Raw genomic sequence first — 144,179 nt, forward strand, 5'->3', positions numbered from 1 at the left:
TTCCTGTATATTTGGGGATCAACACAACACACACACACACACACACACACACACACACACACACACACACACACACACACACACACACACACACACACACACCAGACACCAGTGATGCTTGTATTTGTCATCCTCAAACACACACACACACACACACACGTTCTTGAGCATTTTAGAGACTGTGTGTGTGTGTGTGTGTGTGTGTGTGTGTGTGTGACTGAATGAGTAACTGTCGTGTACTACATCATAACATAATTATCGTGGTGGTGGCGGTCATGTTATACCCGTCAGCGTGTTAAGAGAGGGAGAGAGATCTGGTGACCTTTCCCTGGACTGAGTGATAGTTTGGGTCCACGTGTCATCGGGTACAGTGAGGCGCTGGAAGAAAGAAGGACGAAAGAAGAACAAGAAGAACAAGAAGAACAAGAAGAACAAGAAGAACAGACACACACACAACGTTGTTCCTCTGAGGACGCTTCTACCCAAGTGATTCTAGCCCCAAACGTTAAAAAAATAAAATAAATACCAATTAACTGGCTCCAGTCTACGGCGGAGGAGAGACCATACTAACAGTTAAGCCAGTCCCCAGTCCTGTTAACAAGACAAAGACACAGTTACTAACTATGACAGTCACTTGATCTTTTTATTCGTTAATCTTCTCAGAATTAAGGAAACTCTTCAACGAAAATGCATCAAGATTGACACCACAAGATATACGAACCTATACTATCTCTTCTCTCTCTCTCTCTCCTCTCTCTCTCTCTCTCTCTCTCGAAGTCTTTATGGACCTCTTATATTACAATACCGACCTCTCGTATCACACAGAACAATGAAAACAACATAACAAAAAAGACTGAAAACCACAAAATTCAAGAGTAATATTTTGAAGAAAATTTTCCTCGTTTTCTTAAGTATCATAAAGTTTTTGTTTTCCTTCTTCTTCATGTTAAGAATTTTATGGGTTTATAGGCCTCTCTCTCTCTCTCTCTCTCTCTCTCTCTCTCTCTCTCTCTCTCTCTCTCTCTCTCTCTCTCCTCTCTTGTTCGATGAGGAGAGAAGTGATGGAAATTGTTAAAGAAAGACACACACACACACACAACACACACACACACACACACACACACACACACACACACACACACACACACACACACACACACGCACACACACGCACACACACACACACTTCTGCACCTCATCTCGTTATTCCCTGATACTGATAAGCTTAGTAATGTTGGAGTAATACACAACGATAAGCTTTATTGCACCCTAAGCTTGGATAATTCTCGGTGTGGTAGACCAATGGTGATCACGGTAGATTAAATGAGAAGGGGCAAGATTTTTTATGCTTCTACCACACTTTCACCACACCACCATATACCACCACCACACCACCATACAACACACGATACTGGTTACCACACTTTCACCACACCACCATATACCACCACCACACCACCATACACCACACGATACTGGTCACCACACTCTCACTACACCACCATATACCACCACCACACCACCATACACCACACGATACTGGTCACCACACCCTCACTACACACTCACCACACCACCACTACAGTACACAATGTTAATATATATACATTCAGATAAACATTAATGTGTATTTATTATATAGGACAAATAGAGTGTTGTGTTTGCTTAATCTTAATAGTTCTATACATACATACATACATACATACATACATACATACATACATACATACATACATACATACAGTGAGTAATGTACAGTAGTTCACGACACCGCCTCTGTCTCCACCCTAAAATGACCTTGTTTGACCTGTCATGCAAATGAGGTAGGGTGGCCAGAGGGAGGTGGGGGTGAGGGGTTACAGGGGAAGGTACAGACGAGAGGGTACAGGTGGAGGTGAAGGGTACAGGTGGAGGTGAAGGGAGAGGTGAGGGGGTACAAAGGGTGGTGGAGGGAGTGGTGAGGAGGAGGTACAGGTGGAGGTACAGGTGAGGAGGCGGTACAGGTGAGGAGGCGGTACAGGTGGAGGTACAGGTGAGGGGGTACAGGGGGAGGTGGAGGGAGTGGTGGGGAGTATCTGCGGTGCCATCTCTTTTAATAGCGTGGGAGGTGCGCGTGGCATGTCCCGGTACAGAGTCGGTCGTCCACAAACTTGATCTCGGGGGGTGCACGCAGAATGTAAATGCTGCTAAACCTCCTGTGAGATTATTCACATGTGGCGTCATTACCTGCGGGTTTTTTTTAATCCATTAATAAATAAGAGAAACACAGGTCATCAATGTCGTTCATAAACAAATCGATGCTAATGTCTGACGATATATGATCAAATTTGTTTTATCGTGAAAAAAATATGGAAATTTACATAACATGTTCACAAATAATATATAATATATATTGTAGATGGGTATTATGCTATAGACCTTTATATAAACGTCTTGGTATTGAAGTAGTTCACAAATAATTTGTTCTTCAGGCTCTACATATTCAACAAAGTACGTAATTTACTCACATTTGTCAAATTTTCAGAAAGTTGTTTTAAAAATGAATATTGGTACAAGCATAAATTAAGGTGTAAAGCACAGGTACAAAGATTAATAATCACTTATACACCGCTCAATACTGCTTTACATCACCAGGTACATCTGTTAGAGGTTTAATGTTTATTCATGGGAAGCAGGACTCTTGTGCGGCACATTTCAAAGCGTCGGCAGCGCGGCGTATGTGTTTAAGATCCTGACTAGCCTCCCACCCCTTGTACACGCTCCCACCACCCAGCCTGTACAGCGGGTACACCGTCCTCTGCTGCCTTCACCCTTTTAATTCTGTGATGCGTTAAGGACACAAGGTGATCTGAACCACTCTCTGTATCACTGCTGTCATGGTCAACACTCACTGCTGTCATGGTCAACACTCACTGCTGTCATGGTCAACACTCACTGCTGTCATGGTCAACACTCACTGCTGTCATGGTCAACACTCACTGCTGTCATGGTCAACACTCACTGCTGTCATGGTCAACACTCATTGCTGTCATGGTCAACACTCACTGCTGTCATGGTCAACACTCACTGCTGTCATGGTCAACACTCACTGCTGTCATGGTCAACACTCATTGCTGGACTTTCTAAGCTAAAATTTGACCATCATTGACGGTGATGTATGACCCTGTAGTGTAATATTTCTGAGTCGACTACAGGCCATAACTACGGTAAATAATGAGAGAAATAACTGTTTGATTATTTAATTAGGCCTATAAAATTATGATAGGTTATTGACCAAATTCCAACTCAATCTACGAATTCTTTTTTCGAGTTACTGAAAGGATACGTGTAGTAGGGAGTGTTATCTTCGTATAGGAGCAGAACTGTATAACTCGGCCACCATCATTAACCAGAGTGGGGAAGCAAACAAATAAAAATACCACAGTGTTTACTTACTTAAAACATCTGTCAAATGTTGGTTCCACATTACCGAGCAACACTGCGTCCTATCAGCCACACAAAGCTATTTTCCAAGATACAAAGTCGCTTAAGTTTTGGGCTGAATAGTTATGATATATGACGTGTATGGAGTAGAGCCAAGCAGACTGGTGTTACCTGAGACATATTATTAATGTACATCACTATTCTACGCACCCCTTACCTGCCTCGCCCCACTCCTGGTGCCTCTCTCAACAAAAACGTCAGAGCTGACCTGCCTAATAATTCTGACATGCCGAGTGTTAAGACTTTTTTTATCACCCGTGTTTAAAATACTGTACAGGTGCTGGTTCCCGGATCCTGCCAGACCAGCTGTTTCCCTGGCGGTCATGTACGCTACAGCGGCTGTGATGTGCGCCAGCAGTACACGTTACACTCTGTCCTCCCAACATCCAAACCACATTCTACACAATCCCCAACAGCCAGAAATGCCCAAGTCTCTTTCCAATCACCGGTACACATTATACTGTCACTGCCTTGCCAGCAACTACCCTTTCAACACCCAGCCCACAACTTTGTTAAATACCTTTCACCCATCAACACCCACCCCAGCACCCAAGGACTTCCCTAACGACATCCACCATTTCCTATCCATCTCCTCCTCGTCCACAAGAGCTCCTCACCATACAGCCAGAACCAGATCTGTCAACACGATACCCATTGATGACAACACTAGTCCTTCCCCAGGCTTTACCTTCCTGGAGTCGGTACCACCTGTGTGTGTGCTGGCGGACAATGGAAAAGGTATAAGGATAGTCGTAAGACAAACCTGAAAAAATGCCAAATTGACCCCCTCACCTGGGAAACGATCAGTCCACACCATAACGCTTAGAGGAGCACCACACGGGAAGATGTCAATACTTTCGAGTTTGCCCAACTGTAAACCGAGGAAGATAAGCGCCAGCGCCGGAAAAACGCTGCCGCCGCCCTTCCCGCACTAGATGTAGCCCTCCACACGCGCAACATCTGTGGACGGCCCTGTCGATCCCGTGTCGGCCTCTCAAGTCACCTCAAATTTCACCACCGAAGGCAACATCCTTAATAACTCATATCATTTTATCATAGCTGATTGATCGTCATACTCATTTACGAGTAACAGCAAAGTAGTTGTGGTGCGAGTGTGTGTGTGTGTGTGTGTGTGTGTGCGAGAGACGCCTGAGACAGGACCAACAAGCACTGACCTCCTCATGCTAGTGGTCACTCCTAGGTCATGAAGGGGTCTGAGATGACCTCGATCAGTGGGGAGTAGGAAAGACTTACTGACCTGTGATTGCAGAGAACTCCTCATGCGGGGTCAAGTGATATGGCCTGATACAGTGACCCCCTAAAGACGGCGGTATCTGCTTCACGAGTACGAAACAGGTTCACATTTAGTTCCCAAGATTCCTGAACGGTGATATTGCAAAGTTCTCTCTCTCCGCCTGGTAGACTTTTTGATGCACATTTCGTAACTGAAGATATCGAGGCTGACCGGGAGAGCTTCATTGTTTTGAAACATAAGGTATCGTGGCTTGAAGGAAGGCAAGGAAGGGAAGGAAGGGAAGGGAAGGGAAGGGAAGGGAAGGGAAGGAAGGGAAGGGATTCCAATTCTTATTTCGTTTGATAAATATCGTTGATGTAGGTTACTGTTGCATAAATTTATCTGCCTGACAGTCTGTTTCACGATTCAAAAATCACTGAGAGAATTTCATTTTCCTTTCTTCTTTCTCTAAAAAAAGAAGAAGTGTCCATACCAGATACATAAAGACAGACAACAGAGAAAATAGAAAGAAAAAAAAAAATCTTACTAATTCATCAACTTTATTGTCAGTTTGTACCTAATCTGTGTAGTTGACTTAGGTCTTGGCACTGAGGGCGCATCACTGACCACACAAGAGGAGATAATGAAATAGGTCTTATTATAGATATGACAGAATGAGAATGAATCAGTGGTCGACTATATTAGGGATAAACTGTTGAGGATATCTTTAAGGATTCCTGGAGAGAGAGAGAGAGAGAGAGAGAGAGAGAGAGAGAGAGAGAGAGAGAGAGAGAGAGAGAGAAGCTGAGAGAGAGACAAGCGAGAGAGCTGAGAGAGAGAGAGAGAGAGAGAGAGAGAGAGAGAGAGAGAGAGAGAGAGAGAGAGAGAAACTAGAGAAGAGAGAGAGAGAGAGAGAGAGAGAGAGAGAGAGAGAGAGAGAGAGAGAGAGAGAGAGAGAGAGAGAGAGAGAGAGAGAGAGAGAGGAGAGAGAGAGAGAGAGAGAGAGAGAGAAACTAGAGAAAGAGAGAGAGAGAGAGTATCACAGCAAGGGTTACACACATGCTCCATCACCATAAGGCGGATGTTGAGGCAGCAACGGGTCGGGTTATAACGACGCTGTTGCATGTCTGTCTGCAATTTGCATGTTGAGTTCAGCAGCGGCCGGATTAGTTAGTATTTTTTTTTTCTTTTTTTCTGTTTTTTTGTTGCTGGTCGAGAATATTCATCAATAAGCTGACCCCTCTTGGATTTATTTCCACGCGACGCTTATTATTGTTGTGCGAGGGTAGAGGAGGAGGGGGGGTATAGGGGGAGGTGAAGGAGGAAGGAGAGGAAGGAGGAAGGAGGGTGGGGAGAAAGAGGGAAGAAGAAGGAGAGGTGGAGGGCAGGGAGGGGAGGGGAAGGAAATGGGTGGGGGGGTGTAGGTGGAGGGGAGGGGTAGGGTGGGAGGGAGGGTGGGGTGGAGGGGTGGGTAGGGGTGGGAGGGGAGGGGTAGGGTGGGTAGTGGGGGAGGGGTAGGGGTGGGAGGAGAGGTAGGGTGGAGGGGGGGAAAAGGTGTAGGGGGGAGGGGTAGGGTGGGAGGGAGGGGAAAGGTGTAGGGGTGGGAGTGGGGAGGGGGGGAAGGGGTGGGTGGGGAGGGGGAAAGGGGGTAGGGGTGGGAGGGGGGAAGGGCGGGAGGAGGGGAAAGGGTGAGGGTGGAGGGGAGGGGGAAAGAAGGGTGGAGGGAGGGGTAGGGGTGGAGGGGGGAAAGGTGTAGGGTGGAGGGAGGGGAAGGGTGGAGGAGGGGGAAAGGGTGTAGGGTGGAGTGGGGGGGAAGGGCGGAGGGGAGGGGAAAGGGTGTAGGGTGGAGTGGGAGGGGTAGGGTGGAGTGGGAGGGGAAAGGTTGGAGTGGGAGGGGGAAAGGGTGTAGGGCGGAGTGGGAGGGGAGAGGGAGGGTCAGGGTACGACCAGGGAATAACCTTCCAGAGGTGATTGGTACGACCTCTGACTACCGCTCATTAACCTGGCTGGTACGACCTGTGGGTGCCCATTAGTGGTTAATGATACCTACAGGTTGTCTACTAGTGACTGGCACGACCTGTTAACAGTTCAGGGATACATCATAATTCCTGTTAACAGTTAAGGAATTCACCATAATTCCTGTTAACAGTTAAGGAATTCACCATAATTCCTGTTAACAGTTCAGGAATTCACCATAATTCCTGTTAACAGTTAAGGAATTCACCATAATTCCTGTTAACAGTTCAGAGATTATCCCTGGTTCCTGTTAACAGTTCAGAGATTATCCCTGTTCAGAGATTATCCCTGGTTCCTGTTAACAGTTCCGACTTATCTTCGTAAATAGAAAATTGAGTCACACAACAAATAAGGTTAATAATAAACAAGACTGAATTGACACACACACACACACACACACACACACACACACACACACACACGGTAATACTTATATAAATGTGGGTTATATACATTAGGTCTATATAATAACATCACCCGCGGTAACTTTCCTGTGAGCCGTAAGTAGTCATCCACTGGTCACGTAACAGTATATTTTCACTGAACTCTTGTCTCATGAGTGAAGTAGTCAGCTCTCTGCATCAGTCTGTCCCAGTCTCTCACACACTAAACGTGGGTTCACCAATCTAGTTACACTTAAGCTTCGTCCTTATTCACACTCATAGCTCATAGCTTTAATTATGGTGATATCCTAGTAATTGTGAAATAGTTTATTTTCTTAATAAATGGAAAAAAGACCATTTGGGGTTTGAAAACTTAATTCATGAACATTTATGGTTAAAGTTTGACACTAGTCCGTATTGTGATCCGTATTGTGATCCGTATTGTGATCCGTATTGTGATCCGTATTGTGATCCGTATTAGGTCCACAGAAGGATCCGTATGTGATCTGCACAGATCCGTATGGATCCGTAATAGATCCGTATTGTGATCCGTATTGTGATCCGTATTGTGATCCGTATTGTGATCACTCTGAGTATGTTTTGGGGGACGGTTGGAGGCAAGTGGTGGTGGTGGTGGTGGTGGTGGTGTAGATGGTGGTAGGAGATGGTGGTGGTGGTGGTGGTGGTGGTGTGTGGTGGTGGTGGGTAGTGATGGTGGTGGTGGTGGTAGATGGTGGTGGTGGTGGTGGTGGTGGTGATGGTGGTGGTGGTAGGACAGGGTGGTTGGTGGTGGCGGTATGGTGGTGAAGGTGTTGGTGGTGGTTGTGGTGGCGGTGGTGGTGGTGGTGGTGGTGGTGGTGGTGGTGGTGGTGGTGGTGGTGGTGGCGGTGGTGGCGGTGGTGGTGGTGGTGGTGGTGGTGGTGGTGGTGGTGGTGGTGGTGGTGGTGGTGGTGGTGGTGGCGGTGGTGGTGGTGGCGGTATATGGGTGGGTGGTGGTGGTGGTGGTGGTGGTGGTGGTGGTGGTGGTGGGTGGTGGTGGTGTGTGGTGGCGGTGGTGGTGGTGGTGGTAGTGGTGGTGGTGGTGGTGGTGGTGGCGGCGGTGGTGGTGTTGGTGGTGGTGGTGTGGGAGATCATGTAGTGTTCCGCCGTGCCTGCAGGAGCGATACCATCTGCTGCTGTCATCCCCCACATCATGGCCCGCGATGCTGCTAATTGTCCCACTTGTTCTTCTCCTCCTCCGTCGTGGACTCCTACAGGAGGATCACAATATAAACTCTCTACACTGGAGGCACTTGAGAGAGTTATATCCTACCCAGAGTCTCTTGAGGGAGAGAGAGAGAGAGAGAGAGAGAGAGAGAGAGAGAGAGAGAGAGAGAGAGAGAGAGAGAGGGGAGGAGAAGACTTTGAGATTTAAACCAGGTTCTCTCCTTCACTCCTGATAGAAGAGTTTATAAATTCACTGGTGGAGACAATGAGATTTACAGCCAGCCTCCCTTGATATCAGCCTGAGAACACACCTTAACTCTCACCCTCAGATATATGGCTGAGTGGCTAGTTACATCAACGACAGAAGGAGAGTAGAAAAAAATATGTCTAGTAGCCTAATTTGGGATAATCAGAACAGGTGTTTTCTACAAGCATAATTAAGGCAGGTAAAGTGATCTCACCTCTTGATCTGAAACCAATTAGTGCCCAGTGTCTAGCCACGACCACCTGGCCACCTTAAATTGTCCACCACGATCTAACCACAACAACATAACCACGACATAACCACAACAACATAACCACAACAACATAACCACAACAACATAACCACAACTACATAACCACAACAACCAAACCACAACATGACCACAACCAACAAAAATGAAATACAAGACCCCCAGTAAATGACCAATGCATAACGAGACAAAATCACCGCTAAAAGCTAAAAAAAAGAAAGAAAGAAGGAAGCTACAGCTACATCACCCCCAAAGCTACATGACATTAGCCCACCTCTATACCAGGTCAATTGGAGCTGTTCGGTCATGCGATTAAAGACCAATCACATAAGACACATAAGAGACCAAAATTATTCAATCACAATAAAAACAAAAGTTATTCAATCACATAATAAAACACAAAAATAACTCGACCATAGGGACCAAATTATAATCCTCAGGCAGTTATACCAGACAATCGACCATGCCCAAATAACTCTTACCATCTTAACAATAACTTTCTCACGACGCAGGTATTTACGAGAGTCTTAATTAGCAAGACAGGTGGGAATCTCAGCCCTTACCTTCCACCCCCCTCCCTCCCCTTTCACCCTTATTGGTGGTGGGCTTGTGACATTTCCCTTAAACATTGCCTGTCTCTCCCTACACGGCTGCTAGCTGTAAAAAGAGTGCTCACACACACACACACACACACACACACACACACACACACACACACACACACACACACACACACACACACACACACACACACACACACACACACACAAGCATTTTGGTAGCAATGCACAGAAACCCATTACTGCAACTCCACTTTACTCTACACGAACGTGCTTTAGCTCTGTGTGTAGCCAATGATATACTAACTAACTATATATAACAATTAGCAATTTGTGAAAAAAATTCTACCTTGAAGGCTGAAAATATACATTATACATTGGACATAAATGACTTATTACATACATTGGTGGTTTAACAAAAGCCTTCATTAGAGAAAGGTAAAGGAACATACAGTGAACATACAGATTAATGTAGGTGTTGAACAGCAAAAACGTAGTGTAGTAACTCCCTCCCAGATGGTGTTAGGAGGGACCTCACGTGGTGTAGTAGTTCCCTCACAGATGGTGTTATGAGGGGCCTCACGTGGTGTAGTAATTCCCTCACAGATGGTGTGTTATGAGGGGCCTCACGTGTGTAGTAATTCCTCACAGGATGGTGTTATGAGGGCCTCATGGTGTGTAGTAATTCCTCACAGATGGTGTTGGTGATGGTGCCTCACGTGGTGTAGTAATTCTCACAGATGGTGTTATGAGGGGCCTCACGTGGTGTAGAATTCCCTCACAGATGGTGTTATGAGGGGCCTCACGTGGTGTAGCAATTCCCTCACAGATGGTGTTATGAGGGGCCTCACGTGGTGTAGTAACCCTTCACAGATGGTGTTATGAGGGGCCTCACGTGGTGTAGTAACTCCTTCACATATGGTGTTATGAGGGGCCTCACATGGTGTAGTAATTCCCTCACAGATGGTGTTATATGAGTGAGGTGTGGTCCAGGCCTTCCTATCGTAGACGGATTAACACATCGCTGGTAGTTGGGTCTCACAGGCCGTTATCACTGGGTACCTGGGACCTCACTGTGTGAAAGGTCAACTTGGGTACCACTGTTACTGTTGAGTTGTTCTCACTGACTTAAGCACTGTTCACCACTGTTCACCTCTGTTTAACACTGGTTCCATTTCTTTCCTAAATGAAATAGTAACTTCTGGCGTGAACTTGTTGATATTCCGGTGGGGAGGAGGGTTCAGGGGAGGGAGTTGGTATGGGCCAACATAACAGTTGACCTGGCTGCTCCGAGAGGAGCGCCAGGTACGTCTTGACCCTTCGTGTGGTGTGTGTGTGTGGGTGTGTGTGTGTGTGTGTGTGTGTGTGCGTGTGTGTGTGTGTGTGTGGTGGGTGTTGGAGGGTGTTGGATGGAGAGAGGGTGGGAGAGGGGGAGAGGGGGCTGGCTGGCTAACAGATGACGCAGGTGATGTGGTAGTGAAGTGAGTGAGCCTACCGCTTGAGTACACTGACAGGTAGCTTCTGTTCGCCAGATGTATCCAAGACCAGAGCATCGTTGGGTCTACCTGAGAGCTATGTACCCATGTAAGAATATCAATTGGTACAGTAAAGAGCTATGTGAGAGTATCAATAGGTACAATAAATTGGTGTAGAAGAGAGCTAAAGGTCTGACACAAAAATAACGAGACTGACTTACGCTCGGTTGGAAAATGTCGGACTGGAAAACTGAGCAACGAGTTAACATCAAGTTTCTCGTTAAACTTAAGAAATCCGTGACGGAAAATTTTCAATTATTGACTGAGGCTTACGGTGAAGATTGCATGTCCCGTGCACGACTTTTTGAATGGCACAAACGATTTTCGGAAAGCAGAGAAACCATGAAAGATGATGACAGGAGCTGCCATGCACAGGCCAACCGGCCTATTGCAGACTCCTTATTTTCTTATGTTCTTATGTTCTTATGACCGCCCAGGCCGACCACGCACAGCAGTTACAGATGACAACATTGAAAAAGTGCGAGATGTGATTAGAAAAAACCATAGGTTGGGTGTTGGAGCAATAGCTGAGAAAGTTAATTTAGACAGGGAAAGTGTTCGACGCATTCTAACGGAAGAATTGAATATGACAAAGGTTTGTGTATAAATGGTTCTAAAAATGCTGTCAGATGAACAACGCCCCAGCCCAGAATGCTTTGTCTGTGAAGCAGTTTTTAGCCAATAAAAACATCACTGTGCTTGAGCACCCACCCTATTCGCCAGACCTGGCTCCCTGCTGCTTCTACCTCTTCCCAAAGATCAAGTCCGTGCTCAAAGGAACCAATTTTTTGTCGGTAGAAGAAGTGAAAGCAAAAACGACGGAGCTCCTCAACAGCCTTTCAGAACAGTCATGATCTACGGAATTGCTTTGAACTGTGGCAGCATAGTATGCAACTGTGTACCAACTCAGAAGAGAACTACTTTGAAGACGATCACAGTTGATTTTCTTAATTTGATAAATAAAAACAGTTATAGCATGTCTCTTTTTTTGTGTGTCGGACCTCGTATGTACCCATCTAAGAGTCTTCATGGAATCTTAAGAATCCACATAAGTCACAAGAAGCTTATTAAATAGGAGAGAACAGACGCAAGTAATCTTCAACCATCGAAAGGCTACTTAAACTCTGCACAACAACATACACTAATTCTTGGAATCAATTGAGATCAGCTGACGACAGTGGAACCTTCAGTCATTCAATAGGAGTATGTAACAGTAATTCACCACAGGAGAGATAATAACACAGAAACCTTATTTAAGCAGGATGTTAATAATTCAACATTGTGAGTATTAACAGCCAATTGACTATAGGATGGTACTATAAACATATGGAAATTAGATGGGGATATGGATAAAAGGGTTGGCTTGGCTTGGCTTGGGTTGGGTTGGGTTGGGTTGGGTTGGGTTGGCAGCAGCAGCAACCCAGCTTGGCAGGTTGGAGTTGGGTTGGCTTGGGTTGTGGGTTGGCTTGGATTGGATTGGATTGGGTTGGGTTGGCTTGGCAGCAGCAGCTTGGGTTGGCTTGGATTGGCTTATTTACCTGAAGATCAGAAACACCCTTAAGCGTTTGAGTGGTCAATCTTCAGATGAAATCAGTTCGAGGAAAATCTTGGGGTAGATCTGAGGTTTTAGATTTTAATTCTAATAATTCACTAAGTTCCAAATATCAGAGAAATAAGTGTGTTGGGGAATTATCTAAGTCTATACAAGAAGTGTTATTATTATTATTGTGTGTGTGTATGTGTGTGTGTGTGTGTGTGTGTGTGTGTGTGTGTGTGTGTGTGTGTGTGTGTGTGTGTGTGTGTAGTTATTTCCTGTTGGATCTGTTTGCAATTTGAGGCTAGTACCACTTTATCTGTTGCGGTTGAGGAGGCTAGTACCACTTTATCTGTTACGGTTGAGGAGGCTAGTACCACTTTATCTGTTGCGGTTGAGGAGGCTAGTACCACTTTATCTGTTGCGGTTGAGGAGGCTAGTACCACTTTATATGACCCCTGGTGTCCTCTACATCTCCTCTTTAGTCTAGAGAATACTTGCGTTTCCTTGTGCTTGTGAGACTCATAAGATTCTTCAGTAAACATATGACTGTGTTTAAATAAAGATAAGGGCACACACACACACACACACACACACACACACACACACACACACACGGATAAAAAATAAAAATACTGTATATCGTAAACCACTGAGGAAACTGTGTCCATTGTAAGTCTGCCTGCGAGGGTGAGGCGACAAACCAACAGAAAAGCCTGGACCGGATTCTCTTGAGTTTTGTGGGTTATTTTTTCTACCCTCACCCTGTAAAAGTGCGGATGTTCATACTGGCTCTCTTAAGCTACGGCATAAAGATAGCAGTGAAATTATTGTCAAATATGCACTGAAAATTTACCATGACTGGGTACATCCCCGGTTTGGTGTAAAGATTAAACTGATCACATGAGGATTAGCACCCTAGTTTATTTCACCTGATGATTAAACACCTTAACGCTGCCTGGGGGGTTAGATTAGGTTAAGTTAGGTTAGTGTTAGGATGGTTAATCTTAAAACTGAGTGGGTGATCCAATTTAAAGTACGAACCTTTGAGAATCCGGACGCCCTGGGCTCGAATTCTCAAACAGTTGTACCTTGTTTTTTTTCTCACAACTCGGAATTAAGGGACACGGCTAATTACTGTGGATTCTCAGTGTAATAGCTATGTTGTTCTTGTGGCTAACTATGTGACACAGGTTGTATGAAGCAAGTTTTATGCTCTCTCTCTCTCTCTCTCTCTCTCTCTCTCTCTCTCTCTCTCTCACACACGCACCAGTTAATGGGTAAAACTTTGACCTAGGAACCTTTGAGAGGTCGAACCCTGACTGCAAGTTGCCTGTGTTACAGCCGGGGCCAGAGACACTATCTGATCGCGTTAAGCTCCCCACTGATGCTGTGAATGTTTATATCAGCTGAGATACGGTTGATACCAGGGCACGAACAAGCTCCTGTAAAGGTCGTGTGAGATACAAGACGCGTCCCTCTTGCCACCAGACAAGTATTCTTCTCATTTGGTCACTCAACAAGCACTCATTTCTCAGTGCCGTGTTTGCCACTCCTCCTGCCACTTCCACCACTCATAGATATTCCATATATTCGTCTGGTTGAAGGTGGGACGAGGTAGTCGGGTATACATTGTCTCGCCCCGAGGCTTCAATACCTCGGCAACATCCCCCACCACCCGGGTGTAAATCTGATGATGAGATAGTAATGCATATACCCAGACCCGGCTATCTTATTTTACCGAGTTTTTATCTTTGATCTAAACCGATGCGTTCAGGAGATTTTGTACCAGAACAATAAGACTGTGTTGCGGTCACTGATATATATATATATATTTTTTTTTTTATAGCTTATTCCAGATCTAAGAGGTATTTTGAGATGGAGGCTTTTGTTCGTGTGGTAAAACATGAAGTCACACAGAAAATAAGTCTAATTTTCTCCGTAAGTATCCGCCTTTTGTTATAATGTATAGTAATTATACCATCACATAACTGAACAAATATTGGTCCATTGTTCATATCTCTGCACAGTCACGTAAAACTGAGAATATCTGCCAAAACAAGCCGTAAATACTGTACACTTGTTGTGGTTATGTCCGGGTAGAAATGAGTAAAATATGTAGGTTTTGAACAACACAGAAAGAAGAGTATTAACTGGTATACCACAAATAACAGGAACACACACACACTAGCAGTCTTCTACATACACACTCGCACATACACACACACACTAGCACACACGCAGACATACACAATAACTAGCACACACACACACACACACACACACACACACACTATCGCACCCACAAACATGCACAATCACTAGCACACACACACACACACACACACACACACACACACACACACACCCACACACACACACACACACACACACTAGCACACACCCGAGATCCTTCTTCCGCAAATTGCTGTTCGACACCACAACCGCATCCAGCCCATACGACCGCTACAACAGACCAGTCCTAACCATTATAAAAAATATCAACAACCCGTATTCACTCCCAACTAATCTTACCTTTTTGCACTGTCACTATGTTGAAATGCCCTGTAGTATAACCTTCTCCCCACCTAGTTATTAATATATATCATATTTGTATCATTTATGTCACTTGTATATTATTAATCAATCAAGTGACTCATTCCCTAATTATATAACTGTATATTTCCAGTCTTACGGCACACACCAAAAACCACATTCATTCACACTTACAATTCTTACTTGTCCACCTCACCACCTCTCAGCTTACCAGACGATCGGACGGACGGTATTCTATTAAACCCGACTGTCAGATACTGTATATACATAATCCCTTAAATACACAACAGCCATACATACACGACGGATACAGACATTCTATTAAACCCGACTGTCAGATACTGTATATACATAATCCCTTAAATACACAACAGCCATACATACACGTCTATATACATATACAGACATTCACACAAGCGTACACAAAACACACACAAAATAGCCACGACACACGGTATGAACCTCACCACCATGACACGTATATATATACAGTACGTGGTAGGAGGTGCAATGATGATGACAGGTTTCACAAATCAGATTCGTTGACAGTTCGAAGATAAAGTCCGAATCCTGGCAGCGTTTACCCGTTGATTGATAGTCGGGACGGGTGGAGGACAGAGTGGGCAGGTATGAAGTATAAAGATGAATTATTCAGATTTATCGGATAATTACATTTACTTTCAGACAGTGACTAGATACTGGTCGTGACGGCATCGCAACTGTTACAGCATCGTAGTCATATCGGCTGAACAAAACTCTACCTTGCCCCCCTCCACCCACCACCTGCCCTCCTCCTCCTGCCGCCCGCCTCAATATAACATCACTAGTAGCCCAGGAACTTCAGGCAAAATATCGAGATAAACCGGAAATCATTAGATAAAAGCTGAAGATTTTGGTACAACTGTAAAGTTATTTAACCAGAACAGTGTACTAAAGTTCCCACCACATCCGGCGCCGGTGTTAACAGCCATCTTAAAAGAAGTTAAAAGCTAATTAACTGCTAAAGTATTAGTTCTAAATCATGTAACATATTCCATTAGCTATATTATCTTAACGTTATTAATATAATTCTTAAGGACATTTTTTTTTCACAGAACTCGTCGCCTCAATAAAGAAATTTGCTTCAATATAAGACGTAGAAAAAATATTCAGCTTTCCAAATGTGTCTACAACTTTATACTTTTATAAAGAACTGTAGAAGTTACAATGGATATATTGAAAAACTCCATGAGGTGTACAAGAACTTTGGGTCCCAAGTGATGTTCAGTTATCTGTAAACCACATAATATCAGGTCACGTTTACACTCGTGCCCTACAGGCGCACTTTCCTACACAGTTTGCCCTTACAAAAAATTGCTAAAAAATGTGCTTGATCCGAATGATGGAGAACGCAATGCTATCCTGGATCTCTTTAACTGTTTCCTCACTCATAATACTGATATAGAAGAAGTCCTCAAGTCCAATTCTTAAAAGGATTCATGAGAAGATGGCAACCATTATTTGCCATACGAACGATTTGAGTTGCACGTCAAAACTGTGGCTTCAGTATTATGATCAAAGTTTCTATGGTGAAACTCTTTGTCACAGCAGATCGTACAGGGCATTGGGATTTGCACTTGTATCGTGTACGCCAAATGCTTCCACATTTACAAGTTCCTGGACATTTACCACACAGCAAATCAGAACAAATCTCTTTGCAGCAGATGTCAGAACTTCCTGATAAAATGCCACAGAAAGAACGACTTACCAAGGAAGGCTTTTCACAGTACCTAACAAAAATATATATTGATCAAGGACATGTACAGATATGATAATGGAACAGTTTTTTGATGAGAGGGATTAAATGGTGTGGAGGCCTCACTCGTGGCAGAGGCATAACAGAAATAACTCTTACCCAATGGATAAAAGCAATGCCACCATGTACAGTCCACGCCACTTAGAAGACACACAGCTGGCGGCCTCCAAGTTCCTAACCGACGACTTCGCTGGGTGCATCCCTCCCCCACCTCCAGAAACACACAAAGAGGCAATTAATCGGTGGTCAGCCAAGGTGTAAAGTCAATACTTACCCCCGAACACGTCATCATAGATAAATAAACTAAAAATTGTATTTTATTTCTGTTTCTAAAACCTATCCACGCATTCGTTTTAGTTACAAACATGATAGAATATGTTATAACATGATATTGGAGCTTCCGAACAGGCCACTGGTCATTTACACCGGATATTCCACCAATGAGCGTTGACCAGAGAGGTCGACAAGACGTCCACTGTGCCTCGAGGCTCGCCTTCGCTGGACAGTATGTCGATAAGGAGGAGGAATTTTGGCCAAGAGAAGTGTTCACCGATAAAAACATTTTCGTCCACCAACCATGGCCGTATCCATGTGTGGCGCCGAAACAACACAAGGTAGCATACCCATAAAGTTATGTTTACAACCTGTAACATGGTTAATATTAGTATACTGTATATTAAATTACTTTATAAAGTCCCGCATATCTTACAGTAAAAAACAAATAATAATTTGACATGAAAATGATAAGGTCTACATTATTTTACGGAGATATGATCGGTACAACGGAGGGGCCGAGTGTGTGGGGGTGGATGACTCTCCACGGCGTCGGGGATGTCACAGAGATTCAGGGAAAGTTTAGTGCTAAAACATATGTTGACATCCCGAATGATTTTTTCTTTCTCTCTCTCCGCGAGAGGAATTTTCTCTTCCCTTCCCGCACCATAATATTTGTCCAGGATCGCTGCCTTGTCCACACAGCTAGGCTGGTTCAGCAGTGGTTCCTCACACAGGAGAACCTCCACCTGTTGGACTGGACTAGCAAAGAGACAGTCATGAACCAGATCGAAAATCTTTGGGGTTCAATTGTGAACACCTGGGAGCCGGGGAGGGAGAGGTCAGTGGTGGAGCTGATGGTCCACACGGACCTTGTTGGGAACCACGCGGGGAGGTCAAGACTGCAGGCAGTCACAGTGAAGGAGGGAGGCTGAACAGGTTACTTAATAAAGGGAGAAAATAAATGTTTTAAACTCCTCTTCCAAATGGGTGGTGGTAGGAATAATAACGAAGGACAAATGTATAAGTGTGAACTGTGGTCTACTACTCCAAATATAACTGTACACATTCCACTTGGGGATATCACCTTGAAAAGAAAACCCCTACGAAATATAATAGAACAGTATTATAAGTAAATAATTAAACAATTAGTTTCGTTCATTAATGAGACGTTCATTTGGTGTGAGAATATGGTGAGGTTGGATTAGATCGAGTGATGACCTTGTTCCGCTGTTGCTGTGAAACACACCGTGGGAGTGGTGACGGTGTCTGATGTAAGTGTCTATAGTGGGGAACAACACAATGCTGTTGTTTACCAAAACTATGCCGGTGTTAAGGTTGGTCCTAAATAGCCTTAATAGATTGTGGAAGATAAAGGTTAAATCTCTCCAGTCTATAACATGACCTTAAGGTTAGGCTGTGATGGTGGTAAACCATACCAATACCAACCTTACGGTTACGACACTTAAAACTATATTCGTCATGCTTAGCCTAATTGGGATAGGACCTTAATCTCCCGGACTAGGCCTTCACACCACAATTCAATTTTTAATTTCAAATGTTTATTCCTTGATAGAGGAAGCGGGATCCTAGTGCTGTCACTAGGTACCCCTGTACAATGACACCAGAAGCATCTGGGGAGGATCATCGTGTCTCCGTCAGGGGGTCGTGGAGTGGTGGTTCAGCAGGCGTCACGGAAGCGTTGTGTGTGGGGACATCTTAGGAGGTAGTGGATAAGGGTGCTGCTGTCGGGTCTTCTGCATAATGCCCAAGAGCGTTGCTCAAGGGATGCGGGGATTCACACCACAGTGGCTTGCTGGCTGAATATCACTCAATAATGTTCTATGTTAACCATTTTATAATGTATTTGCTGCCATTTCTACCCTGAAACTTATTCCTCATTAATATGTAATTCTATTTGTGTACTGAAAGTGGCTTCATTCTTTCCCGTAAATACTGTTAATTTTTAATTCATTAAAACTTTACATTATAATTAATTAAACATTTTAAGCAGTTTGACTCAGAAAATAGCGTCGTTTTTTAAAGTCCCCCCCCCAAAAAAAAATTGATTATCTGAAGTACTGAACTATCAACACGTCCAATACTGCCCAGAACGACCCTGCCATAATTTAACGCCCTCACATTAATACTGAAATTAATCCATTGCGTCTGCGGCGAGTTACCGAGTGGATACGAACTGAAAACATTGGTCTCTGATGCTGAGCTGTGACGCTCATCAGTGAAAATTTCATGATCAAATATTTCTCTGCCCAAAAGACCTTAATCCTAATCGCCCCTGAGGCATTACGGTCCTGTGACCATTTCGGTTGCAGCTCACTAAAATTAGGATCCATTGGTAGATGTACGAATTGGGATTGGGACCCGTTATTACTAAGCTCCAATCCCATTGGTTAGGTTAGGTTGTTAGCAATTAGGTCTGGGGCCTGTTTGCCGAATCAACAGCTGATAGAGAGAACAAGACGCCTCCAAAACACGAAGCCGATTATTTAATAGACTGTAAAGCATGATAAAGAAACCATGACAGCATGGTGAGGGTCATTTTAAGTCAGTGTAGCAAGAACTATCCTGGAGAGATACAGATGCCTCTAAAACAGGTGAGTGTGATCACTGTGCCCACTTGAATGGAAGAGGCGAGGCTGTGACGGGAAGACGGTAGGAGGGGGGGGGAGGACTCCGCTGCCCTCAGAGATGGCGTGAGGGAAGAGGACGAGGAGACGTCCTTATAGACAGCAACGGGATCACAGGCGACCACAAAGACGTCCGACGTCCGCGTGAACGAGTGGGAGCATCACGTTGACTCATCATAAGGGAGGGACACCGACCTCCTCAAAGATGGAGGGAGAAAGGGTGACGTTCCTTTAAAACTGTTGTGGCACACGAAGGACTCCAGACTTAGCTGATGAATAAAACGATAATCAAAGAGCATGATAACTTGACGTACCTGAGATGTGTTGTGTTAATGTTCCTCGGAGAGCTGTTGTAACTCACACTTACCTGGAAAAGGAAAAACCCAGTTGAGATTACCTGCCGCATAACACACACACACACACACACACACCTATACGATTATTCACACTTAAATTACCGTAACAACTAAGAAAGAAAAAATGATCTTGAGCATTAGTTATGCCTAATGGATGACTAAGAGACCTTGTTCAATATGTAAAGAACACAACAGTAGTATTATTAGTAGTTACCTTGTGCTGGTGGTAGCGGAAGCCTTGGCGCCGTACAGGGTCACCTCCCGGCACGGTCTTAACACTTGTGATATCTCATGGCACTTGAAACCTTGTTGTACTCCATGACACACTTTACACCTTGCGATAGTTCAAGACACTTTGCAACACTTTACGACACTTTGAGAGACTTCACAGCACCTTAAGACACCGTTTGACACTATTGTAAGTTGCTTGAAAACTTTATAACTATTCGAGACTTTATGCCATTCTATGATACTGATACTATATGGCTTTTAGGGCACTTTAGGAAACTGGCACTTAGGACACTTCATGACTCTTTTACACCTTAAGACACTTTGGCACCTTAGGACACTTCATGACTCTTTTACACCTTAAGACACTTTGGCACCTTAGGACACTTCATGACTCTTTTACACCTTAAGACACTTTGGCACCTTAGGACACTTCAGAGCAATTTTTCATCGTGTTCTACAATTAACGACATTATACGACACTTATTAGACTTAATGGCACTTTATCAGACCATATGGCACTTCAAAGCACTTTATAAAAGCTTTGGACATAACGTTAACCATTGACTACGTGACACTTTATGGCACTCAACACCTTATGCCACTTTACGACACTATACTACTCTAATGGCCTGTGTGGGTGTTTTTGGCCTTCACATACTTTCAGACACTATAAGTCTTCATGACAAACACTTTACAGCACTTATTAACACTTTACGTTACTTACGAACACGTTACGATACATGAGATCACTTCACAATATTTATGAAAATGTTACGGCACTTTAATTAATTTTTGAAACTCAAGACCGCTTACAGTATAAACACTTTGCGACACTTATAAACACTTTGCTAGACTGACAAACAACACTTTACGATACTTTTCAGTTCTCACCGGCTATTTGTTTGTCTATAAGCTTTCGTCTACTTAGAACTACTTTACGACACTTATAAACACTTCAGGAAACTTGCAAACACTTTACTACACTTACAAACACTTTATTACACTGACGAACACTTTACTATACTTTTCAGTCCTCGTCAATTTCAGTCTCTTCACCGGCCATTTGTTTGTACGTCCTTACCGGCACTAAGGCAGAGACAGCACTGTGTACGTCTGGTCTAATTGTCTCGTTAGAGGCTTCTGCTAACACTCGCATAAATCCGAAACTGCGAAACGAGGCAGATTCAAGACCTGAACGAACCGGCCAAAGTTCGTCCAGGCAGTGCTATAACGGACTGAGTTTAGTCGTGTTTTATTCATTCGTTTCTCCCCACATATAGCTTTAGTGATCTTTGTCTCTATCTGTTATAATTATAAAGTATAAAGCGATGTATTACACAAGATTATATGCTAATATTTTAGTTCATATAATGACTTGTTTTGAATGATTGAGTCTTATGTGTCGAAAAGCTGTTCCTGAACCCTCGAAACACTTACGTCACCGATGTGTCGAAACGGTGTCAGTCAAATGGTGACAAGAAGTATTCAGAGTAATTTATATTGTTTATCCCGCTTTATTTGCTTACTAAAAACAAACAAAACAACGAGAAACAAACAGAGATAAGATAAGACTGTATTACCCATAACAAATAACGATATAACACATTTTAAATTATTATTTTCTTATTCCGAAAGTCAACGCTTTGGGAGACGTGTGTGTTGTCTCAGGACAAGCAACCCAGACCACGACTAAACCAAAGTTACCAACACATATTTTGTGGCTTAATATTTTAGACAGACTACAGGCAAAACAAACAAAGTCAATTACCTTAAACTTAAAGGTGTTCAAAGACAAGACGTTAGGCGTGTCTTTGTTTACCTGTGCAAGCAATCAAACTATTAACTACTGTATTAAAGGCAGTTTGTAGCAGTAGTTTACCTTGTGATTGTCAGTAGTATCAAATATTATGGCGCCGGGAGGGAAGGGAATATTCTTCTGGCGAAGAGAGGGAAGGAAAAAATCATTAAGGATGTCAACATATGTTTCAGCACTAAACTTTCCCTGAGTCTCTGTGACATCCCCGACGCTGGAGGGACTCAAGGATCAGGTAGGGTGAGGAAGAGGGAAAACACGCCCCTCTCCCTCCCTCCCCACAACTCCCCTCCCCACATAATGTCCTCCCACCCCACACACCTCCCTCCCCACAATGTCCCTCCCTCCCACCCCACACCTCCCCTCAATGTCCCTCCCATCCCACACCTCTACCCCCACACACCAACACATCCCTCCTCTCCCCACCACACCCACCCAAGAATAATGTACAGGATATATCAGAAGAAAAATGCGCAGGAACAAACCATTAAACTCCTTATATCTACGAGTCAAAATAAGAGGAATATTAAAACTTATATAATATACGAATATATTACATGAGCTAAGGACATAAAATACTCTATATTATTCCCCCGTTACAAATTACACTGACTGGCTATTTTAAGCTTTCACCTGGGTCCGAACTCGTAAATATATTGTACGCGTCGTTAATATTGTAACCTAACTAATTACAAGAATACATTTATCAAGTTACGATAGTCTCAGTATATTTATGGTACTATTTTGTATATTTTTTTCTTCTTCGTTACAGTAGACCTGGGCATTACTTTAAACCAACCTAACTATATAAATATTTCCTTACATCTCAGAGTGAGATTCATATTCTTAATTTATTTTTTCCCTGTTACTGAGGATATAGTAGAGTAAGGTGTGGCTGTGTGGCTACAGTGCTCGTCCTAGGGGTCATCGTTTCGTCTCACCACCCAGCCTGCTACCTTTACAGTTGGGGAAATCAAAGGCTACGAGCATTGCCTCCTTATATACGAAAAAAAGGATTAAATCTTCAACGAACAACTTTAATATACAGGTTTAATAATGGTTCCTACCTCCCCTCCACCCACCACTCTCTCCCACCCACCACCTCCACCCACTACTCCTCCTCCCACTACTCCTCCTCCACCCACCACTCCTCCCTCCATCCACTACTCCTCCCTCCACCCCTTACTCCTCCCTCCACTCACTCCTCCCTCCACCCCACCACTCCTCCTCCACCCACTACTCCTCCCCCTCCACCCACTACTCCTCCCTCCACCCACCTCTCCTCCTTCCACCCACTACTCCTCCCTCCACCCACCTTCATCCCACCTCCCCAGCTCCCCAACCTTGTCAGTCAAAACACTTTAACTCAATACCACCTCCCCCCACCTCCCTCCTCCCTCACCTCCCCCACCTCACCCTCACCTCCTCCCTTGTCAGTCAGGGATCTCCTTAACCTGTCTCCTCACCCCCACCCTCAGATGATAAAACACACACACACACACACACACACACACACACACACACACATTCACAAACCTTCTGCTCACTGACCATCACCACGACCTCATCTGCAAGTTGGTGAGTTTCACCACTCGACACCGGCCCTACTACCACCTGAGATCCTCGCCTGAGAATTGCTGTTCGACACTCACAACTGCATCCAGCCCATACGACATGAACTGATCGCTATAAGAACAGCCCAGTCCCAACCATAAAAAATTATCAACAACTTGTAATAAACCAGTGATTCACTCCTATCAATCTTCTTTTGCACTGTCACTATGTTGAAATGCCCTGTAGTATGACCTTCCCCACCTAGTTATTATATATCATATTTGTATCACTTTCATGATACTTTATATATTGTAAATCAAGTGACCCATTCCCCAATTATGTAACTGTATATTTCAGCCTTCAGGCTGTCATCCTCTTTCAATAAACCGTTAATTATTATTATTACTATTATTAGAAAGATAGATATAGCCATGAACACCTTAAGTACGATAAATCAGCCCCATGAGTTCGATGACTTAAAACCCCTAGGGTACAATGAGAACCCTTTATTACTGATGGTGTGAAATCATCGTATTCAAGAGGGTTTCATTGTACTCAAAGGAATATGTCATCATACTCAAGGATTATGTCATCGTACTGAAGGAGTTAAGTCATAGTACTCAAGGGGTTAAGTCATAGTACTCAAGGAGTTAAGTCATAGTACTCAAGGGGTTAAGTCATAGTACTCAAGGGGTTTTAAGTTATCGCACTCAAGGGAATAATGGGATAAGCGTGAGCTGGAGACAATTATTATCACCAAGATAAACGACAAACAAGCGGAAATTACACACACACACACACACACACACACACACACACACACACACACACACACACACACACACACACACACACACACACACACACTGATGCAGTGAAAACTTTAATACAGGTGTGATATCGATAATCTTTAAGACAGATGTGACCTAAAATTGCTACATCACCTGTACCTGTATTCCTACCTGTACCTTTACCTGTACCTGTATCTCACCTGCACCTTATTTCAACTGCACCTTGAATCTATCTCACCTGCACCCCACCTGTACCCCAGATTCCCCACCTGTGCCCTACACCTATTCTCTCCAACCTGTACCTGTATCTCAGCTGCACCCTTTACCTGCACCCATTCCCCACCTGTAATCCACCTGCACCCAGCATTCCCACCTGCACCTTACCTGCACCCATATTCCCACCTGTACCTCACCTGTACCTGTATCTCACCCACCCACCTGCACCTGCATTCCCACCTGTGCCTTCACCTGCACCTGTATTCCACCTGCACTCCCACCTGCAACCTATCATTCCCACCTGCACCCTCACCTGTACATCTATCTCTATCTGCACCTTTATTTCACCTGCACTCCCATTTGCACCTAAATTCACCTGCACCTTTACTCAGGTCTTCACTTAAATTTTTACCTGTACATTTATTCCCACCTGTACCTTTATTTACCTACCTTACCTGTCACCTATATTCCTACCTGTACCTTTACCTGTACCTGTATTCCTACCTGTACCTATATTCCTACCTGTACCTTTACCTGTACCTATATTCCTACCTGTACCTTTACCTGTACATTTATTCCTACCTGTACCTTTACCTGTACCTATATTCCTACCTGTACCTTTATTTCTACCTGTACCTTTACCTGTACCTGTATTCCTACCTGTACCTTTACCTGTACATTTATTCCTACCTGTACCTTTACCTGTACCTATATTCCTACCTGTACCTTTACCTGTACATTTATTCCTACCTGTACCTTTATTTCTACCTGTACCTTTACCTGTACCTGTATTCCTACCTGTACCTTTACCTGTACATTTATTCCTACCTGTACCTGTATTTCTACCTGTACCTTTACCTGTACCTATATTCCTACCTGTACCTTTACCTGTACCTGTATTCCTACCTGTGCCTTTACCTGTACCTGTATTCCTACCTTTACCTTTACCTGTACCTGTATTCCTACCTGTACCTTTACCTGTACCTGTATTCCTACCTTTACCTTTACCTGTACCTGTATTCCTACCTGTACCTTTACCTGTACCTGTATTCCTACCTGTACCTTTACCTGTACCTGTATTCTTACCTGTACCTCTACCTGTTCCTGTACTCCTACCTGTACCTGTATTCCTACCTCTATTGTTGATTCTGAAATAATAACATGGAACTGATAAAATGTTATATAATTCTAGTCACATCCTCAGATAGTTATGCGGGGGCGTGACGAACAACAAGGGTCCGTAACAAGGTCATTAAACACGCGATGATCTTCACTTTACTCGCCAGGATTAAATAATACAATAACACAAGGATGAAATATATCGATAAATACAGTAGGTCTGGTTAGGTTAGGTAGTGTATTCTCTCTCTCTCTCTCTCTCTCTCTCTCTCTCTCTCTCTCTCTCTCTCTCTACCCCCGCCCACACATCACTTGGCCGGTATTGTGATCACTCAGGGGTCAAGCACCACCACCGCCCTCAGCTTGCGGGTCTGAAGCCTCAAACTTACGAGCTGCTCACAATATAATGACCCTGTGAGGTCTTCCATCAGCTGACTGGACGCGAGAGAAACTTGTGGCTGACTCGGCAAGTGAATATCTCTGACCCCACAAGTCTATTTATCAGATAATTAGAACTCAGTTTATCTTTTTAAATCAGTGGACCGTGAAAATCCCAACAAAAGAACGGAGAGGTGGGAGTAGCTATTGTTCCGGAGACCGTACTTATCTTTTTTAATACTTACAGGCACGAAGAGAATTAATTAAAACTCCAGCCTTATGCCCTGATTCTCTGGGGCAAGTATGAAGGCTTGTGATGAAGGACCCGACTGATCGTGTTGGGTAGTGTGAGGGACGGCCGCGTTGAGGGGAGGAAGTGTCCGCTGCTAAACTCACCCGACTAATACCACAATTATTCCTGATCTTATCGAAGGGAAACTTAAGTGTAAATTATACACCAGTACAAATCAAATTCACTCAAGCGGTCGTTTATTGGGGAGGGAGGCGATAAGTTAGTGTTATTGGTGGTGCTGTGGGCGGGTCGGTGCTCACGCCCATCTGACCAACCTGTTCCTCCCTCAGGTGGACCACGCCTCTCATACATAGCTACTCTGCTTCTGCTCGGTGAGCTTGTATCTACTTGGTGAGTACACCTGCTTGGCGAGGCAGTATCTGCTTGGTGAGTCCTGTTTGGTGTGGTTGTACCTGCTTGGAGAAGCTGTATCTGCTTGGTGAGTACATCTGCTTGGTTAGACAGTATCTGCTTGGTGAGGCTGTGCCTGCTTGGTGAGGCTGCACCTGCTCTGTGAATACATCTTCTTGGTGAGTACATCTGCTTGGTGAGGCTGTGCCTGCTTGGTGAGGCTGTGCCTGCTTGGTGAGGCTGTGCCTGCTTGGTGAGGCTGTGCCTGCTTGGTGAGGCTGTGCCTGCTTGGTGCTTGGTGAGGCTGTGCCTGCTTGGTGAGGCTGTGCCTGCTTGGTGAGGCTGTGCCTGCTTGGTGAGGCTGTGCCTGATTGGTGAGGCTGTATCTGCTTGCTGAATACATCTGCTTGCTGAGGCTGTGCCTGCTTGGTGAGGCTGTGCCTGATTGGTGAGGCTGTATCTGCTTGCTGAGGCTGTGCCTGCTTGGTGAGGCTGTGCCTGATTGGTGAGGCTGTATCTGCTTGCTGAATACATCTGCTTGCTGAGGCTGTGCCTGCTTGTTGAGGCTACACCTCCTTGGTAAGTACCTACTGGGTGAGGCTTTATTTGCTTGGTGCCTAATCTCCAGGGGTGAAATAAGCTGAGATGCCAACTCTTCAGATTATCCGAAATAAAAATCCATATTTGAGTTAGGCGTGAGCATCTCAAGGGGCACTACTCAGTTGAGTGTCCTTACTTGGAGCTGGCGGACGCTCGCCCCACGAGGGGTCACAGCTCAAGGTTGAAGAAGCCTCAAGTCCAGAAAACCGTGAGGGATAACTTTTTCGGAGCGAGAGTTGTGAACTCTTGGAACAATCTACCAGAGAGTGTTGTGACGGCACCGAGTGTGAGCTCTATCAAGACCAGACTTGGCCAACACTGGAGCAGGTTCAGGCACATTCAGGAGCCGGTGCATGCCCAGTACTTGCCAACAGTGCATAACAAAGACGTGACCGATCACCCAAGCGGCTAACGAGCCGATCAGTGGTGAAGAGGGTAAAAGTAAAAATAAGTAAAGTGAAGTAAAACATACTGTATAGTATGATGAAGCGATAGCCTTGAAGACTGTAAACCAAGATGAGAGTATCGATAGCCAAGTGTCTTCTCCCGTAAACAGTTTTCAGTTTTCTGGTTATCGTCGAAATGGAGTCAGGTGAGATAACCTCAGCACATATGAATCTGAAAATAAAGCTGTTGTCATCTATATACAGCATTATTGTCAGCTCTGTTGATAAGAACACACGCTGCCAATTCATGTCGTCAGCTCGTGTCCAAGCTTAAATGTCGTTAGCTCGTGTCCAAGCTTAAGTGTCGTCAGCTCGTGTCCAAGCTTAAGATGAGTTACGTCATGTCCGCTGTCGTATATTTTACAGTATTTCGAAAACAGAATGGTTGAAAGGCCAATCAGGACAGAAGTAAATCATGCTGCAAGTGAAATTCACAATATTCTCCCTACCAAACAGCTGATCACGTATCACAACCAGACACAATTCAGTGGCCCATAACCAGCTGTATGTGGATATGAGACATGTATGAATATCAGTGGCAACCATAATATCCATAAAATCACCCACAACCATGAAAAATACCGGTAAGTACAATGAAAGACAAAAGTCGTGTCGTGAAATTTGGTGAAAATATATGAAGAACTTTTAAACTGTTGGTGATCATATTCTCTGGGGTAAGGTATACAAGTGGACCCCGTTGAGAAATACTGCTCTAGAATATGTGAGATATATCTTAAGACCGCTAAGTTTCTCGTTGCCTTACTCCCAAGATTCTTCACGTGTCTCCTCGTTGTCTTCCCTTGGTCAAATTTTATTCCAAGAGTATCCACTTCAAAATTGTTTGGTAACGCACGAACATTCAACCTACCTTGTTATCATCAATACCAAATATCACAAGAAATAAATCGATCGTATACTGTATAAAGATCTGTATTATGTAATCTTTCAGCTGTTGATAAAAATAAGTTAAGACATTTGGAAATTTTATAAACTCAAATTACTGTGGAAGTTTTGCCCGTGACCAAGAAGCACTGCCAGCAGCTACGTCCCATTGTTCACTTTTAAGCAAAACAGAGGTAATGTCATCAATTACTTTTAGAAATAGCAACACAAATACAGAAAGTACCAGACAGGTTGGTTTATCAGCAACTTATCGTTGTAAGTTAGCGGGACTGTGTTTGGTGGAGGGAACATAACCGAGGTATTTCTCAATACGTGAGCTGTCCCGAGAACATAAGTCTACTGCCAGTCTTCCGCGCACCACATTAATGTAACACAAGTCTCTACATTCACCTGCCACAAGACGTGTACCGTCACCGGGCAGTACCCGAGTCTTCTCTGAGGCTGCCGCTTACTGGCGGGGTGTCCTGGGTACACCATCTCACCCTGCTGGAGTACTAGGACCGGGTTCTCATAAATTCAGTTTTTTCTTCTATTCCGGGAGATGAAAGGCCGTGTCTAGTTATTGTAGTTTCAGGGCAATTTTTCCATCGTTGTGATTGCCATCTTTAAGACTCGGCTTTCACACTGGAGTAGAAGTAAACACTTAGTGTACACACGTGGGACCGCGAGTGAGTCCTCCACGTGTAGACAGACCCGTGTGCAGCGTGCATACTAATAACTGAATTAAATGATTCCAAATATATTTTCTCAATATATATATATATATATATATATATATATATATATATATATATATATATATATATATATATATATATATATATATATATATATTACCTTACAAGAATTCCACTAGCAGTAAGATAACTTATGACTTGGGGTCAACATTACTTAGGTTAATAGGTCTGAAAGCAAAAAGGCAGCAGTATAACAGACCCATTTAGAAGCCAGTAACTAATCCGACGCTCTATCACTGAGGGAGTTAAGTATCCACCACATGAGAGAAAGAAAGCAATAAACGCCACACACACCCACACTACCCTTACACCCTTCATGAAATGGTCTGCGGCTAGACACTTTGTTATACAAATGAACCTGTGGACCCGAGCCTCGCCTTATTTACAGCCAGAAACATCTTGCTGACAATTAGTTCCAGTCAAGAGAACCAGGAAAGAGAGGTGAGGGACGAACTACCACCAACAACTGAGTAATATATCAGGTGAAGCAGCTTACTAATATTATCAATATATGGTTCTCATGACACATATAAGGCAAACAGACTTAACTAATGAGTGAAACCTTTTCGAAATCGATAAACTCCTAAACACAACATCACGGTGACAAGGCAATATACAACTGGTCTGTCGCACTGTAATGAATTAACGACATTATATACCTGATTTACCAGTTGGTTGAGATAAATACAGTTTCGAGTTGATGTTAACTATTTCGTATAACAATATATATTACTGATGGAATGTTCAATAACCTTACAAACATAGAACCAGCAGCTAATGTTTGTTTGAGTGTTTTTCTTGGGGAAGAGACAAGTTTAATGGACAAAAGAATATAATTATCTCTTATCTAGTTACAAAGTTTAATTAAAGAGTAAAACATCTCGCTACGCTAACTTCCAGACGCATTTAGTTCAGTTGAATTCATGGTAATTATCTATCAAGACTGAAATAACACTGAGTTTATCTGTTAAATGATGAGTCAGACTGAGTGCTGATTTACGTCAAGTTTGAAGGATAAGTTAACATTAATTTGGTGTATTTCACTTGAGCTGATAAAAATTTCCCTTAGCCATGAAAAACAACCTAAGAAAACCTGACTTGTTACCTGACTTGACTAAATTGTTGAAAAGTCCTGACCAAACACAAAAAAAATCCACTACCACCATCATACCGCTACCACACCTTCACCACCACCACCACCACTATTACTACATTATCACCATCACATCACCACCAGTACACTCCCACTACCACCACTACATCACCACCACCACCAGTACACACCCCCACCACCACCACATCATCACCATCACACCATACCATTGCCACGACACCATCCAACTTTCCATAACCTTGAAAAAAAAAATTACTGACTTGTTTCTGACTTAAGCGTACAAGGATTCCTCTCTCTCTCTCTCTCTCTCTCTCTCTCTCTCTCCATGTATATATATATATGTGTATTAGTCTCTGTTTTAGGGGGATTTTTAGTCATTTGCTGGATTTTGTAAATATTTGTGAGAAAAAAAAATCATCTCGTTTTCTTCATCATTTCATCCGGTAGAGAAGTAGATTTTGCATTCATTAATAGAAAAAAAATACATAAAAATAAACTCACATAGCATACCAATTTTAAAGCCAATAAATATTAACTGAAATTGACTACTACAACCTTTAAATATTATAGTTTAAATGTACTCCCCCCCCCCCTTAACCCTACCCCACCAACCACACACACACACATCAACAAGTTGTTTATGATGCGTAAGTTACGAGCGAGTCAGTGGTGAGGAAGGATCGTCCGCCTGCCTGCCGCCTCTGTGATGCTGAACGAGCCGTAGTGTCGACAGCCTCGTTCTCTTCCTCTCCCTCCCTCACCTCTAACGATTATAATGTGTTTCACGTGTGGGTAGTGGTGGTATGGTGGTGTGATGGTGCTGGTATAGTGTTGGCAAGGTTGATGGTCTTTGTTTTAGTTAGGTGGTGATCGTTATGGTGGTAAGGTGGGTGTGGTGATAGTGATGGTAGTGGTGGTAGTGGTGGTGGTATGGTGAAGTAGTGAAGCTAACTATATGTCTTACCTTCATCTTTTATCATTTTGACTCTTTTTTTAAGCCATACCAACTCTATAAGGGTGTGAGGGCAAGTAGCTAAGACAAGAACTTACACACACACACACACACACACACACACACACACACACACACTCCGTTTTGCAATGCTGAGGAAACCTTTTACTTAATCATTGCCTGGTAGTTAAACCCGAACGGTGCACTAACCTAAATTCCATCGCGTCAAAAGATAACCTGAAACTGTTATCTATCTAATGAAAGTTACATGTAAATTATAATATTTATAAAACCATGAAGACTTTTGTGTTTTTTTTTTTTTGCTAGCAGGTGCGGATGGTTCAGGAGTTATGTGACTCCTCGCGTGTACTGTAGGAGCGTCTCAATGGTGTCTTGTTATAAAATACCTCAGTGGGTGATAACTGTACTTTTGTTTATGGTACAATATGAAGTATGGGGTACAGTAGTGTGTGTGTGTGTGTGTGTGTGTGTGTTTGGGGGTCCCTGAGTACAAACACACCGATGTAAACTACTGATGTGTGAATACGTGGATAATAATGCTTTCAAAGACATACATGGATACACACGTTCTACCTTTATTTATTTGTACACTTGAATACCCAAAGAACATATTCGTTATAACCCTCACTCCACCCTCACCCTTTCTCTTCTTGGTAACCTGTGGATAAAGAGTTACAAGACCTCAGCATCAATACTGGTGTAGGCAGGGGACCCGCCTCTTCCTACTCCACCAGTCTGCCTCTCGCATCTACCTCCGTCACCCTCACTAATGACTCTTGCCTGGTTCTCGTGGCTGACACATTCACCGGATACTGCACCTCCATCCCCAGCCTCCTATCTGGCCGGACCATCCCTTACACACGACCCATCGCTACTAAGTCTCAAACATTCGTATCTTAAGTTGATTTTCGTCTAACCAGAGAGGATATTAACGTAATTATCACACTAATCTCTGGTGTCGATAACATTTTAGTCTCCTTCTTCGTGTCGTAACTTTGGCATCTCAAGTTGGAGGGGGGAAGGGGGAGGTAGGAGAGGGGAGGGGGAGGTAGGAGGGGAGGGGAAGGGGAGGTAGGAGAGGGGGAGGGGGGAAGGGGAGGTAGGAGAGGGGAGGTGGGGAAGGGGGATGTAGGAGAGGGGAGGGGGAGGGGGGGAATTTAACGTACGAATCTCTAAGAATCCTGACCTAGGTTTTGGGAGTATGACCGCCCTGGCTCCGGTGATGTATGTCCCTCTCAGATAAGCTTCTATAACACCCGGGTAGATCGCTCCTTCCTCTCTATTGCTCGCGATATGAGAGGCATCGGCGCCACCAAATATGCCATTATCTCATTACTCGGGAAATGATAAGAGTCAACGGTGCTAGGGAAGGCATTTATCCTATTTTTCCTCCAAACAGCGCGGATGAGCGTTGCCAAAACACATCTTAATCTCCCAGCGGGCCCTAAAGACCTTACCTCCCGACGATGCCAACGTCTTGGTAACTTATCGTGCCGCACCCCTACCACGCCCCTCACCCCCCTGGTAACTCATGGTAATGACGCCAAGGCTGCTCGTACGCAATATTACTCCGATTGGTATCTGATGGTAACGAAGTGGTGGCTGCAGGCGCCTGTTCGTGAGCAGGGAGGAGGAATATTGGGTGATGCTTACAGCCACCAAGACCCACCCACACAAGGCTGCAGGTCATGTGGCCATCAGTCCTAATAGATCCCAACCAAAACTTAGTCCATTAGAACTGGAGCGCATGTCTTGTGATTAAGACTTGATTAGGACTGAGAAGATTGAAGATCATCGGACCTGTGATGCCTTCTACTCGGTCCTTCCCAGCCACCATCCTCACCATGTGTCTCTCCCGCATTCTTCACTCTCTCCCTCCATCTATTGTTCTTGTCTCTTTCTCTTTTCAGTCCTTATTTCTCATTCTCTCCGTCTATCCTCTCCTTCCTCACCCTCTCAGAAATATACACTACACCGCGTGACTTCGCTTTTTTTTTTAATTCTTATTAACTTTGTTCTATTGACACTAAATAAAGTTTGTGTCTTTGTGATACTCCAACACTTATGTCACCAGAACCAAACAACTGAGTACTGGTCACAGTGTTAGAGTACAGCCTCACGTGTACCTCCCCTAGTCCATCACCTGAGTACTGGTCACAGTGTTAGAGTACAGCCTCACGTGTACCTCCCCTAGTCCATCACCTGAGTACTGGTCACAGTGTTAGAGTACAGCCTCACGTGTACCTCCCCTAGTCCATCACCTGAGTACTGGTCACAGTGTTAGAGTACAGCCTCACGTGTACCTCCCCTAGTCCATCACCTGAGTACTGGTCATAGTGTTAGAGTACAGCCTCACGTGTACCTCCGTTAGTCCATCACAAAAATATAAAAGGGTATTCAACTTACGGCCGTAAATCAGGTTAAGAAAGAACTTTTTACACTGCTCACCATGGCTGACCCTCGAGACGACTAAACAAGCACTGGGTATGTCAAGATATCACGAGAGCTGTGATTACACTCCTTGGAGGTCAATGGCTTTAGTACTTACTGGCGTTATAATCAAGGATGAAAACTACAATAAAAATAGGCAATCATACAAGATGCTATTATCGGCTGGCTATCATACACGAATAAATGTGAACACCGAGATATATGAAGAGACACGTTGACCGTCTTCCAAGAACTCCATACAGAGAGGGAATTAATTTGCGTAATTGGCACATTAACCTGTGAACCTCAGCTATATAAGCTCTGACACTCACCGTCCTCGATAAAACACACCCTTGTATGCCATGAAAATAAAAACGTTGTTAAAGAACGCCATTACCAGATGTACATCATTCCCTTTTGAGCAACACCGCTGAGTGTTATTTCTCTGTTCATCATTCAGTGGTTCTTCACTGAATGTTCACTACTGTAGGTGTTCGCTGAGTGTTCACTAAAAGTTCCTAGCTATTCATTGACTAGTCCCTGGGTGTTCAATGATTGGTTACGGCAAAATCTATATTGTCATGTATCGATCACTGTTGTGGTATTATTATGCGTAAATTTCGACAAAATCCGATTCATACAACATGCAAGACTTCCCCTAATGTTCCTCAGCTCATTACCAATATGGTCCCTCTTTTGATGCCTGAGTATTAAACCTGGTCATCAGTTTTGCATTTCTCTCAGGGAGCAGTGAGGTCACGAAGAGGGAGAATATTAAGCAAGGCGGCGATATATTTCTCAAGAATTATTTTTTTCTTGTCTCCGTCCCTCACATTGTACCCATAGAGTTATACACATCACACAGATTCTTATATTTGTGAAGGAAAAATGGGAAATGCACGATTCTACGGGAAATTTAATTCCCAACACACGCTGTGCTGACTTCTGCATCATATAGGAAGAATCCTCTGCCTGGCTCTAATACAATGTCACTTTTATTATTCCTGTTCATCATTGTATTCTGCCTCATGTTAACGAAGCCCCAAGTACAAAAAATTACCAGAGTAAACTCTTCTGAACTGAGAGTTGTGAACTCCTGGAATAATTTGCCAGTGTTATGACGACACCGAGTATGTACTCATTTAAGACGAGACTTGACCAACACTGATGCAGGTTCACATATATTCACCTAGTAGTAGTATAGTACTTGCCTAACGACGAATTACTGACCGCCCGGCCGGTTAGGTGGCTAGAGTGCCGACCAATGATGAAGAGCACAAAATAAGTAAAGTAATACAAAGGGTTAAAGTCAAAATACACATTGATCGAAAGAGACAGAGTGGGGCAGGCAGAACCAAACCATGTTATCAAACTGTCAATATTATTATTCCAAAAATGTTTTGCTACATTCACGTAACGGTTTGGGATCTGATTCAACAAGACAGTGAACATACTCTGAAGTACTTAGTGTACAAGGTTAAGCTAAAAGCACTTCTTCCTCTCAACAACTAAACAAAGACTGGAATAATTTACCTAAGCACATTAAAGTCAACAATAATATCATTCAAAATCAGCTTTAAGTACTACAGCAAGAGGAGAGAAAGTCTTGCGTTTTGTTTCTGCCTATGAACAAGACCCACCAGACCCAATTAGTCTATGAGCAATGTTGTGTTTGTCACATTTGGAGTCACACAACTACATATATTTAACAAAATTCAAGTAACATCATTATTCACCTCAACCCCACGTTAGGACCCCGATTGAAACAAGCTGTTAATTGGTTTCTTAAATTATAGTTGTTTGAAATGTCGTATACTAGTTCACCATTGTTTGTATACCTGTACTGTCTGCTCACAATATGTAGCAATGTGAATTTGTATTACGATTATGCTGAATAAATATCTATCTATTTATCAATACATGTGAACAATAATTTATTTCTTCGCAATAAAATAGTTTACCATATATAATTTTCGTTTTCTTTGACGATATCACATAATGTATAAAGGGGTAACTATAAAGATTGTAAGGTGCACCCCTGTCATGAGATGTACCACCAAATTTCATTACAGCGATTCAATCACAATAAACCTACAGTCAAAATGATGAATCGCTTCCTCTAGATAAATGGAGTAAAAGGAATCACTGTGAACCCTACTGGAAATAAACATTTAATAGCTTTCTCGTCTATCCTTGGTCAAATCCTCTTACTAATTTTTTTTTTCTTACGGGGATTAGTCCACCCGGGCATAGATCACTGACCCACATCGGGGCCTGGGGAACGAAATAATAATAATAATAATAATAATAATAATAATAATAATAATAATAATAATAATAATAATAATAACAATAATAATAATAATAATAATAACAATAATAATAATAATAATAATAATAATAATAATAATAATAATAATAATAATAATAATAATAATAATAATAATAATAATAATAATAATAATAATAATAATAATAATAATAATAATAATAATAATAATAATAATAATAATAATAATAATAATAATAATAATAACAATAATAATAATAATAATAATAACAATAATAATAATAATAATAATAATAATAATAATAATAATAATAATAATAATAATAATAATAATAATAATAATAATAATAATAATAATAATAATATCTGTATGTTGTGTTGTCAATAGTAAGAGAAACAATTGAGACCCTGCAATTGTGTGTAAATGAGGCAGAAAGTCAGATCAGCAACCTGGGACTTTGTCACAATTTTCGTGATGCCATATGGCAGCAAGATCTACCATTAGACAACACATTATGCTTCCAATATCTTCCCAGGCGGCAGTACCTCCCTGTTTGGTAGCTGCCTATTACTGTTGTATGTCTATACTTGCGTTGTCTATACACATGCTTAACTGGTTGTGTGAACCGATCCTACAGCGTGGTGGCAATATAGATAGTTTATATGTGGACTTTGCCAAGGCATTAGACGTGCACCCCACCTAAGGTTAAAGTTTAAACCAGAATTCGGGGTGTGTCTTTGCGTGGATTGGAGAATATCTTCGCAACCGCAAACAATGTGTGGTGGTTAATGGCTTGAAATCATCATGTGTACCTGTGACAAGCGAGGTGCCACAGGGCAGTGTACTGGGCCCACTGTTGTTCGTTTGTTTACTAACGACATGGCCGAAGCTATACACTCGTTTATGCAAATGCTCACGAACGATCCCAAGTTATTCAGGAAAATTAAGAACCAAACAGACTGTGAAAGATCTCTGTTCAGCTTCATGGGATGCACTTAGGTCGTACCAACAGTAAGAAGGCATATCACATGTCAAAACGGGACGAAGAAGCAGCATTAACGGAGACCAAATGTTAAAAAGACCTGGGTGTGTATGTTGACAACGAACTGGCACCCTGGACAGGCTACAGGCATGGACTACGGAGAACAAGGTCACCATCAACCACACCAAAACCGTAGTCATCGCAAGCAAGATGTCACGGGTTCGATTCCCGGGCCGGCGGAAGTTGTTTGGACACTCTTCCTAGTCCCCTGGTCCCTGTTCACCTAGCAGCACAGTAGGTGCCTGCTGTAAATCGGAAGTTGCGAATTCGTATTCAGGGACAAGTTGTTGGAGCTTCCAATAACTTGCTTAGACATAAACCATTGACTCTTCAGGCTTCTACGCCCTTGACTCTTCAGGCTTCTACGCCCTTAACTCATGAGATATAAGGCAAACATGAACTTAGCACGCTTCCCTGTTGGGCGCTGTAAACGCTTCTGCGCTTCACCTTACACAAGGATGTAGGGGGGGGTGCCCAATAAAAAAAAAAGTCGTCATGCACACCAATACCGCCACCACTCCAGTGCAAGCTCCAGCAGTCACAGTGGGTACCCATCCTCTCCAGTTAGTGCAGTCCGCCAAACTCCTGGTTGTTACCATAGACCACAAGCTGGACTGGAAGGCCCATGTAAACAACACAATCAAGGCAGCCTCGTACCGACTCTACATGCTACGACGACTCAGGTCACTTGGGACACCCACGCCAGAGCTGAGGACTATCTACAACACCTTTATTCTCCCCAAACTAACGTATGCCTCACCAGCCTGGTCGTCTTCTCTCAACTCTACCCAACAACGTCGGCTAGAGGAGGTACAGAAAAGGGCCTGCAGAATCATGCTCGGCGCAGACTACTCCGGCTACATCAACGCTCTCTCCACCCTGGAAATGCCATCCCTCAGTGACCTCCACCACCACGCACTAGCAGGGTTTGGCAGTGGACTACTGCACCATCCTCGTCATCGCCACCTCCTGCCACCGGCAGCCCCCACCCACCTCGCGCAGTCCGCCACTATAACAAAATTCAGCCCACAAGACCCCGCACCGATAGATATAAGAACAGCACCATCCCATCTATTGTTAAAATAATAAACAACTCCTGATTTATGTACTGTACAGCCCTGTAAATGTATTCAACGCATATCAATATGTCTAAATCAAATGTAAGTTTGTATATTTTCAGCCACCGGCTGCAACTCTATTAATTAACCGTTTATTATTATTATTATTATTATTATTATTATTACATACATACATACATTATTACATACATACATACATACATACATACATACATACATACACACATACATACACATACATACATACATACATACATACATACATACATACATACATACATACATACATACATACATACATACATACATACATACATACATACATACATACATACATACATACATACATACATACATACATACATATATACATACATGCATACATACATACATACAAACATACATATACATATATACATACATACATACATACATGTACATACATACATACATACATATATACATACATACATACATACATACATACATACATACATACATACATCCATATATACATACATACATACATACATACATACATACATACATACATACATATAATAACCCAAGTTAAGGTGAAAATATTATCGCTCCTAGTGATATAAAAAAGGTTATAAAATGTGTTGTTTTGGCTAGGCACAAAGTCCAAAAAAAAAATAGTTCACTATCTTGTAGCTCCTGATAATCACGGTCACACATCAACCTGGCCAACAAGAGCTAGTATTAAACTACCCTGGCTGGCACTAAGTTGTCTGCTGTTGCTGCTGTGTCCGGTCTGGGTGAGGAAACATCATACTATGAGTACATTACATTAATAATAACAAACAATCTAAGGAAGTTGTTGTGTTAATGTTTCTCTTGGCCCCAGGAAACAACGGCCTTGAAACATTCCCGCCATTCCCGCTAAATAACTCTAAATACCTCATAGTACCACATACCTCTCAAATGATGCCTGCACAATACCTCATACTATCACATACCTCTCAAATGATGCCCGTACAATACCTCATACTATCACATACCTCTCAAATGATGCCCGCACAATACCTCATACTATCACATACCTCTCAAATGATGCCCGTACAATACCTCATACTATCACATACCTCTCAAATGATGCCCGTACAATACCTCATACTACCACATACCTCTCAAATGATGCCCTCAGATTACTTACACTCTGCACAGGTAAACCATCATATAATTACACTCAAGCTCAAACGTGAAGCTTAAGTAACACAAATCAAGTTATGGCAGCAATTAGGTTCCTCCATTTTGTTCCTCTTATTTGGCACCAACTCAACACTGTGTAGTGAGTGAGGAAGGTGGGTGGTTACACAAGAGGTGCAGTGGGGTAACTGGGAGACTACTGTACATAATGTTGTTGACTTTAAGTATGCTCTGTGTGAAGGTACAGTAAACACGTGTTGGATAAGTTCTGTTGTAGACCTGGGTAACAGAATCAGTATTAGGGGTGGTGAAGGTGAAAGCTCTAGATCAGTAGGAAGGATTAAAGGATGGCGGGAAGAAGTTTAGGAAGATATTGCCTTTATTGACAGCGAAAGGACCGTCTCTTCACGTGAAAGTAAATATGTATGCAACCGGCGTGAGTTGTACTAATGTGGTATGGCAATGAAACATGTAAAGTTAGGGAGGAAAGCATGCGTAGATTTAGGAGATGAAATGAGGATGGGGAGTTATATCGGTTATGTAACGTTGAGAGAGCGCAAGGCCCCATTCACATCAGTCACCACGTAACTCTGTCCTTTAGGGTTAACTGTTAATTGGTTCACGACAAAAGCAGACCAAGGTTTAAATATTGCAATTATGACAGAATGATGGAGGAGATTTGGACATTCCTGCTTTACGCAATTATTTAAAGTGCTGGATGTGTGAACCGCAGATCCTTTAACAGGGTGGTAATATCGACAATATATATACCAATATTTTGCAAAGGCTTTCGACAGTGTACCCCATCAAAGGCTGAAAACTAAACTGGAGGGTAAGGAATTCAGGGTAATGTCCTTGCGTGGATCGGAGACTTTCTTCATGATCGCAAGCAGTGTGTGGTGATTAATGGCACGAAATCGTCATGTGTACCAGTGACAAACGGGGTAGGACAGGACAGCGTACTGAGCCCGTGACGTAGTTTCTCTGACAAGCCTAGCCGTCTCGACTGAGTGTCGACGCTGTTTTGTATATAATATATTTATATAAGAAAACCACCATTAAGAGTTTCCTTTCTCCAACCCATCCTGAGTGCGAGATATCATAACGAAAACACTACAATACCATACACTCATAGATAAGAAGCTGATAAGATAGGCTGCAAGAGATCACTCAACAAAGAAGTGCGTGGAGAACTGCCATCAGGTAATCACATAAACACACACACACACACACACACACACACACACACACACACACATGAATCTAAATATACGTCGTACTCGAATATACAATATAGTAATTGTCCTCTCTCCCTTACAGGTAAGAAAGGAGGATGGCTGGTAGCGTACAAATGACCTTTGACCTGGTGGTAGTGGGTTCAGGCCTAATGGGGTCAGCAGCCGCCCGTCACGCCGCCAGCATACCCAACACTTCCGTCTGTCTCATTGGGCCCGCGGAGCCGCAGGTGAGAAGAATTCTGAAATTTTTCGTCTTCTTGAATCTTATTATCTTTTACTTCTTCTTTTGAGTTTTGTAAAAGTCTTCTCTTTCCTTGTTCCCCGGTCCTTCCCCCTCACTCCTTATTGTCTAAGCCCCATAACATTCCACAGACACGCGCGTCCCGCCAGATCTTCGGGTGCTGGTACGATGAGGGGCGAGTTTACCGTCGAATCGCGGCTGAACACACCTGGTCCGTGCTGGCCCAACAGTCCGTCGCCAGGTACACACACCTCGAGCACCTCTCAGGTACGTCACGCGACACAGTCTATGGAACCGAGTGTAGGCAATCGTAAGAAAACTTTTATATGAAAATAACAATAACATCATTTCAAGTGGTCAGCAAGTGTTTAACTTATCTCTTTAGACTTTAAGGTGATAAATTGATAAACCTGTTTTTACGTTTTAGTTTAAGTGAACAATAACATACACGTAGCGATACACCCTGCAGGAGGTAGTCATGTTGAGTATGATGCATCACGTTAACAACTCTGAATGACTGACTGACAATAACCACGAGTTTTATTGTTGTTCCCAAGGTCTCCTCCACTCAGATATATAATTTATCTTACAAAAATAACTCTAAAGGCAGATTAAAATTATCGGGAATAAATCAATTGTAGTTAAAAACCTTTTACATGTGGCCTCTAATGGCTGTGGATCTCTTGGAATATTTTATCACCTTAAAGCTCAATCACTTTTATAAGTCTAAATTAAAACTTTTACACTCTCACTGGGTAATCCGGGGTAGGGGTGAGATTCCACGAGGAGGTTGGATACGTGCACGCGACTCCTGATGCTGCTGAGTACCAGGAGCTGATGAAGTGTGGGCGTGACCAGGGCCTTAACACCCTCGACCTCACCCGCTCCTGGAGAAAACATTTCCCTTTCTTCAACTTTCCCCAAGAGTCTTACATTTTCTGGGAGAAGTCTAAGTATGGCACCTAGATCAAACCTATCTTTCAACAACACCTTTTATTATAGTTTGCATTATACGATGACCACAAAGACACATTTGGAGAGGGAATTAAATGTTGAAGTGAGTCAATAGCTGGTAAGAATTTTGTTGGTGTTAAAAGGGAACTAAGTGATCTTGTGTTACATGGACGTATGGCCGCCCTTGATGTAACTCTTAACTTCCACTTCTGAGGGCAATGGCTGTGATGACACCAGTCTAGCTGACCCGAAATAAAAATAATCAAATATCATATGATGTTTCGGAGGAATATAGTCATCTCTTAAAGTAGCTGCATATTTTCTAAACAAACCTTCAGTTTCACGAGATATTTGGCTTACATGCCTTGTAACTAAATTTTACATCATAAATGTAAAAATTGTGCCCTGCATTAGAGACTTTGTACTACCATGCGTAATGGTTTAACTTATTAATAACTCTGATCTATCCTATGATCCTTCTCGCTAGCGCGGGACACTTGAGCCCGAGAAACCTAGTGAGGGCCCAGCAGGTGGTAGCTCGCCGGTGTGGGGCCCAGGTGATGCCCCAGGTGGTGTCCACTGTCAGGCCAGCCCACGAGCCGTCCCACAGGTGAGGTGTAGCCCAGGGTCCTGTTCCTTACGGATCGTTTTGGTACAATGTTAATGTTATCTTGGTCTTCTTTGTGTTACAGCAGCAGTGAAACAGTTAGCTTTGTTTTCAATCATGAAGTAGAGCTAAAATATAACATTCGGGTCGATAAACACAAGCTGAGCTATGGCTACACGTGGAAGGTGTCTCAGATAAACAAAGTCGGACGGAATTATACAGTCCCGCCTGTACTACTCCGGAGGTTTGTCGTCCCATAATTGACAACTGTAAGGAGTCCCGGTAACCTGCCTTAAACACTGCTTGGTCCGTGGAGCGCTGGTCGTGTACCCTCACCAGATATAATGTTGAGTTAGGATATTGCTGAGTGTGATCACGTGTACAGGTGATTAATTTTATGTAAGGTAGGAGGTAGTCACAGGATATTAGAGACTTACAGGTATGTAAGTGTGTCCAGATAATAGATATATTACAGTTAATTAACTTAGTGTGGTGCGGCAGGTGGGAGGTGGTGACGGAGGGCGGGGAGGTGGTGAGGGCTTGGAGGGTGCTGGTAGCTGTGGGAGGATCCGCTTCACTCCGCCCGCTCTTCCGCCACGTCGCCCCTGGCCTACAACCCCACCTGCAGCTCAGGACACAGACTGTCGCCTACTTCCGCATCAGTGATCAAGAGGCACATAGACTCAGGTGTATATATAAGGGAGAACTAACATATAATACCATTAGCTAACAGGTGAGTGTTCAGATATACCTGTGGAGGTGATAAACAGTACAGCAAGTACCGCAGGTGCTGTACACTCAAGGCTTCTGTAAATTTAGATCAGTAATCCGTTGGTTATAAATGCCTATTCTCTTCATTTTTTTCAAGTTATACATAGCAATTCGTTTCCGGACAACAACAAAATACAGATTTCAATTAACTGCATTACATAGTACAGGTACACTTAACATATAATCTACGCTTAGCAACTGCCAAAGATAGTAAGCCCATGACAAGTAAATCTAATGTTACCATGTTATCACCAACTCACCAATACTTTTTTTATCAGATACCTTGAACGTCTTATTTTCTCCTCAGTGATTAACCTTCCAAGGCCAAAGTGTATACCCGATATTAACCCTGTGGCCGCGGGAGGTTTCTCTAAGCTGAATAAAATCTTCTGGCGACGGTAAAAATAAAATGGTAAAGCGCGGGAATCACATTGGAAGGGTTTAATTTGTGCCAATGTATTAAAAAGATAATAATATACAAACTTTTGGATGACATTAATTATTATTTGTGTTCAGTTCATCCAAGTCATCAGAAATTTAACTGTTTCTTCCACCTGTTTAATTCATCAAGCAGAAATGATTGTGAGAAAAATAATTATCATTTTAACTTATGGATCAAGGTTAATTAATTCGTCTAATATCAGCTTCGTAAACATGTGAATTTCCTAATACAATATGTAAAATGCCTCTCAGAATGTTAAATAATAAAATGTAAATATAAATCACCTTCTAAATGGTATATGCAAAATACCACTCGTACATCAAATGGGGGAATACATCTCTATGCCTTCGAGTTTACTGCAGGTACAAACAATCTCAAAACCAAACGTAAACACCACTAGACTTCTTCATGTTATCTGCTGTTTTCTCATATTTCTTGGTCAACTCCTTCACATGGTTAGTTCGCTTCCAATGAACTCGTGGTATAAATGAGAAATATAAAGTCAAGTGTATCCCCAGTGTTTAATTCAGTGTGTGTTCCAGGTACATGCCCACACTCTTCACCAACTGTAGGTTCGAGGACCTGGACGGTGGGTACGCTCTGCCCCCCATCAAATATCCTGATGGTGAGTTCCTGAGGTCCTCTTGGTTTCTCCCCACTCTCTCTGCGTGAAATATTCTAGGGTGCCAACAAAAATTATTCTGTTTTGTGAGAGTTAAATTACACATTCCTAACATAATTACAGCGTAAGTAGACAGTATATATGGCGATGCTATTCTAAGCTTAAAGTTTATCATGTTGTCATCGCTCTAACATGGTCATATCGCCCTGTCATTACCGCAGAATAGGTCATTTTTCTCTAAGTGTAAGTCCATACCAGTTCACCTCTCCAGGTCGATGGTACTTGAAGGTGAGCCACAATAGGAGACACGAGGAGGTGCTGGTGACGGAAGATCAGGTCACCAAGTGGTACAGAAGGGCCACTGGTATACCTGAGTGTGTCGCCAAACTCACCCGTTTCCTTCACCACCTTCTACCAGGTACGACCGTGTAGCTATTCCAGATACTATATTCATCACGCAATGATCTCACTAATTTATATAAATGTACCCTGGTCATTAGGCATTGTAATCACCATATGATTAGAAACTATACAGTATCTTATCATTATTTCTCTCTCACTCCTCATTCTCCTCTTTCGTCACTTGGTTATGGTGTAAACAGCAACTCATATAATGCATACGATGACAATTCGAATTTACAACCTCACATAAAATTTTAGATCGATCATGAGGTGTTGGGGGGAGATGGGTTGTTACAGACGGCACCTATTCACTCCTTCTCTAAAACATTAAAATTATAACATGTGTCTTCGTCCTGCTGAAGTGAAGGATGTTTAAGTTACTCTTGGAGGTTTACTAAAAAAAAAAATACTATTTATTTGGCTCCGTTTAAGGGAAGGAAATACGTGCGAATTTTCGTGTCTAAAATAATTTATTATATATTTTTAAGACTGCCATACTAAATCTTTTTACCTTCAATATGAATTATACGACTACACGCCCCTAAAACATACTCAAAACTACTTTAATATTCCTTGGTTCGTCAGATGTGCAGTTTGAGGAGGTGTCTGGGGACGGCTGCCTCACCTCTCACACGCCCAACCAAGAGCCATACATTGACATCATAGCACAAGGGTTCGGAGTGGCCCTGGGAGGCAACAGATGGGCAGCTAAATCAAGTGACGAGATCGGTCGTCTGGCAGCCCGACTGGTGGTGCTGGGAGAGTGGGAATCAGAGGTACCTAGGGAACGAGTCAAAATCATCTGGACGACCCAATCTAAGTTGTAATCAGAAACACTACCTTAGTTACAGATTATTAATACCCCCTGGTAAGATGTCAGCCAGAAGTTTCAAAACCGCACACAAAGTATAGTGTAATTACGTTAATGATAGTTGATTAGATAGTTATGAATTAATTATAATAGAGGGTAAGTAAAACGAACAGTGAGAGGTTTCTTAAGTAGGGGTCACCCAGTTAGATCGTTGATTTACTGTAATTAGGTCATGTCTGAGTTTGTACCATGTTATAGGGGTGGGAAGATTCAATTGGGATTTATCCTTTATAAGAATATTTTCATTATATCTGTATTTACTAGTTAGAGTATTGTTACCAGTGTGTGTTACAGCTGGCCCGTGTCCTCTGTATAGTGTAAGTATTGTAAGTTACCAGTGTGTGTTACAGCTGGCCCGTGTCCTCTGTATGTGTAAGTATTGTAAGTTACCAGTGTGTGTTACAGCTGGCCCGTGTCCCCTGTATTGTGTAGGTATTGTAAGTTACCAGTGTGTGTTACATCTGGCCCGTGTCCTCTGTATTGTGTAGGTATTGTAAGTTACCAGTGTGTGTTACATCTGGCCCGTGTCCTCTGTATTGTGTAGGTATTGTAAGTTACCAGTGTGTGTTACAGCTGGCCCGTGTCCTCTGTATTGTGTAGGTATTGTAAGTTACCAGTGTGTGTTATTGTGTAGGTATTGTAAGTTACCAGTGTGTGTTACATCTGGCCCGTGTCCTCTGTATTGTGTAGGTATTGTAAGTTACCAGTGTGTGTATTGTAAGTTACCAGTGTGCTACATCTGGCCCGTGTCCTCTAAATAGCAGGTAGCATTGTAAGTTACCAGTGTGTGTTACATCTGGCCCTGTGTCCTCTGTATTGTGTAGGTATTATAAGTTACCAGTGTGTTACATCTGGCTCCGTGTCCTCTGTATTGTGGGCATTGTAAGTTACCAGTGTGTGTTTAAGATCTGGCCCGTGTCCCTCTGTATTGTAGGTATTGTGGTTACCAGTGTGTGTTGGCAGCTGGCCCGTGTCCTCTGTAATGTGTGCAGGTATTGTAGTTACCAGTGTGTGTTACAGCTGGGTCTGGGTGTCCCTCTGTATTGTGTGTAGGTAAAATAAAGTCATCAGTGTGTGTTACAGCTATTCGTGTCCTTGTATTGTGTAGGTATTTGTGTTACCAGTGTGTTACATCTGGCCCGTGTCCTCTGTATGCAGGTATTGTGTTACCACAGTGTGTGTTACATCTGGCCCGTGTCCTCTGTATTGTGTAGGTATTGTAAGTTACCAGTGTGTGTTACATCTGGCCCGTGTCCTCTGTATTGTGTAGGTATTGTAAGTTACCAGTGTGTGTTACAGCTGGCCCGTGTCCTCTGTATTGTGTAGGTATTGTAAGTTACCAGTGTGTGTTACATCTGGCCCGTGTCCTCTGTATTGTGTAGGTATTGTAAGTTACCAGTGTGTGTTACATCTGGCCCGTGTCCTCTGTATCGTGTAGGTATTGTAAGTTACCAGTGTGTGTTACAGCTGGCCCGTGTCCTCTGTATCGTGTAGGTATTGTAAGTTACCAGTGTATGTTAGGTTTAAGTTGTATTATCTTTTGGATTGTCTGAATATATAAGTTATGGTTGTACTGCCAGGTGGCTATGCCGGGTTAGTTGGGTACCTTCTGTAAGATGTCATAATATATAGGAGTTGGGTGATATGTCCCTATAAAGTTGTGAATTGTAATTTTTCAATATTATATTTGACATATTTAGTGTTTATTGTGATCCTGGAATTTAATGAGTATTTGAAGTTTAATTGGGAAGAACCTGTTACCGTAGTCCGGGTGAGATTATCACAGGTCAATATGACAAGGACCTTAATTTATGATTATTATAATGTGTTATCCACTTCCTTGTTTATCATTCATTAAAGTTCTGTTTCAGGTTTTAAACAAAGGTAATTAGATATTTACAATAACGTTGACATGAGGAGAAATATTGAATACGAGGGAGGAAATCATATATATATATTTAATATTTACCAACACAGGCCATACAGAATCTTAATAACTCATCCAATGGCCTCCCTTTTCTTCAACCACCTGGAGTCTTCTTGGGACCGGGGACACATGAGTGGACGAGTTACATTCTATCCAATAATTCATTCTATTATATTTCACCACGTAATATTATTTTTTTAAGAACGGTAGTTGCGAGAGGTGGAAGTGATCACGTAACAACCTTGTTTAGTGTTTCTGGTGGTGAGCAATCTAGAACGCCTCTCCTCACTTCGGTTGTTTGGGATTTAGGCCTATTAACTGCCATGGTCATTAAGGCCGTCAACCTCAAGCTACATCCACAACAGAAATATCTTTACTTTTTTTACTTTTATCCTCTTCACCACTGATCGGCTCGTTAGCCATTTGGGCGATCGGTCACGTCTCTGTTATGCATTGTTTGCAAATACTGGGCATGCACCGGCTCCTGTTGGTCAAATCTGGTCTTGAAAGAGCTCACATTCGGTGCCGTCACAACACTTTCTGGTAGTGAGGTGAATGTGCCTGCCCCTGGTTCAGCCACACCTCCACCATCCATCCAGCTTAACGGTACTACCCTCTCTAATGTTACCCACTTTCGGTATCTCGGCTCCTACCTGTCCACCACTGCAGACATCGATGAAGAGACTCAACATCGGATCAGATGTGCATCTCAAGCCTTTGGCAGACTCCGTACCCGTGTCTTCAGCTGTAGGGAGCTGAAATTGTCTACAAAGCTGCAAGTATATCGAGCAGTGGTCCTCTCCACCCTGCTATATGGCAGCGAGACATGGGTCACATACAGGAGGCACCTCAAGGCACTTGAAAACTTTCACCAACTTAGTCTACGTTCAATCCTCCGAGTTCACTGGGAAAACAAGAGAACAAATGCTAGTATTCTCGCTGACACCAACTGTAGGAGCATCGAGGCTACCATTATCCATGAGCAACTACGCTGAACTGGCCATGTTACCCTCATGGACGACAGCAGACTGCCAAAGCAGCTACTTTACAGTCACCTAACGAATAGTAAAGGTAACGCTGCCGGGCAACAGAAAAGGTATAAGGATAGTCTTAAAACAACCCTGAAAAAGTGCCAAATCGACCCCCTCACCTGGGAAACGGTCACACTACACCGTAACGCTTGGAGGAGCACCACACGAGAATGTGTCAATACTTTCGGATTAGCCCGACTGCAAACCGAGGCAGACATTCACTAATGCCGGATAGATGCTGCCGCCGCCCTCCCGCACTAGATGTAGCCCTCTACATGTGCAACTTCTGTGATTGACTCTGCCGGTCCCGTACCGGTCTCTGTAGTCACCTCAGAACTCACCAACGAAGGTGACATCCTTAATAACTCATATCATTGTATCATAGCTGGATGATTGTCATACTTTATTTCGAGTGACAACAAAGTAGTAGTAAGTAGTGTGTGTGTGTGTCGTGACTTTGCCACCATTTTACCGCCACTTTCGGCTATTCTTCATATTTTGCTATTCATTGCTTTTTTTTTCGTGATTAATAATAACTTTTATTGGTACTTGACTCGGCCAAAATATCAGTTTTTTTAATCATTAAACACCTAAATAAGATCTTTTAATACAACAAACAAAAGGATAATGCGTGCACAGGCTTCCTAAGAAAAAGATGAAATCAGTTACATGAAAATCACTTGGAAACTTGGTATAAATAAGTCAGTAGTCATGATGAAAATATAATTATATAATTACATGCACACAGCCAATATACTGGCAGTATTATTATTTCTTTATTATGATCTTAATACCAAAGGATTCTCACAGTTGAATAAAATCGTCTGGCATCAACCAGAACAAGATGATAAAAGTGAACTCCACACCATAAACTGGGGTTAATAAAGAGAGATTTAACACTTGTTCATTTTCTAAGATCACTGAGATCACCATATACTATTTTTAAATGTTTTGTGTAAATTATTTGGCATTAAAAGTACTGAAAAATTATTTAGTGTCTGATCTACAGGGGTACTTTCCCAGCCCATAACTCTGTATATAAAGAGTTAATTTCTGTCATAAGAAGTTCAACTTTAGGATCAACCTTACATAAATAGGGTTATACCCGAAGGAAAGAATAGAAAATGAAAGGTAAAAATTGGAAGAGATTTAAACTATGATTGATGCAACGTGGATTCGAGTCCTATGGCGATCCTCACTACGCGGGCAATGTTTATTTTTATCCACTGTCTGGCCGACCTGGTACAGTTGGGTCATGAACTATACACGCTTCCTAACGTGAGGTGACCTTTAATGATAACCTATAACTTTGATCAAATTTCAATATTGTTGTTGTTTTTCATATTAGCAACAACACCCTAAAAAGAATCAGAGGAAACTAAAATGACTATATGGAAATCTAATTAGGTAGGAGACAGCATTGAGGGACAGGTAATAATGCAGGTATGGCCTCATAAACACGGGGATGCGAGTGGTAGTGATAACCCGTCAGGTAACTCAATAATTATGCCGCTACTCTGGACATCTTCATTAAAATTCATAGTGGGTTCCAGCAAGGCCTTAATTATCTCACTACACGTACTGACTGCAGGCACAGAAGTGAACAACTTGCCACACGAGTTCTGTGTTCTTACGAGGCGTCATTTCTTTCACCTTCATTCTTTCTTTCACGAGCCATAACCAGTTAACCGATCCTCATCTACACTCGGATTCCTAAAGATTCGTATCCTGTGTGTGTGTGTGTGTGTGTGTGTGTGTGTGTGTGTGTGTGTGTGTGTTTTCCATCATTATAACTTCGGACAAAAAGAACCTAATCACCAGAGGCAATTTTCACGTCAGTTTAGCAGTCAACGTCTCACTTCATCGTTAGTGAACTGGAGAGACACATTCTCACATCACCGTGGACTGGATTCTTATGTGCTGATATGAAGATTAGGAATCACCACCTATTCCACCTAATGATTGAACACCCTTAAGCAAAATGGAGAGTTATGTTATGTTTGGTTTGGTTAGTTTAAGATAGGTCAGGTTAGGTTAGGTTAGGTTAGGTTAGGTTAGGTTAGGTTAGGTTAGGTTAGGTTAGGTTAGACTTTGTTAGGTTAGGTTAGGTTAGGTTAGGTTAGACTTGGTTAGGTTAGTATTAGGGTGTTTAATCATCTGATGAAATAATTGGTGTGTCCTAATCATCAAAAGATTCAGATTTCTTTATCGAATCAAGAGTGCAATGATTTTTCGGTGGTGACCTCTGACCCTTGACATTTACCCAATATTGACTCAAAATTACAGCTGTGAAAATTTCGTCGATTAAAATTGTGAACTTCTTTGGTGACCTTTTGACCACTGAAACTCAAGATCACAGCTATATAATGATGGTACGCGACTCCCTTCCCCATCATAATACTAGACTAGCATTTTAACATTAAAGTCATGGGCCGGTTTTTACCTTTGATTACACAACGTGACCTTGACCTTCAGGAGAGGGAACTGTAACGTGTATATGTCACTCTGCAAATTATCATCCAAATCCCGCGAGTAACTCAAAAGTCATATTATAGTTCAGTTGGTCGGTAAGCATGTCGACTGACCGGCTAGCACAAGGTACCCCACAGCATCCCATCCACCTCCTCCTCCTCACCCAGGATCACAAAAATACACTCTGGGAGGCACACCTGGCCAGGTATAAATAACAATCCACGAGTCAGTCTACGTCTCAAAAGTTCACACAGTACAGTGGGAGTAACCGCAATATCAGTAACCCCAAGTGTACAAGCAGCCGAATCTTTGACCACGTGGCGGGGAGGGACATGTCAGGGTAAAGTCACAACAAACTTTATAGAGAAGCTTGCCCAAGGTCAGACAGACAGGTGGCAAAGACCTGACAACGAGAAAGAAACAAAAACAGAGAGATTTAAACAAACACGTTGAGTTCTCCGCTGCTGTAAATAACTCCGGCTCTGTAAATAACTCCGGCTCTGTAAATAACTCCGGCTCTGTAGAAGGACAAGAGAACGTAAGGACTAAAGTATCGGTGAGAACGATCTTCTTAATGACTCCCGACTCTTTGCTTGTAAAATTACCCGGGTAGAGAAGGAGAGAGAGAGAGAGAGAGAGAGAGAGAGAGACCCTATTCAAGGATCTGTTTGTAAGATGGAAATATCACAACAAACACAAGTGTCGTCTGAGTGTTTGTTGACCACGAAGCGCCGGCAAAACACCCGAATTATTATAGTGAGTGCTGAGTGACTTTCAAGATATACATTACGGGCATCACTGTACAGCATAGACAGAAAGATTGATGCAGGATGTATCGATTAGTTACAATAATAATAATAATAATAATAATAATAATAATAATAATAATAATAATAATAATAATAATAATAATAATAATAATAATAATAATAATAATAATAATAATAATAATAATAATAATAATGACCTGATAAAACGTATGTGTGCCTATGACTACACAACTATGCCAAACAACTAGGTAACTAGGTTTACTGCCTTGAGGACTCATTCAACATAATCAAACTGACACAAATATAATAATTCCGGGTCTGATCCCATAACTAAGTGTCTAAAATGTTAACATGTTGAGATTAATGCCAAAGTAAGAATGATGCGAGCTGGCGTGATTTATACTTTATATCATAGATACTGTATATACTCCTGTAGCAATGTATATTTCCACGTGTGATCATATTGCAGGTTTACCGGGTGCTTTATGTGACTGTCTAGCAAATTGGTCTGCAAAGTTACAATCTACCAAGGTCTTGAAAACACACAAGAACGTTAACCTAAATCTCGAGGTCTGAAAACATAATACAAAGGAAGTTTACATATTTGAACCCAATAATACTGTACACACACACACACACACACACACACACACACACACACACACACACACACACACACTGCCAAGGTTAATTTTGAATCAACCGCTACTGTTCCTTATTTATTTGATCTTGTTTTTGCGTGTGTGTGTGAGTGTGTGTGTGTGTGTGTGTGTGAGGTGAGGATATACACAGTGTTTTCTTATAAGTTTCCAACACTGACACGAGGGAGGGCCGATAACACGTATAAACAAGCAATTTTCAAAAGGACCCCAAACTCAAACGCGTAATTCCAAAAATTTCGTATATCATTATATGCCTGTATATGAAAATTTAATCAATATAGTAATAATAATAATAAAGTCAATACACTCACATGAACGATAACTAGTTCATTATCCTCGTGTGTGTGTGTGTGTGTGTGTGTGTGAGTGTGTGTGTGTATGTGTGTGTGTGAAAAACGCGCATGTACTGTACAGAGAGAGAGAGAGAGAGAGAGAGAGAGAGAGAGAGCTAGCAGACGAGAGAATTTTCACTTGCCGCGGCCTAGAAATAGGGAGTCACTCAACTTTTCAGTCATTAGTGAGCTCGTGGAGTGGGCAGTTGTAATTAGCAGTGATGGCTGTTTAATTCACAATAGTGGTCAGTGCAGTTTGAAATACTGTATTATCGTATTACATATTTTATGTTTAAAGGTTCAGATTAATGTTTAATGATCACCATTGTCTCAAGACACCGAAGTACTGTACATGGAAGGTCTTCAACCGATAGTTCATTTAGTAGAGTATTTGGAGCACCGTTTTCTCTCCTTTCTATCCACTTTTTTACCCACAAATTCCCTTTTTCTTTTCTGTTTTCTCAAGCGAGGGGTTGCCAGGAGGGCTTTACTCCATCTAATCTGTGCGACTCAAGCAGTTATGCCAGTCCTTTCTATTCATCTGCAGGTTAACTAATTTCTGAAAGTTAATGAGGTGTATTTTCTGAACAGAGGTAATATAATGGCTCCAAAATTTGCTTGAGACTGGATTTTATTGGGAGGAAAAGACATAAAAAATTGTTTATAACATAACTGAATGCACCACTGATGGAGGCAGTAACACGCCTAGGTGCAAACTGTACAGTAAACTCGCCCTAAATGAAGGAAATACTGTTATTGCCTCTTGCTTTTTATACACACATGAGATGATAGGACGAAAGAGATGTCTGCATACTGTACCTCCAACCTAAATGGTGTTTATTCCCTGACCTTATCTCCGTGTATTGGTAAGGTTATTATGACTTTATTGGCCGAATTGACTTACTCCTTACCAGTGTCTCTATACCTACACTGTCTATGCATAGTGTATATATACCTGAATTGCTATATACATACTGAATCAATGTGAACTTGTATAAAGATTATTTTCAGCTAATAAAATAACATTAAGTCTTGTGTTATCATTCCGAAATATATTGTACTGTACTTGTGTATGTTCTTGTTTCTGTTCTCGTGTCTGTACTTGTTTCTGTTCTCGTGTCTGTACTTGTTTCTGTTCTCGTGTCTGTACTTGTTTCTGTTCTCGTGTCTGTACTTGTTTCTGTTCTCGTGTCTGAACTTGTTTCTGTTCTCGGGTCTGTACTTGTTTCTGTTCTCGTGTCTGTACTTGTTTCTGTTCTCGTGTCTGTACTTGTTTCTGTTCTCGTGTCTGTACTTGTTTCTGTTCTCGTATATGTAAGGTAAGTTTAAATACACGATCTTAAATATTATGTCGGTGAGGACACGGCTGGATGTCAACATGTTGGCAGCATTACCCATGGGCTCCTAGCAAGGCTGCCAACTGTACTAACTATAGCTTGTATGGCTCCTCACTAACAGATACTGTCCCATATGTTCTTAGGTTCGTACGCCTTTTTTTTTTTTAAATATGTGGAGAGGAGAATCTATCTATGGTACATCATCGGTGGAATCACTGTTGCCCTTACAATCGTCCTCGTAATGCCTGTTATGGGGAAAGTTTAACGTACACGCCCTCTAGTGTTATATGCTTTAGGTATCTCGGCTCCCACCTGTCCACCACCGCGGACATCAATGAAGAGATTCAACATCGGATCAGATGTGCATCTCAAGCCTTTGGCAGACTCCGTACCCGTGTCTTCAGCTGTAGGGAGCTGAAATTGTCTACAAAGCTGCACATATATCGAGCAGTGGTCCTCCACACTCTGCTGTATGGCAGCGAGACATGGGTCACATACAGAAGGCACCTCAAGGCACTTGAAAACTTTCACCAACGTAGTCTACGTTCAATCCTCCGAGTTCGCTGGGAAGACAAGAGAACAAATGCCAGTATTCTCGCTGACGCCAACTGTAGGAGCATCGAGGCTACCATTATTCATGAACAACTACGCTGAACTGGCCATGTTACCCGCATGGACGACACCAGACTGCCAAAGCAGCGATTTTATAGTTACTTAACGAATAGTAAACGTAATGCTGGCGGGCAACTGAAAAGATATAAGGATAATCTTAAGACAAACCTGAACAAGTGACAAATCGACCCCCTCACCTGGGAGACGATTACTCCACACCGTAACGCTTGGAGGAGCACCACACGAGAAGGTGTCAATACTTTCGAGTTAACCGGACTGCATACCGAGGCAGACAAGCGCCAACGCTGGAAAGCTCGCTGCCACCATCCCTCCCGCACTAGATGTAGCCCTCCACATGTGCAACCTTAAAACTCACAAACCTAGGTGACATCACTAATAACTCATATCATTGTCTCATAACTGGATGATCGTCATACTCTATTCCGAGTGACAGCAAAGTAGTAGTAGTAGTAGTAGTAGTAGTAGTAGTAGTAGTGTGCTCAAAGCCGACAACAGTTGCAGGTATTGACTATGAGGCTACAATCACTGAATGCCGCATAGATCTGAGGCTCAACTAATTCAACACAGTTAGGATAGCTACTTATGTATAAGGATATGTATATTAAGGTAATAAAATGGTGGCGAAGGAATGGCTATTGGGGAAGGCTGGAGGCCATTAAGAAAAAAAAGTAGTAGTGGTAGTGTGTGTGTGTGTGTGTGTGTGTGTGTGTGTGTATTCACTATCTTCCCCTGGGTGCTTGGCCTCACCTAAATGAACCTTGGCATTAACGCTTTCTGACCCATGGGGAGTCAAGTGTCCTCTGGGGTATGCACTGTAATAATGTAAAGCTGAGATAATGTACCTGGAAAAATTTTATTACTTGTTTTACGAAAAGGCAATACAGATGTCACAGTACGGTAAGACTGTACAATAGAAATATCTTATAATGCACAAAAGTTTAATTTCATTCTGACTCAATAAGTAAAAGTTATATTACACTAATATCTTAAAGGCAAACTGAAAGTCATATTAAAGACTGTCAGTTGATTGAAGATGTCAAAAGAAGGGCCACCAGACTGGTGCCTGCACTACGGCACCTCAGTTACCCAGGGAGCGCCTGCAACCTCCTAACTTATACTACAGGCAGGCAAGGGGTGACCTAATTGAAATTTATAAACATCTCATAGGGCACTACTCAGTCGAGTGTCCATATCTGGAGATGGCAGGCACCCGCTCCACCAGGGGTCACAGCTCAAGGTTGAAGAAGCCACAAGTCCAGAAAACTGTGAGGATTTTTTTTTTTTTGTATTAAGTGAGAATTGCAATCTGCCAGAGAGTGTTGAGACGGCACCAAGTGTGAGCTCTTTCAAGACCAGACTTGACCAACACTGGAGCAGGTTCAGGTACATTCAAGAGCCAGTACAGGCTCAGTACTTGCCAACAGTGCATAACAAAGACGTGACCGACCGCCCAAGCGGCTAATGAGCCGACCAGTGCCGAAGAGGATAAAGATATAAGTGAAGAAAGATCAACCAGTTCGACGAAGATTTTAACAGTTCTCATATACAATAAAATATAAATTATAAAATGCAAAACATTGATTAAAGCTGAAGATGAGATAATGAGTCAAAAAACATTATTGGTCATTTTATTGTTACGTTGACGTCTTGTTATCATTGAGCTTCAACAACTCTGCGGTTTTAATTGCCTAGCTTCACTAAGAGCGTAACAAGGTTAGTAATTACATTACTCCAACAACAATTAGAAAATATTGAGAACTCTGTTATTATTGGTAAAAAACACTGAATAGCAGAGACTTATTCACAGCAGTTTCGTTGGTCTTCTCACATAGTTTTGTCCACTTTGGATTATGAGACAAAGAGATATAGCAGGGATTTATCTTTTTATATTTCACGGAGAAACAAGTGGCAAATTTGACATATACGTTTGATGACAAATGAATTTGGCGAAAAGAAGTGTCTGAACTCACAAGTGATTATTTACAGCCAACACCACGGCTAAATTCGCTAGGCTCTAATTGTAATAATTACTTTACCCGTGTAAGATTCACTGGCCTCTCTCTGTTATACATCTGAATGATTAAAAGAATGCGGAATATCTGCCGATGATAAGATCAATGTATCACAACACAGTGTCTCGCCCAAGCTTACCCCCCAAAAAATAAAGGAGATATAAATAAAGTTCTTATAATATCCGAGCAGGATAGGACTCGGAGCAACGGATTTAAGTTGGATAAGTTTAGGTTTAGGAGGGAGATAGGAAGGAACTGGTTCACAAATAGGGTGGTGGACACGTGGAACAAGCTTAGCAACTTTGTAGTAAGTGCTGGAACGCTGGAAAGTTTCAAAAGGAGGCTAGATAGACTCATGGATGATAGAGAGTGGTAGTAACTCTCGACAGGAGCTGCCATGCACAGGCCAACCGGCCTATTGCAGACTCCTTATTTTCTTATGTTCTTATGTAAAAGACACAGAGCTGGACGGGTGTGATATACTGCTATGGCTAGCTTTAATTAAGGTATACTTCATTAAATACTCTTTAGGTGTCCCCAAATACTCAGTCATGGCTGAAGACTAAACTCCTGGGCAAAGGGACCAACAGAAACACCTAGGTAAATCAATCTTATTTACATATATTTACAAATGAGAGGCACAAGACATAATATAAATGCACTTCTTGGGAGATCAGCATTATCACCACTGACTCCTACCGATGAAAGGATACACAAACCTTAAGCCACCTGCCACAGATAGAGGAAAGAGGCAGAGACAGGCTGCAACAAGGACAGAGAAAGTAGCAGGTTCCAAGGCCTGACCCAAGCTGCTCAGTAAGCTCCGCTAATCGACGTATGCCAAATGAGTGTTAATTTATTTACAAGCTTACATTACTACAGGGCAAGGTTTTAAAAGGGAGGTCAGAATATTTATGGGAGTGCAATAGATAATTAAATGTGACCTAAATTACATGGTATAACAATGAGTACACAAGCAACAACAAATGGGGCATAACACGAAGTGGCTACCTGACAACTCAAGCGGCCACGTCCACGACCAAGTGGACAAGGACAGCATCCTTGACTTATGGTGGATGATGAAATCCTTGTCACACCTTGGCTAACCCACCACTTGGTCCCGACCAAAGCATTCCAGCATAAGTCATTTCTAATGTCAATTCAAATCTGTTGAATACCATTATGCCTTATAATCCGCATAAGAGACACCTAACTGAACTAGAGACTTATCGAGGAAGCCTTAACACCAGGTGATGCACCTTAGCCTGGGAAAACTTGGTGGACAATCCAAATAATCTCTAATTCTGCAATTACTTTTAAACAGAGCCTCTTCTTCCCGATGAGTGAAATAATTTTTTATTAAGAGTCTGCCAGTAACTATTTCCAGATATATATTCTTTAAACAATTCGTAAAAAATAATCTGTATATACTGTTTTCTATGTTGCTTTTGGGAACAGAAATATGGCTAGAGTGTTCTTCATACTGTACTTCTGGCCTATGTCTGTTTAGTGTACGTCACGGTTTGGTCAACTATGAATGAACTTTAATTATATACTCTACCCCTTCTTTTTAGCATCAATAGCTATGTATGTATTCTGTTTTATAATGCTTCCATATTCTTCATGCCCTTGACTACACCATCAACGAGGCTTGAAAACGTGTGGGACAAGTGTGTTACAGTACCCAAGGTCTATAAACCGTATAGTATACTTGTATAGACTTTGGTACTGTCATAAGCCAACCGATAGATCAACTGGGGTTCCTTTTCCTTTTTTCCGTTTATGTAGTTGTAGTTGCGGGAAAATGTTCACACAGCGAGAGCAGAGACGATAGGACAATCAGAGAAAATAATGATTTCTAGTTACAACGCATTGTAAAATCTCTATCATATCAACTAAGAAGTTTAACCCTGATTGTGACAGTACAATTATGTTATCACTTGTGCTTTAAAGGTTAACAGGTTACTTGAAAACTTAGAGTCGAAAAACCTTTATGAAAATCAGGTAAATTCCTCTTTAGTATCTAAGTAATCCCTAGGTATGATATAAGAAATCCCTTCAATACATAAACCAAATGTACCAACACACCTCACTCCATCTGTTAGAGATAATGCACAATACCAGGTCACTGAACTAGCACATGTTATTGAAAACGATGACATAGTTAAAACTTAAATTGACTCCAAAATAGGGTTGCTGGTGCGTTATCCAGGTTGGATGTGAGTAAGGTGCACGGACCGGACGGAATACCCCCTCGTGTTCTGAGGGAGTGTGCTGAAGCTCTGGCCCCTGTGCTTGCTCGCCTCTTTCGCCTTTGCCTCAAAACCCAAACTTATCCTTCTTCTTGGAAGCATGCCTTGGTTCAGCCCATCCCGAAGAAGGGTGACCATTCTAATCCCCCTAACTATCGCCCCATTGCCCTAACTTCATCCCTCGCTAAGATTTTTGAAACTATCTTAAACTCTCATTTTCTCCATCACCTTGAACGCCTTTCTCTTTTGTCGCATCACCAGTATGGCTTTCGCCAGGCGAGATCTACTGGTGATCTGCTCTCCTACTGCACCCATCTTTGGTCATCCTCTCTTAGGGATTATGGGGAAACTTTCGTCGTGGCCCTCGACATCTCCAAAGCATTTGACAGGGTATGGCACAAATCTTTGCTTTCTAAACTTCCCTCTTATGGTTTCTCTCCCCCACTTTGTTCTCTAATTTCTAGCTTCCTTGAGAACCAATCCATGGCAAGTGTTGTCGAGGGATCGATCTCTCGCTCTTTCTCTACCAATAGTAGTGTCCCACGGGGTTCTGTTCTTTCACCTACTCTCTTCCTTCTGTTTATCAATGATTTGCTTCACAGTACAACTAATTCTATCCATTCTTACGCTAATAATTCTACTCTTCACTCTTCTTCACATTTTCCCCTTCCCTCTAATTCTCAAACTAAATCTGTTTCTAGAGCTGATATCAATGCGGATCTGTGCAGCATCTCCGAATGGGGAGATAAAAACTTCGTTAAATTCAATAGTAATAAAAATCAGTATTTACCAATTACACTTGCCAAATTAGATGATCTTCCACCAATCACATTTCAGGACGCTATCATTCTGCCAAATTCTAAAATAAATATGCTAGGCCTCACCATTTCCTCGAATATGTCATGGAAGCCACACATCCTCAACATTGCTAAAGCTGCCTCCCGAAAACTGGGAATGTTGTACAGATGCCGTAGCTACTTCACTCCTGAGCAGTTGCTCCAAGAATATAAGGGATTCATTCGTCCTAACTTGGAGTACTGCTCTCATATCTGGGGTGGCTCTTCTGTCCAACTGTTAGATATGGTGGAATCAAAGGCATTTCGTCTTATTAACTCTCCTCCTTTAGTTGATAATCTTTCTTCCCTTTCTCTTCGCCGCAATGTTGCTTCACTCTCTCTCTTTTACAGGGACTTTAACGGGCAATGTTCGGTGGATTTGGCATCCTGTGTACCGCCGGCAAGGCTGTGGGCTCTTAACACTCGTCTTGCCCTTTGTGCCCATCGGTTCTCTGTGGTGTCAGTCACACTAGAATAACCCGTTATAGTAGTACATCCTTCTTTCCTCACACAGCCAAACTGTGGAATGCTCTGCTTTCTTCTTATACAATCTGTTTCACTTTAAAAAGCTGGTTTTTCGGCATCTTCGTTTTTAGATTAATATAATATTTTTCTTTTCTACTTTTAATTTATTTTTACTCCCCGCAAAAAAAAAGTACTTGAAAATTCATGGTTCTCAAGTCACTTGTTGTTGGCCTGGCCTAGCTTATCAAATATCCTCTAAGTTGGAATATCGAGCACTGGATTCCAAAATCAAAATTAAGATTTTTTTATAATTTAGATAAGAAACATCATAAAAAACTAACGAGTAACGTAGAGATAATTGTTCTTAACAAATAAAAACGGCGGGAGAGATAAGACAAGCGAGGAGACCCTTTGCCTAGACCGAGTATATTTGACGCAGGATGATTGTACCGTAATTGTTTGGGTTTGTATGACACAGAACAAACATTTTGTAGGAGAGTTCTACACTATAGCGATGATGTCGGCTAGTAATGGGAATAACCCAGAAAGATAACTCTTAACGATAAAACTACATAAGATAACACTAGTGTCACCAAGGAATAAATGACTACCCCAAAAGATTACTGCATAAGAGGTAAAATTTATATTAATTACTGGACTTTCATCCCAAGAACATATGTGGTAAAAATGAACGTAACTGAACTTCTGGTGTCAGCCGTCTGTTTCACTATTACGGAACAACTTTTCCGGAAATTTAAGATGCCATAGTAACGTAACATATATTGAACTGTAAATGAAACTAAAAAAAATATGACTTACCATGGCAGGTGGCGGCCTCACTCTGGTCCACTTCACTTTCTGTGATTTTTTTCGTTAATATGAATACAGAAAATAATTCACTCAGTATTATTCTATTCAATCGTGATTACGGCTATCGTGTTAAAGGAGTATCACATTTAATACGTTTTATATGTAGTAGTTAATGTTCACTAACACTGGATAGACCAACAGCCCGAACGGATAGTACAGTAAGCTGATAAGTGGCGAAAAGGATCATTTACTAAACAAATGCAACTTACTGTATATTGTATTGCAATTATTTATTAACGTGAAATAATCTATGAATACTCTTTTTCCTATATTATCTTTATCCAAGCAGTAAACACAATATTTTTTTTTTCCGATGCTCATTGATAATATATTTGAAGTTTAATTTATAAATAAGACAAACAAAAACAATTTATACCTACATGAAATGGTTATAATTAGCGCGGTGTTTTAGCCTTCGATCTTTATCTTGGCGCCATAAATCCCATATTAATATTTCTAGATTAGTGTATGTTCCCTTATGCTGCTATTATATTTTATTTATTTTTTCATATTCGCCATTTATCAGTTTACGTAAAAATCCTATAAGACACATTACGCCCGTGATTGTTGTCGTCTTTAGCTATGCGTTACATAGGGGTCACAAAGAGAAAACATTCATCAGTATATAGAACAACTCTAGAAAGAATAAATGTGTATAATATTTAGCATTTTTTCAACATTGTAGACAACCATTATAATACATTTGCTAAGCGTTCAGATGATGGGCTACTGACTAAGCATTATAGGGAGCTGCCAAACACTCACCAGGCATTTTACTGGACTAATTTGGTAAGTTAATGAGGTGTAAGCAAGTGCCCAAACATGAGAATGAGATGCAGACCAATCACTAAACACTCTAATGAGATGTAGTTGGCCACCCACTTAACTTTCTGGATCACCCGATGATTCGCCGCAGCTTAATTAAATTCACCTGAAAATTAACCACCCCTAACACTAACCTAACCTAACCTGACCTGACCTGACCTAATCTTAACTAACCTAATCTAAACTAACCTAACTCAATACCCCAGATGCCTTTAGTTTAACCTCTATAATTTCTTAATAAAAGTTAGAGAACTCAAGATCAAGTTAAAAGTTGATGTGCTTACAACTGATAGGTGAGAATAGAATGATCAATGACTCAGAGAGCACATATAAAGTTTAGGGTTACACATGGTAACTGTCACGTAGACTCAACAGATAAGACAAGATAGCTTAGAGACATACTCAACAGATATCAGTGAGCCTTGTTCTCCCGGCATGGCCATTTCTAGTGGGTATATAATAAATAAATATATATGTGTGCGTGTACTCATTCAATTTTTATTTGTACAACGCTCTCCTGCCACAAGGTCCCAGTTCTTATTTAACCCTGAAGCTTCGCATAATCATCACCTCCCAACACCAACACGTTTTTACCCCAAGTCAATTTAGCGCCATGATTTCCACTTATTCATGCACACTGATACAACCTGGAAGTCCGTCTGTCCCACAGTGGTGCATTAATCACTCCCCTATCCTTCCACACCCTTTTTGGTGTTTCCCTCTCACGCCGTCCACATCTGAATTAAATAAACACTTTTTCCTTCCTATATTCTCTTGTACATACAAGCTGAGCAAACCTTATTCCACACTATTAAAACATGTATATCTTTTCTACATTTTTGGTAATTCTTATTCTCAACATCATATCTGCTCTTACGCAAATAATTTCTGCTGCTTCTAATTTACTCCTTGGAGAGGTTCTGTATGTAATCCTCTACTTTATGTTAAGAGAAAGTATTTATCTAAGTTATGGAATGAATCAATGTGATTCATAAATTAATTATTCTTGGAAATCTTATATGCACTACAGCCTAAGTCACCAGTCAGGTGTAATGCTGCAATATCAATTACGAGGAATAATTACGATACGAACCTCCGTGATTCTGGACACTGACCTTAAGGTGTTCTCGTAACTGGAATTACAGGAACACTTCTGAGTAGACAGCGTAAGTTAAAGCATAAAACTGGCAGAAAGATGCCTTGTCTGATTACAGAACTATGAGTGTAGTGTACGTAATAGCTTTTGTAAGCCCGTCCAAATGGATAAGATAAAAACCTAAATGTTTTCTTCCACAATACAATAGTAACATTAAAAGAAGCTACTGCCAGTCAAGAAGTCATTAATTCTACCAGGTATGAATGTATTCAGCGTTTCTTAACCAGGCCATGTGGTGCTGAAATCGATTTTAAGGAGTGCTAGGTAAGGACTTCTGTCAAGTGCAGTACGATACGTTAGGACAGTTAGAATACACAATTACTTGTTATAGCCCTGTAGCAACTGTAGTCTCTAAAACCAGATGAAAAATGTGCTGGACTGCCTAAACCTGACTACAGGAGGGGCTGAGGTCGAAAGGCTAAGAAACGTTACAATTATATCAAGTAAGGTGAAAAAAAAATAGTAATAATAACAACGTATGAACCTTTGACGATCCGGGTCCTTACGATTTAATATTACGTTTGTTTGACTGACTCTTGATCAGTTTGACTCAATGACCCTACACACGGGACCATGGGAGTTCAATCACCCCAGTGCCAGAGACCATTGTGTTGTTAACTCAGGGAGTGCGTGTCTGCCACAACACCAGCGTCAGCATGATGACATTTGCTGAATTATGTTGCATGTGCTTGTTTGGTTGATCTCGAGTAAACTTAATTAATGGAAGGATGTAGAACTACCAATAAGAGATATAATAATGTCTTTTGTTCACCTCTATTAACGCCTCAACAGAAGCCACAGTATAGGGCACGCGAAGGTGTGGCGAAGCAGTTAGTCATAGCGAGAAAAACATTAATTGAACCAAGAATTGATCATTTGAATTAGAAATTAGTGATGAGCAATTGCCGTGCACAAACCGTGGATTGGAGTACTGAAGCCCGTGTATGATTGGGCCGAAGGCATGGGAGAGTCCAGGCGGTAGAAGGCAGCCGATAATGAATATGACATGGTCGGTGTTCAAAACTATACAGTCCTTTTTTCAGTGTAGAATATCGTTCAGTACATCACCCCACCTCGATTAAAACGTTTCAAACCTACTGACAATTTGCTTTGTAATTTGCACAGATAAACCAGCACAGAGTTTAAAATCACAGTACCATCCTAATACCCGAGGGTTAGCGACCACAGTCTTCTCAACTCTAAACGTTCCCGGATTATTTTTACCAATCCTCTAAGGTTTTGTATCTCTCAGGGGATCCAGTTATCACTTTTAACAATTCCAGTCTTTACCTTCCCGAGCCCTCCTACCCAATGAAGTCACATCGAGAGCTCTTTCCGGTATCTCCTGTACTCAGTATCTCCTATACACAACTTCTCCAATACATAGCATCTCCAATACATAGCATCTCCAATACACAGCATCTCCAATACACAGCACCTCCAATACACAGCATCTCCAATACACAGCATCTCCAATACATAGCATCTCCAATACATAGCATCTCCAATACACAGCATCCCCTAGACTGGTGGCCTCTGGAGAGTGGTATTTAAGCATTCATTCAACAACCTTGGTAAAGTATTTATTTTTAGCACGATTTAGTTTCGGTTACAAGAGTGTATAGGGACGAGTCAGTTGTTGCAAGGGTTGACCTGTTACCGGTTAGGTTAAGTTAAATAAGGTGAAATAATCTGGAGTGCCTAATCTTCAAGTGATATAAAACACTTACGAAAAATATAATAGTTCTGGAAATTAAACATTCATGGTAATCTTCCCTCTAGTGACTGTGAATCTTTAAGTTTGTTGCTGTACATTAATGGTTTTTTTTTAAATTACCCAAATTACAATAATACTCCAGGCCATTATGCAATCACTGCACGTGCATACTTTAAGCTGGTGTTATAGGTTTCCCTTTCAGTATTTTCTTTAGCAAAGTGCAACATTTCTTATTTGCGCAACATCAAATTCACATTCTGAAATCTGCAGTTTAATCTACTTTGCATACGTTAGACCTTGGATATGTGGAATGTGTCACTAATGTTGTCGACAGTATTGTTTATGTACCATGTTTAAATACATTTGACTGACCTTGCAACTTGCCTGAATGTCAGCTGTTTTGCTCTACACTAGCTTTGCAATTGGCATGAAAAAATCACTAGCTTTTACTGCCACAGGAAAAAGAACAGGAAGAAAATACCGACTGTTATTTTCAATGTTATTATCTCGTGTATGAATCTACTTAAAGCTCTTAGTTGTTGAGACATTGCAATACATTTATGTTGTTGATGGCAAGTATATGATCTCCAGTACTGTTAGTCAAAAATACATGCTTAAAGGCGTGGCTACAATATTGGTACTCACTAACACTCTTTCAAGGATCAACCAAAGCCGAGGTTAGTATATCATGCTTTCTCTCTAATTATGCAGCGCCTTTTGTGTGTGAACAAAATAAAATGAAGTGAAAAAAACATGATGGCATGATCCTACAAAGCTCTGAGATAATTACCACATGTTTCCTAAGCTGGAAATTATTGACTTAAAGGTAATCCCGCTTATAAACTAGGTAAGGTGACAGGAATGATCATCAGATGTAATGATATTTTTTTTAATATTTTTATTCTTTATTATTTACACTTTATGAACACTTCTCTGACATGTAAAATATTACATTTGCTATATCATAAGACTGCAATACCTAACCTAACCTAACCTAACCTAACATAACCTAATCTAACCCACCCCAACCTAACCTAATCTAATAAATCCTAACCGAACCTATTTTGCACTGTAACTGAGGGTCTTTTGTTATAATTTGCACTTTAACTGAGGGGGTTTTGTTACTCCTGTATCGCGTGCGGTCTACAAGATATTTAAGTAAGTTTAGATTAGGTTAGGTTAGGTTAAGTTAGGTCAGGTCAGCTTGGGTTAGGTTGGGTCAGGTTAGGTTAGGTCAGGTTAGGTTAGACTAAAGATATCTTTGTAGACCGACCACTATAGTATCGTCAATAAAATAATGCCCTTCAAATCTTGCTCCCTCTTTCCAGAAACTTAAATACTCCACTAAACTGGTGATCCAACAGACCTAACACTGATTGTTATAATGTTATTTGATATATTTAGCCAACGAGTCATAACCGGAAATGTTATATAGGCCGGATGATACTGAAGGCTATCATGATCTCCTCTCAGCAGCAGCTAATAAAAAATTGTATGTATTGAGTAAAGTTGAATATTACTAAATGGTTTGGGTCTCCTTAAACATGTTCCCACCATATTGTGTATCCAGGTAGATTATTTCCAACTCATTAAGCTTATTATGTAAATGAGCTGGAATACTGGGAGTTATTGTTACCATACACATTGGTAATTAATTTATCCATCATATATTACTTTCACATTATTTTTTTTTTCTTAGTTGATTGATTTGATGTGTTGTTGAAATTTATCAGTAGTAATGGCTCATGAGTAATGCGTAGTAACCTTCAATCCGTCTTATCAGTTTAATGATGATAAAACGTGTGAGGTTTAAACCATTGTCATGCGCCGTGTGTTACTTTACGCATTTATCTTAAGTTAATTCCCAAATAGTAGCCAAATTTACATATTATTTTATAGTATTTAGTTTATAATATAATAAAAAATAACATATATTGAACAGAGACGTTATTAAAGTCTGGTTTTGTTGTGTGTGCAGGTGGAGGGACGGTGCCTGCCTCACACCCCTCACCAGTAGTGAAGATGGCGACGGTCATGCAGCGGCAGCGCTCCCGTAGGAGGTTGGCTGCACTTACATTTTTGTCTAATATTTCCCTGGATGGCACACACAGGGATACCAAACTCTCACAGTATGGCCGGGGAGGGTTTCTCGGTAAAGTTGTAGGATCAGAAATCAAGGCTGATATTCAATCTGATAAAAACGACAAGGAAAATCGTCACCAGGAGTCCCAGGGGAAGGTGGCAGGGACGGAGCTCATGAGTGGGTCGTCTGGTGGTCAAGCTCCCGTCAAGGATGTGGTAGATGGGGGCCAGGTTGACAAGCAGCTTACACTTCAATTTCGGGACAGGTGAGATGGATGTAATTGTTCAAGTTACAACTGACTGTATTTGTTATAAAGTAAATGTTTGGGCTTTATTATTTTTTTTTATTAGGTTTTTGGCTTAGTATAGTGGCGGTGTACATGAACACTAAAGTTATCAATAAGGTTAAGATTCATTTAATGCCCCTGGGTAACACCCAAAACTCAATAAAATATTTTGTTAACTTGATTTTTTGGGGGGTAACATTTACTGTGTAACCAATGTCTCGGTACTTCACGGTCACTACAGCTAGTAGTGGCTAGGTCAGGGGAGGCCTATGTATGGTTCAGCCATTGTTCATGATAGTGCTCTTGGCACTTTGGAAGTCCACTACTGTACTGGTAAATTATTCTTATGTTTACTACTCTGCATGAAGTATTTCTGGTCAGGGCCAGATTCAGGAGTGGGCAAAGTGGGCAGCTGCCCAGGTGCCTCCACAATCTGGGGGCCTCCAGCTATATCAGGGCTGGTCGACTTGAAACCACATGAATGGGTCCGACTAATTACCCAAATGTAGCCAAATATAGCCGGAATGAAGTCAAATAATGGTCCTAGATGAATAAATCGGACTGCCAATCACTTCTCGACTAGTATTTGGTGTCACAAAGTCACAAAAAATTGGTAAACTTAATTTAATCTGAGTTAATAGATCGAGTGCATGGTGTATGGAGACGCATTATGCACTACAATAATAGTTATTACGTTCTGGTAAATGCTGTACGTTACGGTATTATTTACTAAGTTTGCCAAGACAGATCCTATGGTAAGCAGTGACAACAACATTGTTAGGGAGAGCAGGAATGATCAGCTGTTATCATTCTGTAAACAAGAGACTGGGAATAAACTATGACAAGATAGCTCAGCCGGGACTGAGTGTAGGATTTTGGGGGGATCACGGGCTGACGAGGGTGAGAGGTGAGTTGTTCTCTTTAGCCAGCACTCCCTCCCTCCTCCTTGGCTATGCACCCAAACATAGTTTTGGGTCTTAATATAATTCATATTTTATTCCTATAATTCATTCATTTTTATCTACAGTGTACAATATTTCATAATGGATGATTATATTTATATAATAATCGTCCGCAAAAACCGCACAGAAAATACGATAGTTCAAGTGGGATGGCACTTGACCCAAGCTTGCTTAGGGATCCAAGAGATCACAGTTGAATTGACGAGACTGAACTTTCAAGCCTGTCACTACGCAACTTCTCGGAACTGCTCTGTTATTTCAGGTTCATTCCGAATTTAAATAGTTTAATTGATTTTTGAAAAACATACAAAGTAAATTGAAATCCAAATTATAATGATGCAAATTAATGAGGGTACAGTGTATAATGTAAAATATTAAAACAAAGGATATACAGTACTGTACAGTACAGCTATACAATATAGTACTCAACAGTACAGTCTTAAAATGTGGCATACACTTTTCCTTTTAGGCACTATATGTTCTATTAGGTATTTTCTTCCTAGATAATCCAGTTTCACCCACATAAACACAACTCTGGCAGGTAATTCCCTCAATGATGATGTTCGTATTTCTGAAAATTCATGTTGAATGTTTGTAAGTAGAGGAGCACCTGTACTGTATTGGTGAATATCTCAATTAAAATATCCACTGCTGTCAATGTGGAGTTATCCTAGGGTGGCAATAGTGTTTTCATATATTGCTAATGCAGTTTCAGGTTTACAGAATGAGATACTGTATGTCTCAACTTCCTAATATAAAGCCTCTTTGTTACCCCACAGAACCAACACAAACACTTCAGAAGTGGGAGACCGTGCTGTTGGGTTACGAAAACGCACACCACACCATCACCTGGTGGAGAAGGGTCAATGCTTTAGCAGTAATGAGAGCTTAGGTGGTCCACTTCCTAGTGAGTATATTTTTGTGTACTGTACATTGAAAAAGTTTCCTTGTTAACTTTGGAAAGATTGCAGAGAAACTTTAAAGAAGAATGAAGTGCATTGCAGTTTGCTATGTAGTTAGACCATTTTTTTTTTTTAAGGAAAAAAGTAAAAATAATTTTCCAATTTTAATATTTTTTTCATTCCTGCTTTGGACTTTTTTGAATGTTGAAATAAGATATGAATCCACATTTGTGATGCGTATGAAGTATCACAATATTTGAAAACCTTCCTTATAGCTCTACTCATGTTCAGTAATACGGTACTTTACAGTTTTCATCTAACTCATGACTGTTGCTTGAATTTTAGAACATATTAATTCACTCAGTTTCATGGTTCACTGTCATAAGTTAGGGCAGGAAATATAATACAACATGCCCTGACAATTCGGGGATTTTTAATTCACGGACCTCGATTATTTGCGGATGACACCCTGGATGTACCCAAGAGTGTCTGGGGGTAATTTTAAAGTTGTTGGCATTTTCGTGGCCGGGACAGGGAGCCATTCGTTCAAGAGACAGTGATTTCTCTTACCTGTATTGTATATATGTGTGTGTAATGGTCAGCATGCTCGCCTCGCAAGTGAGCGAACCCGGGTTCGATCCCCGAGCAAGGTGTGACTATGGACAAAATTCTCTATGCCATTTGCCTCTGTCTACCCAGCAGTAATTGGGTCCCGGGATGTTAATTGATTTGCGGATCGTTCTCCGGGATAACGGTTAGCCAGTGCAGTTGGCGAGTTGTCCGGTCTTCTCAGACTATTCCTTGACACTGGGTCATGCAACTCGTTAACTTAGGATGTGGTTGTTGAGTTGGCGACAGCTTCTACACCTTAAACAAATTCACGCCAAGGTGGCCCTTAGACTGTCCATCCTTGTTACACAAGGGGCAACCATTATTATTATTACACATATATACTGTATATACAATACATTATTATTTATTTGTATGTGTCTGTGTGAGTGTTTCTACACACACATATATACAATAAAGGTAAAAGAAATAATTGTCCTAAGGGCAAACACTTAAAGGGAATATACATTTCTTTGCACACAAGTAAAAATGTACCCCCCCCCCCCCTCCCTGGTTAGCAAACGTTATTTGCAGGTTTGGCTATTTGCTGCCATTTTGATAACCTAATCCCCGAGAATTGTAAGGACATGCTGTACTGTTTGTTGAGTTTCTTCTTTACCTCCAAACTTTCATTTTCTCATGATGATACTTTCCAGGTTTTTGATCTTCCTCCTTCCAGGTTTTTGGTTTTCTACTCTTGATGTCTCTCTGTATCACACTATTTTTACTTTACATCTCTCCCAAATATTTAACTTCCTCCAGCATCTTTTTTTTTGTTGGGAGGGGGGAGGGGGGCCATAATTTTACATTTTCACCTCCCATATTTATTCTCTAGTGTTTATCAAAGTTCACCATGCCAAACTCTTTACTTTAAAAAATCAATATCTTTTTTCTTCCGGCATTTATCATCAGTGTCCATATATCACACATGCTGTCAAAGTTCTTCAACACCTTTTGCTCTTTTGCTCAAGTATTCCCACCTTTTCAGTTAACTGAGAAAAGACTGACTTTGGTAGTAAGTGCTGTTATTTATAATACAAACTGTTCTGGCTTACCATTAATATCCACATATTTTGTGAGTTCAGGTATATTTTACTTTACTTTAACCTTCCCTGTAACAAACAAAATATTATACAGTACTTTACTAGTGCTTCCAATTTAACGGTTAAGGCCATATGTACAGTGTGGCCGTGGCCACGTTTTGGTTCGAACTGGAAATGAAATTGGGGGAAAACAGTTAAAGCACAATCATAAAAGTCCAGTAACATCAGATGATACACTAATGGGCGACATAGTTGGAGAAAGTATTGAGTCATGACGTGTTGAGACAGTAGAGGGCTACACCTGTAGGCCTTCAGCTACAACTGTCTCACTGATATTGACACATGATTTGCCATGTTCATTTGCATGGAACCTGTTTGACATCAAGTACAGTAAGTCCTCGCTAAGCGTTGTGGTTACGTTCCTGAAAACGCGACGTTATATGAGACAACTTTAGGCTAATCAGTTTTCTCCATAAGAAATAGATAGAATACCAGAGTTACGTTGCTGACCCTCCCTTTGCCCCATGAAATACATTACATATACAGAAATTCAATGGATGGTCAGAGGTGGTGGAGCGAGTGTGTGGTGGGTAGTGAAGCGGAGGAGACAGATGGCGGGAGGGAAGGAGGAGGAAGGTAGTGAGTCACTGTGACTTGCCGGCTGCCTTCTCCTCCCGAGAGAACGTAGCGCGGCAAGATGAGAGAGGGTGATGCGCCGTAAAAAGTAGTCAGTGACGACGCAAAAACTATGTTAAATTGAGTCATCGGGACGTTATCCGAATTAGTATTGGCATCTAAAGAGTAGCGACGTTGTACCGAAACAACGTTAAGCGGGGCGACGTTACATGAGAACTTACTGTATTTGATAATTAGAGTAGTGAACGAAGTCACGCCCCCAAATGTATATTATCTACTGTACATGTACTTTAATGAAATTAATATGTTTTAATCTGATGGTCTACATTAAAATGTTTTATATTACAAGGAGTCATATGACATTTATACTGTTCAAAGATTTGGTAAAGTTTTAAATTTTAAAGTTTTATCAAGATAAATTATCATTCTGTTTCAATACAGTAGTTTTTCGCCAACGGCATGGTTTAGGTTTCTGAAAATCCCGTGGGTGGCAAGACCAAAGGCTTATCGGAAATAGGGGATTAGGTTTCATGGCCACAGAGAACACTTGTCAAAGCCTAACTAAGTTGCCAGTTCCTTCACTGAACAATACAGTAAGTCCTCGATATATGTGAGGGATACGTTCCTGTAAAACCCTCGCATATATCAAATACTTTAGTTAAATGGGAAAATATAGGGTGTGTTCCAGAACCCAAAGTGAAAATGTTACAGACCCATTTTCAAGACTAATAAACCATAAAACAAGTCAATACAAAATCATTTTTTAAATAATAGATAAAGCAAGTGTATAGTACAGTGTACTTAACAATAAAAGCAGATGCATCAACTAGGGTAGACGAGATGGTGGTGGCGGTAGAGGGTTTACATAGTGGGTGATGATGTTGGAGTGACATCTGCAGGGTCATCAGGGTTGGAGTCCATATCAGAGTGTGACATCTCACATAAGGCTGAATTTTGCTCACATTAATTGAATTCCTGGTAGGAATAGGGTCTTGCCATATGAGTGAATTTGCATATGCTGAACTCACATATATCGAGGACTTACTGTACCTGTATCATACACTCACACCTCAACATTCGTGAGGGATAGGTACCCCAAACACCCACGAATGTAGAATTTCGTGGAAAACATTCCTTAATACCCTATTTTTTATATTATAGTGTACCATAAATTAGGGACAAAATAAATAAAATGAGAATTGTTTATTTTAATTAGGCTCTCTAAATACTACGCAGGTATGTACAGTTACTGTATACAGTTGTATTATGTGTTAATAAATTAATTGAAAAGCAAGTATATGTGGTTTGATTTTAGGGAAGTCAAGTGCATTGCAATAGCGGCAGTCTGCTGCCTGCCTCACACGGCCCATACCGTACCACCACCACTGTGCCATGAACACACATGAATGCACGCCTGACAAGCAATGCTGTGAATGAAACCTGTGTGCATACTGAATATTAGGTTTTCCTGTAGCAAACTTATAATTGAGAAGAATATATAATTTATCCCAGTCATAAGTGTAATATCAACATTATGGGAGCAAACTAATTAGCAGTGCTACTTATGTATATAAAGTTTACTTTTCTTACTTCATAATGGCTGCTGTAGAAGCCTCAGTAATGATACTGAAGATGTTACTGCTCTTTCTTTAAGACCTGGACTGGGATCATCCAGAATGTCCAATAAAGGGCTGGCAGGTGAGTAATTTGCATTGGTGGAGTGAAGGGGAGAGGCAGGCTGTGAGTGTAGGAGGGGTGATGCACACTATGCCGACTGGTTGGTGAGGAGAGGGAGGGGTTGGATCTCGGCATTAAAATCATTGTTATTGGCCATTGTTTGGCTTTCTCTTTTAGTTCTTTATAAGTTTCTTGATAAGGTTGTAAAACATTCTCGATAATCCGCTTCACATTGATGCTTAATTCCATTGATGGGTCATAGTTGTAAATCATATGTTAAAATCTTTGACACTCGTGAATCGTGTTCTCAATCCATACACTTAACGCCTTCTCCATCTTCTTCATACATTTATCGTGTATCTGATGAGTAACTTCAGCACTGTGTGGTGCGCTATGAGCAACACTACTTCTAATTTCCTTGCCTTTTATCGTTGTGGCATGAGCAGTTAGCTCATTCACTTCAAATGCACAGCCAGTCGCTGATGCACTGTCACCAGTTAATGGCCTTTTGGGAGCCATGACAGCTATAATCAACATTAGAATTGTTCTCAGACAAGACTGGCGGGTGATGCGGGAGAACTCTCAAGCGAGACTGGAGGGAGAGAACAGCCGTACTGGATTCAGCATGATGCCATGATATCATACCATGGCAGATGTCCGCAGTTTTTGTGTTATTTTAATAGATAAAAACCTCTGAGATCATTTCGCGGATAGTCGAATTCGAGAGAGTTGAGCTCGCATATGTTGAGGTACTGGTGTACATTTAATTAAACTTGAGTCAAATACAGTACATATAAAATAGCTTAATACTGTACAGTACTGTATACTCTCGATTTAATGGACTCCGATATGACGAATTCTCGATTTAGTGGAAGGAATTTTTTCCGTTATTTTCGCTTGATTTAGTGAATTAGTGTGCTAAATTTAGATTAATTCCATAAATGCGCTCCCACCACTTCCATTCTGAGACATCTGAGAGAGTTTTGGCATGATGTCTGAGCACAATAGTTATAGTGTGTTTTTTCCCAGCTGAGAAGAGATGCCCCTCCCCCTCCTCAAGAGTTACAGCTGATTGGCTGTTGCAAATCTGTCCGATTTCATCCTGAAGTAATGATGTACAGTATTTCTAAATGATTTCATTCATAATTGTTGGGATGACTTTCTGACAAGAAAGATAATTAGCTAAATTATATAAAGATACACATGTTCATTATTTTAAACATGAACACGTAGGAAGTTTAACAGAAATCTTATACATGAATTAACTGTTAAACTCTGGTAGCAAATTCACGCTTTTGGAGGACGCATTTAATATATACTTATTATTACCCGCAATAAGGCATATTAAGACAAATTACATATCAGTAATACTATATTAGGTAAAAACTAACATTTTAAAAGATAAGAATCACAATGAAATATTACAAGGGCATCACCAGAGGCAGGAAATATGACTGCGAACAACTTCATATCTCCCGCCTCTGCTGACGGCTTGAGCGGCCAAGTTTTCCAGTCTTTTACACTCATCCACCAACTTTCGGGGGGGGGGGGGATGCTCCTGTCTCACACATCCTTAGTGAAACGATTATATCAAATGACAATGCATTATTTTTTCTTTTATTTATTAGTATTATTTTTATTCCTTCCTCACATTTACAGAGGAATTCATTAGACCACTGAGGGATAGAGACGCCACATTAATCCGCAGATACTCGAAATTCAAATGCCATGGTTGGTGAAATTGTATACAGGGTAGAAACAGTAGATACGTTCTTGGAATCCGCGGATGGGAAATCCACTATTGGCGCTGGTCTGCTGTACTGATGTTTCAATATACATACAGTACTGTAATACTCTCTCTCTTGTTTTTCAGTTATCATTATAATAAATGCTTACGGTATGTAATATCTACTTGTACAGTACTTTAATGAAATGAATGTTTTAATGTATTAATCTGATAGTCTTCAGTTGATAACAGGAGTGATTAATTTTGTTTTACCGGGTACAGTGTTTGTCTTGTACAGATACTGTACTGGCGGTACAGTACAGGCACTATTATAAAACACTTGCAATAGAATGAATTTTATATCTAAATCATTACATTTGTAGATTTTATAGATTCACCCCATTTTAGTTTGATCTATTTAGTACACTATAATTATTATATTCTGATCCCTGACATTGAACTTTGAAAGTAAAATTTCATAAAACAAAATAAAAAAGTCTGGTTTTAGTGTTCATTGCATCTTGTGTATTTTAATGTTTGCTATTAATTGTAGTTATTGGAATTTTCATCATCATTATCACTGTTATTTAATGAAATTTAGAATATATTGTAGTACAGTGAACATTTTCAGTACAGTATAGCTAAAATAGACAGCTTATGGGTGATTATGATTCTATAATCTTCAGAGTACAGTGCAGGTATAGGAATACATTATACATTATTTAAAGCTGCCCATTCATGATGCATGAATAACTAATGCAGTCTAGATGTAATTGATATCTGGCATTTGAAGTGCACTGCCCTCTCCCTTAATGTGGAGGTCGCGTTCCCAGAATATGCCGTGTAGAGCAAACCCATTATAACACAGGGAGATAAGGGATGCATCAGGTGGACGCCAAAATGTCCCCCACCCACTCCAAAAACACCCAAAACCTAAGTTGAAAGACATCATACAGCTCTAAAGTAGCTCACTAATACACATATTGTATTTCTATCAAATTCACTTAAGCATGATGTTTTGGAGGCACTGGCATGTCCATGAAATGAGTTGCCGAAAGTTTAACACCGCAGCCATTTGCATGAAGAATTGTTTATTCATTTTATCTATTTGACCCAATGATAGGGGTTTTTTTTTTACATTCTGTATACAGTATAGGATTGTGTGTGCATGTAATTGAATAAAAAAAAATAAGAAGAAAGTTATTCTTATCTACCCGAAATTACAGCTCTAATCTTTTCGTCATTCGTTTACTGAAAGCCGCTCTCTAGTCGTAAGAATGTCGAACTTAAACATGATGAATAAGCATTTAAATAAGAATAATAAATATACTGTACTTCCATGTGAAGGGTATGAAGGATGATGGTATGTGTAGGACGTCTTCTTCACTCTTATCACTGGAACTAGGTAATGATGGTAGAGGAATATCGACTGGAGATGACAGGGCTGGGCTGGGTCATGGTCGACTGCTTTGCCTTCAACTGCTTTTTTTTGTACATGGAAAACAGCTGATTTGCCCTTTCCCAAGCAATGAACTATGCTCTATGTCTACAGCTTCCTCGGCCATCTGGTCTGTGATGCTGAAGAAGTGAGCCAGCCTCCTGGTGGTCAGTTCAGACTTCACAGCAGCATTAACTAGTTCTTCATCCTGGACTTTCTTCTCTTGAATCAGCTGCCCTAGGTCTTCAGCAGACAACTCTTCAGTGTGGGACTCCAACAGGTCAAGGACATCCTTCTCCTCCTCCATGTCCTGGAACCCATCACCCTCCACAGTTCGGGCAAACTTAACAATCTTGGCCACTTCTGGGGGGTTGTCAAAGCTGATGATGGAGTGAACACACACTTTGCACACTGCATTCATTGTCATGTCCTTTACCTCATCCCAGGAACTTTTAATGTTGTTGACAGCATGGAGGATGTTGTAACCAAGTCAGCAACTGAGTCAATATACGCCTGACCCCTGAGCCATAGGCTGGATCATAGCTGTTGTGTTCAGTGGCAAAAACATCACTTTCACATCTGGGTGCAAATTGTTAAGGTGATGGGGGCATTATCCAGGAGCAACAAAGCCTTGAAAGCCAGGTTGGAGCATTGGCAATACCTCTCAACCTCCATGCAAAACCACTTCATGAACCACTCTTTAAACATTCACGAAGACATCCATATCTTTTTGTTGGCCATCCAGTGCACTGGCAGGGTTGAGGTGCTGGATTCCTTGCAGGCATATGGATTCTGGATTCTGGGAGTGGCACACTAGCATGGGCTTTTGCTTGAAGTCACCTTTGACTTTACCAAACAGCAGAAGGGTTAACTGATCCTTGGCTGCTTTAAAACCTGGAGCACTTTTCTCCTCTTTGGAGGTAAATGTTTGGCTGGGTATCTGTTTCCAAAAGAAGCCTGATTTTTCCGTGTTCAACACTTGCTGCCGTTAACACAGCCGGGAAAGCAGATACAGCAGCATCCACACACGCAGCTTCACCCTTCAGCTGCATGTTGTGGAGACACGCATTTCCTGAAGTTGCTGAACCACCCCTTGTTGGCTAGAAAAGGTACATTGTCTGAAGGGCCTGCCTCCATTTGCTTTGCATGTTTGTACAACTGGTGTGCCTTTGTACAAATCAAGGGAGCATTGAGAGGCATCCTTCTCTTGTTTTGGTCTTCCACCCAAACACTCGCATTTTCTCCACCTTCTCTAGTCTTGGGTTCCTTACTGCTGCACAGTGGCTCTAATCTTCTCAGCATTCTTCTTGATAGTACAGATGGTTGAATCATTCACAGCAAATTCATATCCGACAGAAGTGGTGGATTGACCTCGCTCTAGTTGTTGAAGAATGTCTCATTTACTCTCTAGGGTAAATGTAGTACTATTCTTCTTTGCTGGAGTGTCCCTAAGCAGAGGGGCACTTCGAGAAAGCAAGTGAAAAAACTGAGGTTAATCAAAGCAAACTTTTTGGTTGTGGCTGGACCGAGTAATAGCTAAACTCCAAGTCCACGAGGCAAGGGGGGGGGACACTACCTATGGACTGTAGTGGACTGAACTGCTGGCCCACACAAAACACGTGTTAGCCCGGCTCAACCCGTGTTCGGGCAAATCTTAGCCCTGTGTTAAGTGAGACTGGATAGTAATAAAAAAAACTCTGTTTGAGCAAATTCGCATTGAGCAAATCTGCGTTAAGCGAGGGGGTAGTGTACTTAATCTAAACAGGTTGTTTCATCTATAATCTAAATAAATCTGGCTTAGGCCTATTTGTATTGTACATTGATGTTCATCTTTATTTATGCTAGACTAAAGTGAGTCCAGCTTAATGTGATGCTATGGAAATAATTTACATAATATGGCTAGCCATAGCTCATTATGCCACAAGTACAGCACATGTATTGTTGGTTGGAGACCTTAGGAAGTTTAAAAATAAATTACTGATAGTGTAATCCTTTTGCCAAGAGATATCATGGGTGGAAGCTCTGTGTAAGCAAATGGTCAGTATGAATATCTAAACAGTTCAGTAGCCAAGTGGATACAGTGTTCATCTCCTGTCCCTAGGGTCGCTGGTTCAATCCCAGGGTACTCGCACTCCACCCACCTGTAAATAAGTACTGTACCCAAATTTACAGTTGGGGAAGTGAAGATAGTCAAGTGCAGTGCTGGCTATGCTGCCTCCTTGTGTGCCAAAGTCTTAGTATACTGTATGGTACAATTGTGACTGGCTCTGTCCAGTCATCTGACTTATAATGCCTTGGAGCAATGCTCTCACTAGGTATTCTTTTCACAACAATTCCTCTTCCATTGTTACCATTTGTGCTCACCATTACTACCATGTCATCTGGATTCTCATGTTCTTGCTCTTCATATTATCTTGATTCCTCTAAATACGTTCCCTTCTCTTATTACTTCGTTTCCTGTGCATTATAATACACCTTTTCACATATCCATTGAGACATTGTTTCATAACTATTTGACAAATTTCATAACCGAATGACAGACAGAACACATATCGAATGACACTCTAAAATAACTGTTCGTTCATGCTAACGGAAATGATTGACACAAGTTATGAAGTTGACAGACGTGAACAATAAACCGACAGTCTACATATAGTTTGAGAATGTAACAATTGGAGAATGACATACCACCAACAGTTATTTTAGATTGTCATTCGATATGTGTTCTGCCATTCGGTTATGAAATTTGTCAAATAGTTATGTAACAATGTCTCAATGGATATGTGAAAAGGTGTAATGGGCTGTAGCATAAGATATTTATTAAACACTCATATTACGCTTCAACACTTTATCTATGTGAATACCTTACCTGTTTTTATTTCCTTCTTTTGTATCCTTCCAGGTATCGGAGGTGGACGCACAAGAAAATTGTCAAGTAGCGTATCTGATTCTTCGGGCCCACCTAGCAAGGAGGTCAAGTTTATGAAGACAGCACATGATCTACAGATTCGGGATGAGCGAGTTGTGTTGCTGTCATCACACAAAATTCCTTTCTATATATTCTCTGCCTTGCCGTACAACAAGTCTAAATTGGGAGGGTAAGGCAGAATCTTGAGAAAAATTCCTCTGCATAAGTTTAACTTCAATCTGTAATTAGGTAATTTTCTACCCAATTTTAGTTAAGTTGCAACAGATCGTGATAGAATAATAGTGATTAAAGCTCAGATCCAGTCCCAACTTAGTGGAATAGTAACAGATTAAGCTAAATCTGAAGTAGTTACTCTGCTACTAGAGGATAATTGTTTTGTTCAGTGCATTGAGGATTAAGAAAATTACACAACTGTTCTCTGGTAGGAGTTGTCTATTATCCAAGTATTGTACCCACACAATGAGAGCAACGTATCTGAGGTTTAGTGAAGGGTGTATAGTTACCATTTATCCCAGCTTGTAATGGCTATGCTTATACATACTAGTAACATATCAGTGTGCATTATACATATCCTGTACAGTATCTCATGCAACCAGATTAGCATAGCTTGCTAAAGTCACCGGCTGTGTTTAAGTGTTTCCGTCATAGCTTTTAGCAGTACAGGTTCTATCTGATAATATTTGGAAAACCTACGTTGCTGAGGAACTTATGTGCATGATTTTTATTTGGCGTGAATTCCTCAAAATTTCAAACCTGTTGACAGAACCAATTAGATCAATGCTTCCTTTTGTTACATTTGTCATTTTATGTGCTTAGTACTGTATGTCTGATTCTTTTGCATATGATGTAATTTGAGAATCATTCTAGCATGCATAAATAAGATGTGTCAAAGAATGTAGCACTTGCCAGCCTGACACCAAAATCTTCAGTAAGAGAACTGTCCAGCAGATACTGTACGAAAATATATTTATAGTTCCTACAACTGAAGTTATAATGATCAGACCCTTATGCAGTGCTGCAGGGCATTCTAGTGTGCAACAGAGGGTGATTAACCCCTTGTGTACGGGATCCCCTCTGAGCTGAATAAAATTGTCTGGTGTTAGCCAAATGAAATAGTAAAACTGGCGTCCCCATAGTGAAGGAGTTAAGTGTAAATTTTACGTAGAAGATATTAGTAAAGAGCAGAGCAGCAGTAAAATAGCAATTTGGGGAAATTTATAATAACTAAATAATAATGATATGCAAGATTAAACAGTACTTTCAATACGAACAAAGAAAAAATAATATTAGGAAATGATAATGGATTGATTTGTTAAAAAAGGGGTATTTATTTTTTACTTTTTTTACTTCAACGTTATGTTTAACAAAGTCTTGAAGTCTGACGTAACCTCCCACAGTCAGCCCAGTTGTCTGACAAAAAATTCACTATTATTGAAGGATGTCAACATTTTGAGGCACATAGTGTCTTGATTCACTCATATTGAAATCAATTTTTATGGATATTGCAGGAGAAGTGATCATCTTTATGGCCGAGGCGAGAGTGGACGTCGACGCCATACTTCAGGAAACCGGACGCTTTCCACAATTAGTGATAATGGAGACCCCTCTCATTTGTTAGGCTTTGATCGCAATGATGAATGTAGGGTAAGTCAGTTGATCCACTTTCAGTTGTGTTAGTGTACAAAAGATATACATGAAGAATAGGTTAAGATTGTTTTTTACATTTTGATATAGCTACGTCAGTCATAAACGCTTTACCAGTGGTGTTCTCTTGACCCAGAAAAGTTTGGGAGCAAGGTGAAAATATACAATAATTTTCCTTCATATTTGCAGATATCATGTATCTCCTCTGTAGTTACATGTCATAATTATGTGCTCATGTTTAATTGGGTTGGACCTATATATATTTTTTGTATTGACTGTGAAAAGCTGAGTTCACATTTCAATGCAACTTTTGATCATCAGAAATTAGTTAAAATTAAATTACTTTGAAGAATAGAAATGACTATCCTCAACACTGCAATCTTTTGGTTAATATGCTCTCTGTCATGATAAAAGTCAAAATTAGATTTCTGGCCAACTTAGAAATAGCGAAGGCAAGATTCTTGTTTGTGCCAAATTTTCTTCGGCAAAGTGATATAATTGGGGAGAGTTCTCTTAACCATTCACTGGACACATTACTGTCATCAGTTTGCATAGTTGTAGCCTTTATGGATCTCTTCTTGTGCTTTAGAAGATTATTTCTTACTGCAGTTTTTTGTCCAACTTTTCATCCAAATAGTTGAATGTTGATTTATAATAGTATTGCCTTTCCTCGTGTATTATGAGCCAGGTTGCACGAGCCAGGTCCAGTTTACCCTGAGTTGTCAACTGGTAGAAAGAATTGTTGCTGTAGTAAACTTGCCACTTTTTCCATGCTTGATTAAAAATATTTTGGGATGAAATAATGATGTTTGCTTACTGTTGGTCTTAAGAATCATTTTAGATATTTGGTAAATTATTTTTTAAGTTTTCTTTATTGTGGGGGAGCAGCAAGAAAAAATCAAACTTTGAACTGTGAAGAAAACTTGTGGCTAGATATTTATGAAGTTTTCTAGGATGAAGTCCTTTGGTATTGTACTGGAATATGCATGGCTTAAATAAACTCTTCAATTTCTTGTGGATTTTAATATTTTTTTTGAAGACATGAAAAACTGGTATATTTAGTTTTCAAAGATTTTCAGAGATGAAGGCCATTGATACTGAAAATATGCATGTCGAGGGCTTATTGGTCTCGATTCGCCTTGTATTTTTGTCAGTATTTTCATGGTGGTGGAGGGTGCTCTCAAAGAACTATACTGTACTGTATTTAAATTTGTAGGCACTTTTTATATCACTGGAAGTACTTTTCTCTTTATAATCAAATAGCACTGATGAGGCACAGTTACATAGTGAGGTGTGGCTGTATTTTTCTAGAAGTGATGGTATAGAACATACTTCATAAAGACATAATTGCATGAATATAAGCAAATACATATAAGTACACTTACACAGGTATTGAACTTAGTCATGTACAGTACAGGTATTCCTCAAGATATAAATGGGATAGGTTAAAAAAAAAAAACTTGAATTTTTGCCTGGACCCAAATTCATATAAGTGGAGGAAGCTTTCTTATCTCGAAATAGCGGTGTCAATTTATGGAATCTTAACTAGACACATTTTCGTATCACAGACGTTTGTAGTACGAGAGATACCTGTACAGTATATGTGTTTTTGTCAGTGCAAATTTTGGTTCCATACTACAATGCAGAGAACTATGTGGTACTGTATTTTAAGTGATGAACTGTGTAGCATGAGGAACATCCCCCAGTACTGTGTTAAGATTATGGTCTTAACTTTTTTAATTTGTACAATCCTTGTTGTTAAAATGTGTAAAATCAGAGTCTACTGTAATTTGATAGTTGCCAGAATTTTTTGATAAAGTGCCTACTCATGCTTTTGAAATTTACTCTAAATCTATATGGAGATTAAGGTCTTTACATAGGCATTAGGTAAGTTATTTTCTTTTCTTTATACACAGTATTTTTATACGGTACTTGTGACATTGTGTGCAGATTTTAAAATTTCACATCATTCCATAACTGACTTTAGCATAAAATTTATTCTTCTGACAAAGATAATATTTTTTATTCCTTCATTGCCATTTTTTAATAAATATTTTTTGTTGGAAAAACTGTTGAGAACATTGTCATAAGGTTTTCAATTTCATCTCACTATTGCCTAAAGATTTTCTCATTCCAGTCGCACTATTATTTATATGAAAACCTTGTGTGTGTGTGTGTGCGTGCGTGCGTGCGTGCGTGCGTGCGTGCGTGCGTGCGTGCGTGCGTGTGTGTGTGTCATTAAAATTTACTCACATTTTCACTTCTAATGACATTCTTTTTCATGCATCTATGTTTATACGAGTAATTGAATCTAGTGGAACTACTTGATTTTAATATTCCATCAATATTTGGAGAATATTCTGATTGTTCCCAAACTGTGATATTGCAGGAGGTATCTTACTGTGAGCTTCTGGTACCATCACGTAGTTTCTTCTGCAAGCCACGGCGTCAGCAGTCAGAGCACACCGAGCTTGGTGATCCTAATGAGCGTTGTATGCATCCTGGTGTAGCTCGATGCTTTAGCTATGAGCCTGCCACTCATAAAGCCACAGCCCACTATATCCCACACTCCCCACATAGTCATGTTGAGAAAGGTAAGTTGATAAATGCTGTAGCTCCAGCATCTTGAATGTTTAACTGTCATAATTTAGTTGTAGTATATAACATCAAAGTAGCTAGTTTAACACACCACTTTATTATAATTAACAGTTGTACATTTGAATCTAAAGTTATTTTATCCAATCTAAAATTTAAATATTTAGAAAGTAAGTCTTTATTTTGACATGAAATACTGTGGTGATGGATGTGACACATTTGCAGACAACTAGGAAAGGAGCTATTTACTGTAGTTTGGTCTCTTGGACAGGAGAAATATATGCTTTTTTTTTATCTAGTTCTAAGCAGCAGTGTACCATGTCACTTGGCCATGAAAGTGTTGTATGTATTGTTTTGATATGCAACATTAGTTCTGTAATGAGATTTTCTTAGTTCTTATAGTGGGAGCATAGCTGTGTTCTCAATGGTAAGCATTTTGGAGAACATGATTTATTATAGAGTATGTGTGTTAGATTGGGCAGCAGGACCCATTTGCTGCACTCTCACACTCTCACACCCATTTACAGCTCATTATCGGTAAGGAAAAATAAACATGACAAGTGCTCTTACTCTTCTTTTTGAAAATTCTTTGTTTTACCCTTAATTCAAGAATTGCTTCCAAACGTAAAGCACCTGCCTGTCCAAGTGAAGTGCAGGTTGTTAAAAAAATGATGGCATGGTATGAGTGCTACCAAAATGGTGAGGAAGAACAATGTGAAATGAATCCATATTTCAGACAATTTGAAATTCAGAAAAGATTATTTGAGATTCACTTCAAACACACCTTTTTTAGATTTTTTCAGAAGAAATTTAATTGAATGAACAAATATGAAAACACCGGAAATCTTGATGATGTTAAATATTGTGAATTACTCAAGAAAGAAAGGTGGTGATGAGGTTTACTTCAAATGATACTTATTGAGAATAAAAAAATAAATACACCTGTAAATAAAAATAATGAGAAAATATGAGAGCGTCAGGAATTACGAGTACAGTAAAACCTTGATAACTCGGCACATGTGGGGCTCTGGCCTTGCCATATTATCCCAAATTCTGACTTGTCTGGGCACTCCCCCCACCGCCACCACAAAAATACAACAATAAAAAATTTTCGGCTCATGTATATATACATTTAATGACTGGTTTTCAAAAAGTAACTCTTACCAGCACTGCAGGCAAAGAAGGAAGCTTTGTAGTAACCAAGAGGCATGGTAGGTGATGGAAGGGAAAGGCTACATAAACAGTAAACAGTGCAGCACTTATGTATGCTTCTGTAATTTGGTCACGTACAAAATAAAGAATACATTTTAACAAAAATAATTGTTTTCTCTACATATAATTCAAGTCTGAGTATGTAAATAATCATGTAACTTACTCTAATATGGCTTAGAAGTAAAGGAAATATAAAACTGTAAAATAGAAAATGAAGAGCATAGGTGTGTGGTAGGGGGGGGGGTGAAGGCAGTGAGCTGTACTGCGTGGCTGACTCACCCGCCTCCCTCCCTCCCATGTGACGTCACGGCACACACGCATCTCAGTCAGCTGGTTGACTGCCTGGCTGAACTGTGGCATCACTTAGATGATGGTTTGAGTGTGGAAGGAGCCATTGTATTTTATGATCTGCTATGTATCAGTTTTATTGTTTATCACATTTGGTTCAAAAAGCGGTTAAAGTCCTACTGGTGTCTGAAACACAAATAAATGACTTAAGTTGCTTTTGGATTGTTGGACTAAATTAGAATTTTTACCAAAGGGGATAAAGTTGGGATACCTGGAAGATTCAGATAGTTGGAAATTGGATAAAATGAATTGAACTGTAAATTAAATCAATTCTATGACATTGGATTTACCATAATAGTGGAAAAGTTCTGCCTACAGTGGCTGACCTGACATGAACGGGGGAGGTTGTTGGTTGTTTTGGGATCAGTACCACAGGAACCAAACTTTACCAGGAAGTGCTGAATATTAATTCTGGTGCCCTAGATACCTGGTGCAATGTATAGTATTTTATACCCAAAATATTGGATGCTACAGCACCCTCCCGTCCCACGTCTATGTATTGGGTGGAGTGAGGCAGCGCGCACCGACCACAACAATGACAAGCACCAGACTGGCCAAGGTAGAGCAGCGAATGTTACCCACGCGGCCAAATATGCAAAGATTTTCCCCGATAATTTTATATAACTCGGCATTTCCCGAATTATTTTATAATAAATTCCGAGACCATATACTGTACATGCCAAATTATATGAAACTCCTATATATCGAATGGCGAGTTATCAAGGGTTTACTCTATGTTGAATATTGAGCCTGGGTCTCTAGTGGCATCCACAGCTTGTTCTTCCTGTTCAAAATGCCTTGACACAGGCACATGCATGAATTTCAGTCTCATGGAAAGAAACATTAACACTCTTGGGTTTAGGTAGGTGCTCTCCCATGAGAAGCTTGGGGTCTGGCCTGTTGTTCACCTCACAAGAGATAATTGTATGTACAGTAATGAGTCATAGCAAGCATGATATTTGAAATTAAGTAGTTGGGATTCATTGCATTAGCATTGTAAATAAATTATCCATAAACAGTTGTATATGAGTATAAAATAATTATACTGGTATCTGCATAAGAGCAAGAACACAAAATATTTGTTTACGCTTAATGAAAATGTTAATACATACCTTCGTTATTTCATGTGATTACAATGTGAACCTTATTCTGTTATAAAGTGTACATATTTAGGAAAAATAGTTATAGAAGAAAAGCTGTGAAAATTTTAATATTTTGGTTGGTAATAGTGGTGTAAATTTTGCATTCTGATGAGAGAGCATAGGCTGAGTACAGATTATTAATTTTTTCCCTCCGGACACAAAAGATAATTGTACATTCTGTACTGAACTGTATTGAGTTATAACACTAGGACTACTTGTTGAAGGGCCAGACAAACTATCACTTATACTTGAAGGGCCAGGGACACTAGGAGAGGCATCAGGAGGCACCACATGGTACAGTCTCCTTGCACTTTTTACATTTCCCCACCCCTCCGCCCTCGCCAGCAACACGAGGCATGGTTCAAAGCTCTCTCAACACTGTTATGAATAAATGAAATCATTGTAATGCACGAGAAATCAGCACAAGACACAAGAAAATGCTTGGGAAATGTGGGCTGGCGTTATATCCTGGGGCCTTTCAACACAAAAGGGAGACTGGTGTGGTGACCTTGAAGTGCAGTCTACATAGATCCCAGATTGTGCTGACATTGCAAAATGTCTGTCTTGCGTGTCTAGCGTTCATATGCAAACATGAAATTACTCTATTTGAATTTTTTACTTCATATACAAATTTGCATATGAAAATCCTAAAGTGATAATTTAGATCATACGCAATTTTGTGTAGGAAAACCCCAAGAGTGTTAAGGTGGCTCCCTGACTTTAGCCTGAAGATTTTGACTTGAAACTTGACCCAGACATGGGTACAGTATATAATGTTCTCACTATTTGATAAAGTTATGTTTTTAGGAACATAGAACTTGCATTTAGTTTATACTGGGGTCATTTGAAGACCAAATATCCCGCTCCCTATATTCTTCACCTACTCTGAAGCTTGCCGAATGGGAATTCATGAAATGCATCATCCTTCAAGAATACAACCCTTGCATTGGGTGATATGACTCTATGTGTACTGTGATTGGACTGAGTTTTGAGTCCTCTTTATATTGTTCTAATACCTAGAAGGTTTAAAGTGTGTGAGAGTGTGAGAGTCTGAAAGATTTTGATTCCTGACATGGACACCTTCACTAGGTATCCACTAAATCCTGATTTGATTGGATGAGAATCTGTTAGACAGGCCCAACATTGTTGGCATGGACTGTTTGTCATGTTGTGTTGCTCAATTAAACTTGCCCATTGCAATGGCAGGATCTCTCAGGTATTTTTAATATATACAGTAGATCTGCACAGCATGGATTTTCAGTTTTCATTTTGTCAATTGAATTGTGTACACAAAATGCTTGAAAATATTTATTATAAAAGTACTTTATAAAATACTCTTGTGAGGAAATTATAAACTGCTGTAGCTGTTACATTAAGGTAAATGTAGCAACTCAGCTGATCCACCTAGAAAGATTTAGGGTCTGTAATGGTGCTTCTCACAGCTCAGAGGGGGTCCAGGGGATGTTGTCATTTGATATAACACCTAATATTTATTTATTTTTTACTTTTTCTATAGGTGCAGATATGTTTGTATATTTATTTTTGTAATCTATTTTGTCAATATATATTTTTTTTAATTAAAAGTTTCCAAATTTACTAAACATGTGAATTAAAAATAAAAAAATTGGGAAGGGTAATATTTTGGGACCCAGATTGTAGCCCCACATTACCTATAGGTGCCAATGATTTTCAATTTGCAGTATTTGGGGACGTTGTAACCCTAGCCCTGCATATTAGGATATAAGTTGACCCTTGCTATTCGTGGGGATTAAATAACACTGACCCATAGCATTGTGTGTTTGAGGTACTGTACTTGGATCACCCATAAACACAACCATATTGTATTTCAGTATGTTTGTTTTTTGTTTTTTAATCCATGTACAGTGGTGAAAAACATTAATAAAACAATGAAATAAACTTACAGTATTTACTTACTGCACAGTAATTTAGATAAAACAATTTGTCAGCTCTTAGAATCTTCAAAACACGTATCCAAATATCGTGTTAAATTTCTTTGCAATTCATTTGATGTATGAACCACTGATCTTTCTTTTATTTTTTTCATTTTTTTTTATTGTACTAAGATGATTTTCTGTACAATAGATATTTATAAAATATCTAACAGAAGGTACAATACTGTATTGTGAAAATGTATACTCAGAAATATTTCCCTTATGAAAGAAAACTGTGTGTGTTGGCATCCTGTGACTTTTGTGTTACTTATTTATGGGTGTTTATTTTGAGAAATACTTTAAATGTTTTTTAACCTTAATTCAATATAGTATGTATATTAATTTATGCTTTAGTTACTGAGTTGAGTACTGGGACACATTATTTCCTAAGCTTCAGAACTGGGGAGGCGCTAGTGGGGTGTGCTCTCCTCCATATTTAGAGACTGCACCTTCAATGACAAATATTTTATTATGCCCATGTATTTGTTGTTATTTTTCCATAAAGATGCTTACAGGGGCAGACAGTCATCAATTATGGGTAGGTAAGTGTGCCCTGAAGCCTTGAACCACTTGTTGCAGGTGTTGCGTGTGGCACCTCAACCATTACCGGGGGTTTGACCTTATTGAGAGCTTTAGAGACTGGTGAACACATGATAAGAAAGGGTACCAGAAATTCTTGGTTTTCATTTTAATGTTTTTATTATGCTGAGTTAAAAAGGATTTGGAGTGTAGTTTACAGTTGTGTTTACTTCCTTCTCTTTCCTGGATGCTCTCACTGCTACAAGCCTCAGAAGTTTGAATTCTCAGGCTTATGAAATACAAGAATCACTGGATTTCTATAAATATTGACTTATTTGGGTTGGGGCAAAGGGTTAAATTGAAGATTAAGAAAGTAGATGGTATTTCCTAATTGATACACTATGCCTTTGGAACAAATGTAACTTCACCCTGTCTTTTCAGTCCTTGTAACTTGTATTTTGTTATAAAAGTTTTATCACTCATTCATCAGTTTAATAAATAACTGTAATTGCCTCATGTTCCTATTTTAGCAGAAAATGCCTTGCATTGTAGTGTACTTATCAATGATGGAACAACCCCAAGGGGGACTACTGCCTCACCAGAATGGATAGAATAACTCATCAGCTACTGGACACGTAGAATTGGGATTATCATCATCTTTGTGGCTACCGTACATAGCAGTAGAAAAGGCCTTATATTCATGAAAAATTTCATCCTTTGATAAATTTCTATGCCTGTGTCGTTTAAATGTGTATCGTATGACCAGTGAAGAGACTCGAAACTCTTTTATAGGGAAAACTCCAAGAGTCTGTTAGGTGATCTCTGCTGACAGCTGCCTTCATTATGCTAGGGGATTTCCCATTCGAAGATCTAGAGGAGTGGCTAACCTGTAAGAAATTTGTAGTAACTTATCCTAATTGGAACTTAATAATTACATTTGATGTTAAAGAAACTTTAGTGGATGGGAATTGGAATGGTAGTGTAGTAATATTATTTTCATTAGCACTTTGCACATATTCCTGAGGATATTCTTTGTGTGTTACTATCATGTAATCAGAATATTCAAAACATTAAATACCGGTATGTGTTCTTGGATTTTTAGTTCAGTGCTTCCCATACTTTGTCTCATTTAATCAGGGGATACATTTCTACTAGAGAGAATATTGCTATCTTTAATTACTGTATATGTGATTATATATTTTCTAGTACAGTATGTTTGTATGGAACAAAAATTTTAATATATTGCACAAATAGTATTTTTGTTTGAAACATGCTGAAGGAAATATTAACATACCGGTGCATGTTCTCCTGTACTGTACAGGCATTTATGCTATTGTTAGCTGCAGCCTATAGATACATGTTGGATATAACCAAAAGAAGTATGGTTACAGTACTGTATTGTGTATTTGTAATGTTGTATTCAATATAGAACATTATTTGGTACAGTAAGCACCTACAAGTACTTTGTTTTACTTTGTGAAACTATTAATAAAACAAAATGTATGACCAATTTGTTGAGTGACTCTCAGTGCTTAAGATTGGAATGGTGGTCTGACCTCTTCCCTCCATTCCTCAATGTTATGTGACTTTTCAAGGTTTACACCACTCAGTGATCTAGAAATCATCCCATTTTCTAATCGACATAGGTCCACAGAATTAAATTTAATACTTGAAAGGGATTATTAGGCATAATAATGCTTCATATTGTATACACTGTGCTGTGATTTCATTGTGGTTACATAAATATTGTAGATATGCAATGAGTACTATTGAAGGCAGTCAGGTTAATGAGATATGAGGCATCCCACATCGTAAGGTACATTCAGACCATCCGAGCGAAACCCATTTTTTGTTGGAAAGCACTATTTTCGGCCTAGCTCTATACAATGGCAATTGATAAGATCTCCTTACTACACTGTAAATAAGGTGGGAAGCCCTTTGAAAATAGGGTAGAACATCGATTTGTGGCACACAGGAAATTATGGGCTTGGCTTTAAGCCGTAAGGTGCTCTCATCCTGTCAGTGAGTGAGTGAGAGGAGCGGGCGGCCAATCACACCGGCCACCCTACAGCCTCCTCCCCCGTCTCGACCAATGACGGAGCGTCTGCTATCTACGCCACGGCCCCTCCAGCGGGTGGGATCTACACTCTGATATCGATTAAAGTGATAAAAGCTATTAGCAGGTGGGAGTTTTGTTGCTTTAAATCAACATTGCAACAACCCAGTACATACCTCATGACACGCTACCTACCATCTGCAAGTCCTGTACAGTCCTTTAGCTTCAAAAAGCATAAAAAATGAATGCTGTATTTCATAAAACGACAGTTATGCAGGTTTGAAGTTGGAAAAGCTTTAAATGCGGTTTTCTCGGTTTCAAATTTTGGCGCGAATAACCCGTGCGATGTGGGGCGCCTCATATACAGTAAAACCTCCATAATTTGGAATAACAGACTCTACCATTGTTGGTGAGTAAAAAACTCCAAGCCAATATGTTAATTCAGCCATTAGCCGAGGTAATTTTTACCTTTTTTTCACTCCTGAATTACAGCATTTAGCATTTTATGTAATGAAATAACATTTATTTGTTACATTATCAATATTACATGGTTAGCATATGCAAATTCGGTTATATACAAGTACCGATTTCTTTTATAAAAAATTCATTGTGGGAGACAAATTCAATCTTATGCAGGTAAACATGTGAATTCATGTTCTAGGCCTCTTTCTGCCACTTAGTACAGTTGTACCTAGTCAAATGCAAATCTGAATACAGGTACAAAATTATTTATAACTAATATGCCTTAACACATAAACAAGTCTGCCCTCACATGTGTTGTCACATGGGTACCATTTCATGATGATAACCACAAGATTAAGTTTCAAGTCTTAACCTAAAGTTTCATGTTGTTATACAGAGCAGGGTTAGTTTGTTGCTGTATGCACATGATATTAATAAGTAATTGTCACTTGCTGTACACAGTACAGTATTTTGATTGTTAATATCCCCTCTAATATATTTTATGAAGCAAAAATAGCAATTTTATATTGTACAGTATATATTAATGTTTTAGTTTAGTACAAAAACGTCAGTAAAGAGAATAAGATGGTGTAGGGTGGGTGGCACACATCCAAACTGGGATGAGGCTGGCAGTGTTTAATATGACTAGGGAGATGGGGGACTCGTGACTGTTCAGTGTTCTCTTTTTCATCATCCGGTGGGGGGCGAGAGGAGGCAGTTCCCCCCTACCCCAGATCAGGCTTGTGTCAAAATATATAAGCAACACATACCCAACAAAAGAAGGGGAATTAGAATCTAACAAAAATGAAGGGGGAATCCGACAGTAAAAACTGAAGCTAAATTTCATCATTCTGGTGAAAAATTTCACCATGTGGGAACCCAACTGTGGGGTCTTGCCTATCCCCTTGTCCTCCACTGGAAAAGTTCCAGCGGATGTCCTTGTCTCTTTTTGACTACAGAATTATAGCAAAATTCAAACTTTCATCTGTACCTTAACTTCTCAGTGTATAGTATTGTAGGGGATTAAAAACAGGCACAAAATAGTGATGACGATGAGTCAGAGGGAAAGAATTACGTTATGTACTCTTCATTTTTGTGAGTGGCAACGGGAAATAAAATTCATCTGTAAGCTAGTGCAATATATTAAAGAATTTAAATTCATGTTTTTTACTGCAAATTGTGAAGGATCAGGCTGAATTTTGAGAAAATTCAGTTACCTTTATAGAATAATAAGCTGAAATATAGTTTGGAAATAAATAGTAATAGGTAATGCTTATTACTAAGAGCAGGTTATTGTCTTGATTCAGATGGCATTTCCTTGTACTTTGTATGTAATCCATACATAATATTCAGTAATTGTTTTTCATGTGTGATGAGAGAGAGGTAAGAGAAACACTTATTCCTAATCAATTGAAGTCTTTGGGCATAGTGTACCTTTAAATTGTTGCTTTATTTTAATATGAATATTTCCAGAATGTAAGGCTAAATTGTTAAGAAACTAAAAATATCTCCTTACCCCCTCCCCCCTATAAAAACGAGTAAGCCTAAGAGAACTCAATCTCCTGAGTGGGAGGGAATTGATGTATTTACTCACTGCATGTAACTGGAGTAATGGTATTTGTCTTTTATAAATAATATTTCCTCACTGTGATTTTCCAGGGCAACTGAAGAAAATGCACCTGCTAATCTTATGCATTTAGTTTGCTTTTTAAGTGCCTAAAACCTTGGCCAAACTATTGATAAAGTATTTATTTATTTTTTTACTTTGAGTCCTAATGCTGTCTTCTGTAATATGAAGTAACTTTGTGTTCATATATTATCATAATTTCTTCCATTTTAATTCTCATGTGGTAAAGGAATGTATACTCATTCTTCTTTTACACTGGCACAAGTGCTCAGTGCACTCCTACAGTCCAATTATCAAGGATACTACACTAAATTTCCTTGCTTTCCCACATCATTCCGAAATTTGACTTAGATTTTCCCTGTAAATTTGTATTCACAGATACTGTACTTGCTTTCTCTGCTACACGTGCACATGCGCGCGCACACACACACACACACACAGGTACAGATCCTCAAATCCAGGACCCGTAGGACCAAGACCAAACAGGTTTTGAGGATTTTCTAGTTTCCTGGGTCCTCCATCTCTTACCCTTGGCCTACCAGTAGACTTCATCAGGTTTTGCTTCCACACGCTTGTGTCACTCACAGAAACTTAGTTGAATGTTTATTTTACTAATTAACCCTTAAAGGGTGGTGGACATTATTTGATGTTTAGGATTTGTGCCTCATTGTTTGGGTGTGCTCATGGCTGTTTTGTTGTTTGGTTATTATGATGATGTTTGCGGCTTGCTCCAGAGCTTGAAAAACATGTACTGTGCTCTCAGTTCAATCCGTGATTTCTTCAAGAAGTTATTATTTCTCGTATTTACTTATTAAATATGAATTAAAGATTCACTTTTCTAATGATAAAAAAATAATACCTGTAATTGAAATACTGTACAGGCATCCCCTGGGTTACAGAATTTCTGGTTATGGAATTTCACTCTTATGAAATTTACATATTTAGACCTTAATTTGGGGTTTAGAAAAAAATTTGCCCTTGTGGAATTTTGAAAAAAAAAAAAAAATAAAGATCACAACTTTTAACCAAATTTTATGCAAAATTAGTAAAAAAAATATTGTGTGAATGCGTCTGTGGTGGCCACAAGGCGGTTGAAAGGCCGCTCACCTATCCAATTGCCAGCAATCAGCACAACAATGGTGCTGGTCGGATAAGAATTCTTTCCCCAGATTGAGTTCAGTTATGACTGTATTTAGGACTTTATTTGCCCTTATGAAATTTTGGTTATAATTTATTAAGATTTTCAAAATAAATAATTGCGATATAGAAAAAAAAATTTCACCGTTCAGTTATGCATCTGTGTTACTGTTTACCCTAATTTAAGACGAGTGGAAAAAGACCGTCAAGTTGAAGGGAAAGCTGAGGTGATAAAAAATTATGTTAAACTTGATGTTTTAAGGAGGTAACTGATCACACCACCTCACCACCACCTGCAGCACTCAATATTGTTTCTGTTAATTAAAATTCGAGTGTTTTGGTCATCATCATGTTACACCATGACTGACTCATTGTATGTGGTTAAAACAGTCTAATTTTATATTTACTGTATATGTGCTTGTGTCACATTTTTGGGCCTCATAAGAATTTCTTTAGGAATACATCTCAACTTTTATAATGGAAGTACTGTATATGGGAAAATGGTTTTGCATTACAGAAAGACTATCTGGATCGGAACCCTTCTGTAACCCAGGGAATGTCTGCATCTCAATTCGGGTGTGTTTTACAGTATTGTCTTCCGCGATTTGTTCTTTTTTTCTTCATAGTGAAATATATCCTATCCTGGGCGGACAACGCATGTAAATGTATATATATGCCTTTAAAGGGTTAAATAACAAAATATGAATGTTATGATTTCTTTTGGCTCTTAGTAATGAATGTGGGTAGTGCCATCATCCAGCATCCATTCTATTGTTTTCTTAGTGATTGTAAAGTGTAGGTACAGCAGACCTAAACAAAATTGAAATTAAATCTGATTGTTAAGGTAGTATTGTAAGTTATATTAAGTTAGGTTAGATTAGGTATGGTTGGGTAGGTTAGTTTGGTTTATTTTATTAACCAGAGATAATTGTAAATGACAGTACCGTATCTGGTACTTCATGAATGTTAACACTTACTAGGAGTTGTGGAGAGGGATTGTTCATAGTTTATCATTCATAAAATTAAATTACTAAACTAAACTTAACCCAAAATTATAGTTTTACTGTATGTTGTTTTTATAGTCTAAAAAATAAAGAAAAATAACCAATGCCAAGATACATGATGAACATGGCAGGTGGATTTTAGAGTCCTGTCTGCAGATAAATATTGTAAAAGGTGTAAAAGTTATTCAGACAAAACATATTGCTCGTACATTTTTTTGTTGCTTTAATGTGATAAGAAAGCATTTATTAATCTATGGTGAAATGTCGTTCAGTAGGTACCATTTATAGACCGATCTCGTATATAGTTTCACCCCTTTTACGGGGAGTAAAAAAAACCCCGAGTTTTTCATGTTTGTCTTGTATAGTTCCACACTAGCTTTTGAGAAATACTGGGTATAATCCTAGAAATAATTTGTATCAAACACAAAGACAGCCTGGCGACAGACTGCGTGTGTGTCGCCAAACACTTATTATGAAAAATAGTGCAAATAAAATAAAATCTAAATGAATTATTTTTAGGAAATAAGTATTATGATCAGTAAATATATGCATTACTGGCCATCCCGGACACAAAGGCAAGCAGAAAATGGCCGTTAAGTGCATAGTGACCACGAGCGCTAGCCGTCAAACAAGCTGTCCCTTTATCTTCCTCGCCACTGCTCCCACAAGGAAGTTTCTACAGGGTCAATATATAGTTTTTCTTACTTCTTTTTTATTGTTATATCATTTAAAAAGGTTAAACAAAATATTTTTGGAGAAGTTGATTTTTCTCTACCCCGCGTGGGGGGTACGGCCAGCGGCACCCTAGCCTGGGTCGTAGGGGAACATTCAACTGAGTTTGTGAGAGTGAATGTAGAAGCAAAACTGGATTAAATTTTGGAAGAAATTTTAAGTTAACCCAAGATAGAAAATGTCCTGTTTTGAGTCTGTACTGTACCTGTTGTTGTGTATACAGTACTGTATACTCATATATATATATATACAGTATATATATATATGTATATTGTTTTTTGTTTGTTTTTCTCATTTGAGATTTTTGTTAATACAGTATAATGAAAAATAAATATTTGGCCTTAGTGAAAGGAGTTTTTAGTAAATCCTCTTAAAGATTCCAGATACTGTACAGATTTTGTTTAAGAATGTGACTTTATTCCATTTTAATTAAAGCACAGTTGTATTTACTGTTTTATGAGTAAATTAGACAATAATTGATCATTTTATTGGATATTATTTGATTGCTTTAGTGTATGTACAGTCTTAAGGCTGTGAACTTTTTACCCCTTTTAATGACATGATTTGAACTACCCCCCAGGCAGCGGATATGACCTCGATGATTGGCGTTGCATACCCAGCGTTCATGCTGCAAGTATGCAGTACATGCCCAATATGTTGGACGATCCTGAACTACGTGCTGGAAAACATCGTAAATTGTTGCGTTTTCCTTCATATATGGTAAATATTGAAATGTCATCTTCCGGTTTTAGAAAGTGAACCAACTCAATGTTTTACACAGTGTATTTTTCTGTTGGGAGTTATGATTATGCACCACACATTTGTATTTATAATTTATTCACATACCAATACATCTTGGATAATGAGAAGTTTTCTGTAAAATTATAAGACTGCATTAATGAGTTACAATTGGAGTACAATGAGGTCATAACGTGTCTTACAAATATTTGCCATTATTAATATATTGTCTTGACAAGCAATGAGATTAGCCTGAACACTGGTACAAGAAAACATAGTTTATTTTACTTTGAACTACTGTATTGAGAATTTACTTTGTGCACCTCGTATAAGGACATGATCAGGCACGTGTAGGTATTTGTGCTTGTTTTCTGAGCCTGTTTCTGTCACTTTGTACACTTGTCTTCCCCTTTACTAAAGAGAAGAAAAATAAAGATAATTTGGTAGATATATAGCTAGTTATTGGTACATACTAGTAACAAGAACAATATCCCTTCTGTCTACTCCTACCAGTTATACTAATTTTTAAAAGATTTGTACAATAGCTAATCATAAGAAAATTTATGAAGTGACGGGTCAGTTTCAGAATCTTTGGTCAACATTCTGCCCTGCCATCTGTGGGCTTCAGGCTTATTTTATCATTATGCAATTTTTCTAGTTTTGGACAGTTTAAAACTAATAGAGAGTCGGTAGGTACAATCTGTTATTATTTTAATTTAGGTTACGAGTGTGTTCTGTTGTTACAGTAGCAGAATATATAGAGGAATTGTTAGATTTTATTCTTTCTAAATTTTTCATATAATTACTGTAGTTTCATGTACAGTACAGATATCCCTCATTTACCGATCGGGATGCGCTCCTGAAAAAACGATCGTTAAGTGAATGAATCATTAAACGAGGGAAATTGAGAAATAATTTCCTATATGAGGAAAATATCTGGAGATTGCACGTAATTGTGTAGCCCACTCGCCACCCAGTAGCACTCAGAGTGGGTGAGGCTGAGCTGTTATTGTTCTACTCATAATGTTGGGTAGATATACGTAATATTCTTCATTTTCTTTCATTCGGTTACATGCACACACAATTGCTCAAACAGAATATGCAAAAAATATATATATATATATCATGAGGTAAAAAATTTAAAGGTAATAAATGTTACAAACCCGTCGCTGCATGACTTCGGAGCCGCTAGGTTATTCCGGATTCATTCCAAATTCAAATCATATAGTACATTTTTGAAAAAACATACGAAATAAGCCAAAATCCGAATTGACAATGGTAGAGTGTATATTGTACACTACAGAAGTAGCTTATTTTGTTTATTTAAAATGTATTGTAATAACAATAATAATAATAATAATAAACGGTTTATTGAAAAATTTCTGCAGCCCGAAGGCTGAAAATATACATTGAACATAAATGACTTATTACATACATTGACATTGGTGGTTTAACAAAAGCCTTCATTAGAGAAAGGTAAAGGAACATACAGATTAATGTTTACAGTGGAGGTCACGTAGGTCTTGTGAGCTGAGGTGTTGAACAGCAGACACATAGTATAGTAACTCCCTCACAGATGGTGTTATGAGGGACCTGACATGGTGTAGTAATTTCCTCACAGGTGGTGTTATGAGGGACCTGACGTGGTGTAGTAATTCCCTCACAGATGGTGTTATGAGGGACCTGACGTGGTGTAGTAACTCCCTTACAGATGGTGTTATGAGGGACCTGACGTGGTGTAGTAATTTCCTCACAGATGGTGTTATGAGGGGCCTCACATGGTGTAGTAATTCACTCACAGATGATGTTATGAGGAACCTCACATGATGCTGTAGCAACTCATTCACTACGTTGTGTCGTAGCATCATGGGGACACCACGTGGTCTGGTGTCGCAGGACCTCATTCACTCAAGTGAGTGAGGTGTGGTCCCAGGCCTTCCTATCGTGGACGGATTAACACATAGCTGGTGTTGTTGAGTCTCAGGGGCAGTTATCACTGGGTACCTGGGACCTCACTGTGTGAAGGTTAACTTGGATACGACTCGGCTGTTACTGTTGAGTTTTTTTACTGACTTAAGCACTGTTCAACACTGGTTCCATTCCTTTCCCAAATGAAATAGTAACTTCAGGCGAGAACTTGTTGATATTCCGGTGGGGAGGAGGGGTTCAGGGGAGGGAGTTGGTATGGGCCAACGTAACAGTTGACCTGGTTGCTGCCAAAGTAGCGTCAGGTACGTCTTGACAGCTCTATTTGTGTCAATTTGAGTTGTGTATTTAGGCTCTTGGAATACTTCCCCAGTATTGCTCTTGGAAAAATTTTCGGGATGAGAAAATTTGGTTTCATTCTCTCAAACTTGGAACCGGTCTGCACCAATTATTCCTGCTAATGGGGAGATTGCTGTACATTGGCGATTCAATTCATACTTTTACTCTCATGAGTTTCAGGTGTACAAGTAGACTGGTCATATCAGAATGCCATCACTTGTCTTAGAAGTTACAGTCATCATAGGTAGTACAAACATTTTTGTTAAGAATCGTCTTTATAATTATGTTTTCTATGTTTCAGACATCTGTCATGGACTACACAAAACCCTCAGAGTTGAAAAAGGAATTGAATGATAAATTCCGTAGTAAATTTCCTCACATTCAACTCACTCTTAGTAAATTGCGCAGGTGAGTTCCATTTTTTGGCATTGTACTGATCACAGTTGATTCTTCTGCTTTTAACAAAATTTCTTCACATTAATCACTGAATATAGAATAGAGGACTGATACATTTCCACCTAGTAAACTCACCCTTGCAACACTCTGCTTACACCTACCTAACCCATATTCTTCCACTCCAGCTCTTACTTTGCTTACAATTGCTGATTCCTGCCCTTACACCAACCAAATTTAATCTACTGCTCATACACCATCACGCCCCCATCTGTACCCTCCACCGTTCAGCATTCTGTTAACCAACTATACACAATGGCATTATTTGTCTTAGACTTTAGAGTATTGACTGTCAAAATATATTTCTTTAGAATATTTCTCAGTGTTAGATTGACATGATTATGGTTAAGCATTGTAGTTTGTATGAAAAATAAGTTATATAATATGATTCTTGTTGATATATTAATGATTTCATAATGCCACTTCTTCAAAAGCTTATTTTGTACTTCTGTCAGTCATAAGATTGACCAAATCTATAAACATAGCAGAACAATTTCATCAGATTACATGTACTCACCACGTTTAACATTTGTAATAAATTTTTTCTGATTATTTGTGAGAGGATTTCCCATTATTATTTATTTGTATGTGTTTTGTGTGTGTGTTCCTACACATACATATATACAATACAATACTGTACATATATACAATACAATACTGTACATATATACAATCAGAAAGAAATGTATTAGAAATATTGAGTCTACCCTCAAGTCCACTCCATGCTTTGTTATTAATAAAGCACGGAGGTCACTTGAGGGTAGACGCAACATTTTTAATAAAAAATTTCTGATTATTTGTGAGAGGATTTTTCCATTATTATTTGTTTGCATGTGTTTTGTGTGTGTGTGTGTGTGTCTACAAACACACTCATATGTATATACTGTATACAATACAGGTAAAGGAAATTACTGTCTCTAGAACGAATGGCTCCCTGTCCCGGCCGTGAAAATGCCAGCAACTTAAACACTACCTTTAGACATTCTTAGGTACATTCAGGGTGTTACCCGCGAATAATAGAGGACTGCGAAATAAAAATCCGCGAATTATCCGAACTACTGTACTGTATTTTGAAAATAATCCAACTTCTAAACAAGGAAATAGGCCATAAGTATAATATTCTATACTAGAAGTAAATGTTATCAACTTGTGTTGCTGTGTCACCTCAGACTGGCTGTCACTTTTTCTATTTTTTTCACTCATTTTTTTCCCTTTTCAAACATGCGATTGGGATATAGTTCTTTAATTTAGCTGCCCATCTTGAAGCCTTCTACCTGCAAAAATATGAGGGAATGCCAGAAAAAAGTTAGGTAGTGTGGAATAGGGCGTGGCACTTCTTTAATACAGTATACCATCTTACTCCAACGTCGTCCAGCCCACCGGTGAGTGGTCAGTCACTCACTGGGCTCCCGCCAAGTTGTGTCATGCCCCAGTTTGAACGAATCATACTGAAAACCGTGACATCACCTCATTGGACAAGAAATTAATAGCTGCAATTATGTTGAAGTCACGATAGTTAAAAGGGTTACTTAGGTTTGTGTATTAATACAACACCTCGAGCAGTTTGGTGGTCATTGTACCCAATTTTTTGACCGAGTGGATACAATGATCTTCTTCTGTCCTAAGGATCCCCGGTTTATACCACCTACATATAGCTGTGATTGGGTACTTGACTTTAGTTGGTTGAGTGAAGACAGTTGAGTGTAGTGACCACATTACCTCCTTGAGTAATGAGGCTCAATAGTCACTGTACCCCATTGGACCTGCATTCACAGAAAATTAATTCCATTAATCTTCCTATACTTCAGCATTTGCATATTTTTCATTTCAGCTTGAAGCGAGAGGTGTTGAAGATAGCTCGCCAGGAGTGTGACATAGACCTGCTGACAGTGGCACAAGCATATGTTTACTTTGAGCGATTAATCCTTAAAACAATTGTTAACAAGCAAAATCGTAAGCTTATAGCAGGGGCCTGTCTTATTCTGTCTGCCAAAATGAATGATGTTAAAGGTGAAACCCTCAGTAATCTTATTGAGGTAAGTAAGCAGTAGTTAATTTAATGTTATTTTAGAATGTTCATATAATTTACTTCAATTTGTTTCAGCATTTATGTTATTTCTTATGTTGTCCTATTCCAGTTTGAAAGAAAGGTAATTTGTATGTACAGTATATTACATTTTATTGCAGTCAACAGAGAGCTTACTTGAATACCTATTCCATAAGACATTAGTCATAATTGGACCAAGATTAAGGGAGCAAATTTGTGTTAAGTATGAGGCTCTTCATTATGCACTACACACACTAATAGATCTCCATTTTCAGGCCTATGTAACAAGTTAACACTGGATTCAAGAATTTGTTGATAATTTGAAAAATGAATAACCTGGTCCACGTACTTAGAACCCTACTTAATGAACCAACTACCTTCCATTCATTTATTCAGGCTTAGTGGAGGGATAATTTACATAGCAAGGGAACCCATCTTTAGACCAGTTTACTCTTAGTATGAAGATTTGTGTTTCATAATTGCTTTTCTTTAATTAGTCTTTTAAGTGGTCTTCTAGGATGTTTTTGTTATGTATATTTTAATTTATTTATTTTTGTGTTTCCGTTTCAGAAAACAGAGAGCACCTTTCGCTTGAATCGGCGTGAATTAACTCAGTGGGAGTTTGCTGCCCTGGTTGCATTGGAGTTTGGACTGCACTTACCAACATGGCAAGTTAATCCACACTACCAGAGACTCTTGTTTGAGTCTTGACGAAAGCATGGGGCAGGAAACTACACATTTACAGTGTGAAAAAATCTGATACGTAAGTCACAAGTTGAATTATATCCAATGGCAAGTTTGGTATGAGATAAAATCTTTCTTGTAGATATAATAGTTTTTGTCATGAGTACCATATGTTCCTTTTTCTTGTTGATATAATTATGTAATCACTAATGCGAACTGGTATCATATTAGATTTTAATAAACCTAATGATATATGAATGACGAGGTGTCTGACAAACAAAGTAATAATTTAAAAGTTTATGAAGTAAAAATACCACCATAGTGATTGTTGTGATGGATGATTTTTCCTTGATGTACAAATGCTAGTTGTTCATATATGTTGTGAATTTAGTGCATTTGTGGAAGGATTTTTTCCATGGGGTACAGTATTTCTAGACCATAGTGCAAATTGTAATTTCAGTGCTTTATATAGAAATATTGAATATGTGATTACAAAGAATGGTATATTGATGTAATTAAGCCTACAAGGATATTTTGATTACATTTCAATACACTTAATGTTATACATAATAGAATAATAAGGATAATCATAAGAAAAGTCAATCATATTAAGCAAAAAGTTGTGATCAAGAAGTATTATTAACGTTCATTACATTGTGACATAAAGGTTTATAAGGGTTATGTACCAGTAGTATCTCTTACTAATGTCAGGGTATGAGGATGAAATCTCAGATAGCACAGTACATTATTTATCATCTTTATGCTTGTAACATAATTATGTACTGCTCACTTTATGTTTTCCCATTACAGCATGTGCTTTGCTTTACCATCTTTTATGTAGAGGGTAGGTTTTCAAATCGTTGACCATCTGTGTGGACACATCATTAATTTTTATTGTTGACACTGCTTAAACATTCCTAAGTATTCAGGGTAAATAATAGGTACAGTATTCACATATCAGCTTGTAAGTGTCCTCTTAGATTTGCCTGTAGTCATTCCCCCACGGCAGACAGTGGAAGTGGTGTGTATTGTTGTCTTCACTTTTCGGGGAACTTTTGTTGAAAATGGAAGTATTTTGTGACAAGCCAGTTGAGGGGACTGTGAATTAATTACATTATTTCTCATAATTAGATACATTGTTACGGTTTGTCTGGGTGTACAGTACAGTACAGTTTACATCATGGCAAATATTCCTACTATCAAAGAAGGACACACATGTAGGATTTCAGTGTCTTTTTTTTATCAACTTTTGACCAGAGTTTTGTCCCAAGATCATCAACATTTAGAAACATTTGCTGAAGAATTTTGCATGTATGATATTTTTTTTTTGGGGGGGCCAAAGTATTGAGTGAATGCTCTTGATAGGGAGTAAATGATCATGTGGCATATGGCTGAAGGTGTAGTTAGACAGAATTAGTTAACCATCCAGTATACAGTAGTTCATTCTCATGGATGGAATATAGATAAGGTAGAAAAATTATTAGTTAAATCATAACTATGAATATGGAGTACTGTATTTTTTATACTGCAACCCATTATGATTACAATCTTGAAAAAGTTAAATTAGGCTGTAGTTTTGTGTTTGGTGTATTTTGAAATGCATATAAAGTTATCAGACCCTGGAAAGTATTAATATTATATTGTGGGTATTTTTAAACATTTTTTAAAGTAAAAGTGTTAAATTGTTTTGTTGTTGATTGCTCCAGTACAGGATATAATTTAGATAAATGTTCAGAATTCTGAATAATTGTACTGATGTTGTTACCTATGTCAAACTGTTTAATGACAACTTTCTCATTTTCTCCCCAATTTAGTGAGGTTAGTAATATTAATTACTAAAGTCCCATAAATGGGAAGAGAAATTTTGATTCATTCTTGAAAAGATTGTCAGGATGGCTTAAAAGTATTCTTTTTACATGAACACTACTCTGAAATACACTCAACACACACACATACATAAAGCAATCGAGACAAACAATTTTAATAGGAAAATCTGTTTTGCTTCTTCAAAACTCTTGCTGATATCTTTCCTTCATGACATGCACATTATCCAAATTGGGGTACAGTATCTCCAAAATGAGTACGACTAATCCTCTGATAAACCAATCTTCTGCAACATCATTTGGTCCTCAGATTTTTGTGTTTTCATTTTATAGCTGTGTTAATATGTAATCACTCACAGAATCATATTAAAGGGATATGATATTTAATCCATTAACAGCCAGTTTGGCTGGGTTAAGCTCCTGAAAAACCTTTTATGATAAAAGAACCTACGAAGAAAAAAAACCTACCTAACCACAGTAAGGATAAATAGTACTATTGTAATTTTACTACCTAACACATGAGAAACACAAATACAAAAGTGTATAACTTAGTACATATCCTTATGGGAGGGCAGTCTGGGCTCTCTACCACAAGGGGGTGGGCTCAGTAAGGACCTTACTCAATAAGATGAGGAGGGTTGTCCACCTCATCACTGCTATCTGCTAAGGACACCACAAGAGGTAGGAGGAGTGGAAGAAAATCTGGTTGAAGGAGTGGGACTGGAAACTGAAGATGCTTGAAGCGATTTGAAGGAGGAGGATATGGTGGGTTGTCTTGCCTTGCTCCTCAGCTGTTGTGGCAGCAGAAGAATCAGCCAGACCAAGATCTTTCTCAATCTTTGTAGGGTCATCACCACATTCATGATGCTTTATTACATCCAGCTTTGTCTCAAGAGTCACAACCTTTCGTATTATCTTCGGTGTAGTACAGGTAGCCGAAGATTCACCAGAATATAATAAGTAAATAAAGCTAAACTTAAAGTTATAATGATGAGACCGACGATGAATGCGATTTACTTGAGCTTCACTACATATCCAACAGGTCCACATAATATCCACTAAACATCCTCATCATCTCCATTAAGCATTAACATCATATCCACTACAGATCCATTTCATCTCCACTATACACCCACACAATCATTGAGGTTTATATAATAATCATAGGTTTTATGATTTTGTATGCAGTAGGGGGAAGGAGGAAAGTTACTCCCATATTTTTTTTGTTTTGTAAATTCGGTTACTGTACTACCAAACCATACAGGCTATATGAAAACTAAACACACCAGTCTCTTTAAAAAAAATTTACTACACATTACAATGCAATTTGATAATATTCATAGTTTATCGATGAAAATATTGCTTCTTTTACTTTTTTTCTTCAGTTTTTCATAATTTGCAGCAAAAAATATTAGTTGTAAAAAAAATGCATTGTTCCATTGGAAACCTCTTAATTTTCTGCATCTAGTAGCATGCAGTGCACACCTTTGACCTGGGAAACATTTTGAACTAGGAAGTGGGGAAGACTTTGGATTTTGTTTTGCATTCAGAGTTAAAAATTAGTGCTTTATAGTTTGTTTTTATACTTATTTTCTTTATACTTTATATCAAAACCAAAAGTATCAAATTGATGCATAAATAACAACTCCTTGGTTTTGAATATCAGTGCCTAAAAAAAAAAATGCATCTCCATATACAAAGGGCTCAATGCAGTGGGAATGAAGACCAAGGTTTCCAGTAAAGTCATTACTTGTATTGTTGTTATTATTTTTATTTTATTATTATTATAGAACAGTTTGGTAGAGGGCTCAGTATACAGTACACTATACAGTATAGAGAAAAATGTACACTATAGAGAGAGAGAGGTAATACTGGAATCTGAGGAGTGTTTCAGTATACTGTATAGCAAATGTTGATATACAGTATAGAAGTTCGGTATTGAGAGGTAATACTGTACAATAATTTGTGTTTGGTATTTGTCACAAAAGAAAGAAAATCTTATTGCTGGTGCTAAAAAAAGCGTTAGTTGTATGAAAAAACATTTGTATTCTATAATAGTTTTTCCATGCTTCAACCCACTAAAATGATCTTTGTCACATTTGTAATCACTGTACTGTACTAATATATCGCTGCATTAACATGTTACTACAGTATTCTTTTCTGTACTGTATATGCTTTTGAAAATTAACTAAATGAACTTCAACTATTGGTATGTTGATGGTCAGTCTAGGGTAGGAAGTGTAAAAATCTTCATTTTCAAAATCTGATTGTTTTTGTTTTGTGTTTTTTTACATAGTTCAGAAATAGGTGATATACTTCATTAAGTGTGTACTGATTTGCTCAACTTTGTGAAACTTTAAAGATTAAAGGCCAGCTATATAAGCATCATAAGACCCCTGATGCCATGAGTGGCTCTTTAAAATTTGTCACTCATAGAAAATTTGTGAAGTGCATATGTAAGCATTGTGGATTCTTATTGAGACATTCAATATTGATCTTATTTTCTCCCCAAAGACTTCTATAAAAAAAAGAGTAAAAGTTTGAAATACTGTACTGTACATTTAATCCTTGAGCAAGGTAATAAACACACTGACACTATTTAGTCTTTAAGTTATGGAAAGTGTTGTAAAATATATTTTTCTTGCATAATGAATATAATAACTAAAGATTATTTTAATGATACTATAATCTGTTACTGAGTGATTTTCTAGTGTGCTATAGGTATTGGATTTTCTTGTAGAGCAGTGCTGAAAATGATCCAGGTGTTATAAAATATTAGCTTGCTCCTTGTTAATAAATGTTTGAATACAAAATGGAAGATACAATTAGGTTTGGTATTTATTTTACTGCATGAGTCACATTAGTAGTTAAGAGTGTGCGTGTGCATGCATTTGCACACGTGCAACATTTTTGTGAACTGTACAGTCAACAAAAAAAATTTTGCGCACCTGGGGTCCGATGGAACTGGGAATGAGCAAATACCTCAACAACTCAAGGTATGTGTTGGGTAAGCAAAGCCACATTTTCTAAACATTTCATCCTGTGCTCCAGAATGAGAAGTATGGAAAGCGGCACTACAATTTTTGTTGTTGACTGTACATAGCTAATACTTGATTAGTATTTATAGATTGATATACTGTATGCATATACACATTGATTACTTATTGTAAAATGATTTTCTACTTTTCAGCTCCTGGAATATAATAGGACTTAAGATCTCTTTTCATTTTACTGTAGGTGGTATACATTATTTGGTTACCATAGTAATTGTAATGTTGTGGAACATGAGTACAGTACATGGCATCAGTTTGCTTTAAATAAAAGTTTTTTCTCTTGCCAATTGTTGGTAGGAATTATTGCAGGAATGGAAGAAGTAGCATCCCTGATAATTTATGTTACTTTGTGTAGGTCAGTGTGTGAAGGTTGTGAGTCCTCTGGTGATAAAATGGCCTTTCCCTGACAATTACTTATCTTTTGCCAAGAAGAATTCCTAATCATTCCTTTATGTGTATAATGTGATCAAAGTATATTGTAATAGAGGAAGCATGATAATCACTTGGTACTCTCATGCTTTTTATTTTTTATAGTTATATAAGATATGGCTCTTATTCATGTTATGAATGTAATGGACATACAAAGAACCAACTCGGGTTATGTATTATCATTAGTAATTGATGCTCTGAAGGTTACAAATTGTGCTACAGATAATCAGTGTTGACTAATTTCTGTAGCTCTTGATTCATTTGATCTGCAGTTTGTTAGCATAATGAGTTGTTGATGGACAAATGTTATGTTTTTTTTTGGATTTTTTTTGCAGTGGTGCATTGTTGAGTAATGTTCCCTCCATTAATTTTCTGTTTCCTGGTTTTTATTTTCATACATTGTATAATTTAATTTACATAATAGCATAATGGATGTATTATATGGGTGTAGATCACGTTATGTTAAACTTCACAGAAATTTCAAGCTACTCGGTACCATGTCTCATTCTAAGGCAACTTCCGTTCTCTAGTCTAATTCTTAGTCTATTCAGCTGGTGATGGTACACTACAACCAGTGCCGAAGGATAAGTGTTATTAGAGGATATATATATATATATATATATATATATATATATATATATATATATATATATATATATATATATATATATATATATATATATATATATATATATATATATATATATATATATATATATATTATTTTATATGGTGGAAAATAACTTTGTACAGTATATTTTTTTTACTTCCTAACAAAAGAAATATGAATAATATGTGTGTTATGTTTAGTGCATTTTTTTTTCTCCATGAGGCAAATGTTCTAGGAAATATAGATTAATGCATATTGATTGAGATATCAATAACTTTGTTCTTCCATGGTCTTCACATTGGCTTTGGATAAGTAGGAGAGGATGGAATCTTGGACATTTTCTCAGGTGTCCTTGATTATTGTTGGATTTATCTACTTGCAACATTCATAGCAGCTGGCTTAAAAAAAAAACATAAATAATGTGAAACTATTTGATACTGACTTCTTCAAAGTTGCTAAGATAGTTCAACTTAAATGTATAAGTTTTTGTGGTTGTGTGTTTAGTCTGTTTAGTGGTATTTTGTTGTCAACTGTTGTGTGATTATTCAATGTTATATTTGCTTTAATTTTTTCCTGCAAATTTCTATTTTTTATGAACAAACTTAGTAATAGGAATAGATATGAAAACACCAGTGTTTCCTCAGTATGTATAAACAAATAGGAAAACAAAAGAGAAACAGAAAATGATAAAGAAAAGTAAAGGGGGAACACCATTTCTTAGATTGCCAGCTTTAAAGACTTATACTGTAGTTTGCAAATAATGAAGAGTAATGTAGTTTGAGAGTGAGTTAGAGACCACCAAATATGTGAACATAACTAAGAGCAGTACTGTCATTTGTAGCGGGGACAGTTGTTTTATCCCATGGTGGTGGTGCTGTTGTGGGCAGTCTAGGTCATGTGGTCACAACTAAATACTGTATGGTATTACATTTGCAATTGTCATAATAGGAAGAGTTTATATTACCCAATCTGATTTCTGTAATCCAAATGAGTGCCCAGCTTTCATGCAAAGCTACCTAGAATTGTAAGTACTGTACATTGTGAATCCACTGATATATTGTGTCATTGGCTACCATGTTATTGATCATGGTGTAGCTGAAGGCACTTTAGAATTACTTATTCTGTATCGGATGTTCAAAGGTAAATGACTTATGAATTATGGAATCATTTTAGTTGCCTCTGATCAGAGAAGTCCATATTGCATTTCATCATTGTTACAGCATCAGATGAAATTACTGTATCTACGTCAAAGTGTGTATACTGTACTTCTGTTTTTGAGGTTTCATAGTTATTGCTTGGGGCTTAGGGGAAAAGATCATATAATGATTAAGAAGCTATTCCTTTGAAAGCACAAGTTCTGTATAACATCCCATAGTTGATTTAAGTTGTGGGGTAATTCATTTTTTATCATGAATTGTATCTGAATAAACACTTTTATATACGGTAGTAACATGGAATTTGATCTCCAATAATACCTATGCAATTCTTCACACTGGAAATGTTCAAAAACTAAACCTAAAACATATTTATGTTTTTATAAGATGTTTAATTAATTTTTTACAATTAAATATACAGCATCCTGTGCATGATGTCTTACATGTATAAGTTTCATGCCATACAGTATATCTTCACAGGCATAGGTCATTTACTGTATGTATCTCACAAGTGAATCATTCTGTTTCAATAATTGTAATTGTATGATTTCCAGTTATTTGGATATGATGTACCTGAGTATATTATAGCCAACCTTAGTGTTTAGGTTATAACATGTAGAGTTTCATATGTTAACTTTGGTGTTGTTTTGTACAGTTAATATCAGTGTCTACCTTCCTCCCAACTGTCCAGGTATTTATAAGTAGACATATTGCTTTAAAAAATAACATATATACAGGTACTATATAAAATTTTAAGGGAATATTGTTCAAAGATTTTATATCTGCTGTAATACATACAATCAGTTATACAAGTTTCTATTAACAACACTGAAAATATTGCTTAGGCTCCTCTTCACACCCAGTCTTGGCTAATCGTGTTCATGGTCATCATGCAAAAAATATACAGCTCTTATTATTTTGTCTTTTGTTTGTCCCTAAGCTAAATATCTTCTAGTATTGAGCTATACTACGAGCAGTTGAAATTATAATTTGCCAGTATCACTCCTACATCACATTGACTTAAGAAATTTTTCAAAATTACATTGATTTATTGTACAGTATGTAGTTTTGTTTTGAGCATACTGTACTGTACTGTATTGGTTTGCTACTATTTTTAGACATCATTTGTAAGTTATCTACAGTACAGTATTTGAAAATGCAGTGATGTAAAAATTTGGCCACTTTTGTTTCACAAGTTCATCATGTCACACCCTCAACTTTGGGATTGTAAAAGATAGATGCCGAGTCTCATTGTGAAATATACAATACTGTACTTGAATATACACACTGCCCAATTATGGCAACAACAATTTCCATACATTTGCAGATTCAGACACAATCCACCACTGACAGATTTACTAGGAAATTTCAATTCTTTTTAGTCAAGTAAGTAATCAAGTTCCTGAAAGAAAAACACAGACACATCTGAAATAGCCATATACAGTGATATCTCCGTTAGCCGGAACAATTGGTACAGAGCACTCCCGAGAAAGACATTTCCGGGTAACGTGACGACTCTCGAGGCCGGAAAAAAAAAACTCATCCTCGGAATTTTCTGGGTAATGAAGAAATGTTCTCGTAAGTTCCAGAAATTGCCCATTACATCATCTCTTGAACCCGGAAAAACATCCCCCATTCCTGGAATTTTCCAGGTATACTGTGCTGGAAAAATTTTCTCTGAATTTCCAGAAAATGTGCCTGATTTTCATCTCTCTAACCCAGGAAAAAAAACTATCTCCAGAATTTTCCAGAAAATGAGCCCCTCGGAAAATTTCAATTCCGGCTATCGGAGAGTTCCGGGTTTGAAGGATTCTGGCTCATGGAAATATTACTGTACCTGTGTTGCAATTTCCAGCTGATATCAAAGGATTAAGATTGAAAATGTATTATCCTATCACATGGAATGGGCACCCCTATGGTAACCTAGTAGCTTATGAGTTCGGTATGGGATTAATGGATCATCTTCCGTTCTACCTGTTGTCTAATGAGGACTCATGGTAACATGCTTGATGTGCCCTGAGATCAAAAACATGGCAGTAACAGGCAGCTACCAAACAGGGAGGTACTACCGCCTGGGAAGATATTGGAAGCATAATGTGTTGTCTAATGGTAGACCCTGCTGCCATATGTGACCAAGTCCCAGGTTGCTGATCTGACTTTCTGCCTCATTTACACACAATTGCAGGGTCTCAATTGTTTCTCTTACTATTGACAACACAACATATACTGTATATTGTTCCCCTTTTGATTTTTTTTTCATTTTGTATTTCTTTGTGGTTCTTTATTATTATTATTATTATTATTATTATTATTAGTAATTACATTTTCGCCCCCAGGCCCGATGTGGGTCAGTGACCTGTGCCCTGGTGGGCTAATAATTCCAAAAAAAAAAAAAAAAAAAAAATATGCTTTACCAGACTGTTCTGCACACACACACACACACATTATATATATATATATATATATATATATATATATATATATATATATATATATATATATATATATATATATATATATATATATATATATATATATATATACACTATGCTACAATTCCTTATTGTTGACTGATTGACTTTTTTTCCTTTTTTTGTCTTTCCATAATTTTCGAAATATTTTCTTCACAATTTCTCTCCGTATTGTGTCCTAATAACAGTTCTCCCAATGTTATTGTTTTTTGAAGACTGTTTTGTACAACAGTTTTCCCCAAGACGCAGTACAATGTACAATGTCATGTTTCTTAATGACAGTAGCTATTCCGTGCATCTTAAAACACCTTACAATAAATGACCAAAGAGAAGAAACATTACATAAACTAGTTAACTGATTAGTGGAAAGGGGTAAAAAAAAACTATGGTTTACGGGTTAATGCTGTAAAGGCAAAAGTAATGGTTGTTTCCAAATTGGAAATAAAGCCTAAAATAAAAATTATGGTAGGCAACAAACTTTACTAGAGGAAAAACTTGTGTATTTGTGAAGTAACATTAGCTGTGATGGTAGATGTATGGAAAAATAAAAAAAAAGAATAGAGCAATAAAAGCAGCGTTTAATAATCTAAAAGACCTAATGAAAAGGGAAAAAAGGCTGCTGAAAGACTTTATATGGCAAGGACTGATGTATGGGACAGATGAGGGGACACTTGGCAGACAACAGGAGGTTAGAGGACTTTAAAATGAGTTTTGGTCATGTGTTAATGACGAGTTCATATTATAACATGTTTAATGAAAGTTATATAATTTAGAACAAAACAATTAGTTTATGTTATGTAAATTATAGTAAAAATAAGGCTAATATACGTTGTGACCATCAATGGTTCGGTAATTGTGGGTGGGTGGTGTTTTTAGACAGGTTTTTATGCATTTTAACAGTTGCTTCATCAGAAATAAGTGCCTGAAACGGTGTGGTTAGAGCGGTCGCAGTAACTGTAAGTACAATAATATACCTCTTAGGTTAGATTAGGTTAGCACATGATTTCAGTTATTTTTATATTTTCCCCGACATACTACACCAATCCCTAATAAAATTAGTGAAAACGAGGTCTTTTTAAATGAAAAAAACAGCCGGTGGTCACGTTCTGAATAATTACCCCAAAAATAGGCCTATTGATGACATTGTAAATATTTAGGATATTGTATGGCAAAAGACAACAAAAGAAAATTTATCAAGTAAAAAAGTCAACAGTGACCTCCGGTACAGTTGGAAATAATGCACTTGTGATACAAACAAAATATTGATGAATTAATTTGATTATCCGAAAAAAAATCTGGATCGGTAACAAAATATTCCTCAACGTAAAAGCAAAATGTTAACTACTGTAATTATAAATTCTAGACAGCATGATGAACGTCATATTACACACTTGTCTACGACTCCCACAGTTTGTGATCTTTAGAGCTGGGTAATTTATTGTTTGTGTCCGTAGTTTTATTTTTTTAATAAATAACCCGAAGAAAAAATTTTATGCTCCTGTCAAACCTAGAATACGTGTTTGTAGACTATAGTTATTGGCGTGTGGTTATTATACAGTATTTATAACATCAATCAATATCATCTGTCTTGGTGGAAAATTTACAAGGTCGAACCTTTTGTGTTCCACTGCATATTTCATAATAGGAAGATGTTATCAACCGGATCCGACGCTCAATTTTCTTTATTAGAGAGGCCCTACAAATACTGTAGCCATAACCAGTGTGCAAAGCAATAATGGTGAGCAGCAATGAGCGACTATAAAATATAGTACACCAAAATTACCGAAGCTCGTTAGATATCATTAGTTCATGGTAAGTCAGGTCCGGCTGCTTTGTCTGCTTTTGTAAATGGTTATTTTATCCTGATCCGGCTCTGCAGGAAGAATAAACTGACTATTCATTGAATTACAATGTGGCTCTTGGTGAATGTGTTTTATGCAATGTTGATGGATGATTTTGTTTCCGGAATTGTGGTCACGAATTGATATAATAGCACTATCACTGCTAATGTCACAACTACCATTACGAGTGTGAATCATAAACGAATTTGTTCCAAGTTTCACTAATTTATTCCATCTTGCATGGATGTCTTCCTGGTCGTGAGTTCCGTACCTCAGACTAACGTATCCTGTACAACCGTTTTCACCACTGTATTAGGCTGGTACGTCCTGCAGCGTAGCATGAGATGTAAACAAGGATATACAAGCTATCCTTCACTCAACATATTTCAGATAAATTTGGTAAATATTGATAAATTCCTTAGACTCCAGGACAATATATAAATATGTGTTATGTTTTTATGTGAGGATCACGCAGCCATATTTTTTTTTACTACAGGTGCCCTTACGCACATTGGAGAAACACGCAAACTGTGTTCTTGGCATGGAGGTAGAATAAGTGCTTGTCTTCGGCGTTATGTATACAGTACCACATAACTCCTTCACATTACATTAGTGTTGTTATTTAACGTTTCATTAGTAATTTTATAACTACATAAATCTATCCAGGTGCGTCAATTTGTCGCTTTCTTGCGTTCCTCCAGTTCCCCCTTTCTCTCTTTACTTGGTCAAAATTTGGAGGACAGATCAGGCTATGTCCCCGGATGTGTTAAGTACACCCACAATTTAATTCACACTGACATTGTCAGCCATTGTTCCGGCGAACAATCGCAGTAAAATAATATACAATAGTTCCGTGGTCGGATAGAAAATGACTGTAGTATACTTGACACATTTGTACATACAGTACAGTACAGTATATATATATATATATATATATATATATATATATATATATATATATATATATATATATATATATATATATATATATATATATATTGTTAAGGCTTATTAATGGTATAGCAAGTATTGCTATTAATTTAAAAGGTCCCAGAGATACTGATGTAATATTATTTGATGTAATAATGAGCGAAGAGGAAGCGTGCAGGCAGGCTATTAGAGTATGAATATTGCCGGCTTGCATTGTGTCATCACTGTCATGGTCAACAGTTGTATAGTCACCAGTGTATGAATGGTTGGTGTCAAATGGCTGTCATTGCTGCCGCCCAGCTTTGTTTATTATGACAACAACGCACTTAATACTAGCGGCGAAATATAAGGATTGCGTTTTGTGTGCAGTAGGCTTCAGTTAGGTGCGGCAGCTGAACGTGAGAGCAACAGCTACATCAGCGAGTAGGTGCCGGTAGGTCTACGACTCTCTTGTACTGGAGATTTGTCCGTAAGTAAAGTTCTGAGAATTTTTGTGTCACGGAAAAGATGGAGTTGGGTTGACTATTGTAAGTTAGATTAGTTTAGATTAAGTTCACTTAAATTGGTTATTTTAGGTCTTTGGTTCAAATTATGTTAGGTGAGATTGTTTAGGGAAGTTAGGTATAGTTAGTGTTATCGCCGCTGGCTTCAGACAGAATGCGTCAAAACCTGCAGAGGAGAAGGCGTTCATAATATTACAAGGTGATCCATCTGATACATAATAAGTTAGTCTCACACAATTTTATCTTAATTACAATTTATCAAACATACTGACATAACACAAAGTTCATAACTCTATTAATCTTAGCTTCTCTTCACTCTGCTTTGTCTTATTACTCCAGGTTAGGCAGAAACGAGTAGGCGTAATTATTCAACAATATTTCAGTACCGAGGGGTATGTCATCACTTAGGCTGTACTTACAAGTGCGGGTCATTGCAGATCAGTCTGGTGTTCCAAGAGAAAACAGTATTGCGTAAATCGTCCAAGCACAAATTCTCGGACAGGAGAAGGCTGGTCTTCACAGCATCACTAGAGAGGGCGATCTGTCTCATGGAGGGGCGGGCAGCCACCGCCACCAGTCTGAGACAGTCCACTCAGCAGAACCAGGACTTGTCTGTAAACACTTCTACAGGCGAGGTCACAGGTCGAAAGATTTAATGGCATCACACGCCAGCACTGTAGCTGAAGCCAGCGGCGATAGTTAGGATAGCTCAGTTGGGAATAGTTTATTCTATCATAATATAGGTTGGGTGGGCTCGTGTAGTCTGCTAATAGTAAATCGAATACTTTGTCATTGCTGTGTGTGTGTGTGCGTGTGGGGGGCTTTCGGTGGTGACTGATGACTTTCTGTGTGGTGTCTGGGAACTTTGTGATGACTGTAATGAATGTGTGATGACTGTGACGGCTTTTTGTGATGACAATATGTGATGACTGTGGTGACTATGACTGCCATTATCTCTGTGATGAATGTCTGATGACTATATTTGATGACATGTGTGATACGTCATTGTCTGGTGACATGATTACTAATGTACAGTGTGATGACTCTTTGGGACAACTTTGTGTGATGACTTTCGGTATGATGACTGGTGGACAGTGTGATGACTGATGATTTTGATATGAGTTTTTGTGTTATGACTGGGTGATGATTTTTTGTGTGATTCCTTAGCGTGTGTGGCAATTCAATGCTTTTGATCACAATGTGGGATATAGTAAATAATACAGGAAAAAATAATAAAAATAACTCAACATGAACAGAGGAAAATAAAGAGTTAAATATCATATTTCTCATACAGATTATTTATACGTATTTTTTTTTTTTTGGACGTAGACATAACGCCATCATACCTACCTCATATAGTAGTTACCAAGTGAGCAATATAGTACCACTGATAATATATAGCCTTGCTGCCGTATTTAACAGAAGTTTTACATAGTATGGAACAACTGTAAAATGTAAGTGATTGAAACACATTTGATAATAAGTGTGCAATTGTAAACGAACTCCTCCCAAAATAGAGTTGATATAAATTATCCTTCTTTAGTAACCGATGTGTTTTGAAATTCGACATACTAGGTGAGAGGAAGGCTGATGTAATGGAATTGTTTGTAGTCATGCTCAAGGCCAATTCCCGTGTGTGTGTGAGTTACAGCGCTCGATTGTGGGTTCGCTTGTGGTGATGCATTATGCTATATTAAATCTGAAATGTGTTGGTGGAGATAATAACTTAAATTTATTTTCCTTTTTCAAGAGTCCGCAAACTTCTGTCAACAACGTTAACGTCCGCCAAAGTCTTCAAGCAAAGATGAAGGTCATACTACTCCTGTTATATGCTTACCTGGCCCAGCGTGAGTGTTTTATTGTTTGCTGTGCTCATTATAATAATGATAAAGTCCATATTTTGTTAATAAATTCTGCTCTTAGCTGACTCACTAACATACAAGCGCCCGTCTCTTACCACAGAGGAGATCTACCAGGCCTCTGCGGACACCCAGTTTTTGGATGGCGCCCAAAGGCGAGTAGGTAAGTTATCCCGTGTTTTTTATATTTGGCTTACGATTTTTTATCTATTTTTTTTTACGGGGAATAGCCCACCCGGGCCTGGGGGTAGGAGAAAAAGACTATGTACTGTAGTTGGAAGGTAACCCTCCACTTACTACGGACCTCTGTTTTCCTCAACCTAAATCCTCTTCAGCTTTTATCAACTTACTATAGACTTTTTTTTAAAACTCATTGTCTCATATATTGTCAATAATATTGCTATATCGAAAATAAATGCCTATATAACTGTTAAGGATACTCAAGTCAATATCAGTCCCATTCATTGACAACTGGGACAACTTCTACGGCAGAAGGGACCTTTATGCTAGGGATGGGGTACACCTGTCTCCGGATGGGGTGGCAACCCTGGCTGGGTCTCTCGAGGGGGCAGTTCAAAAGATATCAAAGTCTTTAAACTACTAGGGGAACATGGGCACGGGGGTGGAGGAGACTGCAGTGGGAGCGAGTAAACCAAGTGAAAGATTACAGGGAAATAGTGTTAGGAATGATGACAAAACTAAATTAGACAGGGAGTTTAAACCTAAAAGCGGTAAAGGGAGGACTCAGAACACGGCATTAAAGTGAGCTAGAATTAAGTATGCTTAAAGTTTTATATGGATTTACTTGCGATATATGACTATTAATCTGACATTAAATATAAGCCACAGTCATGATATCACATACAGTACTGGACACGTGCAGTATTAGGTACGTATAGTTCTAGGCACGTACAGGACTGGATACGTACAGATTCATGAATATATTTACACATTCCCCAGCGCTGTAACCAAGTGTGAACCTGAAAGAGTTCACACTTGATGGCTACATAATATTTGATGGATTGTCACATTACTTGTTGCACACATATAAAAGGTACGTGTTTCACCTATGTTGGCTGTGTCTCAAAGTAAGGAACACTGTGGTAGAATTATTGTCCTAGGCGAGCCAGTTCCTGTTTATAATCAGCCACATCACTCATATACTGTATCGATCCAATCTATGCTTGAAGTTTCCCAATATGAATGATGGAGTTTGGTAACTTGTTCCACTCATCTATACAATTCTATTACTTAACTAAATTAGATTTAGGAAGGAAATAGTTAAATATAGGATAGGTAATTGTTGAAGGGGAGTAACATAACATTGTGATGACGCAGCTGTTTATTTACTGACTATTGATGAAAGTATTTCTCTTAATTTTAGTTGTTGGTAACTTGTGTAAGGAGTATCTTAGAGTAGGTCTTTAAAGGACTTAATGTTGAGGTGAAATAATACATTATAACAACCCCCATCCCCTACCCCACACAGCGAGGCAGGTGGTGGAGCCGCCAGGTGAAGGGGAGTTCTGCGTCCGCTCTGATCTTGAGCCGTCTTGGATTAGCAATGGGAAATGCTGCAAGTGAGTCACTAGGCTAAGTGTGTGTGTGTGTGTGTGTGTGTGTGTGTGTGTGTGTGTGTGTCACTTTTATTTACAGTTATCTCGGCTTTTCGTTTGGGAATGTTATCTTGATGATAGATAAGGTAACTGAGGTGGTAACAAACATATTTTTCCTGTGTTTCAATGTTATAAATGAACGAGATGAATAAATATTCAGCTCGGAGGCGAGAAGCCAACATGAAACTATTATTGTTTCATTAATTAAGACACACTACAACTAATTCCATCCATTCTTATGCTGATGATTCTACTCTTCACTCTTCTTCACATTTTCCCCTTCCCCCTAATTCTCAAACTAGATCTGTTTCTAGAGCTGATATCATTACATCTATCAATGCGGATCTGTGCAGCATCTCCGAATGGGGAGGTAGAAACTTGGTTAAATTCAATAGTAATAAAACTCAGTATTTACCAATTACACTTCCCAAATTAGATGATCTCCCACCAATCACATTTCAGGACGCAATCATTGTGCTAAGTTCTAAAACAGATATGCTAGGTCTTACCATCAACCTCAGGTGTACGTGGTCCCTCACAAGGGAGGACCATCAACCTCAGGTGTACGTGGTCCCTCACAAGGGAGGACCATCAGTTCCCCCAGGCACTATAAGATACTGTACCGACCTCCACCACAAACAGGCTGGACTGTCTTGTCTGTGAGTCACTGTACACTATAGATGACACCCAGCATGTCAACGCACAGTCGCCTGCACTTATACCTGGTACAGTGGCTGGCATGTTTTGTGAGGTGTGGCAACTCTGTGTTTGTTTACATCTTATTGAACTCCAGGAATGGCCCCAAGGAACCTTGCACTTGTAGCCGGACTAATGATGCTATTAGTATAAGCATTCCACAGAGTTGCCACATCTCACAGAATGCGCCAGCCACTGTACCAGGTATAAGTGCAGGCGACTTTACAAACATTAACCCACAATTTGGTCGGTTCATCTTCCTGTGGAATGTAAATGATATAATTTCAGTGACCAATAAAATGAACCGCATCAATGGGTGCATTACTATAAGTACCTTACGGGGAGAAGTAAATGCTACCACTGAACACTAATACATTAGATTTAATAATTGCTGGCTATTTATGTATTCAGTGATATACATTCACATAAGGTCATCTCATTTCAGTGTATTTTGCGTTATATATCATTATAGTTTTTCTGGTGAATTTATATCGTTTTATCAAGTGACTTTACTCTTATTTTTACACATTATGTTCTATATTACGTCAGGCAATTATTTTGTATATCGAATAAACTTTCAATTTTCATCCATCACAATTCTCTAGAATATAATGTTTCTCCAGGTATCTTTGCACTTATTACTACAGGTGTTTGTATTTACTGGACTGAATTTTGAGTGAAGGTGTTTTAGAGGGCCAAAGAAACTTGTATATCTGCTTGGTTGGTTTTGGAAGAGCTTTTGATGGGGTAAAGCACAAAAAGTTATAGCGGTCTTGAAAAAAATAGGCATTAATGAAGGAGATATTAGAATTTTAAAGAACCTTTGCTGGCAACAGGAGGCTGCGGTATTAGTAATTAATGTACTTATTAAATGGTTCACAGTTAAGACAGGAGTAAGAGAAGGCTGTGTTCTATCCTCAATATTGTGCAACATGTACAGTATATTCAGAATCCTTAATGAGAAAAGTTATAAGTGATAATGAAGGACTAAAGTTAATGGTAAAGTATTATCAAATATACACTATGCAGATGATAATGCTCTTATCACAGATAGTGAGGAGGCATTACAAAAACTCATTAACAAATTAGTGGAAGGGGGTGAAAAATATGGGTTAAGACTAAAATAATGATTGTTTCCAAATTGGAAATAAATCCTGAAATAAAAATTATGGTAAGCAACAAGGAACTTAAACAAGTGGAAAATTTTGTGTATTTGTGAAGTAACATAAGCTGTGATGGTAGATGTAAGGAAGAAATCAAATCAAGAATATATATATCTGTTCCGCAGGTGTAGGAAGACCAAGGTGAAGTGCAAGGAACTGAAAGATTGCAAACCAGCCCCTGAGGATACTACCTTCTGTTACTCTAACCAAGTCTGTGGCTGTGAAAGGTGAGTTGAGAGAGAGAGAGAGAGAGAGAGAGAGAGAGAGAGAGAGAGAATAGGGGTGTAAGAAAAAGAGAGAGCATAAGAGAGAAAGAGGGAGAGAGTTATTAATGCGAATTGCTCTGGGAGGGAAAAAAGTAAATATGTATAAGTGGGAGAGAGAGAGAGAGAGAGTAACTATCCTTCTCTCCCGGCAGGTGGGTGTGTCGCTTTCAAAATAAGATCAGACGCTTCCTGGAGTTCAACGGAGGAAGTTTTGGCTGTGATGCAGAAGCTGCCTGATGACTTGGTTGGAGGATGATGGACTGACGAGAAGTTGAGGTGATTGTGGACGTGGGTAGAGGCAATGACTAATATAACTCTACTGTACCTTTAAAGGGATCACCCGAATAATCGCTTCCTCAGCTCATTTTAACCTGAAAATTAACCAACCTAGCATAACATAACCTAACCTAAATTATCATAGCCTAACTCAACCTAAACTAACCTAAATTAGCATAACCAAACTTAACCTAACTTAGACTAACCACTTTCCCAGGTAGTATAAAGGTGGTTAATATCCAGGTGAAAAAACAAAAAACAAAATATGCTTGGCACCGAAAATTCAGTTGATCCCCTGTACTCTATCTTGTATTTACGGTTTATTTAGGCATATTATTACACCTACAGATGTATCGATATATGTGAATGAACAATTTCTTGATCTATTGTAATTAAAAAAACAAAAAATGATGTCATGATAGAAATAGTATGATATTTAAGTACATGTCAAAGCTAAATATTCATTTATTGGTGAACAGAGATGTATTCAACGTGTTTCAAATTCATACACATGTATGAAGTATGCATAAAGTCGTGTTGGTCCTCGATAGTGTCTCGGTTTCGATATCAAGTTCCTCTCTCGGTGATCTCAAGTCTCGACTACAATACTGAACCTCAGATTTGATATTGTTTAACAGCAGACCGTCTTTCAGTATTTTGAGTTGTTTGGCAATATTTTCAGTTGTTTGGCAATATTTTCATTTGTTTGGCAATATTTTCAGTTGTTTGGCAATATTTTCAGTTGTGTGGCAATATTTTCAGTTGTTTAGCAATATTATCAGTGGTTTGGCAATATTATCAGTTGTGTGGCAATATTTTCAGTTGTTTGGCAATATTATCAGTTGTGTGGTAATATTTTCAGTTGTTTGGCAATACTGTATTATCAGTTGTGTGGTAATATTTTCAGTTGTGTGGCAATATTTTCAGTTGTTTGGCAATACTGTATTATCAGTTGTTTAGCAATATTATCAGTTCTGTGGTAATATTTTCAGTTGTTTGGCAATATTTTCAGTTGTGGCAATATTTTCAGTTGTTTAGCAATATTTTCAGTTGTTTGGCAATATTTTCAGTTGTTTGGCAATATTTGTATTTGTTTGGCAATATTTTAATTTGTTTGGCAGTGTTTACAGTTGTTTGGCAGTAATTATAGATGTTTGTTATGATCAGTTATTCTGGTCACGGCGTCTTTGTCCTCAGGTTGTCTTCATAAAGTACTGTACAGTCGGGTACAAAAGTTCCCTACCCTGTGGTGAAACTTGAGGCACGGGAGCAAACTTCTGAACCAAACTGTACATAATTTACGTATATCAGTTAGCCATCCATCGTATATAATTCCTCGATATAATACTGATGTTATATTTTTAAAGAAAGAAAGAATGAACGATCGGTTATAACGGCTACAGAACGTTCGGTTATGAAATTATATAAAGGTATCCTGCTGTGAATCATTAGCTGATAGAAACGATGTGAATACTAACACAAATGAACTCTCTTAACACCGCCTTGAACGTTAACACAGTTGCTTTGCCTTTTTGTGCCCAACTTCAAGGTGACTTACTTTTCACTGTTACTTTTAGTTTGTTTTACTTTTGGGTGTTAATTTTAGCTCTTACTTTTAGGTCTTACTTTACATGTAGGTGCTTTATTTTTTTGGTCGTACCTTTAGGTTTAACTTTTTGAGGTCTTTATTTTAGGTTTATTTCTTTTAGGTCTTACTTTTGGGTCTCGTAAACCATCAGAAAACCCCTCACAAAATACACCTTGGGATGACATAATAAATACGTGCAGTATGGTCTAAGTACAGTACTTCTTAGCTTATTTAACAGGATAGATAGATAGATAGGTGGATAGATAAAGATATCAATATTTATTCAGTAAAATCATTATACGTACAAGTTTACATTAAATCAACATTTATAGTGACAGTGCAGGTATACAAACAATTTATACAAACAACATACAATAGACAGTGAGTGTAGGTATACAAACAACGTACGTACAGTAGACAGTGCAGATATACAAAGATTGGTAAAGTGTAGTCGAGTTCACCAAGGATAAGCAACAAAACCATCCAGTACTCTCAATGGCATAGTTACTGGTCTTAAAATAACATGGGATTGTACTGGATGTCAGAGTATTCACGTGGTTTTCTCACCAGCCTTCCTACTGTAGTACACATGTGGTAGAAGTTGAGAGAATCGATCATCATAACTGCAGGATTTAACAACATTTGCTCCCAATATGACATCCATTAGATCATAATGTATTGGTCTTTGAATAGTAGACCCAAGACGAGTACTGTAGGATTGAGTAAAACACTAAGGAGAATATAATTTTGTCAGATATAGTCATGTCTGTTATAAAAATAGATAGTACATTATAGAAAGAACCAGATAGCATACATTATAGAAATAGTCGGATAAGGTCGAACACCATTCTATATATAAACAACTTTAATAAATCAGTGTGACACAAACAAACATGTAACAGAAATTGGTCCAACACCTGGTATAAATGAGTCAAGAGTAAGGTGTATTTTAGTGTGAACCGCTTCAGTTATATCAAGAGAGAGTGAGGTTAACAGAACTGCCTTGTGATATGTACTGTATAAGTTCTCGTGTCAATGTCTTGTATATAAGAGCAGTCAGTCTTGTAATAAACTGAGAGTCAGAAGGTTTTATTTAACTGAAAGAAGGTAAATCAACTGAGTCAAATACTTTATTATACTTGCTTGGATTACATGCAGATTAGCCACCCCAGTTTATTTCACTTAATGATTAAACACCCTAACGCTAACCTAACCTAACCCACCCCTTCCCCCAGGTAACGTTAATGTTTAACTATCAGGTGAAATAAGCTAGAGGGGGTTAATTTTCACGTGAACCTTTAGCTTATTAAATTCAATGGCTGTACAATTACCTGAAGGAGCGGGAGAAGCTCATCAAGTGAACGACAAGAGCCGAGGATTTTTACTGACTGTCTGTACTGGTTTTCATTCCCAAGACCAACAGAAGGCGTCTACCTTCTTCACTCAACTCTACAACAATGGTTCGCAAGAGAATCGTCAATACTAAAAGAATTGAACATTCAGTCATTAGAATATGTTCATTTTTTAAGCATATTTTTAATAGCTTTCCGTTCTGTTCTGTCAGTAAGATGCTGAGGAAATACAACCATGTGTAGCTGAAGTACTATAATCAGCGTGTGTGTGTGTGTGTGTGTGTGTGGAGGATCATCACAGAAGCCACGCTTTGTAGGTGATTAAAGGTCTTTATACATCTTCATTATTAACAATAAAGTTTATTTACCTTGTTCTACTTATAGTAAACATTGGATCATGGTCACAGCATATAAACGTTGGACGTGGATACCATTTTAAATTTTCTTGCTAATTATAAGCAACTGCATAGGAACAGCTGTATATTTTGGCGAACTGTTAAGAAACGGTCGACTACAAGTGAAAAAAAATCTCCTTGGGGATAATAACTGAACTGATCATTTATGTTTTTCGTAAGAACAAGAGGGATGTGCAGCAGACTGAGGCCATTCAGTTGATTGTGGGGGGTCGTCTGAGGGCTGGTGACCACGGCGGGCCTCCAGTCTAAAACGTTTACTTGCTGTCTGTACTAATATTTACAGGGTTTGTATCTGTTTGGACCACAACTTTTAATCTCGTTTACTTGGGTGGTACAGTAGAGTCTGAGTTTCTTACTTTTAGATTGCATGTGTATGTTCAGCACCTGTACCTGTAGTCATGATATGCGAGGCGCTCCGAGCAAGTAGTAAACAAACCAGAAAACGCAATTTATGTTTAGTAGTTTTGAAATAGTTACACTGATATAAATAAACACATCTAAAGAAGTCGTTTTGTCAGCCGTTCTTGCCCGGGGCGTCTTGTATTGGTCAGAGTTACTAGTACTGTACTTGAATCATCTTGATATTGGGGGTATTATTGTACTTAATCATTTGTGTTATGGTAATTAAAATGTTATAATTACAACTGACCTTAACTTTAACACTTCAACTTTATGTAATTATTAACAAGTAGTACGTACAGTTCCTTTGTATATAAATGTTTTCTATTTATTTAAAGCTGCCTTGTGCCCGTACACACTGTGGGCTTTAAAGCACATAGAAACACTCTTCAGACACATCCGATTACTTATTTGTCTTCAGCCGAATACAGTGAGCATTAAAACAATGTATTAACTCTAAGGTGAAGGTGAGGACACAGGTACACACAGGTGAAGGTGAGGACACAGGTACACACAGGTGAAGGTGAGGACACAGGTACACACACAGGTGAAGGTGAGGACACAGGTACACACAGGTGAAGGTGAGGACACAGGTACACACAGGTGAAGGTGAGGACACAGGTACACAGAGGTGAAGGTGAGAACACAGGACAGGTGAAGACACACAGGTACACACACACAGGTGACAGGTGAGGACACAGGTACACACACACAGGTGAAGGTGGTGACACAGGTACACACAGGTGAAGGTGAGGACACAGGTACACACAGGTGAAGGTGAGGACACAGGTACACACAGGTGAAGGTGAAGACACAGGTAAACACAGGTGAAGGTGAGGACACAGGTACACACAGGTGAAGTTGAGGACACAGGTACACACAGATGAAGGTGAGGACACAGGTACACACAGGTGAAGGTGAGGACACAGGTACACACAGGTGAAGGTGAGGACACAGGTACACACAGGTGAAGGTGAGGACACAGGTACACACACAGGTGAAGGTGAGGACACAGGTACACACACACACAGGTGAAGGTGAGAACACAGGTACACACAGGTGAAGGTGAAGGCACAGGTACACACACAGGTGAAGGTGAACATACAGGTACACAGACAACATGTTTACGACCAGTGTTTACAATATGTCAACATTTTACAGAGAACAATGAACACGAAAGAACAAAAGCTGGAATGAGTTGCAAAAAGTTCGCAATACCGATGTTAAATGTTTTTGACATTGATCGTACAACAATAAATAAGTGTTTACACCAATAGTTTGTGCAGACTGCTGATACCTCCAAGAAATAACATTTATCTAGGTGGATGAATAGATGAAAAACGATGGGTAATTAATCTTCTTTTCACTCAGTGTGATCAACAGCTGACGGGACATATGAGTCAGTCTGTCTCATTATGTGTGTCATGAATCGTGACACACTCAAGAAAACTGTCAAGAGAGAAAGTTGGAAACTCCAGACAACCTTATCTGAGTGACGCGTGTCGCTGCAACTGACAGAGCCTTAAAGTAAGGCCAGCCCGGATAGCTTGTTTGGAAACATTGAATACAGCATGATTCTCAATTCCGTGCAGTGAATTGCAGGTTGTGTTCCTGGGACAATTCTGAGGCTCAAGATCGATACAACTAAATGTCGGAATCCACATAATTTCCAAGCTACAGCACATGAAAGAGTTTGAGGTAATGAGTGGCAAGAATTTTGGAAAAGTGGTTTACGCAGACTAATTATGTGGTAGAACTTCAGATCCCATGGTATTGGCGAAGTAATGATACGAGACCCCACTCCATTACAGTTAAAAAGTGTGCCACGGCTACACCATCAAAACTCTGAAAGATTACGTATGATTGCTGTTTAATAATTATGAATGGCGTAGTCTGTGCACTATTTTCCTGGCATAAGTAAATAACAAAGGGATTCTAAAATTTACACCGTGTTACGACCCGTTATGGACGACCGATGATGTATGTCGCCTCAATAATACATGTTACTCTAGTGTTTCTTTACACCACCGTAAGATGACTTGCCCTAACCATTGTCCCAACTGAAGTGTACTTGAATATTAGTACCGGTGACAATACACAGGATTAGATAGTCTAAAATTCTACTCAAAGATATAACACATTTGGACTTGTTTCTTAGCTTGAGGATGGATGGGTCGGGGAATCATTGGATCACGAGAGCTTCGTAATATAATTACTCTTGATTTGCACAACTAATATAAACTTTAGTGGCGAGAAATAGTTAATAGAAATTACTGGTCTTTCGCGCCCGTGACTTGATGAAGGTCTCTCTCTTGACCTTGTGCCTTGGAATTATCCCAGGAATACACCCTGTAATTTACTGCAAGGAACTGAGAATCACTCTGTACTATACATACAGAGGGACGATGTTATGTCTTGACTATTAAGAGACTGTTTAGAAACCATATGGTCAGGGATACAATGATAAGCTTTGTTGGGTGTCCAGACCTGCTACAAGTTACACCGAGAATAGCAGATTTTATAGGTGATGTGACTGAGTGAAGACGAAGCCTCTGTTACTTATTTTGTATTTGTATTGGGGGAAAGAGACGGCAGGTAAGGTGGGTGAAGACATTTTGGAGGAAGGCATAAAATAGAGGATGGAGCTGAATTTAGAAATTTTTAGGAACATTCGCTTCTAACCTTGAAATTTTACATTAGAAATTTAAAAAATTCTCGGGAATGGATACAAAATATCGAGCTTTAGTCCCGTCAATAAAGAGACGATCAGTTACGTTAAGATAGTTGGTCAGCGGGGACTTATTTACCAGAACTCAACAATCAACAAGCGTGTGGAGTTCTCATTAATGCCCTGATGGAATCTACGGTAATTATTGACGAGATACCCGTCGCCGATTTTTCATTGAAAATTATTTAAAAAACGCCATAATTTCACTGTGTTTTGTAGTGGACACTGTGGTAGTTTAGACAAATGTGTTAAACAGTGGTATTTTCTAAATTAAATCTTACCTAGCCTTAGTTAATTAAAAAAAACAAGCAGCAGAAACAGTGTTAGAAGACCATACCAACCAAACTAAAGAAACTTACCTAACCTTACCTAACTTCCTAGCCGTGGGGCTCTGTTTATTAAACTGAAAGAACTTACTATAATAAGGTGTAATTTTACTTTTTTTGTGGACGTGAGAGCAGCTGGACGGACCGAGCAGCTCATAAATGTACACTGAGCATAGGCCGCCACTGCGAGCCAAGGGGCAAAGAAAACACAAAGCCGCATCACAAGCCCACTCGTTGACTAAACATCGGCTCGTGTTCCCAACCACGTCCACATATGCAAACTATGTATGGTGTTTCCTACAGAGATTGGGAAACAGAAAACATCTAAATTACAGTCTGGCAACTGCTTCTAAACAGTCTTTCAACAGTCAAGAAAGAAAATCGCTCATCTGTACGTATACAAAGTATCCAGATCTCGACCTTTATATACGACTTTAGGTGATGCAGCAACTCTCTTTGGTCACGGTGACGCGGCAACTTTGTTACTTCATGATGACGCAGCAACTCTCTTTGGTCACGGTGACGCGGCAACTTTGTTACTTCATGATGACCCAGCAACTCTCTTTGGTCACGGTGATGCAGCAACTTTGTTACTTCATGATGACGCAGCAACTCTCTTTGGTCACGGTGATGCAGCAACTTTGTTACTTCATGATGACCCAGCAACTCTCTTTGGTCACTGTGACGCGGCAACTTTGTTACTTCATGATGACGCGGCAACTTTGTTACTTCATGATGACGCAGCAACTCTCTTTGGTCATGGTGACGCGGCAACTTTGTCACTTCATGATGATGTAGCAACTCTCTTTGGTCATGGTGACGCAGCAACTTTGTTACTTCATGATGGCGCAGCAACTCTCTTTAGTCACTGTGACGCGGCAACTTTGTTACTTCATGATGACGCAGCAACTCTCTTTGGTCACTGTGACGCGGCAACTTTGTTACTTCATGATGACGCAGCAACTCTCTTTGGTCACGGTGACGCGGCAACTTTGTTACTTCATGATGATGCAGCAACTCTCTTTGGTCATGGTGACGCGGCAACTTTGTTACTTCATGATGATGCAGCAACTCTCTTTGGTCATGGTGACGCAGCAACTTTGTTACTTCATGATGATGCAGCAACTCTCTTTGGTCACTGTGACGCGGCAACTTTATTACTTCATGATGATGCAGCAACTCTCTTTGGTCATGGTGACGCGGCAACTTTGTTACTTCATGATGATGCAGCAACTCTCTTTGGTCATGGTGACGCGGCAACTTTGTTACTTCATGATGACGCAGCAACTCTCTTTGGTCACGGTGACGCGGCAACTTCATTACTTCATGATGATGCAGCAACTCTCTTTGGTCATGGTGACGCGGCAACTTTGTCACTTCATGATGATGCAGCAACTCTCTTTGGTCATGGTGACGCAGCAACTTTGTTACTTCATGATGGCGCAGCAACTCTCTTTGGTCATGGTGACGCGGCAACTTCCATCTATTACACACTGTATCATCCTTAATCCACCTGATTGGTTCACGTCACAGAAGTGGATGAATTCCTGGACATAAAAGACGTAACGACTACATAAGAACATAAGAAAGTGGGATACTGCAGGAGGCCGACTGGCCCATACAGGGCAGATCCCTTTCACACCCATCCCAGCACTTCCATGTGCCTATCCAACTTCGTCTTGAAGCTCCCTAGCGTCCCCGATCCTACTATAGCACTCGGTAGTCTATTCCACATATCCACAACTCTATTACCAAACCAGTGCTTGCCTATATCCTTTTCTGAATCGGAATTTATCTAATTTAAAGCCATTTGTTCTAGTTATTTCGTTATTACTGAGCTTCAGAACATCTTCCATTTTACCCTTGTTAATCCCACTTACCCACTTGTACACCTCTATCATATCTCCCCTAACTCAGTCTTTCTTCATATGGAAGGTTTCTAATATTATGGATCATTTTTGTCATTCTTCTTTGTACTCTCTCCAAAGAATCTATGTCCATTCTATAATAAGGACACCAGAACTGAACCGCATAATCCATGTGTGGCCTCACTAATGCTAGGTAAAGTTTCAAGATAACGTCAGCAGTCCTGTTACTCACAGACCTAGATATGAACCCAAGAATCCTGTTTGCCTTGTTAAGTAACGCTAATACATTGTTTTCTAGGGTTTCCAAGTCGTTGCTAACAAATACACCTAGAACTTTTCACAACCGAGTTTATCCTGTGTTACCTAGTTTATACTTAACGTTTGTATTCGTCTTCCTATCTGTAGTAACAATTTGCATTTATCAGCACTATATCACAGTCTACTGACCACTCATGTAAGGTATCTAGAGGATTCTTTTGAAGGAGTTCAAAGTCACTGTCTGAATTTATCACTCTCCCCATTTTGGTATCATCTGCAAATTTTACTTCAATCCTACTAGTTATGCCTTCAATCAAGATCATTAATGAATATAACAAACAGCAGAGGGCTTCATTACAGATCCCTGAGGAACTCCGCTTTTGACCGCACCCCAGTCTGACTTTAATCCATTTATGCTGACTCTTTGTTTCCTACCAGTTAACCATGACCTAATCCATTTTAATACTGATCCACCTATTCCATGTGCTTCTACCTTCCTTATCAATCTCTCATGAGGGACTCTATCGAATGCTTTACTGAAATCTAAATAAATTATATCATATGACTTATCATATGACTACACACTTAAGTTAATCTAAATGTGGATGTGTTTACCCCCCCTCCCAGGTAACATAGAAAGCGTCTTTATTAAACACTCTGGCTTGTTATAAACGTCTCAAGGTCACTGTTGCTAAATTTAGTATTATTTTGACCAAATTGAATCCCCCGAAACCGAACCTTAATTTTGAACTGAATCCGTGGGTTTATTTGGTTAGGGTTAGGTTACGATAGGTTGGTTGTCAAGGTTAGGTTAGGTTAGGCTAGGTTAGTTAAGGTTAGGTTAGGTTAGGTTAGTTAATGTAAGAGAGATGTGGTTAAGGCTAAGTTACTGTAGGTTTGAGGTAGATGAGGTTAGGTGAAGATATAAACAGTTAAGTTAGGGTAGGCTTAAAGTTAGGTTGGGTTGAATTAGTTAAGGTTAGGTTAGGTTTGAGTTAGCTAAGGTTAAATTGTGTATGAGTTACAGTAGGTTAGGTTACAGGGTTTGAGGTTAGTTAGACATACGAATTATATTATCACATATTATATAGTATTAATTATTATTGCATCACACAATATGGAAGCTTATGATATGATATTTATCTCTACTGGTGATAAGGAGGTAATAATAATAATAATGATAATAATAATAATAATAATAATAATAATAATAATAATAATAATAATAATAAAGGCAGTTTTGACCTCGGCTCATTCAGACCTTACCTCTCACCTAAGTTTCTCCACTGTCGAGTCACACCTTTCTCGGTCGATCTCAACACATATGAAGTTTCATCGATAGCAATACCCTGTTTTAATATTTTTACAAACACACACACACACACACCCAGTGGCGTAGCTAGAGTGTGTGCCGCCCGGGGCGGCCCTTGAGTTTGCCGCCCCCCCGTGCCCCCACAAAAAATACATATTGCACAGTGACTCACTCGTCTTGTCACGATGGAGACTTGTGCAGAACTGAAGTGAATTGCTTGAAACTGGTGGATTGGTCGGCTGTACATGAACTGATATGACCCGAGATTGCATGGTTTTGCAGCTACTGGAGACGTTAATCCTTCCCTTTGTATCGGCGGCAAGTTAATCCTCGTCGTGTCTGACCTAACACCTGACCCACACCACATGAGCTCACTGGCGTACTTGTTTGAAGTTGTTTCCTTAATCCTCAACAGGTTACAGGTTGTGTGTGTGGCGGGGGGGGCGCATAGCAAGGGTGTAGCTCATGACGTGGCCGTGATGATGTGGGTCAGGTGTTAGGTCAGACACGACAAGGATTAACTTGCCGCCGATACAAAGGGATGGATTAACGTCTCCAGTAGCTGCAGATATGGGTGATGAGCAGACCCAAAAGTGCCGCCCCTCTAGCTACGCTAGTGACAGAGAACACACAACAATAATAACACACACACACTTCAAGCGTTAATGGTGACCCCTGTAGCCTGTGGACGGGGTTTAATTCTTCTAAATATTTGAGACTGGCGCCTCAAAATAACATGATAATAATTAATTGTTGCTGCTGGACTGGTGTGGATGTTTACCCTCACAGGGTAATGACATCAAGGAACTTACTACGAGTTTATAACAACTGGACGACGGAGAGAGACCCTCGTGATGCCTCAGGAGCAACACGACACTGTAGCTGTATAATGTACAGCCTCACACGTTGTAAAGGCGGCCTTAACATCATGCAAAGGACGTTCATAGAGCACTTGAGGATCCTCACACCACACGATAGCCTTTACAATACACATCTGGAGCCTTCATACCACCTGAGATTCATAACGCTACCTCCTCATAGATACTGGTGCTGCTACCCAGATCTCGATCGTCGGCCACCACCAACTGGCGACCACACGAGGGCGAGTCGTGGTGGTTAGTATCATAGTTTTCGTGGTCGTTGGTAGAGTAAGGGCGTGTAACCGCGGGGGAGTAGGTCTGCTGCGTGGAAGTGGGGGAATACGGGCGAGTGGAAGCGGGAGAGTAGAAGTTTGTGGGCGTGTGTCAAGAGATAGCTGGGGAGGCCCTCTCCTGGATGAGCGTGGTGAGGGTGATAGTCTCAGTTCCCCGCATGGTGAAGGATCGACACCGGGACATCCCGGAGCGCCCCGGCTGCAGGAAAGATCGTGTTCGATGTCCACGGTCTACCCAGCGACAGCAGCAGAAGAGGTAGCGGTTGTAGTACTTCCTGAATGTGCCGGAGATACAATAGAGGGCGATGGGGTTGATGCATGAATTGATGAATCCGAGACAGAAGCCGATGATCCGGAGGGCGTGCCAGAACTCATTATACTTGACGGAGGCCTGAGGGTCAAAGTAGAACCACAAGAGAAAGACGTGCGTTGGCAGGAAGCACACGGCGAAAATGAGTACGAAGCACAATACAATCTTGGCTACTTTCCTTCTGGTCCTCAACTGACGGTGGAAGACGTGTGACTCACCCGGCACATCGTCTGAAGACAGTAGATGCCTGGCCATGAGCAGGTAGAAGGTGGCGATGACTACCAGCGGCAGTAGGTAGTAGAGAAGGGCCTTGACGATGATATTGGCGCGGGGGTACCACTCGGGGAAGTGTTCGGGGAACGGGAAGCACACACTGATGTTCTTCTCCTCCGACACATTGAACTCCCGCACATGAGAGAACAAGGCCGCTGGCGTGGCCAACACACCTGCCGCTACCCAGATCCCAACTGCAGCCCGCAATGTCCTGCGGCCCGCACCACCCGCAGCCTGTGAAGGTGAAGAGAGAGGCATAAGGTGACAGTATGGGCAACTGATGTGCTGCTGTGGTTAAGAAACTACACAAAAAATGAACCATATTGGACACTGAGAATGGTTAACTCTCAAAGATGATTCTTCCTTCTTGGTACTATTACTAGGAGCAGTGATACCTTACTACAGAGACACAATAATTCGGGGAATGACAGCAAACAAGGAAGTAATTGATGCAGAAATCAATATCTTAAATTACTGTCCACGATTAACACCGTCCAGAAGTAACGTAAGTGACTGTACCCGTACACAGGAACGTTTTAAGTTAACCCAGTCAGCCAGGCTATGAATCTTCATGTAACATAACCAAAGAAATACCATGTGCACTTCCATCTGGAGGGTCCCGCCCTTGGCCATTTACGCCAATACATACATGCATACATCCCAAGTGACAGGGGTGAAAAAGGTTCAGTGGAATGACAACAAGTGGATAGAAGTGGGTAGTAGGAGTAGAAATAGTTGATAACACAGCATGACTGGTTGTTCCAATCTTACCCTTCTGACGGTAGAGACGATGGCGAGATAGCGGTCAGCAGACAGCGCCGTGAGGGTGAACACTGTCACTCCAACTGATATATCTCGCACCAGCTCGCTAAACTTGCACTCGAAGTTGCCATAGGGCCACGACTCGATGGTGTAGATGGTGGAGACGAAGGGGACGGTGAAGAAGAGGACAAGCAGGTCACCCAGCGCCAGGGAGATGATGTAGGTATTGGGCACGTTGCGGAGGTTCCTGTTCTTGGCGAAGATTATGATCAGCGTCCCGTTACCTGTAGGAGGACACCTTGGGTAGTGAGTCTTGTATTGGTGCTTCCCTGCACTCTTTCACCTACCTCTCCATTCTTTCATCATTCCATACATTCTTCCACAGTTCCATACCCATATTCCACCCATCTATACACTCTTCCACCCATCTATACACTCTTCCGTCCTTCCACACCCGCCATATCCAGTTCTAATCTTTCATATTCACTTCCTTCTTCTCCTCCTTATCTGCATCAGTTTCGTCTCCTTCAACAATAAAAACTCCTCAGTTTCCTCTTCCCTTTCATCCTCTTCCTCCTGTACGTTCCTCCCCCCTCCCTTCAGACTTCAGGAGATGACCCCATCAGTTGGACGCCTGTGTGGGTGGGGTGGGGTGGGGTGGGGGTGGAGTGGGGGTGGGGTAGGGTGGGTTGTAGATTCTGAGGGTCGGGGAAGAGGGTGAAGGATAGGGGGGAAGAGTCATGGGGGGAGTCAGAAAATATATACCTAAATGTAAGCTTCACCGAACATATCATTAAGGGGGACAAACCACATCCTCAACACTGTACTTTAAGGAAGATGTATTACACCCTGTCTTTGTGTAGGGGGAGCCAGGGTCACCACCACCTAAATAAACTTATTACCAGAGAAGGAACAAAGTTACTCTAACAAAGTTACTCTACGGGTTCTATATAAATATTTTCTACCATTATGTTAGTTAGTGCGGAGTGAAGACAGTAATCTAGTTAAGGTCGTATCTCAGTATATTTCAGGAATAATGGACAAAATAGATGTGTGTATCTCAGGTGATTGGGTACATCCGCAAGCCTTTTAAATCAGTAATGGAACCTGATAGTTTCTAGGAGGGTATTATTCTGTTGAGGCGAACACAAACAACCTCTGGTGGAGAGTGCTGCTGGTGTAAACAGTGACGAGCTTAATATTGTATCCTCTCTCTCTCTCTCTCTCTCTCTCTCTCTCTCTCACTTTCTTCTTTTCCTCTTTACCCTCACATTTTCTCACGTTCATTTCCCCTTTCTACAGGTACATGTCTTCCTGCACCCCGTCCCATATTTCTCCCTCCCCCTTCCCCCTTCACCTTACCTATGACGCCGACAATGAAGATGGCAGCGAAGAGTATGGGCACAATGTAGGTTTCTGGGCGCTCGTAGTAGGGCACGTAACCTGTACCCGTGTTCGTAGCGTTGGTGTCATTCGTCAGGACCAAAGTGTCGTATATTGTAAACGACGACTCTGTGCTGGTCATCCCGGGGAGGGAGTCATAAGGAGTGGAGTAGAGTCCTTCATTCCCTAATAGAGAGTGGAGGGAGGAGTTAGGAAGCCTGAAGGAGGAATGGAGGGCGGAAGGAAGTGAGTGTTGGTGGTTTGGGTTAAGGGTCAGGTCACTCACCACCAGCGGTAGGTTCCTCCCTCTTATTTTCATGATGACGGAGGAGTGTGTGCCACGCTGATTCACACCACCGTAAACCTCTACAAGTTCAAAAGTACCTCTGCGGTGCTCTCGTAAATGTGATATCAATTTCCTATTTTCATTTCTGGTGTTCTAATATCTCTCTTTCATTACACTCGCGGGAAAAATATCCAGATTTCCTTTATTCTTTAGCACACTTGTTCTTTAACACATGGCAATAGTCTAACGTAATGTATGACTTAACACACACACATCACTACAAAATCATTTCATTGTCTCGTCAAGCATATTTTACACTCAGTTTGTATCGTGAAGTCTCATCAAAGGTGAACGTAGACGTGAGATGTACCCTTTATACACCAGAACGAGGATTGGTGGAAATTCTCTAGTTTCTGAGTGTATTGTAAAACCACGTCAATCGAAAATTCTCATTAATGTGTAGTGAACTGGAGATGTTAAGGGAAGGACGGGGTAAAGGAAAACAACGATACCGCACATATCCAGGATTGATCATCGACGAGTGAGTTCTTATCAACGTTGAAAACAAACATCAAAGGCTGAGGTTTCAAAAGGGCAGGTTCCTAGAAAATCCTCTACGTCACCTGCCGGTCTTCTTCACTAGTTCGCTCGTGGTCTATTGCAGGCAGACAAAGTATTACCTCACCCACATCAACACTACGAAGTTCTTCTTTCCTGTGTGGGATATGAAGGCCGTGGAATCGTTTGTACAGGTCGTCTTGGGCGATGACTGGATGTTGTGTGGTAACTCTGAGGGAGGAAGAATAATATTAGGTCATGTTTGTGTGGTTAACAGATAAAAAAACACACTTAAAATAATACTCAGAGTCACAGGAAGTTACGCAATAAGAATCGGAGTGTAAACGTTCTCTACTGAGCGAGCTAGAGGGTGACTTACGAACACATCGATTTACCGCGTTGACGTGGAGATTTAATGAAATATGTGTCAGTGTAAATAAAAATAATTATACTTACAATTGTGTAGCTTCGATAACTTTCTTATGAAATAATCACCATAACGTTAACTATGAATCTAAATTTTTCAGAGTGATGGAAATCAGCCGTTCACATCATTAGCTGTGATGTCACAACCGTAAACAGCTCGGTTGATCCTCCAAACGTTTAAGTGAGTACAGCAAAGTCACTCATTTCAGCTATGATATTAATAATTCATAAGATAATCTGAATAATTCTCTTACGATATATGGATAGAAGTCAGTCTAATGACTAAGAGTATCTATAATAAACACATTGTCCTGACATTTAGTGTAGGAGACTGGCTGCATGAATTACGTAACATTATTAAATGCCACATGTAACGTATTTTGTAATGTCATATAGTCGTCGTAAACACAACATAAACGTAACTGTGCTAGTGATGAACCGTAAGTTATACAGGGGTGACAACGCACTGTGTACACACTGAGACAATAGATAGATAAACAGGTATCTAGATAGACAGTAAAATCGTCATACAAGTTCTCATATTGATTAAGAATATGTATAGACAATGCAGGTGCAGATATACATACGGTTATAAATATACATACGAAAACAATGTTGGAATGTACTGTACAGTCGACACAAAAACAGGTTTGTGTCAATATCCACAAGGGTCCTCACATTCCCTACAACGACCAGAAGAGATTGTATAGTTTGTTTTTGCTTTGTTCATGTTTTCGACTGCAGTGGATGACCTTACTGGGTGCGGTTTCCCAGTCAGGTTGGTTCTTTAGGTAGGCTATGTTTAGGGCACCTTTTCTAGCACCCTCCCTATGTGGGGTGAGCAGAGTGACTCCTGGTAAGGGCTGCTCAGTCGTACAGACAGGACCGGATTGCACTGCTGCCTAGAGCTCAGTGCATAAATGATCATCTTATCTATGCCGCCCATGTGCACAGTTGTGACAAGAGACTCCCGGCAGTCATCTCTGCCTGTCATTGTCGCCACTTGTCTGTCGCCAAAGGACTTTTGGAGTATAAGGGTTTTGATGATGATGAAAAGTATGATGAGCTGGATGATGGCTGCACGTGAATTGATATATGTGGTGAGGCAGGAATGGAAGCTGAAACCACACTTCGTGGCTCTCCCTTTTCCTGTTCCAGCGGTGCAGGAAGCTCCAATAACTGTGGGGAGGAGAGATGCAAAGGACTGCCGATAGCCCAGTGTGTTGGTTTTCGCCTTAGTAGCCTGTCCCTCGTACATTGCCTTCATCCGTCGGTGTAGTCGTTGGGTTCCCATGTTGGTCACCTCTTTCCCCTACATCTCCATTGGGGTCTTGTTGGAGCTCTGTAAGCGCGTCTGCCTGGGGTTTACACTGAACATAAATTCAAATAACTATTCTTAATATCTACTTCCCTTTAGTAATAGCATAAACAGGTTAGGTTACCTTTAAGGTATTTATTCGTGAAATGTTTACTTAACTGTACTTTTTTTTTTCTTATGGACACCTTTCCCGACCTCACTGACTGTCGTTATGTTGTTTTTCGCGAGCTGTTTTTCCAACTGCGCCTCAATCCATTAACGATCTGTTGGTTGGTTTGGTGATACGGAGGGAAGAGATCATTAGCTCTGAGGGTGCAAGAAGGGTACAGTACAAGGTAAACTTTTACTTTTATCCTCTTCGCCACTGATCGGCTCGCTAGCCGCCCTGGTGATCGGTCACGTCTCTGTTATACACTGTTGGCAAGTACTGGGCATGCACCGGCTCCTGAATGTACCTGAACCTGCTCCAGTGTTGGTCAAGTCTTGTCTTGAAAGAGCTCACACTCGGTGCCGTCACAACACTCTCTGGTAGATTGTTCCAAGAGTTCACAACTCTCACTCCGAAAAAGTTTGCCCTCACGGTTTCTGGACTTGCGGCTTCTTCAATCTTGAGCTGTGACCCCTTGTGGGGCGAGCGTCCGCCAGCTCCAAAAGTTTAGAAGAGGGAAATATAGGAGGAGGATGACAGCAGGTGGGCTATCCACCTTGCGGAGTCTCGTTGGCATTATGGTCAGATGGATGTGGGAGTATTGGCATTATCCTTCTACCTACCTGAGAGTCAAAGTGAACTAGTGTCAGAATTAATGAGAGAGAGAGAGAGAGAGAGGACATTTTAGGAAAATTCGAGAGAGAAAGCAGTAGTGACCCTGAAAAATGTAAACACAGAGAACAAGATTACCGTCTACAAATGAGAACAACAAAGGAGTTACCCCTAAAAATAGTTTACCTTTAAAAGAAAAATCTAATTTTCTTTCTCGTTTTTTATTTTTCTTTTAGGGAAGACTCGTACGGTTTCCCATAACTTTTATCCAACTTTTATTAATCAGCGCAGAAAATTTCCCATAGTGATCTATTTTAGAGGATTTAACTTTTAAACGGATTTTCCAATAAGGATCCTTCTCTTTTCACCCCCCTCCCTTTTGTTTATAGGGTCGGGTCATGTCCAGATAAGCAAAGTTAACAAAGAATTCATCTTCAGTTATCTTTAGCAAGCTCCCGTAAATAAAGAAAATATCTCTCGAGGTCTGGAAAAAATTCCATGAGTCAGCCCAAGAAAGACAAGTGGAAGCTGACTAACCGTAGTAAAACGACCTACCTCACGGAAATCGGAAGTGCTGCCCCATGTTCTTACGGTTTCAATTTACTTTTGCTTTTTACTTTAACCTTTTCGCCACTGATCCGTTGGCTGCTTGGGCGGTCGGTCACGTCTCTGTTACGCACTGTTGGCTGGGTAGTGTACATCTATTTAAAGCATGTCAGGGCCTATTGCATGTGTTTAAGGCATATGTAGTACAAATAGTATAATTACAACTATTATATATAGTAGTTGGGGATTTAGAATATAGTTATACGTCTACCCAGATCCCAACAGGTAACAAAAAAAAAAAACAAAGACAATCGGACTATAAAAGGGTAGACAAAGGATGCGAGGTTTCGTTGTATATAATAGAGTACCATAAATCCCTTAACAAAATATTCAGCTTATAAATTACCATTAACCAAACTTAACCTAAACATTAACAGTATATACATATTAATACAACATACGATAATTTTGAAGCAAGTGGACGTGGGGGAGGCAATACAAGATACAAGTACTTAAGTGAGGAGCTGAGATGGCTGACGAGTAAGGCTGAGTATTGTAGAAGACGGTAGGTAGTCACTGTCCGTATAGGTTTAGAGGATAGATGATCCTGTGGTCACTTCCCAGAGCCAAGTCTCTCTCCTCGAATTGGAGCTGACAAAGAAGACTTTGAGGAGGTGACGCAACAACCAGGATATGGAGAAGGGAAACCCGGGAGTGGTAACTAAGACGAGTCATACTCGTGTCTCGTCCCTAGATGGCGTTGCTCGTGGTGCTGGGTAGGTAGATCAGGACAATAGATGGCGTGGTTCGTAGTACTGGGTGGAGGGGTTCGTAACACACCTCAAAGACCTCCGTAGCGCGGGCGCAGAGGTGATCACCTGGTGCGCCTGGAGAGTAGCTGCTGCATTTCCACTGGAGCTCGGGGATAAAGGAGTCCACAATCTGGTTGGATGAACGTGAGTGGGTTATGGTCGGTGAAGACTAGGGTTGTTTGTGGGCAAGACTGGAGGTAACATTCAAACTTCTTTATTGCCCAGCACCAGAGCCAGGGCCTCCTTCTCTATGGTCAGTAGTTGGTCTGATGTTTTTTCAACTTGGCGGAGTATATGCCACAGGGTGAAGGACATCAGTGGTTGGGTCGGGTTGTAGGAGCACAGCCCCCACTCCGACACCACTAGCGTCGATTTGCAGATGGAAGGGCGAGGTGTAGTCACGGGGGTGGACTACAGGCTTGGAGGCAAGGAAGGCTTTGAGGCGGTGGAAAGACTGGTCGCACTTCTGGTTCCAGATGTAAGGGACCGCAGAACTGGTAAGGTCTGTGAGGGGTCCGGCCACGCTGGAGAAGTTACTGCAGAACCGACGGTAGTAGCCGCACATCCCCAGGAAGCGCACGAGTTCCTTCCTCGTCCTTGGAGTGGGGAAGGACAAGATGGCTTTAACGTTTGCGTCCTTGGGTCTCACCATACCATGCCCAACGACATGTCCCAGGTAAGTCACTGAGGCCCGGCCAAAAGCAGATTTAGCCAGGTTTATGGTGAATCCAGTCTCTTGCAGTCGTGCAAACAGTATCTCCAAACGCACCAGATGTTCGTCCCAGCTGTCCGACACCACCACCAGGTCATCCAGGTAGGCGAACGTCCCACCTAGGTCCTGAATAAGGTAGTTGATGGCCCTCTGGAATGTGGCCGGAGCATTAGAAAAGCCAAACGCCATAACCAAATATTGAAAAAGACCAAATGGAGTTATAAATGCCGAAGTTATTTTGCCCTATCCGTGAGTCCCACTTGATAATATCCTTTCAATAAGTCCACCGTACTGATAAATTTGGCACAGCCTATACTGTCTATTATATCTTCAATCAAAGGTAAAAGGTAGGAGTCTGAGACAGTGACCTGGTTCACTTTACGATAATCGGTACAGAAACGAAAAGTGCCATCGGGTTTTGGAATGAGAAGGCAAGGTGAAGCGGGGGAGGTACTAGGCTCAGCTAAGTTATGTTTTAACAAAAAATCTACCTCCTTTTTCATAATCTCACTTTTTTGTGGATTTAGTCGATAGGCTGATTGCCTAATGGGTTGTACATCATCTGAGATTAGCTTAATATCATGTTTAAGTATATTGCAAAACCCTGGGAGGGCTGACGTGACTTTAGGAAATGTTGATAACTTAGCGAGATCTTTTGCTTGAGATGGATTCAGAACAGAAAAATACTCATCCAAGTTGTTGAGTATGTGACTGTTAGGAGGGTTTTCTTTAGGTAGAGGGAAGTCTAAATTCTCCAATAGGTCCATGTCATCTGTCTCCGGCTCCGGCCCTGACAAAACCGTATGCAATACAGGTTGACTTATAGCCTCTGGGATGTCTTCCTCTGACTGCCTGGAATGGTAAAGTTTCATGAGATTAATGTGAACAAGTTGTGAATCTTTTCTGTGATCAGGAGTATGGACTATATAGTTGAGAGGAGATAGTTTATTAGCATCGACTTGAAAGTTTTGATGGAACCGTTCCAAGCAACCTTGGGACGGTGGGTGGTAAGCCGAAGATGTACAATGGTCCACACTGAGGTCTTTCATCACCTGTTTGAACAAAGATGGATCAGATTGTTGGGCTGTAATGAGCTCATCCTTACTAATGGTCTTATTGTACAGATCTTCTGTGGGTAATAAGATATTGGAGGTGGTTTCACATGAAGAGGGCCCATTACGCACACACTGTGACCGGGTGACAGCACAAGATGGGAAAAGATGAGGAATAGTTTCTTTAAGGTCAGTGGTGGAGTTGACAGGTAAGGGAGAGTCGACTGTCTTTATGTTAGGAACCACTAGATCTCCTACCAAGTCATTACCCAATAATAAATGAATGCCGCACACAGGCATTGGGTCTTTCCTAATGGCTATTTGCACTTCCCCAGTAATCAAGGGACATTGGAGGTGCACTTTAGCTAAAGGATAGGAAGAATGGGATGAGAGATCTGAAATTAGAACACTCATTAGTAAATGCGGTAGATATATCAGGAATGACGTTAAACAGGAGGATAGATTGTGCTGCGCCCGTATCACGTAGTATACGAATAGGGAAAGAACGAGACCCCTCCATGATTGAAATTTTTCCCTCATAGGTGAATGAAGAGAAGAGATCCTGATGGGGCCTTTCCACATTGGTGTTTGCTATTGGTTTGGATTTGGGATCCAGGGAACTACTTTTAGCAATTCGACACTTTGGGTGTTTACAAGTCTGGATCGTATGGCCTGGGTTTTTACAGTAAGAACAAGTAAACTTGGTTGCATCATGGGGGGGGTAGGTGTGGGACCTTTCGACCTACCACTCACGTCCCCAAGGTTATCATCAGAGGAGGACCTAACATGCCGGAAAGTACCACGTTCCCTACGGCACAGTGACTCCACCAGCAAGGCGTACTCATCAGCCAGCTCAGCCGCACGTCCCTAAATTAACCTCTCCACGATCCTCCACATGCTTCAAGATGTGAAATGGTATCTTGCTCTTCCACTCCTCCAGGACTACCAAGTTTAACAAATCCTGAGGTGGCCATTAAGAAAACCTAGATAAATTAATTAATGGTCAAAAGATAAGATAAGTGGATTACCCTAGAAAATATCACGGCAGTGGATAACCAGAAAGTCCCGGAAACTACCTAGGGAAATTACACTTATGATTATTGTTCTTCTGAGAAGATCCTTAGATAAGGATAAGAGACTTGAAAGGGGAAGGGCGTATTACGGCATTAATATAAAGATCCGGATTAACAACCCTGAGATACTTGAAAGAGGAAGGGCGTATTACGGCATTTTATATAAAGATCCGGATAAACAACCCTGATAAATGGTATGATTGACCCTGAATGAAATAACGAGAAGAACAATAATTGAGGCTTTATAATTATGGGGTCCTGGTAGAGCGGGGCGTCCCAAGATATCACTTCACCGTAAACTAGTGACTATGGAACAGCCTACTCTGGAGTGAGGGTACGGCATTAAACAGATCCGGATTCTTCCCTACACTCGATAAGACTTACTACACGACTGCCACGTGTAATAACAGGTAAGCCTTATGACACTTGGAACCTAATATCCTACGGCTGTCACTCTTACTGTACGATAATACCAATATATGCACACACATATGAAGGAAACTTTAAACCACCGTAAAGCAATTGTGAACAGAAGTGACTGGGAGGAATAATTAACACTGAGTAACAAGGGAGGAAGGAATATGGTACTTAAGGTCGGGTCCTGTCACGGTCGCCATTTGTTACGAGTTGGGGATTTAGAATATAGTTATAGTCTACCCAGATCCCAACAGGTAACAAAAAAAAAACAAAGACAATCGGACTATAAAAGGGTAGACAAAGGATGCGAGTTTTCGTTGTGTATAATAAAGTACCATAAATCCTTAACAAAATATTCAGCTTATAAATTACCCTTAACCAAACTTAACCTAAACATTAACAGTATATACATATTAATACAACATAAACCATTTTGAAGCAAGTGGACGTGGGGGAGGCAATACAAGATACAAGTACTTAAGTGAGGAGCTGAGATGGCTGACGAGTAAGGCTGAGTATTGTAGAAGACGGTAGGTAGTCACTGTCCGTAGGTTTAGAATATAGATGATCCTGTGGTCACTTCCCAGAGCCAAGTGCTCTCTCCTCGAATTGGAGCTGACAAAGAAGACTTTGAGGAGGTGACGCAACAACCAGGATATGGAGAAGGGAAACCCCGGAGTGGTAACTAAGACGAGTCATACTCATGTCTCGTCCCTAGATGGCGTTGCTCGTGGTGCTGGGTAGGTAGATCAAGACAATAGATGGCGTGGTTCGTAGTGCTGGGTGGAGGGTTCATATTAATATATATATATATATATATATATATATATATATATATATATATATATATATATATATATATATATATATATATATATATATGCAAGTAAATCACTGTAGGTGCGCGTGATCCAGGTATACTGTATGCTGATAACCACAAGGAAAGAAGAAAACAAGAAGTTCCCAAGCGCTTGAATAAAGACGAAAGCTAAGGTACTCCGTTGTTTCCATTTTCCCGTGTGATTTTATCAAGATATATATATATATATATATACTCCACACGTCCTGAGAATACACACAAACAAACGATAAATAGGTCAAAATATTCAATGTTTTGTTTACGTAGCAACATGAAGCAATGTGGGCAGAGGAAACCAAGGTTGGACGAAACGAGACATCCTGACGCCAGGCAGGCAAACTGACAAATTAAACATTGTAAGTAAACTTTCTGTGGCAACTTTGCTTCTCCAGGAATTTAGATTCTTTGTCATGCTGCTTTATGTTGTGTAAACCCGTTCGCAAACGATGAGAAAGGAAAATTTAAGACCATTTATGTTTGATACTACTTTTACTACTACTACTACTACTACTACTACTACTAATAATAATAATAATAATATTGATATAATACAAAAAATAATACG

The 144,179-nt window shown here is 39.9% G+C and overlaps 4 protein-coding genes and 1 long non-coding RNA gene across 13 annotated transcripts; 3 read left to right on the forward strand and 2 right to left on the reverse strand.

Moving 5' to 3' along the window:
* Positions 1 to 26,557: 26,557 nt before the first annotated feature.
* Positions 26,558 to 47,467, forward strand: LOC121876257. 8 transcript variants are annotated; one of them, XM_042381282.1, is made up of 11 exons: positions 26,558 to 26,839; positions 40,945 to 41,089; positions 41,235 to 41,370; positions 41,873 to 42,056; positions 42,545 to 42,667; positions 43,166 to 43,351; positions 44,420 to 44,502; positions 44,771 to 44,917; positions 45,487 to 46,372; positions 46,407 to 46,462; positions 46,987 to 47,467. In XM_042381282.1, the coding sequence occupies exons 2-9, from the start codon at positions 40,958 to 40,960 to the stop codon at positions 45,726 to 45,728; spliced, it is 1,233 nt and encodes a 410-aa protein (XP_042237216.1). In that variant the 5' UTR covers positions 26,558 to 26,839; positions 40,945 to 40,957; the 3' UTR covers positions 45,729 to 46,372; positions 46,407 to 46,462; positions 46,987 to 47,467. The 8 variants fall into 8 exon arrangements, with proteins under 8 accessions (XP_042237216.1, XP_042237215.1, XP_042237217.1 ...); XM_042381281.1 differs by lacking the exon at positions 26,558 to 26,839 and adding an exon at positions 39,160 to 39,233; XM_042381283.1 differs by lacking the exon at positions 26,558 to 26,839 and adding an exon at positions 39,160 to 39,233 and having other exon boundaries at positions 47,043 to 47,467.
* A 19,624-nt stretch (positions 47,468 to 67,091) lies between these two features.
* LOC121876313 (CDK5 and ABL1 enzyme substrate 2-like) lies at positions 67,092 to 103,308 on the forward strand. 2 transcript variants are annotated; one of them, XM_042381367.1, is made up of 10 exons: positions 67,092 to 67,417; positions 69,180 to 69,307; positions 79,334 to 79,529; positions 80,869 to 81,004; positions 83,394 to 83,598; positions 88,833 to 88,916; positions 96,371 to 96,510; positions 99,095 to 99,201; positions 101,078 to 101,282; positions 101,864 to 103,308. In XM_042381367.1, exons 1-10 carry the CDS (start codon positions 67,092 to 67,094, stop codon positions 102,002 to 102,004), a joined length of 1,668 nt encoding a protein of 555 aa, XP_042237301.1. In that variant the 3' UTR covers positions 102,005 to 103,308. The 2 variants fall into 2 exon arrangements, with proteins under 2 accessions (XP_042237301.1, XP_042237302.1); XM_042381368.1 differs by lacking the exon at positions 88,833 to 88,916.
* An 11,412-nt stretch (positions 103,309 to 114,720) lies between these two features.
* LOC121876276 lies at positions 114,721 to 124,664 on the forward strand. The gene is made up of 6 exons (XR_006090746.1): positions 114,721 to 114,757; positions 116,542 to 116,638; positions 116,754 to 116,813; positions 118,140 to 118,230; positions 120,251 to 120,352; positions 120,544 to 124,664. It is a non-coding gene; the product is annotated as an uncharacterized LOC121876276 (long non-coding RNA).
* A 3,673-nt stretch (positions 124,665 to 128,337) lies between these two features.
* On the reverse strand, positions 128,338 to 128,796 carry LOC121876374 (histidine-rich glycoprotein-like). Its single transcript, XM_042381445.1, has one exon. It carries the CDS (start codon positions 128,794 to 128,796, stop codon positions 128,338 to 128,340), a length of 459 nt encoding a protein of 152 aa, XP_042237379.1.
* A 2,794-nt stretch (positions 128,797 to 131,590) lies between these two features.
* On the reverse strand, positions 131,591 to 135,857 carry LOC121876261 (neuropeptide CCHamide-1 receptor-like). Its single transcript, XM_042381294.1, has 3 exons — positions 134,775 to 135,857; positions 133,422 to 133,696; positions 131,591 to 132,884 (listed from the first exon to the last, which is right to left on the reverse strand). The coding sequence occupies exons 1-3, from the start codon at positions 135,112 to 135,114 to the stop codon at positions 132,159 to 132,161; spliced, it is 1,341 nt and encodes a 446-aa protein (XP_042237228.1). The 5' UTR covers positions 135,115 to 135,857; the 3' UTR covers positions 131,591 to 132,158.
* Between the last annotated feature and the right edge of the window lie 8,322 nt (positions 135,858 to 144,179).

Source organism: Homarus americanus, unplaced genomic scaffold (genome assembly GCF_018991925.1).
Source record: "Homarus americanus isolate GMGI-L3 unplaced genomic scaffold, GMGI_Hamer_2.0 scaffold34921, whole genome shotgun sequence".
Lineage (NCBI taxonomy): Eukaryota > Metazoa > Arthropoda > Malacostraca > Decapoda > Nephropidae > Homarus > Homarus americanus.

Coding starts and splice junctions, on each gene's coding strand:
- LOC121876257 (XM_042381282.1), top strand. CDS start 40,958: ATGGCTGGTAGCGTACAAATGACCTTTGACCTGGTGGTAGTGGGTTCA. Junction 42,057..42,544: donor ATTTTCTGGGAGAAGTCTAA/GTATGGCACCTA, acceptor CCTTCTCGCTAG/CGCGGGACACTTGAGCCCGA. Junction 43,352..44,419: donor CAAGAGGCACATAGACTCAG/GTGTATATATAA, acceptor TGTGTGTTCCAG/GTACATGCCCACACTCTTCA.
- LOC121876313 (XM_042381367.1), top strand. CDS start 67,092: ATGGCGACGGTCATGCAGCGGCAGCGCTCCCGTAGGAGGTTGGCTGCA. Junction 69,308..79,333: donor CTTAGGTGGTCCACTTCCTA/GTGAGTATATTT, acceptor GTATCCTTCCAG/GTATCGGAGGTGGACGCACA. Junction 99,202..101,077: donor ACTCTTAGTAAATTGCGCAG/GTGAGTTCCATT, acceptor TTTTCATTTCAG/CTTGAAGCGAGAGGTGTTGA.
- LOC121876374 (XM_042381445.1), bottom strand. CDS start 128,796: ATGAAGTTGCCGCGTCACCGTGACCAAAGAGAGTTGCTGCGTCATCAT.
- LOC121876261 (XM_042381294.1), bottom strand. CDS start 135,114: ATGAAAATAAGAGGGAGGAACCTACCGCTGGTGGTGAGTGACCTGACC. Junction 133,697..134,774: donor CTTCATTGTCGGCGTCATAG/GTAAGGTGAAGG, acceptor GTCCTCCTACAG/GTAACGGGACGCTGATCATA. Junction 132,885..133,421: donor TCGTCTCTACCGTCAGAAGG/GTAAGATTGGAA, acceptor TCACCTTCACAG/GCTGCGGGTGGTGCGGGCCG.